General features: G+C 43.0%; 3 protein-coding genes across 9 annotated transcripts in view; 2 read left to right on the top strand and 1 right to left on the bottom strand.

Annotated features, from left to right (window-relative positions):
• The first annotated feature begins 28,148 nt into the window (after positions 1-28,148).
• RNF38 (ring finger protein 38) lies at positions 28,149-110,648 on the top strand. Of its 7 annotated transcripts, none has more exons than XM_065661842.1 (12): positions 28,149-28,862; positions 62,302-62,372; positions 80,016-80,209; positions 87,678-87,891; positions 89,319-89,486; positions 94,193-94,363; positions 96,091-96,252; positions 98,880-98,986; positions 100,327-100,411; positions 101,780-101,901; positions 103,363-103,462; positions 107,153-110,648. In XM_065661842.1, the coding sequence occupies exons 1-12, from the start codon at positions 28,349-28,351 to the stop codon at positions 107,213-107,215; spliced, it is 1,971 nt and encodes a 656-aa protein (XP_065517914.1). In that variant the 5' UTR covers positions 28,149-28,348; the 3' UTR covers positions 107,216-110,648. The 7 variants fall into 7 exon arrangements, with proteins under 7 accessions (XP_065517914.1, XP_065517913.1, XP_065517919.1 ...); XM_065661841.1 differs by having other exon boundaries at positions 28,536-28,862; positions 108,517-110,648; XM_065661845.1 differs by lacking the exons at positions 28,149-28,862; positions 62,302-62,372 and adding exons at positions 67,575-67,707; positions 74,238-74,347.
• Positions 110,649-117,035: 6,387 nt separating this feature from the next.
• TRIM14 (tripartite motif containing 14) lies at positions 117,036-122,817 on the top strand. Its single transcript, XM_065663831.1, is given in 6 exon segments — positions 117,036-117,161; positions 118,367-118,463; positions 119,341-119,570; positions 121,558-121,886; positions 121,888-122,051; positions 122,792-122,817. Coding segments are annotated over 6 exon segments (972 nt in total).
• NANS (N-acetylneuraminate synthase) overlaps positions 122,752-128,066 on the bottom strand; it is a 14,541-nt gene continuing 9,226 nt past the window's right edge. Inside the window, exons 3-6 of the mRNA XM_065663270.1 lie at positions 127,353-127,452; positions 126,935-127,089; positions 125,616-125,882; positions 122,752-124,456 (exon numbers count right to left, since the gene is read on the bottom strand). Of these exons, the coding sequence (XP_065519342.1) occupies positions 124,247-124,456; positions 125,616-125,882; positions 126,935-127,089; positions 127,353-127,452 (732 nt within the window). The 3' untranslated portion in view covers positions 122,752-124,246. The remainder of the gene's footprint in view (positions 124,457-125,615; positions 125,883-126,934; positions 127,090-127,352; positions 127,453-128,066) is intronic.

Below are 128,066 nucleotides of genomic sequence, written 5' to 3'. Positions count from 1 at the left end.
ACAAAACAGAAATTAAGCAGACACATCCGCAACCCTGGTTTGAGCAAGGGGAGAAGGGAATGAACAGAGTAGAATCAACTGTGTTTTGGACATTCTTTCCTTTTTAATCATCTGAGATGATCCCATATAAAACACTGCAAATTGCTTCCTTTTGTTACTTCCTGCTGGAGTCCCCAGTAAGAAGGGAAGAAGAAAGGAAGGAAGGAAAGAGCAGCAGCAGCTAAAGAAGGTTGTTGGTGTGAAATGAAGCAAATAGAAGTCATACTAAAAGGATGTTCATAGGTTGCAAGGGATGACCATTTACGATCCCACTGTCTGCAGCATATTACTGCCTGTCTCAGACCTTGAGCTTACTCTGAAAACCATATACCCACAGTTCAGAGCTGCTGTGTACCTCAGTGCTCTAGACCTTGTAGTTAGTTCAGTGACAGGATCCATCTGAACACTGCCTGTATTCAAGTGTCTTTCAAGGTCTCGGGATTGCAGTTATTGCTGCTGACAGTTCCCAGACACAAAGCTACCACAAAACAAGAAAGACGTTTAAGCATTCCCTTGGGATGGTAGGATTCTGACAAATGCACATTCCTGGATACATTAACTAGCCAAACCACTATAACTGGTTGTTTAAGTAAGATTGGTTTATGTGGGGAACCAAGCAACAGCAACCCTTGCAACAGGTGAAGCTGGAAATGGCACAGGAAATAGACCTGGCCCCTGTTCAAACTGGTGGTAAATGCAAGATATATATATCACCTCAGGAGATGCTGCAGTCTCTTGGAGTGTGTGCAAAGGAGCCCTGATTAATCCAAGGCTGATACTTTGGAGCTGCACCTACCAGGGGTCAGAGAAATTAATTGCACAGCTCAGGAGAATAAGATCTATTTCCATCTATAAAAGAGTCCAAGCAGCATCTGAAATTCCATGAACAGAATAACCGCTTACATAAGCGCTCCAAATGCCTGTGCTAGAATCATAGAACCACAGAATCAGCTGGGTTGGAAAAGATATTTCAGATCATCAAGTCCAACCCCAGTGCTGCCAAAGCTACCACTAAACCGTGTCACTGACGGCCTCATCTACACGGCTTGTGAACACTTCCAGGAACAGTGATTCCACCACTGCCCTGGGCAGCCTGTTCCAATGCCTGACCACCCTTTGGGGAAGAAATTGTTCCTAATATCCAGTATAAACCTCTGGTGCAGCTTGAGGCCGTTTCCTCTTGTCCTATTGTTTGTTCCTTGGGAGCAGACACCAGCCACCTCCTGGCTCCATCCTCCTTTCAGGTTATTGTAGAGTGCTAATGTCCCCCCTGAGCCTTCTCTTCTCCAGACTAAACACCCCCAGTTCCCTCAGCTGTTCCCCATCACACTTGTGCTCCAGGCCCTTCACCAGCTCCGTTGCCCTTCTCTGTACACGCTCCAGCACCTCAATGTCTCTCTTGTAGTGAGGGGCCCAGAACTGAGCACAGGATTCAAGGTGCAGCCTCACCCTCACAGAGGGATGATCACTGCCCTGGTCCTGCTGGCCACACTGTTGCTGACACAGGCCAGGATGCCTCTGGCCTTCTTGGCTGCCTGGGCGCAAGCTGGCTCATATTCAGCAGCCATCAGTCAGCACCTCCAGGTCTTCTTCTGCTGAGCAGCTTTCCAGCCACTCTTCCCCAAGCCTGGAGCTTTGCATGGGGTTGTTGTGGCCCAAGTGCAGGACCCGGCACTTTGTCTTGTTGAACCTCACACCACTCTGTGATCCAGCCTGTCCAGATCCCTCTGCAGAGCTTTCCTGTCCTCCTGCCCAATTTGGTGTCATCTACAAATTTACTGAAGGTTCACTTGTTCCCCTCATCCAGATCATCAGTGAAGATATTAAACAACACTGGCCCTAATACCGAGCCCTGGGGGACACCTCTAGTGACCGGTCAACAATTAGGTTTACCAGCAGCCTTTGGGCTTGGCCATCCAGCCAGTTTCCAACCCAGCAAAGAATCCACCTATCCAGGCTATGAACAGCCAGTTTCTCCAGGAGAACACCGTGGAAGAGAGTGGCAAACACTTTACTAAGGTCCAAATAGACAATGTCCACAGTTTTTCCCTTATCCACCAGGCAGGTCACCTTATCATAGAAGAACAGGTTGGTCAATTACCTGCGCTTCATGAACCCATGCTGACCTGGCCTGATCCCTCCTTTTTTCTGCACATGCTTTATGATCTCGCTTAGGATCATCTGCTCCATGACCTTCCCTAGCACTGAGGTCAGGCTGACAGGCCTGTAGTTTCCAAGGTCTTCCTTTCTGCCCTTTTTTTTTTAGAGAGGCATCACATTGGCCAGCCTCCAACCCCCTGGGACCTGCCTCCTAGACCAGAACTGTTGATAGGTGATGGAGAGTGGCTTAGGAAGCTCCTCTGCCAGCTCCTTCAGCACTCTTGGGTGTAACGCATCCAGCCCACGTATTTGTGTACGTCTAAGTGAAGCAGGAGGTCTCTAACCATTTCTTTCTGGATTATGGGGACTTCAGTCAGCTCCCCATCTCTGCCATCCAACTCAGGAAACTGAGTACCCTGAGGATACCCAGCATTAAGTTTCCTCATCCCCAGTAATTAGGCTTCTGCTAGTATCAAGTAGAGAATGGAGGTTCTCTTTGGCCCTCCTTTTATTGCTAATGTATTTGTAAAAGTAGTTTTTATTTATTATTATCTTTCATGGCAGTGGCCAGATTTAGGTCTGTGCATTCGCCTTTCTAACTTTCTCTCTACATAACCTAAAAACACCCATATACTTTTCAGGGGGTAACTGTCCTTTCTTCAGCAAGTGATAAATTCTTTTTTCTTTCCTGAGTTCAAGCAATATCTCCCTGTTCAGCCAGGCTTTCCGTATCCAGAAACTTCCTGCCCTCAAGCAGATCAACTATCCTTGCCTAATTTCTTCTCATCTGGAAACTGAGTATGCACTTTTATCCCCTCATCCAGCTCATTGGTAAAGATATTGAATAAAACTGGAGACAAAACTGAGCCCTGGGGAATGCTACTTATGATGGGACACCAAATGGGTTTAACACCATTCACCACAACTCTCTGGACCTTGCCATCCAGCCGGTTTTATACCCAGTGAAGAGTGCACCCATCCAAGCCATGAGCAACGAGTTTCTCAAGAGAATGCTGTGGAAAACATTGCCAAAGGCTTTACTAAATAGCAGGTAAACAACATCCACAGACTCCCTCATCTACTTAACAGGTTGGCTTGTCACAGAAGGAGACAGGGTTAATCAAACAGGATCTGCCCTTCATAAACCAATGTTGACCGGACCTGACTGCCTGGTTGTTCTGTATGTGCCACATGATGGCAGTCGAGATCTGCTCCATGACCTTCCCTGGCCCCGAAGACTGACAGCCGTGTAGCTCCTGCTCCTTCTACCAGCTCTTCTGGCAGATGAGCATCAGATACAGTAACTTCCAGCCAAATGGGACCTTCCCGGTTAGTCAGGACAGCTGATAAATGATTGAGAGTGGCTCTGTGAGCACATCTGCCTGCTCCCTCAGTACCCTTGGGTGGATCCTATACAGCCACATAGACCTGTGTGTGTCTTAAGTTGTGTGGCAGGTCCCTAACTCCTTCCTATTGGATTATGAGGGTATCGTTCTGTTCCCTATCTCTGCCTTCCAGTTCACTGGATGTACTTACAGAAACATATTTTACTAGCTTTTACTGCAGTAGCCAATTTAAGTTCTGCAGTAGTCAAATTACGGCCCTTCTGGTTTTCTCCCTGCATAACACCAAAACATCTTTGCAGTCCTCTGTTTTGGAACTGTTATTCCAAAGGTCATAAACTCCCTTTTTTTCTTTTTTACTTTAATTTCTGCTGATTCAACTTTGAGCAAATGTTAGTGGAATCATACCTTGGTTATTTTAAAAATGTGAGACTGAGCTGAAATCAAGCAAATTAAGGTTGATTGTCAAGCTTCTTGACTTGTTACTTCTGAGTTCTTTTTATTTGATTGTTGTTGCTTGCAGAATATGTAATACTGACAGTGTTATCAGAGGGCTAGGACACACAGAACAACCAAACACAGTGTCAATCACCATCTCAGCTGCAGGACAGAACCCTTCCCCACACCGTCAGATAAGCTGCAGGCTGGTCATGGATGTCTTAGGCACAGCTCTAGTCATTCCTCAGCATTCTGCAAAGCCCAAAGCCTTCCTGAAAACACATAGTATTCTGAGATAACTAAAGCTGCAGGCTTTGTGTTATTTCAGCGTGGGGCTACTGATGCGCTGTGCATCCATCCTTCACGGCTTCAATTTCTTCACTTTATAGCCTTATGCCACCCAGCGGCTGGAGTAAGAGGCTGCTTCATGTGGAAAACGGGGGTTTCTGCTTTTAAATGAACGCATTAACCAAACAAAGAGCAGCAATAGCAGGAACTATTGTGATTTTTTTTTTTTTTAATTGATGCTCCATGTTAACTGAATGTTCATCATTCGAGCTCTTTCTTGTTACTGAGTTGTAGCATTCTGGTTATTTCAACAAGAGAAACAAGAAAAAACAGAAATAGTTTTGCCTGCTTGTGGTCATTTCAGTTTGGACCTCCAGTTTCATAGTTCCTTTCCTTCCTTTATCTTAACGTCCCATTACTCCTCCACCAATTGGAATAGGTTAGATCTAAACATCAAATAATTTGGATTCAGATTTTGAAAATTAAAATATACATATATATGTACATGTTTTGATGCAAGAACAAAAATGTTGTCTTTTAACGTATTTTATCTTCTTTCAGCCCGTTCAGTCTTGATGGGGCAGTCAGACAGTGCAGTCCCCAGGACTCTGGAGGGGCTGAAGTGGGGGTATTGGCTGCATGCTCTGCCCAGAAATGCTGACACTCTCAAAGCTGGCATAGGGCTGCAGGGGAAGGGACAGGGGAGACAGAGCTGAGCATGAGCCAGCTTGTGCCCAGGCAGCCAAGAAGGCCAAAGGCATCCTGGTCTGTATCAGCAATAGTGTGGTCAGCAGGGCCAGGGCAGTGATCATCCCCCTGTATTGGGCAGTGGTGAGGCTGCACCTCGAATCCTGTGCTCAGTTCTGGGCCCCTCACTACAAGAGAGACATTGAGGTGCTGGAGCGGCTCCAGAGAAGGGCGGTGGAGCTGCTGTAGGTTCTCAAGCAGAAGTGTGATGAAGAACAGCTGAGGGAACTGGAGGGGTTTAGTCTGGAGAAGAGAAGGCTCAGGGGGACCTTATCGCTCTCTACAACTGCCTGAAAGGAGGATGGAGCCAGGAGGTGGCTGGTGTCTGCTCCCAAGGAGCAAACAATAGGACAAGAGGAAACAGCCTCAAGCTGTGCCAGGGGAGGTTTATACTGGGTATTAGGGACAATTTCTTCCCCAGAAGGGTGGTCAGGCATTGGAACAGGCTGCCCAAGGCAATGGTGGAATCACTGTCCCTGGAAGTATTCACAAGCCGTGCAGATGAGGCCTTCAGTGACACGGTTTAGTGGTGGCCTTGGCAGGGCTGGGGCAATGGCCAGAGCTGATGATCTGAAATGTCTTTTCCAACCCAGCTGATTCTGTGGTTCCGATTCTATGACTGAAGTTCCCGGCTTGGCCACACAGGGGCAGGGCATGAGGAAACTCCTCCAGAAGGGGGGCTGCCCCCACAGGCACTGACCTTCATCCCCCAGTTCTCATGTCCTTCTGTCCTCACACGGGGAGATGACCCTGCTCAGAATCTCTTTGTCCTGAGGTCACAGCTCCCCCGTGGGGCAGAGCTCAGCAGGGAAATTTGAGGCTTCAAGTTCAGCTAAATGATAGAGGTAGATGCTAAAACACCTGCAACACCAGGGAAGCAGATGTAACCCTTGGCCATCAGCACAGGTATGACGCAGAGGAGATCCCCATCTCATAAAAGGAGAGGCTGGGAGAGAGGAGCACTAGATCCTGCTATTCTCCAGGCAGCCCGCATGTCCTCCTGCTCATTATCCCTGCTTTGCTCTAACTGCTGCCTCTGGCTCTTTTCTCGACACTGACAGAATGCAGATGTCTTGGTTTCCTCACCATCTGCTGGACACCTTGCTACTCAATTCTTTAGACATTAACTTCAAAACTCCTACCCCAAAATCCTGCTGCCCCCTAGCACTGCTTTGTTGCCCCACATGATGCTGTCATTGATGCGTTGTAGACGTTCAAGGGGGTCACCCTGTTCTAGTGCAGCTTGGATTAGTCCATGACAGGACTGTGCTTCCACCTATGGGAGAGTCAATTCCAGACGTATTAAACACCCCTTCACATTAAAGTAAGCTGTTATACTCTGCTGTCAAAAAAAATTGAGAAAAACACATTGACAATACTTGTTGTCTCTCCTTGACCCCAGTTTGTACTGGAGCTCTAATCCATCAAGTGCGCCTTCAGCAAGTTTGCCAATGACACCAAGCTGTGTGGTCCGGTTGATATGCTGGGGGGAAGGGATGCCATCCAGAGGGACCTTGACACGCTTGTGAGGTGGGCTGATGCCAGCCTTATGAAGTTCAACCACGACAAGTGCAAGGTCCTACACCTGGGTCAGAGCAATCCCAGGCACAGCTACAGACTGGGCAAAGAAGAGATTCAGAGCAGCCCTGAGGAGAAGGACTTGGGGGTGCTGGTCGATGAGAAAATGGACATGATCTGGCTTCAGTGTGCGCTCGCAGCCCAGAAAGCCAACCATATCCTGGGCTGCATCAAAAGGAGCGTGACCAGCGGGTCGAAGGAGGTGATCCTGCCCCTCTACTCTGCTCTTATGAGACCTCACTTGGAGTATTGTGTGCAGTTGTGGTGTCCTCAACATAAAAAGGACATGGAACTGCTGGAACAAGTCCAGAGGAGGGCCACAAGGATGATCAGGGGACTGGAGCACCTCCGGTATGAAGACAGGCTAAGGAAGTTGGGGCTGTTCAGCCTGGAGAAGAGAAGGCTGCGTGGAGACCTCATAGCAGCCTTCCAGTACCTGAAGGGGGCCTATAAGGATGCTGGGGAGGGACTCTTCATCAGGGACTATAGTGACAGGACAAGGGGTAACGGGTTAAAACTCACACAGGGTAAGTTTAGATTGGATCTAAGGAAGAAATCCTTTCCTGTGAGGATGGTGAGGCACTGGAATGGGTTGCCCAAGGAAGTTGTGAATGCTCCACCCCTGGTGCTGTTCAAGGCCAGGTTGGACAAAACCTTGAGTGACATGGTTTAATGCAAGGTGTCCCTTCCCATAGCAGGGCAGCTGGAACTAGATGGTCTTAATGTCCTTTCCAACCCTAACCATTCTATGATTCTGTGTTTCTACTCCAGTGGCCTAGGACAGTTTTATTTTTAAAGTGCATGCCATTGTCATACGGCATGGTAGAAGACGCAGGAATATGAGAAAAACAGTGACTAAGCTCAGCCACTGTGGCAAGACTATCTGCTCTTCAACAATGATAAGCCTTCCCGAAGTCCAAAACCATTTCAAATCCAGAATGGAGATCGTGCCACCCATCCGCTGTTGGACAGAGAGGTCTATGCAATCAGTTTGCCACGTGGACCAGGGAATTTTACCACCTCTGAGGTTAGCAAAGATTTGGCCTTCCTTGCAAAGCTTTCTGTTTTCTGCACGTATTTCACATCTGGATACCAAGGCGCATGTTTGTCAGTGGTAAGTGGCCACCCCCTGGTATGTGCTTAAGTAAATCACCTGCAGCAGTAAGTCCTAATGATGCATGCAGCTAGTAGGCTAACGAGTTCCATTTAGTGGAATCAGGGTCCACAGCATATTAATTCAAGCTAGCCAGTAATCTCTGGCACGGTGTTCAGTCAGCTTCCTTAGTATTAGCTTTTTGGTGGGTGGATACATGTACTACTTGAAGGGAAGAAGATAAAGCTATTTTTTATGTTTTTAACTAATATGGGCATCCTGAAATGTCTCTTTTTCCTACCTTCTCCACTAGTCATATCATTGCCAGTTTACCAAGTCACTGCGTGGTTCCAGCCAATACAGCATAGCAGTCAGTATGGACTGTGTTGGCTCCAGCTTAAATATTGTCACTGCATATTATACCACCCTTACCCCTCAACATCTCTTATCATCACTTGGCCACATATTACAGTAAAAATAAGTCTTTTTATTGTTCTCAACTGGTTATTTTAGAAGGGAAATCATGTTACTATCTAGCTGCTAATTTCTCTAGAATTGCTTGTTGTTTATATCGCTTTCTGTTTGCTTACACATAACCTGGGTTTGCATGGCAAGGTTTTGGTAATGACAGAGGCTACAGTGGCAGCTTCTATAAGAAGCTGCTAGAAGCTTTCCCAATGCCAAATGGAGCAAATGCCAGCCATGACCAAGACAGACCTACCGCTGGCCAAACCTGAGCCAATCAGCGATGGTGGTAGCACCTCTGCGATAAACAGGTAAGAAAAGATAACAGCTGCTGCACAACAGCGACTAAGAAGGAGAGAAGTGTCTGGATACCCTGAAGCCCACAGTGCAGACCACGGTGAGGCAGGATGTCCCCTGCAGCCCATGAAGATCCACAATGTAGCAGATATCCACTGGTGGTCCATGGAGGTACATGGTGGAGCAGTTAAACACCTGCAGCCCATGGAGGTCCACAGGGGAGCAGATATCCATCTGCAGCCCACAGAGGACCCCCTACTGAAGCAGGGTGATGTGCCTGAAGGAGGCTGTGACCCCATGAGCAGCCTGTGCTGGAGCAGGCTCCTGGCAGGAGCTGTGGCCCTGTGGAGAGAGAAGCCCAGGTTGGGGCAGGTTTGCTGCAGGACTTGTGACCCATGGGGACCCATTCTGGAGCAGCGTTTTGCTGCTCACGCTGGAGCAGGGGGTAACTGAGGAGTCCTCCCCTGATGAAGAAGGAGTGGCAGAGGTAACGTGTGATGAACTGACCCCAACCCCCATTCCTTGTCTGTAGTCTGACAAGCTGCTCCAAGAGTATCTCCAAAGCATCTATTTTCCATGGCTGGTCATGGAATAACAGTACTACATTACCAAGCAGCCTATTGCTTTTTACAGTTGGGGGGAAGATACCGATTTAGACTGTAAATGGGTCTGGAAAACAATATGATGGTGGGTCTTATGACACTCAAGGTGAAAGGAGAAAGGTGGAGGAATGTGTGGGAAGTAAGACCACACTGCAGCACTACATTTTTTACTGTCAGTTCCCTTTAATAGCATCAGAAGATCTCTCAAGTTTATTTTCCCTCAACGTGTGAACCTCTGTGTTCTGTGAAATTGGTGATCCCTGTCAAAATCCTGTTTGGATGGAGAAGCTTTGACCAGGACAATACAGGAGCTTACTGTATGAATTTCTATTTAATAGGACTGAAGCAAGCCAGAGTCATATAGTCACTGGCAAACAGTCTCATGAAAATAATTTCTCATTGATGTTAATGAACTTTGAAATAGTCCCTAATGGTACATTTAGGGAATGAGGACTGCATCCATGGAATTCCATGGCAGGCGTATCAAGGTTTGACACATTGAAGTTACCACCAGCTCTTTGTCACTTCAAAACTAGAATCTCTCTAGCAAGACACCTGTGATACTCTTCAAAAGGTTAGCCTTTACTGCACCACACTCCACTCTGGCATTAAAATCTGAGATTCCGTGTGGTCATGAATGAATATTTAATTTATTTGGGGGATTCAGGTCAGGCAGAAATGGTTTATTTCTACACCTGCTGGGGAGAACAGAGAGGCAGAAGGTCAGCCTTCTATTAATACGAACTCAGATTTAAGACAATAATATTAGGATTTACATACAGTTATAGCAGATATGAGCTTTATTATTACTACTATTAGTAATATTACTACTAATAATATAATATAATTATTTATATATTATTAATATATATAATAGTCACATTAGTTTATCCAGGGAAAGACTAGATAAAGTAGACACACTAGGTAACCAGCAAGTAGAGTATCAGACATCTGGAAATAAACTATCTCAGTAAGAAACCTCTTCTATTTGTTCTGTCCTGGTTTTGCAGCTGAATCACAGACTGAGTTGTTATTTCACCAGTCAAGACAGGACCAATTGATCCACAAGCAATAGCAGGACTTCATATAACAGTAAAGCTTAGATTCTAAGATATCTGAGATCTTTCATTTAATTGGAGAGCTTTCTGAGTTTGCACAAAGTCATATACAGGTAAACCAAGGTGGGAACATTAGTTCTCATAAGGTTGACCAATGTAAACACTTTGCACCAAAACGAACTCCAGAGATGTGCAAGAATATCTCTTGGGATGTGGGAAGCAAGAATTTCTATTTATATTTAGTTTATATTGAAAAAGAAAGAAACAGAGATATTAAGCTTTGCTGACATTTCACATACAAATTGAGGACAGAGCTGCCAATTGCTCCATACTGCCGAGCATGGTGGGTCAGACATCGCACCTAGGGCTCTTGCTGCAAGAGAGGGTGTCCACAGCACAGAATGGTTCACAGAGGTGCCTGCCCTCATCTGTGCTTCCAGCAGATTTCCACTGCGACTGACCAACAAACTCCTGCCACTGGAAGGAGATAGGATATGGCAATGTGCCCATGAAGCTTAGGGAATATCTAATGTAATCTGGTCAGAGAGTACTGCATTATTGCAGTAAGTGGCACCATGGACACGTTAGTCCTGAGGATGAATGTTATCTATTGTGTTGGTAACATTCCAGCAATTCTGGGACTTCTGAACTAAGGTTCTATTAGCAAAAAAGGGCCTAATAGAGGTGACTTGTGCTCTATGGGAGGGGCAGTGAAAAGACTAGCTGCAGATAGTACGACTGCCATTAAAGAGGGTATACATCGTTATGAATAGTAACAAAGGCCGGAAAAAGCTAGGTGATGAATTTGAAAAAGTGGTATGGAAAAAATCCTGTGTGGAATTTTTCATGGACAGAAAAACATTGCACTGACACCACTGATATTAGGGATGAACCTGAAAAATTGAAATGTTCTTAAAAGCTGAAGAAAGGAAAGGGAAGGCAAAAGCAGGCTTGTGTTGACTGTTAGGCAGTTGCTTGCAAGCAGTAGTGGAGAATGTAGGAGACACATAAGAACAAAACACAAAAGGGAGAAAAAAACAATTATAAAAGATAAAAAGTTGTATAAAACACAATGTACACAGCTAGAAAATAGGAATAAGTGCTTAGAATCAAAATTGCAGGCCCGTACCACAACCAGTGCTCACATTTGTAGAGATCACTTAGGATAGCCTACTGTTCTGGTTTAAACCCAGCCAGTAGCTCAGCACACACAGCTGCTTGCTCACCCTTCCCCTTCCTCCCTTCCCAGGAAGGATAGGGAGAAGAATCAAGGAATGTAAACCCACAGGTTGAGATAAGAACAGTCCAAAACCTAAAGGACAATATAATGATAATAATAATAATAATAATAACAATAATAATAATGGAAATAATATTATAATAATAATAACAATGAAATAACAAGAGAATATAAAGCTAAAAGAGGAAAGGAAAAAAACCAACCCAATCAACACAAGTGCTGCACAATACAATTGCTCACCACTTGCTGACCAACACCCAGCCTGACCCAAGCACTGATATGGGCTTTCTGGGTAACTCCCCCCCCAGTTTCTATACTGGGCATGACATCTGTGGTATGGAATATCCCTCTGGCTAGTTTGGGTCAGATGTCTTGTCTCTGCTCCTTGTGCCCCTCCTCAATGGCAGAGCATAAGAGACTGAACAGCTCTGATTAGGATAAGTGCTACTGAGTGTTGTTGTTTAAACCCAACCACAAAGCTCGTTCACTCACTCCCCCCCTTTCTTGCCCTCCCCCTGCTCCTGGAGGGACGGAGAGGAGAATCACAAAGAATGCAACTCCCACAGGTTGAGATAAGAACAGTTTAGTAACTAAGGTATAACACAAATCACTGCTGCTACCACCAATGATAATAATGATACAGGAAATAACAAGAGGAAAGAATACAACACCTCAACACCAGCCGACCGATAACTCCCCCACCCCATCTGGCTGAGTACCGACCGATACCTCTTCCAACCCTGCAGTCCCTAGCCCTTCCGGGTAACTCCCCGTTACATCCTGGGCATGACGTGCTGTGGTATGGAATACCTCTTTGACTAGCTTGGGTCAGGTGCCCTGTCTCTGCTTCCTCCCAGCTTCCCCTCCTCCCTGGCAGAGCATGAGGCTCAGGAAGTCCTTGGCCAGACCAAACATTTGAGCAGTAACTAAAAACATCGGCGTTATCAGCGCTGTTCCCAGGCTAAAAGTCAAAAACACAGCACTGCACCAGCTACTAAGAAGGAGAAAAATGACTGCTACTGCTGAGCCCAGGACACTGAGCAACAACCAAAACATCAGTGTATTATCAGCATTATTCTCAGATTAAATCCATAACACAGCACTATGTTAGCTACTAGGAAGAAATTAACTCTACGCGAGCTGAAACCAGCACATCTAACCAAGCAAACCCTGTTAACACCCTTAGAATTGACGGCATCTAGGTGGGAAAAAGGACCAGACCTTGTCCTCATCATGAACACAACTCAAAGTTTAGTATTAGGAACAGGGATACTTGTACACACCCTACAACACAGCAAGGTGACTCTGTGGGGCTGTGCTGGGACAGGCAGCTCTCCAGCAGCCAGACAGGTGGGAAAAGTAAAGAAAAGAGGAGTTACAAATTGCCATGCTAAAATCTGCTCTCTCAAACATGCTGGACAGACCACAGGCTGTAGGTCGGAGTGGGCAATATTAGCCTCCAAACATTACATCTTGGTAAGCCTGTGTTTCTAAGGGTGTGTATGTGTCCTGCAGCTGAAGGAGTACCTGAAGTGCTTAAACCACTTGCTCCTTCTACAATGACAGCAGTAAATGCAGTTACTTGGTGGCAGACTGCTCCACAGCGAATGCTTTCTGCTTTACCCTTAGATGCTCTGAGGCAGAACTTGTGACCATACAGATGGTTAACCTAGTCACAATGACAGCCACCCTCAATCCCAATCAGGAAACGCTAAGGGCAAAATTTCTACAGGCAGTGCATATGAGGAATATAGTCATATTTGGTAAAAATGCTTAAAGGGCTAAGAAGGTAGCATCTGCACGGCTTTCCAACTTCAGTGCTAAAACAATTAGCAGGAGAAAGTCAGGAACAGCTAACAGGACCCACACCAGCTGCCCACATATATCTGAGGTTAGAAAATATCACTAAGCACTTCGAACACAATGATTCAGGTGAAGAGGGGAGCTCTGCTGTGTGGGTTGCACCCACCAAGGAAGAAACAAGAAACCAGAGTATGGAAATGTTATCACTGTAAATGATAAGCAGACTGCAGTGGTTTTGACTGATACAGGAGATAAATGATTGATGCAGGCAGATAAACATACCTGTGAAGATCATCATCATCATCATGGCTTGACTTCGCGAATGAAGATGCGGGAAGGGCTTTACCCATGCTTACTACAAGCGCGCTGATGACTAAGTGACCAGTGTCCTGAACCGCCTGCATGCAGAGTTGTGTCTGCGACTTCCAGTGCCCCTTATCACCTGCCGTTTCGTCCCTCACCTGTCCCTATAGGGCTTTGCAAGTGTGGGTAAACCCTTCGGGCCTGCGCAGTGTGTGTTTTAGGTGAGGCACAGCGTGCGCGGAACTGGCCCCACCCTTTACACCTGAGGTTTATCTGCCAGTGCCTAGCGAGCTTGGACGGTGACAGCAAAGTCCTCAGGTCGTAGGTTTGGTTAGAGTGTCCTTCTCTCAGATGGATGGCCTTACAGGGCTATACGAGCTCCATCTGCCCAGGTCTGAAGTTAGAGGTGTCCTTCTCCTAGGATGGTTGCCCGAATGCTAGTGAGCTCATCCTGCCCATGGACACACCTTGCCTGACCCTTCAGTTGAGACCTGTCTAGCACGGGAGACCCTACCGGAGGCATAAGCCACCACCTGCATAGCTCCCAACCTCACAAGGGCATGCAAGCTCTTTCCCCACAACAAGGGGGTGTCCATGAAAGAGCCCTGTGAAGGTAGAGCACCTTTAAAGAAAGACCCAGCTTCTCCAGTAGGTGTTAATGGTTGCTATGCCATCACAGGAGATTCCAAGTTCTGATACTTCGAGTAAACCTTCAGCTGAAACAAACCCCAGATCACCGTTTCAAGGAGTAAGATTTTCATTCATTTGGTGCATGTGATTCAGTTGTAGACATCTTTTTCTTTTCCCTTTGGAAAGTAAAGATTTTCTTGTCCAAAAAGGTTCTGTGACGTGACTTACATATGAGTTATTAATTCATCGTGGAGGACACTACAGCTATGACAGTGTCTTTCTCATAGTTAGGTGACCTAAATCAGAAAAATTACTGTAAATGGAATTTCTCAGGTCAGACTTCAGATACAGGGATCAGTGACAAGCTCATTGAAAGGCAAAGAATTCGTTTTGGTCACAATATTCACCAAAAAAAAAATTCATATTTCAAATGGGAGGTGTATGCTTTTAAACTTACTGAGTTCACAGTCTGGCTTGTTTACTGTGACAACTTTCCATCATTGCAAAACAATGTAGTAACAGAGGCAACTTGCAGGTATAGTGCACACAAGAGAAAATACTGACAGGGTTTTTTACAGTTTAGTCTTGTGGAAGCAGGAAAATGTAGACACCAACGTGATTCCACAAGCTCTGGTTAGGACCACCTACCCTAGAGCCTAACATCAGGAAATGGTGAGACTCCATGGCCTGCTGAAGACAAAGGAGGTCCTGGCCAGCACATCTTTGGGAAGCCCGAATCTGCCATGGGGTCCACGCACTGACACAGAAGCTGGGAACCTCTGTCCCATGCAAAGGCAATGTCAGTCCAGTTCTCAGAGCACTCTGAAAGCTTTCCTGCAAAGTCACAAACTCCCTGTGAGCAACAGCATCTGCCCCAGCAATGCAAGCAGATGCCAGTGCTGACTGTGGCACTGTGTCTGCTCAGACACGTTCGTCACGCATGTTGGGCATATGCCTGGCTTTAAACCAATGGTTTCCATGCCTTTATTTCTTCCCACTTATGGAGCACAGTGCAGTTGCTGCCGGAAGAAAGTGATTTGCATCTCCTCCCCTGTACAGAAAGAATATGGTCTAGCAAGGTGCTCCATCCGTAATGCGAGGGCAAAAAGTGTCATGTTATTCTTTCAAAGCACACAACAGCCATGGGAGACCATTATAACTGAGAACTTCTGAGTTATTACAGATGGCAGATGGCTCACCCAGGTCTACAATGTTGGTATAGATGTTGCAGTATTCGTATCTTTTTAAAAAAGGACTAGACCTTCAGCCATGTCTAGCTGACTTCTGCGCACCTAGTGTTAAACAGCGCAACAGCAGTGAGAACACAAGAACAATGGGGATTACTTCATAAAGATAACTACCAGTTTGTATTTCATTTTGCACCAAGAATCTCAGGAGACAGAGAAACACATTGTGCTGGACCCGCATTTTAAGTGAGCTAGAAGTGTTGCTGCATGCCTAATTTGTATATGCACTTGCTGCAGTTGTTCTTTTATGCTGAGACATTTTCTGTGAAAATACTGCCATATAGCTATTGGCAGAGAAATATTTTAATATACTTCTGAAGTTAATCAAGTGTTTAAAATCTGAGCCAAAATATCCCATTTTTTTTTCACTGAATACTGACAGTAGAATAAATGTAACCACTAATGAAGTGAAGAAGCATTCCAGAATGCTATCTTGTGGCTGATGTTAGGCTCAGGTAGAATACCGCTCCAACCATTAAGCCCTCTTTGCAGTTTGCTGTTGCATTCTGCGTACCACATCTAATACACAGACCAGCATTGGCAACGTATATTCTAAGAACTGATTTACTGTATAACACTGGCAAATCACAACTATTTTTTTGCTCAAGGCAAACCTTCAGCTTACCAAGCACATTGTGTTAAACAAGTTTGTGGTTTAGCCCAGCCTTTGATGTGCTGATTGGTTGCACTTATCATGAACCACAAGCGGCTATGAACTGCCATGCACTGAACATCTTCGTTTCTAGTACTACAGCACACAGACAAATAATGGTGAGGCTTCAAAAGAGTTGTGTAAGGTATAATTCACAGGCTAATGTATTTCTATCCTATTGATGAAGAAAATGTAGCCATTAAGGGCTAAATGGTTCAGGTAAAGTCTGACAGCAATAGAGGAAAGTATGATAGCTTTACATACTCCTATCTATAGGAGTATCTATATGCTTGATAATATTTCAAATTCAGCCTCCCATTTAGTAACATTTCATTTACTGCACTATCTCATGTGAGGAGATGCACAGCTCCACCAAGGTGTCTACAACAGTTTTTTGTGTGTTGGGAACGGCAAGCACACACAGTGTCCTTCTGTAACCACCATCAGGCATTTAAAACATGGCAGAAGCCAGAAAAAGGAATAAATAGGGAATGGGATGCACCTAGTGCCAAGGGAAATTCTGTCAGCGCAGTCAAAGCTGATCCTTAGTAACAAGTGTGTAGGTGATGGAGCACAGAATGCTTTGCACAGCTTCCTCAGTCAGTTGAGTAGCTGAATGCCCCAAAGTCATCCTGTGTTCATTGAAGCTGTAAAGTATCTGGGCTGATTAAAAAGATGCAAATATTTTGCACCAAATACTTAGTATTTTTAACAGGCGAAGTGAGGTTTTATGTAACTGTGATCAAAACTGACAAACATGCCCGCATACACATTTTTAAAAGGGTGGGGGGGAGGGCTGGGGAAACCACTATTCACAGCCAGAGTAGGTCCATCATGTGAGATGGATAAGGTCTATGGGTAAAAACCTCATCTATAATCTCACGATGACAGCGAGTACTACACCGTACTTCTGAAAGCTGTCAAAGGAATGTGCAGGGCCATTGCACAGTCCAATGTACTTCTGTGCAGGGACAGAGGAAAGGTCAATAATGGGCTGACTGCACTTGTAACGAAGATAATGAGCTAAAGACCTGTTCCCAAAGTTTAGCACTGTTTATTTTGAAGGCTTTTGTTATTAACAGTTCAATCATGCCTTGACTTTTCAATCTGTTTCGAAACTTTAAATATGTTAATTAACATTATTGGTTCTATTTGTTAGAGCTCATTGATGCAAGACTTAGTGATGGTAAACATTTAACTATATTTTTGCTGAAATGGGTATACATTTTTTTTTAAATACTGAAAACTAATAGATAGCTGTGGAAAAGAGAACATTACTTTCTCAGTTTGAAAATGGAATTTCACAAAGTCCTGTGGGTTAAAAATTAGACCTAAAAGTCAAATTTTAATGCTGTGCATTCATCTTTTGAAGTCCTAGCCAGTGGTGCCTAAATCCTGCTCAAACCTATGACAGCTTGGCACACATCTGCCTCTGAAGATCTGGGCCTTAACTTTTCTGGAACAGAACTTTGATACCTGAGTCATGCAGGCATTAAGCATTTCCAGCTACATCTTTTACTTTTGAACAAATGTAGTTTTACATTTATATACATTTACACATTAGGTGTATGAGGCTACTTGTGGAATTTTCTTTAACCCTCACACTGAGCCTAAAGGTTCAGCAGATCACTGTGCCACACATGCTAGACTTCAGGGTCCCCTGCACGCAAAGGAATTGAACTAATAAGACTGGGTGAAGTGGATGTCAAACGTGTGCAACTCTCCACCAGGAGAAGCAAGAGAGGATGCTGCTTTGGAGTTTGAACCTGTTTTTTTTTACCCAGGAAAACACCTTGAAGTTGCTTGAAGAACCAGAGACCAATGGTTTACCAGACTGTCAGTGTGGTTCCACAACTGGCAGCAGACAACAGCCACAGTATAGGGCTGCCTTAAAAGCTAAAATCAGCAACATGAGGAAAAAAGCATATGTCCATGTCCAACAGCTTTTAATTTCTGTTTTATTTGAAAGACACCCCACCCCACACACACTACACATACAGTGGCCAGAGCTTACTGTTGGCAGATTGCTATGGGTTAACCCCATCAGGAAGCTAAACCCTACACAGCCCCTTTGCTCACTCCCACCCAGAGGGATGTAGGAGAAAATCAGAAGGGTTAAAGTGAGAAAACTCATGGGTTGAGATAAAGACAGTTTAATGGGTAAAGGTAAAGCAAAAGCCTTGCTCACAAGAAAAACAAAACAAGGAATTAATTTACCACTTCCTGTGGTCAGGCAGGTGTTCAGCCATCTCCAGGAACGCAGGGCTCCATCACACACAACAGTTGCTTGGGAAGATAAACACTGTGATTCCAAATGTTCCCTCCTCCTTCTTACCCCAGCTTTCAGGCCTGAGCATGAAGCGATACGATATGGGACATCCTTTTGGTCAGCTGGGGTCATCTGTCCCGCCACCTTCTGGCCTGATCATTTTACTCACGCATTTCATTTTCTATTGAGATTTCTACTTGCATATGCTTCTAATTTTATTCTTGTATTCAGAGTTGTTTGCTGTCAAATTTGAAGATAAGCTGTGTCTAGATGTTCATTCCATCACAGGGCAAATATTCACCAACCTGATAACAAATTAGCAAGATCTGTTTATCCATATTAAATTTTACTGCATTTTCCTGGAAAAAGCACAAATTTTTGATTACTGCCTGCCCTGTGGTGTATTACTTTAGCTGTAGCTATGATGACTTTATAAATGGAACAGATGTTTGCTAAGCAGGGTTCTCATATCTGTGGACTTTACTAGCAAGGCACAAGTCAAAGCAGAATAAACCACATGAGGTCATTTTGTATTGTTTTAAAAGTATATCTACTATTTATTTTCCTCCTTTCCCTTATTTTAAGAGGAAAGTGAAAGTCTGAATTTATATATATATACATATATAGTTTATTAAGTAGTCTTTCATCTTAATTTTATTTCTAGAAGGTGAGCATTTATGCTTAATGCATGAAACAAGTTTTTATCTTAGTAAGTGATACTCTGCCTGTGCAATTTCTTCTCCTCCATAAGTGACAATTTGATTGAAAACAAAAATTTTGAACAAGTGGCCCTCCTCTGGACTTGTTCCAACAGTTCCATGTCCTTTTTGTGCTGAGGACACCAGAACTGCACACAATACTCCAGGTGAGGTCTCTCAAGAGCGGAGCAGAGGGGCAGGATCACCTCCTTTGCCCTGCTGGTCACATTCCTTTTGATGCAGCCCAGGATACGGCACAGTGCCGGCTCATGTTAAGTTTCTCATCGACCAACATCCACCCCCAAGTCCTTCTCTGCAGGGCTGCTCTGAATTTCTTCTCTGCCCAACCTGTAGCTGTGCCTGGGATTGCTCTGACCCAGGTGTAGGACCTGTGATCCTGTACAGGATCACTGTCAAAAATCACTGTGATGCTGCTGGTGTCATTTCTACAGCTTGCTGCTGTGAGAATGTCTTTACATTTAATTCAAAAACAGGCACATGCAGCCCACCATCCACTGCACAGAAACTCACAGAAATATTTTAGAGATGAAATGGAGGTGGTTTACAGCATTCGTAACTTGCTTGTTCTAAATCATATTCTAAATACATTCCTCTGAAACCATTATTTTCTAATGATTAGTTGTGACTTTTTAACTCCAAGTGCACTTACACTTTCCTATGGTTACACACAGGAGTTTCTTCTGCTCTCAGAAAGGCCAGGAGAGGCTGTAATTCTAATCACACTGGGGTTTAAATTGTGCTGTCTGTATGTTTTACAGAGTAAGTGTTACTGCATTCAAGATTTATTGTAAACTTTTTGCTGGGCTTTAAGTGATGATACGCCATTATATAAATTTAATCTAATTTAAACACAAGGCAATGTATTTTCATCATCTTTCATCTATAATCATCATGAATGAACAAAACATAAATTAAAACTTTCTTCATAAAGCTTTTCCTGTTATTTTGACTTCTTTACTCCTGTAATGTTCCAACAGCTAAAATGCAGTCCTGCTTCTGACAATTGGAAGACTTTTAGACATGTCATGTGAGGACTGTTGTTCAATGACTTCCAATATCTCATTAGTAAATCAGAATCTTAGGTTGCCTGGCCTGAATGGAGGAAAGGAGAAGGTGGAGGAGTAAGCAGCCACATCTTCAAAATGAAATCTCTAACAGCAGTCACTCACATGATTGGTGCTCTTTTATGTGCTGAAAGGATGAAAAACGTTAGGGTTCTTAGGATTAGGACAGCCAGCAGTGCAGATTTGGAATCTGCATTTTTGCAGGGAACAGTACCAGGCCGCTCAGGCCATCCTTAATGAAGAGCTAGAAAGCAGCCATGAGTGGAATTTGTGATCAGTTAGTGGTGAACATGACAGCTCACAGTCAAAAGCAGTTTTTAAGAAAAAAAAAGGACTGCCATCATATTTACAGAGGAGTTTTCAGAGTTCATGAAGTTTCTGTATACCCAGAATTTGTTTTCTCCAAATATGCTCCTGTTTGTATTGGTATGTGCATATATGCACATGGTCCTGGGTTCAGCAGTAGCAGTCATTTTTCTCCTTCTTAGTAGCTGGTGCAGCGCTGTGTTTTGACTTTTGGCCTGGGAACAGCGCTGATAACACAAATGTTTTAGACTTTCTGAGCCTCATGCTCTGCCAGGGAGGAGGGAAAGCCAGGAGTAAGCAGAGACAGGACACCTGACCCAAACTAGCCAAAGAGGTGTTCCATACCACAGCACGTCATGCCCAGTACATAAACAGGGGGCAGTTACCCGGAAGGGTTAAGGCACTGCAAGGTTGGACGAGGTATCGGTCGGTGCTTAGTTGGGTGGGGTTCGGCAAGTTATCTGTCGGCTGGTGTTGAGGTGTTGTATTCTCTTCCCTTGTTATTTCCCTTATCATTATTATTATTGGTGGTAGCAGTAGTGATTTGTGTTATACCTTAGTTACTGCACTGTTCTTATCTCAACCCGTGGGAGTTGCATTATTTTCGATTCTCCTCTTCATCCCTCTGGAGGAGGGATGTGAGACAGTGACTGCATGATTTATGGATGACTTTGTTTAAACCATGACACACATGTATGTGTGTAAGTTTATGCATAGGTATACTTATACACGTAGCAAGCATACACCCTATTATTGCCAGGTTTGCTGTGCAGCTCCTCCAAGAAAAGGGACAGGACTGCATATGGCCTTACGTATAACTCCAGTAAGCTCTATGGGTTTGATCAGAGTAGACACAGAAGTAGAATTTAGTTGGCTTGCTAGGGTCACACACGAGAGAGATTTGGTCTTTGCATGAATGCTTGTTAAGTACCACAGTACCACAGGCTCCATACTGCTCCATGTCATAAATCATTCTGAATGGCAGGAGAGAGGAACTGGAAACTTCTGGAAACCCAGCATGTAGTCTTGTATTTACCTGACCTCCAGGGTAGCAACACAGCAGCAGCTCGAGGCTGTGGCTTATTCAATCCAGCCATAGGAGATTTCCTAAAATTTCTCTTCTTGCAGCACTGACTGTCTCGATTCATCTCAGATATTTTTCCAGTATCAAGCTTATGACATTCACACCTTCCCTACATGCACTCAGGTACACTGAGGCTTGTAGAATGGAAGACATTATCAAGCATACACTAGATGGGACTTAGGGAACCTGGCTCTTCCTTCTGCCTTGGCTACATACTTCTTATACCATCTTGGGCACATCACCCTGACTTTCCAGCCAGTATCCTTGCACACACCTATGGTCACAGTGAGTTTCAGGGCCTTCCTCTTCCCTGGGTTCAGGAAAGATCTTCCTATTGTATGGCAGACACAAGGAATGAAATGCAGGTGCTGCTGGTCACTTTTAGGCTGACGTTAGGTTTTCACCCAAACTCCCAAATAGGGAACCACAGCTGTGATCCTGTCCCGCACAAGACTGTGGCTCGTGAATTCACCAGTCCTTGCGTTTCCCGCTTGCTTGCTAATGTCTTAGTTGAAAGGTGAAACACCATCTGAGTTCTCCTCCCCCTCCCCAATCCTCACAGACAACTCTCAACCTCTCCTTGTTTTCACCAATGCTCTTTCATCTTTTTGAAAAATCTTCCACCCATTGCAGCTATTCTGGACTCTCTTTTGATATCTTATGCATTGCTGGAACAGGCAATCTGCCTTCAGAGTCCCCGAAGATGTATATGTTTATTGATGTTTATTTGTTCCACACTGTGTAGATATACTATGCATTCAGACACAAAACCCCTCTCACAATCACACATCCTCCCCAGCTCTTCAGAGCTGTAGTCATAAAGCTGTAATGACACCTCGTCCTTCACTATCACTCACTCTAGGCTGGTGTAAATCAAGACTTCCAACAATCATCTGAGGGATGAGAACTGTTCAATGTCTTTCTACAGCAGTGACTATCAAATAATGCTGTTCATAAGAACTGCTGCTAAAATCACAAATGACATTTTGGTTCAGTTACTAACTTAATAGCTGGAGTCCTCTACTGTGTCTCATTCATGTGCTTAGCTGAGTGGCTTTGAAAGGGCTCAGTGGAAAAGCAGACCAACAACTTGGTCAACATGTTGACAGTAACTTCAACTGCCTTAGGCAAAGATGCATCAGTTTAACATAATTCATCCAGAAAATCTACTCTTCTGAGAGAGATAAAGCAGGGCTTTGCTGGCGAGGAGGGAAATGCACCTCTGTCAAAAAGAAATTACAATACACATGCAAGGCAGCCAGTAAGGGAGTCCCTATTTTAGCATCCTGTCCCACCTTCTTTAATCAAGCTGTAAGAAGAATCTTGGTTTGGGAATAATTTTACAAAACAGGGCTTTTCAAGGAGAGAACTGTTGAGAAGTTAGGTAAGGCACAGGACACTTAAACTACTGCATAACTGGCTGCATAATTGTCTCTACATGCTGACATAATACAGTTGAGGGGTCTCTGGGTCTAATACACCTGAAATTTATAGCAGATAGCATAGGCTTGTGTTCAAAGTGCTGCGCAGGGCATATTCTGTTGAGTTCCTAAAAGCAATGGGTGCTTAATTTATAATTTCACAATTAATTTCCTTAGAAAGGGTGTAAGATTCACCATAAACACCCTTCATACAGTTAGCCTTACAATCCTCATCTTGAGAGGCAATCAAGCAACACCTATCCCTGCACTTAATCAGTGCAATAGCAAGAGCTATTCCTCAGGAGGAAGCAACAGTGTGAGCATTGACACTCTGGACACCCTCCCTCTCTCCCCACCACCCCAAGTCCTTCAGTTTAAGGCCCATCTCACCAAATTGGCCAGCCTGCTGCCAAAGATTCTTCTGCCTCTATGAGACAGATGGATCTAATCCCTCCCTAACAGTCTACAATCACAGAAGCATGTATTGAAATGCTGCCTTTTTCATTTCTCATTCTTCAATGACGTTCACAATTGTAGTATCATAGAATCATAGAATAGTTTAGGTTTGAAGGGACCTTCAAAGGTCACCTAGTCCAACCCCCTTGCAATGAGCAGGGACATCTTCAACTAGATCAGGTTGCCCAGAACCACATCCAGCCTGGCCTTGAATGTTTCCAGAGATGGTGCACCTCTCTGCGCAACCCATGCCTGTGTTTTACCACCCTCACTGTAAAGATGTCCCATCACTTGATGTCCCAGTGGCAGCTTCAACAACAGACTTGCTCTAGTTCCTACAGATCAGCCCTTAGCCAGGTGATAAGCCAGTGACTCCTACAGCAGAAACTCAGCATTTGACAGCACTGGCCTCCAACTCACAAATGGCAACTTAGGCTATGCCTGCAGTAAGCAGCAGACAGCTGCAGACGTGGAAAACGCAGCAGTCGTGACGTTAGTGCCAGTGGAAATACCTCATACTCCACAAGTACTGCACTCAACAAGAAGGGGTTTACACACTGCTGATTTCGTATGTGCTTCTCAACTACTTAAAAACCAGATTTCTGTCTGCAGGAAGCTGGATACACATTTTTTTTTTCTGTACAAGAAATTTGCAGTTTATTTGCCTTCTGCAGTACATTTATCTGCTTTCTTTTAAAAAAATCTGACACAACTCCCTCCTGAATTATCTTTTCCAACTGCCATCTTATCAGTCTTGCTTGCAGTAGATCTCTTCTATATGTCCCTCTCATAATCAGGCACTTCAGCAGCACTGAGGGGTACAAAACAAGAGGTAATGAAGGATTAAGGGTTAAAAGCATCCCATTGCAATGTCTGGCTCACAAACCACAATGCATTAAACACTTCAGCTGTTACCAGTTTTTAAGAGGTGCCTTGGAAGTGGGAGTTCAACTGACTCTATTTTTAATGGAACAATATACCTAATACCAGTTTTCAACACTGGAGTAGTAAGAACCAAGAATCTGGTTCTTATGACTGATTCTGGTAGACCACCTGTAGATATGGAAATCTAGACTCAAATTCTGGCTAGATGTCCGGCTGGAGATCAGTAACAAGTGGTGTCCCTCAGGGATTGGTGTTGGGACCAGTCTTGTTTAACATCTTCAAAGCTGACATGGACAGTAGGATTGAGCGCGCCCTCAGCAAGTTTGCCGATGACACCAAGCTGTGTGGTCCAGTTGATATGCTGGAAGGAAGGAATGGCATCCAGAGGGACCTCGAAACGCTTGTGAGGTGGGCTGATGCCAACCTCATGAAGTTCAACCATGACAAGTGCAAGGTCCTACACCTGGGTCAGAGCAATCCCAGGCACAGCTACAGACTGGGCAAAGAAGAGATTCAGAGCAGCCCTGCAGAGAAGGACTTGGGGGTGCTGGTCAATGAGAAAATGAACATGAGCCGGCTTCAGTGTGTGCTCGCAGCCCAGAAAGCCAACCATATCCTGGGCTGCATCAAAAGGAGCGTGACCAGCAGGTCGAAGGAGGTGATCCTGCCCCTCTACTCTGCTCTTGTGAGACCTCACCTGGAGTATTGTGTGCAGTTCTGGTGTCCTCAGCATAAAAAGGACATGGAACTGTTGGAGCAAGTCCAGAGGAGGGCCACGAGGATGATCAGGGAACTGGAGCACCTCCCGTATAAAGACAGGCTGAGGAAGTTGGGGCTGTTGAGCCTGGAGAAGAGAAGGCTGCGTGGAGACCACATAGCAGCCTTCCAGTACCTGAAGGGGGCCTATAAGGATGCTGTGGAGGGACTCTTTGTCAGGGACTGTAGTGACAGGACAAGGGGTAATGGGTTAAAACTTAAACAGGGGAAGTTTAGATTGGATATAAGGAGGAAATTCTTTCCTGTTAGGGTGGTGAGGCACTGGAATGGGTTGCCCAGGGAGGTTGTGAGTGCTCCATCCCTGGCAGTGTTCAAGGCCAGGTTGGATGAAGCAGTGGGTGGGATGGCTCAGTGTGAGGTGTCCCTGCCTATGGCAGGGGGGTTGGAACTAGATGATCTTGAGGTCCTTTCCAACCCTAACTATTCTATGATTCTATGATTCTGTGTTGTTTTTTTATGCAGAATTAGTTACGAGGTTTGAAGAAGCAAGCAGCCCAGATCTGCAAAAGAGCTTACATCAGTGTCAGATGTTCTTGTAGTGATCATTCTTACTCAAAACAGTGAGGTCTGAATTCACCTGAAAAGAAAAAAGCTCTACAATTCTGAGTGCAGTAACTTTCCAGTCATTGCAGTATTACAAATTCATGAATTAAAAAAAAAAAGTCACAATAGATAAAAAAGAAAAAACAAGCAAATTAAAAAAAAGAGAGGAGAGAGGAAGGAGAAGAGAGAAAGACAAACTCCACTCGTTATAACTTTTCCCTGGATCAGTTTCATATAAACCATCAATGAATTTAATTCATGACATCCGTACATTTCTGGTTCAGAAAATGAGTCAAGATACCAGTGGTTTTAAACCTTAAAAAGAGAAAACCTTGTCTTTAAGTACCGGAAGACTCTACACAGACCTGAAGAAGGCTTTCTGTATACGGCCAAAAGCTTGATGGTTTGCCAAAGGTGGTAATTACCCTAACAAGGTATTAGGCTAAAGGCATTACCTCTTCTTGTCCTATTAGAGTTACAAGACACGTGGATCTAATTCTTCTAATGATATTATCTTGAAAATTTATCTTGATTTAAATTTAGAACAGGAAGATGGAACTCCTCAGCTTCAGAAGTAAATGAAGAGCAACACACAAGAACTGTCAAGGTAAATTGTCCGCACAGCTGCAGACAGACAGCCTTTAGTCTGGAGTGCATGCTGGATTAAGAGTTGAAGTAGCTTCATACTGCAGAAATATGTTTTCTTTTTTATTTCTGGAAGACAATCAAGGTGCAGAAAAATTAAAATATTGTCTTAGTTGAAGGACTGATGCCATTTTCACACCTTTCCCTGTAGTATAACATACTCCAGTATTCAACCATGCGAAGTTTTGGAGGTCTCACAAAAACAAAGAAGTCTGTGCCACACTGCAATCTCATGAAGTAACTTCGGTATGGGAGTAGTTTTAAAGCAATTTCCCTCCAGGAAGTGAGTGAAAAATGAATCATCACGAAGCAACAGTGACTCTGTTCATCTTTCTGCCATCTGTGTATTGCCAGGATCTTCATACAGCTGCATGTGCTTGCGTGCTTGCATGTGCTTGCATGCTTGCATGTGCTTGCACGCTTGCATGTGCTTACTCTACAGCAGCAATCTGGAAGACATGCAGATACGTTGGAAAGGTGATACAGAAGATGTGACTACAAAGAACTTCAGACCTTTGTGTTCCACAGGATCGTAATAGAACCACAGAATGGTCTGGGTTGGGAGCAACTTTTAAGGCTCATCTAGTTTTGACTACAACCCCTCTCCAGCTTTCTTGTCGGTCCCTTTATGCATTGGGAGCTGCACTAAGATCTCCCTGGAGCCTTCTCCAGGCTGACCCAGCCCAGCTCTCTCAGCCTGTCTCCAGAGCAGAGCTGCTCCAGCCCTCACAGCATCTCTGCGGCCTCCTCTGGACTCGCTTCAACAGCTCCACGTCCCTCCTGTGTTGCTGCACCAGACCTGGGCACAGGACGGCAGGTGGGGGTCTCCCCAGAGTGCAGTAGAGGGGGAGAATCCCCTCCCTCGAGCTGCTGCTCATGCTCTGGGGATGCAGCCCAGCACACGGGGGCGTTCTGGTCTCAAACACACACTATGGGTCATGGGAAGCTTCTGTCACCCACCATCCACCCAACACATCACAAGGCAGGAGCTGTTGTAGTTGTTTCCTGGTTTGGGGTTGGAGCCATGAGGGGCTGACTCTGTGGACTTTAAGCAAACCCGTCGAGGAAGGCTTTGAGCAGCTGGGATGTAATTGCCGGGACAATGAACCATGTCAGCAGTGAGAAAAAAGTCCCCAAGGTGCTGGCCTCTGTGGGGTCATGATCACCTTGTCCCACCGCAGCTGAAAGCCTCCATCAATGACACGAAGGAGCGAGGGGAAAGGGTGGCACAGCGGGGTAATGCTGGCAAAGGCAGGATATGAAGATACCTTTTCCACTCACAGTGTTGCATAGGAGAAAGTGACGTGCGATACGGAAAGAATGCTCAACCTGCACATTTCGATCTCACAGAACTGTTGTTCTATGGATGACAGCAAGCACATCCCCCCACCTATCAGATCTTGCCAAGCAGCGTTTGTTTGTTTTGGTTTTTTTTTTGGTGATGCGTGTATCGATCTTGCCGCTTTTTGCTCTTCTCGAAGGCCAAACCCCGCCGGCCCAGCTTGGTAAGCGCAACTTTCACCCCAGCAGAGCCGCTCGCTCGCACAACGGCATTCCCACAGCACTGAGAGAAACCCTTAGCCGCGTTCCCGGTACCTCCTCATGCCCATGGATTCTCTTAAACGGCGCTTACCAACCTCATAAACCGCAACTCCCGTGACAAATTCAGGCGTTTATCGACAGCTCCGACTTTCTGCTCACACCCGACCCCGCCCCGGCGCAGTCCCTGCAGCCGCCCGCACGCCCAGTAGATCGCGGCCTTTGCCCGCTCCCGCGGGCGGTCGGTCGGTGTCATCGGAGCACGGTGGTGCTCGGCGCGGCGCAGGTGGGGAGGGCGGTGAGGCCCCAGCGGCCAAGGGCCCGCAGCGTATGCCCCGGTAGCGCAAAGCGAGGATGATTCCAGGCTCTGCGCGCAGGGTCTGCGTCTGCCTGGGGCAGACTGAGGCGCCCTGGGGGCCCAGCCGAGGGCGGCGTGAGCCCCGGCTGACCCTGTCCCTGTCCCGCTGCTTCCGTGCAGCGTTATGTGGGGGGTGAGCGGCCTGGGGGAGGCTCGGTGCTGAGCGCTCCCGCCCGCTGGGCCCGGGCGGAGGAAGCAGGCGGGGCAGGACTGCCTCCTGGGCTGCGAGCCGGACGGCTGCGGTCGCGTCTCCCCCGGGGTGGCTCGGCGCCCGCTCCCACTGCCCGTCCAGGCGCTGTCGATGTCTCCCCGCGGGCTGTAACCGGCTCCGCCGTGCCCCGGCGCCGCAGCGGGGAGCGATGCAGGTGGCCGCCCGCCCGGCGCCCCGCGGGGCTCAGTCCGACGCCCGCTGCCCGTCCCCCGCCCGCCAGCGAGACCGCGGTGGCGCTCCGCGCGGCGGGGAGAGCGGCGGCGAGCGGCCGCAGCCCCTCCGGCAGCCCGGCGAGGCGGGCTGGCACCGCCGATGCGCCGCTTCTTCCACCGCCCCCTTCCTGCCTGCCTTCTCCTCCTCCCCTCCGCCGCCCCCCGCCTCCTCCCCTGCCTCCTCCCCCGCTGCTGAGGTCGCTGCCGCCACCTCCCCCTCGGCCGCCTGCCTCCTCCTGCCGCCCCCCCAGACCCGCGCTCGCTTCGGCTTCCCCGGGCTCGCCATGAGCGGGGGCTCCGGTCGCTTACAGCCGCCCCCCGCGCTCTGCCCGCCGTCGCTCCCACACGGGCCGAACCCGCCAGAGCCAGGAGCGCGCAGCCAGGGCCGGGGCAGCCCCGCCGGACACGGCACACCCCGCGCCGCCCCGGGCGCCAGGGGCCCACCGCCAGGTGAGAGCGAAGGGCCCGGGGGGGTGGTTCAGCCCCGGGTGTCCGCCGCGGCCGGGCTGAGGGGCCTTCGAGTTGTCCTCCGCAGCGCCCGGAACCGCGGCCGTGCCGCGGGGTGACCCATACCCGGGTGGGGTCCGGTAGCTGCGGACCGAGCGGGGCAGGTCGCAGGGCGGCAGCCCGCAGGCCGCGTGTCGCCCGTCAGCAGCGGGGTGCCGAGGCCTCCGGTCGGGCGGGCTCGGCGTTGTGGAGCGCGGGGCTGTGGGTGTCTCCTCAGGTCCCCTCCCCGCCGCCAGCGCTGCCCCGCCGCCGGTGCCGCCGCGCCTCAGGCCTGGCCCGTGGTGCGCCCTCGGCAGCGCCGGGGCCTGCCCAGCCTCGCCCGTCCTCCTCCTCCTCCTCCTCCTGCAGCGACTGCCGGCCTGCAGCCAGCCCGCGGGGCTGCGCTCCCGAAGGGGGTTCTTGGGGTCCCTGTCCCTGCACCGGGCGCTGCCCCTCGCAGCGGGCTGCGGTACCTGCGGGAATCCCGTGCACGGCGGCGTGTCACCTCCGGTTCCTGCGCGGAGCTCCTACGTGCCTTGGAAGTTGGGGTGCCTCCGTGGGAACCCCGGTGGATGCTTTTGGGGCCCACGTGTTCCTGAGTTCCCTATCAGGTGTAGCCCGCAGCTGGGTCTCCCCGAGCCGGAGACTCTCTGAACCAGGGTCCTTCTGTTTTCCCTCTCCTGGAGCTTCGATGTTTTAAGGACTGGGGTCGCGGTGCCTGGGCTGATGTGCTCGTTTTCAGACGCTAGAACTGCTTCGGGACTGCCACATGCTAAAATTTAAACGAGAGCCTTTAGTGTTTCGGGACTGGGGCCTTCAGATGTTTTCCTAAACATCATTTTGTGAAAGGCAGCCAGAAGGAAACGGTTCTTGTGTGTGCATGAAGTCAGGAATTAGGAAGTGGTGTGGGAGAATGACAGAAAACCAGACATTCTCTGGTCCTAGAGGGTGGAGAAATAAGATATCTAATTATTCTTCCCTTAGAACGTATTTTTAGTGCTGCTCATGACATGGGGACTGACTGGGATGATTTACAGGCATTTGTAGTAGTGGTGTTTATACTGATGGAAATCCTGCTCTGAAAGGAAGCAGCTTTAATAGACAAGTCCCTCTTGAAATCTGTGGTTGGCAGCATATTAAATCTTTGATTGCCATGTAGGAAGTTGAGGAAGAACTTGAATTTTTACCTTTGAATTGTATTGCATGGCTCAAAAATAGCTTTTGCTGTATGCTGTGAGCATGCAGCACAAGGGGAATATCAGTCTCACCCATCCTGCTGTCTGGGCCTTCTAAATAAAATGTATAGGAGGAAAATATGCTTCCAATATATGGAGACATATATATGAAGACATTGAGGTTTTACCTGATAAAACTGTATTTCAATTTTTTTTTTTTTTTTTTTTTTCTTTTTCCCTTTTAATTACTTGGAGTGTAGGGGATAACGTTATCCTAAAGCATGGTCTCAAAACTTCTCCTAACCTTCCCAGGCTCTTAATAATCTGATAGACCAATTGACCTGGTATGCTACTGCTGGGAGATAAAAGCTTTTGTATCTCACATGATTTGGAGAATCTTGGTGAAAAAAGGAACTTTTCATATATGCTTATCATACGGTGAATTCACCACAGGCCTAGGTGGTATGCAAGGACCTTATGCAAGGACCTTACTTAGGAAATGACAAGCTTTTTATTCTTCAAAAAGGAAAAAAGTTTGCCCTGAAGTTCTGATTTTCCCTAGAACAGATCCCATGCTTAAAAATTCTGTGCTGTTACCATTAACATTGTAACTGGTGTAGTCAGAACCAGTTTGCTCGAAACATCCCTGGCAGATGCCTGAGTTAACTGATGAAGTTGCATGATATACTTAAGTCACAGTAGCAGATTTGTAGTAGATTAGCAGTAGTTTGTTGTCAGCCATGATCCTGACTATATAGAAAGTATCTTCAGGAAGTATGATGTCTGGTTCTTTTAATTTTGAGACAATGTCATAATTTACAGACAAATACAAGAGATTTCTAGATTGGGGACAAGAAGTGTATTTGTTTTTCTCCAAAGATGGTTATTCTGATTTTGTGAAAGTCTACCTGTTTCACTCAAATATTTGCCACCAGAGTAAGAAATATTGCACTGGATGCTGGTGTCAGGGCTGAACTTGGATTCTTTTGCTGAGCATCCTCTTAGTCATGCTCTTGAAAGTGGTACTCTCCTATTACTAGTCCTAATATTTTTTTTTTATACAAATCTGTAGTGTGGTCTGGTCTTGAAACATAAGGGGTTAGTGAAATTACTGTAGTCTATATGCAAAGGTGAGAGAATGTTTACTATTTTCCCCCCAGCAGAAAAATATTTAGTGATGGCTGGTTTGTCTCCCCCCTCCCCCCCCCCCCTTCCCCCCCCCCCCCCTTTTGCTGTTATTGTTTCTCTTGCATTTTTCTCTAGTGGACTAGAAAGTGCTGGACTGAAGAGCTGATTCTTCATTTCATTCAGGAAACTGATCCTGATCTTAAGAGGCAATTCACCTTCCATAAAGTACTTTACTTTCACTGGGGTATGTGCATCTCCTCTGTGAAAAAGAGAAACCCACCTAGAGGCAAGGCTGGCAGCTGGGAAAAGAGAAATGTGGTCGTAGTGGAAACAGGTAGACGTTTTCAGCTTCACTGTTTTGGTAAGGTCTGTATTAACATTCTCATTTGCAGCATTTGGAAAGAAAGATGTCTTTTGAAAGCTGTCTCTACTTAACGCTACTGGTGTGATGCATATAGCTGATGGGTGCAACTTTTCTTTTATGAGTATCAGCTTTTTGGATGTCATCCAGTTAACTTTGCTAAATTTAGTCAATACTGCTTGCCCTCCTTAAGTGGCAGAATCTTTAGTTGGAGTGACTTAAAGATTATTGTGTAAGATGCACATGAGGCTGAGTCGCCTCAGAAACCATTGTGGGGAAGAGTAATGGGACGTGCTTAGTGAGTCAGGTAACTGTAGACATCTAGTAAGTTGTTCAGTTTGGAGAGGCTGCTGGTGAAAGGGTCAGTGCCAGTTTTCAAACATGCACAACTGCAGGCTGTGGGGATGGACTTTCTTACGAAGACAGTACACGTGTGTTAAGTGCAGTAAAAACCTGTTTGAATTCATAGTGATGCTGCGTAATGCTGTACACACTAAGCAGCTGAAGTATATATAAGTAGGAAAACTCCCTGTATGCTGGTATGAGCGCGTGTAAGCTTTTGTGCCTTTAGCAGCTGTGTGTAGTTATATCACCTATGCGTGGTATGTCTGGTTTGTTCTCAAACTGGAAAGCACTTACAGTGAGTGTCATACTTAATTCTGGTGTGCCTGGAGGTAGATGCAAGGTCTCTGATTTGTGTCATGGTGATGCCTTCACAGCTTTATAACCGTGTAAAATAAAGCAAGATGGAAAGATAACTTCTTAGTCAGAGCAAGTGAAGTTCATTCAGCATGCGGATGATTTTGTAGAGTTGCAACTGGTTTTGATAGATTAAAAACAAACAAACAAAAATAACCTGAAGTGGAAACTAGTTGTAGCACCTTGATTTGAATTGATTAAAGTAGGATGTTCCTAAGTAAAGAAGTGGCTTGGTGGTGCTTCTTGGTTAGAGTTACCACAATACTGTAAACCTGTTACTGTGTGTGTTTGTTGGATAGAACTAATCTGTCTTGGAAGATTGTAATTACCTTTAGTATTTCAGAATAATTTGTTATAATGTTAGTGTGATGGTTTTGCTAGTGTTGAATTATAAAGGAAGATAGAAGGCTTAGTTTCCTACTTAAATTAGTTGTACTCTGAATAGGTTGTAGTAATGGAATTAACATTAGCATACATACGTTCAAGAAGTTAGCTAGAAAATATATGAGTTGCATATTTATGGGATTAATTTGGGAAATGAATGCAAATGTACTTCCACAACAATTACTTTCAGATAATGCGCATTCACTTTAAGTCATTCTCAGTGACTAATCAGTCACTCTATTCTTTTATTTCACTTTGGCTTTCTTTGCTAGATTAACTTGTGCCTATATGAGCTGGAAACAATAATATTGTGGCCTGAAATTGTTCTATGCCATAAATATATTGTATGAAGTTACTTTGGAGGTATCCTTTTCGAGTGCAACCACCAAATATCTGAAGTGAATACTAGCAGACATTGATATTTCCCCATGCTGATGTATGGATTTACAGGTAATGTGAGATTGAGATAAATGCGTTTTAAGGAAAATTAATAAAATGAAACTGATGTGCAGATCTTTTAATTAGTTCTTACAGTGTGAGCAACTTTATCCTTGCATATACTTGCATATTTCAAATGTAGAAAGTGCAAGAGCACAGGAATGAAAGTTTAAATTGCCTCTACAGTCCAAATTTCAGTTTAATGATAGGAGGAAGACCAGAGATAAACATACAATTTTGAAACATATGCTCTGCTTTGCAACATCTGCTTGTGAAATAATCTGAACTATCCTTTTGTTCTAATCCATCAAGACACTGAGTATTGTCAGTATCTGTTGATTCAAAGTGGATAACCTACTGGAACTGACCCTTCAGCTGTCAGAAGGACTCTGAGTGTGGGGGTCTACACAGAAGAACATAATACAGAGCTGTAAGATAGCTGGCAATTGATTTGGTTGGAAAACTCACACATCCTTTGTTAGCTACTGCCTTGCTCAAAGTTGTTAATTGCCTAAATAATGGGATAGAGATTAATTTTCATTAAGAGGAAAGGTGTTAGATGTGAGTGTGTGTTGACATTTTTCTACTGGTGTCACTCCATAGGCATTGCAGCTGAAAAGCAGTTTTGGTCTGATGTCTGGTAGTTTTTGGTTAGAGTTTGTCTGGTTTTGAAGCTGATGATCTCATCTCAGTTAAAGTAACTAGTAACAGGTGATTGGTGATTCAATATGCAGTACAGCCTCTGTTCAAAGAAAAGGAATGTCACATAAAATTACAGGAACACATCTCTATGTGTTTGCGTGTGTATTAGCTTTGTTCATGTCCTAACAGATTCCTCTTACGCCTGCATGATTTTCTGTATTTGATGGCAGTGCTACAACATTCGCATTTTCATATCCATCCCAAGTTGGCATCTCAGCCACATTATATGTGCTATTTGAGCCTTAAGGCATTTCTTTCCAAGACAAAATTACTGCAGAAAAAAGTTAGGCAGCACAGCAGATTTTGTGCTCTCACTGCTTCACCTGTGCTTTCACATGGGTGTAGGGACTTGAAAAGTCAACACCCTTCTCAATACATAGGTTAAAATGAGAAATCGCTTTAGAGAATACTAGTAAACCTGGTTATAAATATTGCAAATTCTTGGGAAAAGCTTAGCTCAATTAGAAAAGAAAGTGGTGGGTTTTGTTTCTTTACCTTTTACATTTAGTTTTTACTGCCTATACAGTGAGGGTTTTTTTCACCTCCGAATTACCTTGACAAAATAAAATCCACAGGTGCATAGGATCTCTTTCACCTATGGTGTTTTTTCTATGAAAGATCGGCTTTGAATCTTTTCCAGCCGATAGCATTGCAGCTTTTTTGCTTAATTCTTGCACTTCAGGTTTTCTGAGTGGTCTCTTGCATGGCATCTGCTGCGTAGCTGAGGTTCAGACAGAGATGTATCATCTAAACTTCAGAGTTGTCCATGTTAATGTGATGCAAGATGTGGGTGGGTTAACGAGAAGGTAGTGTACCAGAATGTCATAGAACATTGGGTGAAGTTTGCAGTGGGAGCTACCTTTGCATGAGTATTCTAGTATGATGGTGCTGCTTTCTCCCACCTGGGTTTTGTTTGGTTTATTGTGGGTTTTTTTGTGCTATTTATAATTTTTAACACCTTCTTGTTGCATTTTTCTATGCTTGTTCTAAGCTGTTCTTTTCTTCTTTGTGTATGCGAAGTACAGTAAATGCTTCGTGGTTAGAATTCCCCATTCTTGAGGCGAAAAATGCTGCTGTTGTTCCCTGATGACTTAAAGCTTCCTTCTGGAAGCCACTGGATGTGTAAAGTAGAATGGAGAATACATGCTTTGCTTTATTCAGGGAAAGATGCAGGAAGTAGGTTTTGAAATAGTAAGTCATTGGTGTTTTCAGAAGTGTTTAAAGCAAGGACAGTGTACAGGGGTTTTGTTTCCTGAGCTTCTCAATTGCACAGAATGTGCTTCAAATGTTCATTCAAAAAACTCTCTTCCCTAGGTCTTTCTCAGCTGGGAGCCTGGCTTCCCAGCTCATAGCTCCAGCGGTTGCTTTTCCCATTGTCCCTGGCATCATGTTTAGGTTGAGCTTATACATCTTCGCTCTCATGCCAACCTGTTTGCAGCCATGATGTATGAAAAGCTAACATCTGTGACCAGTCTGTTGGTGGTAAAGTGTGTCAAAATGTTTCTGTCATTTCTGTTGTAATGACCACGGTTCTCCATCCACACCGATACTCTGTGTTGCTTGCTGCATTGTTGAGCAGCTGGTGTGGTTTTCTTGGACATGGGCTGTCAAAATAACCAGCCTTTGATGAAACACTGTAGAATTTCAGAGCTCAAAGCTCTTGGCACTCGGGCTTGGTCACCAGCTTTTGGGAAAATCACAAATGGCAAATGGTAGTCTTAAAAGGAGACATACTGCATCACTTTAATTGGGAAACAACAACAAAACCAAAACAAGAAACCCCAAACCAAACACACCTTCCTTCCCCTCTCCAAAACCTTAAAATCCAGCCAACCAGAAAAACTTACCAGAAAAAGTCTTTAACTGAATTGTTGTTCTTCTGTAAAATGTACACAACTGTAGCACCAGGGTATGCAGCCAGTATCAAAAGAGCATTGCTTACACTGTGAAAGGGTTTTTATGATTGTTTTTTCTCTGTCCCTTATGAATGAGGGAATTCGGCTTTTCCCAGCAATGCTACTGATTTGTGCTTCAGGGCACATTTTTTTGGAAGAAGAGCAGGAGGAATGTTGTTAGTTATCTGATATATTTTCTGCCAGTCTGTGTGTTGAGGAATAAAGTATGAATTCTGTGAATCTTATTAAATTGTTTCATAATCTGCATACCTGGAAAGCTGCCTGTTAGGAGAACTACTCTGAAATCATTTACAAATTGCTAAAAGCCATACACAGTGTTTATTCGCATGGCTTCTATTTGTATGGGAGCCTGAGGACTGACAATTAAACCACAAAGGATGGCTGGTATATAGAACAGTTGGGTCTGCTGGAGAAGAGGTGGTACAGTGCTGTATGGCTGAACCTGCAGTAAGAAACTACAGCATAACAGTTTGGAAACATTTGCTGCATATTTTTTTCAGCACAGCTCTTTATGTTTCTCTGCTTTGCACCTGGTGTTTGTTCAGGTTCCAAAGTAGAAACATTAGAGATTTATATTTACTATCTGCTTGGGCTCTTGCTCTGTGAAGATTTGGGGTTTAGGCATAGATACTTCTGCTTTCATTAGGTGCGTGTGCCAGTGTCTGCAGGATCTGAACTGTGATGGGCTTTTCTTCCCTGCCTACAGGTTGCCATTTTAAAGTGATGTTTTCATTCTCCTTGAAAACATACTATATGCCTATTTTTAGTGTGTGCAGACTTTCGGTATAGATCTTCGGCATGGCATCACTTTTTCCCTGTTTGTAAGTTGACATGGTGTCCTGGGTTCAGCAGTAGCGGTCATTTTTCTCCTTCTTAGTAGCTAGTGCAGTGCTATGTTTTCATTTTTTGGCCTGGGAACAGTGCTGATAACGCTGATGTTTTTAGTTGCTGTTCAAATGTTTGGTCTGATCAAGGTCTTTCTGAGCCTCATGCTCTGCCAGGGAGGAGGGGAAGCTGGGAGGAAGCAGAGACAGGACACCTGACCTAAACTAGCCGAAGAGGTATTCCATACCACAGCATGTCACGCCTGGGATGTAACTGTGAGTTCCTGGAAGGGCTGGGGGACTGCAGGATTGGATGAGGTGTTGTTCGGTGCTCGGCTGGGGGGAGTGGGGCGAGTTATTGGTCGGCTGGTGTTGAGGTGTTGTATTCTTTCCTCTTGTTATTTCCTTTATCATTATTATTATTGGTGGTAGCAGTAGTGATTTCTGTTATACCTTAGTTACTGCACTGTTATCTCAACCCGTGGGTGTTGCATTCTTTTCGATTCTCCTCTCCATCCCTCCAGGAGTAGGGGGAGGGCAAGAAGGGGGGGACTGAGAGAGCGACTGTGTGGTTTATGGATGACTTTTGTTTAAACCACTACACATGGCACCAGGAGGAAGCAACAGCTTTTAGAGAGAACTTTCGTGCAGATGTAGTAGTAGGTTGTTGAGCGTTATGGCTCAGAAACCCTGGGAGGCTGTGATCCTTGTGGTTTGTGTTCATTTTCAGGCAGGATTGCTGATTGTGTGATATGATCTGGAAACTGTGTTTGTGATACGATCTGAAAACTGCTTTTGCAATTGATTTAGGAGGTTGGATGCGGGTTAGATTTGTGAGCAGTTTCAGACATCCCTTACGATTTTTGGAGGCTTGGCAGAGAAGTGTGTTCAATTTACAGAAATCTGTGACTGTGCTTTTGAAGAAGTGAAGCAGCAAACGGTGGTATGTGCTGCAGCGGCCTATTTCAAGAAAGTGCAATCCAAGATATATGTGATGTTCTTCATGGCTGTGTGTTGAGCTGGACTGAAAAAACTGAGGGAGACACATCCAGAATTCTTTTCTTTTTTTACTTTTTTTTTTTTTTTTTTCCATTAAATTCATTTTTAAAATGCTATCAGTCTCTTGTACCTGTAGCATCTTCCACTTGCTGGCTGTAACTGGTCAGTCACCCATGATGCTGAGCCATAGAAGTTGTGTCTATAAATCCTTCTTTAAACCAATAACCTGCAACAGTTTTGGGTTGATGAAATGTTATATGGATTTATTTTTCTTTTTGTAATTTGAAATCAGTGTGAGGGTGGGAAGACTTGGTCATCCTGAATGAGGATGGTTGAGCGGTTGAGTCAGTTACATCCTGAAACCAGCAATGGAGTTCTCAGGAGAAAATGTTTAGCCAGTCTGTAAATTCATAATGTGCTGGCTAACTCCTAGTGTGGAAAAATGGATATTTTCTTTGGAGGGGGGGAGAAAACAGGGGATGGGATTTAAATCTTACTGGTCCTGCTTTTATGCATTGAGGTACAGAAAGTACCAATAATAAAGAACTTGAACACTGAGGAAAAACAACTTCAGTGATTTGTTGCATTTTGGCTGCTTCTTTAAAAAGGACATAGTGATCATGAAGAATTGGGGAAGAGCTGTGAAAGTGGTAAAAATAGTGCAATGACAGTGGCTGGGATGGTGTCAGCAGCAAAACCCCCTCCTGTTACTGAACATGTCTCTGGTGGAAGTGATCCTCCAGCTAGTCTGCAGGTAACACTGTGCTGTGGGGACCAGTTGATATGCTAGGTGGAACTCAACTATCAGAGGGACCTTGGCATTCCAGAGAACCAGGGACCTGATGGCATCTGACCCAGGCAGGTTTGCACTGGGGCAGGATGATGTGAGTGCGGAAGGTCAGGCTGGGGACTGGATGGATGGGCGCAGCACTGCTGGAAAGGCAGGTATTGAGTGGGCTGAGCTCCCTTGAGGACACCAGGATGATGTAGGGGCTGGAGCGCATCACCTGTGAGAAGAGGTGAAGGAAACTGTGGTTGCAGAGCCTGGTGAAGAGAGGGCTCCTGAGGGATCTCAGTGCTCTCTTCCTTTCTCTTGTGGGAGGATGCAGAAAACATAGAGCCAGACTCCTGTGTGCTGTTACGGCAAGGGATTGTGAATATGGCTCAGGCTGGAACACACGAGGAAAAGATTTTTTTCACTCTTGAGGTGATCAAGCACTGAAGCAAAGACCTGGAGACATTATGGTATCTATAGCTTTGGAAAGACTCAAATTTTAGCCAGTCAAGGTGCTGTATATTGGCCTAGTCTGAGCAGAGAAATTGTATTACCTCAAGAAGTCTCTCTCCACCTGAATAGCTCTCTATGATGCTGTCAGGGGCATATTACACTTGGGAGTGCCTGCTGCAGGCATGGTAAATGGAGAAGTAACAGTGGGACTGTGTTAGTTGTGGATGATCAGAAGTGGTGGTAAGAACTCAGTTTGCTTAGGCATACTGGTGTCAGCCGTGTCTTGGGATTTTTTTTCCCAATCTTGATTATTTTTAACATGATCATCTTAACATGCTTCCTCCCCAGAAAAACTTTATGTGATGGCTGTTTTGTGTATAAATGGCTTTGGGTAAAACAATAGCAGTATTTAAAGGTGTGCTGAAATCAAAGTCACATTTCTGCCTCTCAGTCTTTCTTCCTAATTTATTTGCTTGCTGGTTGATGTACAAGCGATCTGTTTTCTTCTGACAGGCAGAAGTGTGCATTTCAATTTTAGTTTTTATTTTTTCATTCTTAGAGGTGCAGGGGGTGTTGAGTCTTGTCTTTGCTGTCATGCTTGGTACACTTTCTCAAAAGGTGCCAGATAAATGAATTGAGATTCATTGTTCAGTAATGGGTGTTTTTTTTTCTAAGCTTGTAGGGTATGTGAGTAAAATATCTACAAATAAAAAAATATAAAAGATACTCATTGATGTATTTTGTCCTGGGTTCAGTTATGCAGAAGTACCTGGGAGTTACCCAGAAGGCCAATATCTCTGCTTGGGTCAGGCTGGGTATTGGTCAGCAGGTAGTGAGCAACTGTATTCTCTCCCCTTGTTATTTCCCTTACCATTATTATTAGTGGTGGTAGCAGTAGTGGTTTGTGTTACACCTTAGTTACTGGACTGTTCTTATCTCAACCCATGGGAGTTACATTCTTTCAATTCTCCTCCTCCTCCCTCCCGGAGTGGATGGAGGAAGGCAGGCGAGTGAGCGAGCTTGATTCTGGGTTACCGGCTGGGCTTAAACCACAACAGTTCTTTATGGCTCCCAACGTGGAGCACAAAGTGTTGAGATAACGACAGATCTGACCAGATTGTGCCTAATCGTATTTGTGATAAGCATTCATTGTTTTGGATTAATCATCACTCAATACAATGTTGATTTATTTGCCATCAGAGTTGTTGTGCTTGGTCTCAGAGTTTCAGCATGTCATATCTTACAGCCAGTATTTGCTATTTTAGTGTTTAGGCTTTGGGGCCTGGGCTAAGGTTATTATTTCACTGTACTTCATGGTATGACTTGTAATACAACAGACTTATTGATCATGAAACCGGGCTGGTATGCATCCGCAGTGTGGTCATCACCTCTATAGTATGGGAGGCATGTAATGGAAATTTTTAACAATTATACATCTTTCCTTCCTGCGGGGGTCAACCTATGGAGAATATATTCCCTCACACCCTCTGCTCCCCCACCAGGCTGTTTGCAGTGGGAATAGATTCTGGAAGAGTTAAAGATCCTGAATATCCTTTCAGTGCCCTTGAAAGCACCCTGCTGCTCTTGTTGGGAGCCAGCCTGCTGCTGCATATTCTCTCTATGATTTGCCTACGGTGTGACCACCCTGAAAATGCCTGATCTTATCTGATCTCAGAAGCTAAGCAAGGTCTGGCTCAAGTCTTGTCTAAGGTTAAACAACGATATAGGAGGACCAGCAATAGATTTTCCCTGAGGCTGGACGGTCATGAGTGGCAGGGTGTGTGGGATGGTATGGGCAAGTATCTAGTCCAGTGGCCTCCTCCAGTGCTTTGGAAGCGTCAGAGATGGAAGGCAGCTGTATGGAGTCCCCGAAGACAAGTTGCAGAAACTGCTGAAGGGGAAGGTGAATTGAGTCAGTTTGCAGAGTTGAAAGCCATCCAGCTGGCCTTGGACATTGCTGAACGAGAGAAGTGGCCAGTACTTTATCTCTACACTGACTCATGGATGGTGGCAAATGCCCTGTGGGGGTGGTTGCAGCAATGCAAGCAGAGCAACTGGCAATGCAGAGGTAAACCCATCTGGGCTACTGCACTGTGGCAAGATACCACTTCCCGGGTGCAGAACCTGGTGGTGAAGGTACGCTGTGTAGATGCTCATGTACCCAAGAGTCAGCCCACTGAGGAACACCAGAACAACCAACAAGTGGATAAATCTGCTAAGATTGAAGTGGCTCAGATAGACTTAGATTGGCAACATAAGGGTGAATTTTTTTTAGCTCAGTGGGCCCATGACACCTCAGGCCATCAAGGCAGAGATACAACATACAGATGGGCCCATGACTGAGGGAGGGGTGGACTTAACAATGGACACTATAGCCCAGGTTATTCATGAGTGTGAAACATGTGCTGCAATTAAACAAGCCAAGTGGTTAAAGCCTCTTTGGTATGGAGGACAATGGCTGAAGTATAAATATGGGGAGGCCTGGCAGATTGACTGTATCACACTCCCACCAACCCACCAAGGCAAGCACCATGTGCTTCCCATGGTGGAAGCAACCACCGGAAGGCTGGAAACATACGCTGTGCCCCACGCCACTGCCCAGAACACTATCCTGGGCCTTGAGAAACAGACTTTATGGCAACATGGCACCCCAGAGAGAATTGAGTCAGACAATGGGACTCATTTCCAGAACAACCTTATAGACACTTGGGCCAAAGAGCATGGCATTGAGTGGGTATATCACATTGCCTACCATGCACCAGCCTCTGGAAAATCAAACGGTACAATGGGCTGTTAAAAACCACACTGAGAGCAACGAGTGGTGGGATTTTCAAACATAGGGTACACATTTACCAAAAGCCACCTGGTTGGTCAACACCAGAGGATCTGCCAACAGGGCTGGCCCAGCCCAGTCAGAACTTTTACATACTATAGAAGGGGATAAAGTTCCTGTGGTGCACATAAAGAACTTGCTGGATAAGACAGTCTGGGTTATTCCTGCTTCAGGTAAAGGCAAACCCACTCATGGGATTGCTTTTGCTCAGGGACCTGGATATACTTGGTGGGTGATGGGGGGAAGATGAGGAATTCCCGTGTGTACCTCAAGGAGGTTCAGTTTGGGGGGAAAACAGCCAATGAACTCAATTATATGCTGTTGCCTGGTATATAACACTTTTATAGCCCATCAGCTGGATGCCCATCCCCACCACTCTGGGCTTTGAAAAGAAGAAATGTGCTGTTATGATCATCAGCGGAGAATAAAGTCACGGGAAAAGCCAGCAGCAGCAGCAGAACTGTCCTCACGTCACCATCAACTGACCCTGACTTCCCTCCGATCATCACCTCAACAAGCTATGAAACGGGAATGGAAAACTAGACGAGCTCAGCAGTGACCAGATGAGTTCCATGGTGTTATCAGCAGACAACAATCCAACACTGTAAACTGTCTCTCCTGCTCTGAAAGACTGTTACAAGAGATGGAGCCTGACATCATGACTGGATGAATTCAGCAGCTTTATAGGGATGGGTCCATGGACTAAGGAATGATCTCTCTCTTTTTGTGTGTGCGTGTGTGTGTATATATGTGTATATATATATGTATATATATGCAATGTGTATATATATGTGTGTATATATATACATATATACATATATATAAAAGACAAAAAGCTATGGTACATTTTAAAATATGGGATCTGAGCATGATGTGAATGGTATGGAATAAGAGGTGGATACTGTCCTGGTTCAGCAGTAGCAGTCATTTTTCTCCTTAGTAGCTGGTGCAGTGCTGTGGGTTTGACTTTCAGCCTGGAAACAATGCTGGTAACACTGATGTTTTAGTTGTTGTTAAGTAATGCTTATTCCGATCAAAGGGTTTTAGTCTCGTGCTCTGCCTGTGAGGAGGGGCACAAGAAGCTGGGAGGAAGCAGAGACAGGACACCTGACCCAACCTAGCCAAAGAGGTATTCCATACCACAGCATGTCATGCCCAGTGTATAAACTGAGAGGAGTTACATGGAAGGCCCAGATCACTGCTCGGGTTGGGATGGGCATTGGTCAGTGGGTGGTGAGCGATTGTATTCTCTTCCCTTGTTATTTCCCTTATCATTATTATTATTGGTGGTAGCAGTAGTGGTTTGTGTTATACCTTAGTTACTGGACTGTTCTTTTCTCAGCCCATGGAAGTTACATTCTTTCAATTCTCCTCATCCCTCCAGGAGCATGGGGAGGAAGAAGGGTGGGGGAATGAGTGAGCAGTTGTGTGGTTCTGAGTTACCAGCTGGGCTGGTAACATATTTTGACATATTTTTATCACTTTCTGTTAGTCTCTGCCTAGCTAGTATTTATGATGTGATGAGTCTACTAAAGCATTAATCTTCTACAGTATTTTTGAGGGAAAAGAGTACAACTAAGAATCCAGTCAGTAACATAATTTATAAGCATAGCAGAAAGTAGGCAAAGAGCAAAAACCTGTGGTGTATGACTACCCCAGGTCATACAGTTCCCACCCAAATGTGAATCTGGTGTTCTGGGTAAAGCTGTCATGCTCGTTCTTCTAGCCCTGTTTCTGTGTAAATAGCTTCTGACTGGAGGAAGGCTTTGTCATTTCTTTAAAGAGAATCATAAGAAATTGGCAGTTAATTAGCAGATAAATTAGCCTGCACCTGAAGTAGACACTGTGAAGGGAGCTGATGCTGTTCTGTTAGTAATTTATTTTTGTAGCCTTTAAGGGGCTATTAGGCCATACAGGTTAAATTTCAGGCAGACCCACACAGTAAACAAGTTCTTTGTAAAAGTAAATAAATAGTGATGGCATTGATTTATTTATATTTTTGGCTGTTTAAAAAGCAAACTTGTGGATATAACGATAAAAAGAGCAATAATGATGAAGAATACATACCTGGGAACATGGGAGGGGGAGAAAAAGAGAAATTATTTGGTATTTCAGGAAGAAAAAGGTTTTATTTTCTGTTGCGTGCAGCTCTATGGTGATGCAAAGTGAATGAAAAAATTCCCAGCTGCAGTAGCCTCAATGTGCAGATACTTCTTTGAACTTTACTTTCGTTTATGTGGTTTGCTTTGTTCATGAATCAAAGAACAGCTTCATTTCCGTACCTGCACTTTTGATAATCATCGCTAATCAGGAGACTGAAGCAAGAGGCCTCTCATGAGAGAGGTGATCCTCCCTCCCTAACCCTTTCCTCCTGTGCTTATGGTTTTAGTAACATGTTTGATGCTTCTTGCCTTGTGTTTGATAACAAACAGGCAAATACAATATAAACAGTATTTGAGGCACACAATGAACACTAGCTAGCTTCTCTTTCTTACCAAGTAAAAAGCAGAAAAGCTGAATTACCCAAAAGCATACTGTCATTTCACAGAATTATGTTAACCCTGTCCTGCAGAACATCTTACTATTCTTTTTTTTTTTCCTCCAACTGAACTGTGCATTAAAAACGTTTTACCATCGCAGTTATTTTCAACTTCAGAGTTCATTCTCATAAGCTTTCTAGTACAGTTGCCATTATTGGAGAGAGACAGTTTCCTCTAAAAACTGGGAGAGTTGCTGCCTTGGTTGAGAAAATAATGTAGAAAACACTGGCAGCTAGACAAGTGAGGATCTGTGTCTAGAAGTCCAGAGCATAGCCTAGTCGTTTGGCTGTGGGAGAACTAACGTTAAATGGCTTTTTGAAGCAGGCTGCTGATAGTACTTGAGTTATAAAATCTGGATTGTGCTTCTCTCTCTCAATGTAGCTCTTGAAAAGAGGTCTAGACATAGGACAATAGTCCTACATAGGAGCATGAAGCAGGGTCTTCCAGTCTTTTATGGCTTCTGAGAGATTGCCTGCACTTAGAGCACTTACTTTAGTTGCTGCTTTGTGTTGGGCTCTTGTTAAAGGATACTTTGAACTCCTAAGATCTCAGTATTGGCAGAAGTGGGAATCTTTATGAATATTAAACAGTCCCCAAATTGAGCTTATGATTGGGAGGTTCCTTTTTTCCTAATGTTTAGTCTCAGATGTACATACCCTTGTTTATTTCCTTGGTACTCAGATTCAAGCTCCTAATAATCATCCCCTGCATTCCAACTTATCGTTCATCACCTCTGGGTATCTTGAGGAAGAAGAGAAACAAAGGTATCATTTCCAGGGGATGTATGCAATATTTTATTTACTGTTTTCCTCTCTCTGAACTTCTCCAGAGCTAACCTTACATGCTGTTCCTTCCTGTAGTTTCAGTTTCCAGGTACCTGAGCACAGAATGGTCTATCATCTGTTAAGTGTTAAGCAATCTAAAGAAGGTTCAGACTCTCCTCAGTTGTCATATTCTGCTAGAAATGAACATCTGACCCTTGGTCATGTTCATAAGCTTTGTATGTGGCTTCTGAACTGGCAAGTAAGGTGCCGTGCTGTATTGCTTTATGGGGCAGAATATTTTTGACTTGCATTTTTGTTGTGCTTGGGGAAGTTGTATTTTGCAAGTGCTGCAAGTGGATAGTACAAAACAAAAACCGGTAATGAAGCAGGACTGCTTTCAGCTTCGGGGGAAAGTGTCATATAGATCATATGTCGTATAGAAAGTATCCGACCTCGTGCCAGGATGTTTCCTTTGCCCCATTCAGGTGTTTGCCGGTCTGCAATAGGACTGCTGGGGCTGTGAAAGACTACTCATGCCCAGTGAGACACACAAGGACTGCTGATGGGTTTCCTATGCTGAGGGAGGGTCTGCTGTTGGTCTTGCGGGTGATGTTCCTGTTCAGCCTTGCAGCTTACTGAGGCCACACAAAAGTATTGAACTGCTTTCCAAAACCTAGTCTAGTACAGCTGGACTTAAAAGCCTGGAGGGATGTTTGTGGAAGTTGAAGGGTGATCTTGGAACAAGCTGTTCTCATATTGTTAGATACAGGTGAGTCCTAGGTCAGTCTAGATTGTACCCATTGCTACTCTTGAATGGGGTTTGAGTGGGATACAAAACAATTCTTCCCATTGTATTACCCAGGCTTCAGGAAGTCATGGTCAGGTCACTTTCTGAGCTGGAATCTCTATCAGGTACATGGTGTTTAGTGGACTGGACTCTTTTTTGAGGCAGTGAGTAATGCTTCTTTGTGCACCTTCTCTGTGGCACTCATGATATTCACTCAGTCGCTTAATTTCTATGCCGAAGAGTCCAGGACTATATATTGTCTTCCCCTGCCCCTGTTCTACTTTATCACAACTCTGTGACTCTAATTACAGGCTCTTAAGATTGCAGTTTTAAGGTACTAGCAAACCCCAAGTGTATGGAGTTTTCAGCCTTGTTCTGTAGCCCTTTTCTGCTAATTCTGTCAGAAGATTTACAGAGACCATTTCCATTTAAAGGTGGGGAAGCAAAAGCAAGCTCTTGGTCCACAAGTGTAGTTGGGATTATTTTTCGCCTTTTCTGGGAACTTTTGTATTTACTGGCACTGAATTTCACCTCGCTTTGTTTGCCGCTCACTTGCTGTTGTTAAACATGTCATAATTCGTAAGTTTGATTTATCTTTCCTTTGACCCCAGGTCATGTCTTTTGCTGATCTGAAGTGAGGATTCCTCTGTCTAATATTGCAGAGCTGTGCTAGACAGATGAGGATGGGCACTCCTTAGTCAGACAGTTCTGCCTGCACTTCATTCAGCACGTTGCACATCTTCATGGAGCTGGCTGGGTCATCTCTCCCTCACATGCTCTGCTGGCAGTGTGCCGCATCTCCCAGAGATATTCCGGGGATGCCCTGGGGAGAGGGACAGAGGTCTGCAGCAAAGGCAGCTCCCTCTGATTTCACTAGTGGTTCTCTCTTCTTGCTCCCCTTTTTATCTCCTTGAAGGTATATTTTGTCCCTCTTCCTGATTTTATTTATAGAATCACAGAATCAAATCAGGTTGGAAAAGACCTTCATTATCATCAGTCCAACCATTCCCCCAGGGCTGCCAAGTCCACCACTAAGCCATGTCACTAAGGACCCATCTACGCGGTTTGTGAACAGTTCCAGGAGTGGTGGTTCCACCACTGCCCTGGGCAGTCTGTTCCAATGGCTGACCACCCTTTCAGGGAAGAAATTGTCCCTAATATCCAGCCTAAACCTCCCCTGGCGCAGCTTGAGGCTGTTTCCTCTTGTCATATTACTTGTTCCCTGTGAGAAGAGACCAGCCACCTCCTGGTTCCATCTTCCTTTTGGGTAGTTGTAGAGAGCAGTAAGGTCCCCCCTGAGCCTTCTCTTCTCCAGACATAAACACCCCCAGTTCCCTCAGCTGTTCCTCATCAGGCCCTTTACCAGCTCTGTTGCCCTTCTCTGGACCCTTAAGAAATTACTTAAACCATTTTCCATCTTTAAAATGGTAATTAATTTCTTATCTATAGCCTGGATTTTAATTGCTGTGAATAAGCTTTTATAGTAACCCTCTCTGCTTCTTCAGAATGATTTATGAATATACTGGTCCCTCCTTCCCCTGCTTTCTGGGAATGTCTGCTCTGTTTTGCTGCTGGGATCGTCTCTTGTCCATATCATTTTTGGAGAGATAATCTTGTTTTCAAGGCAGAGTGTACAAAGCTGTAATTCACTAGAGTTGGATGGTGATGAGAAGATCTTAAACTGCCTGCACAAACCTATTGTTCTGCTGGAAGGAATGCTTCCAGCTGTTTGCTGTATTCCCATTTTAGCTTGTGTTGTTGCATGTGCTTGATAAGTTTGGGGTCTGGCCACTAACTAAATCAACTTGCTGCTTCCTTGAAATTAGCAGTACCAAAAAGTATGTCTCACATCTGTTTTGTTTGTCTTTTAAACAGAGAACAAAAGAATCCTCTCCGTGCCTTAATTATTCTGAGAGCTGTGCACATTTCTTGCATAAGGTTTAAACAGTGCTATTGAGGAAAATCTCCTGAATGTAACTGAAGGTGGTAGTGGAACACTGTGGTCAGTGTCCCTGCTCCAAGAACTTTGCTTTTCAGTGGCAGAGTAAACTATGTTCTTCTGACAATGTTCCTCTGAATATAGTGGCTTCTCACTGGGGCAGTGTCACAGAAGGTTGATGGGCTGAGCCCTTGAGGGCTTTTGCAGTAGTGAAAGTGCTGGAGACCAGAATTTGTATCTTGCGTTTGCAGTTGAGCTGGTGGGAACAGCAAAGGCAAAAGGATAGACCCTGGGGAGTTGCTGTACTTAAATCAGTGTGGTAACCACATCCCTGTTTCCCAAATAAGCTTTCACTGGAGTTCCAAGCTTCTGATACATGGCACCTGCTTGCTGTCCAACCCAAGAAATGAGTGTTTGTGTCTTCTGCTTGATGGGGTAGCTGAAGTGTCATGACTGGACAGCATTAATGCTTTCTAGTATGAGAAGGCTTTTAGTGAGGTGTGGATTGCCGTTACCATGCTTGTTGGCCTAGATTACTGGCTAGATGGTTAACTTCATGTTATCGATCTTGTATTATTTGGCCATATGCCTCTAGTAGTCAGTAGTCCTCAGGCTGAAAGAAAGATGAGTGAAAGAAATAATTTTAAAAGCACTGCAGTGAGAGAAATGGACATTTTGCTACTAGTTTGGGGTGGGATCGCAGATCTAGTGCAGTAGCAAAGAATTCTGGCACATTTGGAGTTAAGAAAGGAAATTGAGCAGCTAAAACAGTATATGTGGGTAGGGAGGCACTGCATGTTCAAAGGGTGAACTTCCAGGAATGCTCCAGAAACTTCTCTGCGGTGGTTTAATTTTCGCTGTAGCCATACAGACACTGGACAGCTTTTCTGTTTCTTGTTTCTGGGTAAGAAAAGACTCTTTAATGAACATTCCTTAGTATTAAGCCAGTTACCTGACCTTTTCTGCTGTTTTTCTCCTGTGAGCAGCACCAGCAGCTGCTTGTCACTGTAAAGGCTTAACTCTTAAAGCACCTTGTATAACTTAGGAAACTGCAGGTTAAATACCGTGGTGTGCGATTATCCCATAAATTATTATAATTTGTTACAATTTCTGTTATTTTGTTAATAATAGAATTGTTATAATCTTCATGCGAGATACACTGTCATTTTTCCAGTGCCTCCTATATCAGTGATGCACCTCCTGGATAATTTCTTTTAGAACTTCTGCAAAGTTGCCCTGCATAACTTATGTTATGCCCCTCAACTTTTTGCTTTTTCTGCTCATTTGTCTTCCCTGAATCTTCAGACAGTTCTTGTCTAATCACTGACTTTCAAACTATTATCTAAGCTTACTACCCTGTGACATGTTTCCACCATAAATTTCTGTAGCGGGCTAAGTTGATTTATGTCTCTGCCTTTTGTGTAACTAGATTCTGTCCTGATTTTTGAGTTTTTGGATTTTCTGCTTGAAACTTGTCTATTCCTCCCTTCCAAGGGACATACAGGATGTCATACAAAATACAAGTGAAGTCAGCTTTGTTAGTATTTGTACAGACCAAAAACCTTCTATGCAGTTTAGGTTATTTGTGCTGCCTGTTGTGTTAATGCTATTGAAAACCACCTTAAAAGCTAAAAAAGCTTAACTGCTGTCTTGGTTTCAGTTTTAATGTAGTACTTTGGTAATGGCAGCTTGTGTGTATGTGAATTCTTGTTTCAGTAATGGAGTATAACACTGTGACAAGTGCTCAGTATTAAAAACTTGGTTGCAAGGTTGTCTTGTAAGGAGTGTGGGCAGAAATGTGGCAGCACAGGGAAACCTGGAAGGGGCTGGGGCAGGAGAAGCACAGAGGTGGCCTCCATAGTTTGGCAGCACTTCCCATTGGATTGGCAGCACTTCCCACTGCCTTCCTAGAGCCTTTGGGAAGTGCTGAGTGATTAATCTGTCCTTGTGCAGGAGGGGATGAGGCAGAAACCTTTTGCCTGGCTGCTTGTCTGTCAGAGCTGCCAGGCTGTGGCTGGCGACATGTCAGCTGTGACTGCAGAGCCTGCCTGGCAAGGATGTTGGGATGATGGTTTAAGGGTGGTGAGTGATGTGGTAGCGCCCCTACAGCTGGCACTCTGTGCCGTAATGGAGGTAGGCCTCAGTATAAAGACTCCTTGACCGTTTTTCTGTGGCTTAGCTGACCAGTGTGCATTTTTATAGGCATTGCTGACTTCAAAGTGCCCATCATTTAATAAATAAATAAATGTCCACTGACATTCTTAATTTCAAACAATGTTTCTGCCTTCTCAGGGAAGCATCGTAAGTGAGTGCCACGGTGTAGTTAAACCCCTGTTATACATCCACAGAAAATTAACTGGAAGTACCTACTGTAGTTTTATTTTAATTTCATAATTGCCACTTAAGTAGGCAAATACCTTATTATTTATGTTTTTCTTTCAAATATTGCTGTTATTCTTCTGTATTTTTTAGACAAGTACGTCTTTGTCATATGCCTGTTTTTCTGTCTTCTGTGAATGTTCCTTAAGAATTTATTTTAATTGATTATTTTCTAATTCTTCACCATTGAAGGGAAACTACAAAAACTGTAGCTGTCTTTTCTTTCACCCACAGGAGCAGGTACACTTGTGAAGTCCCATATTAACTTTTTTACTGCTGCCTAGCAGTAGAGTGAGGACTGCAGGAGCAAATGTTGACTGTTGACAGACACCTGAATTTTTACCTCCTTAGTGGAAGTCAGATGGTTGTGAGTTTGCTCTACTGTGCCCATATAGACTCTGTGCTGCTGACTTGCCTGCTGGCCATGGAGCACACAGTCCATACAGCTTGTAAGCTTGACCGGCTAAGAACAAGTGAAGCAGCATTAACTGTTTTGATTTCCTGGGTTGAAGGAGCTCTTTTGTTCATACTGCCTGGCCCTTCAGGGCGTCATGGTCAGAAAGATGCTCTGGTTTTGCGGAAAGAAAAGACCTTCCCTTTGCCAGTAGGTACAATTATCTTGCCAAAGTAGGGGTTAGGAGCACAGTTAGCTGACTAGCAGGTACTCATGAAGGTTCTACTCTTCTACTCTGTTAGCTGGTCATTGCTGGAATTCGTTTCTTCAGGGAAGAAGGCTTGGAGCGGTGGGAATACCTGTGTCATAATGTAGAGTTGAGTATTCCAAAAGTGGGGCAGGAGGAAAGGGAAAGGTACAGCACATTTGGGATAGGAAGAGGAGGTAATACCCGTAGAACTGATCATATGGACACTAATAATGGATCTTTCAGGGACATATAAAACAAATGAAGAAACAACAAACCAAACCAAAAGCAACCACTGAGACACCACCACTCCTTAAATTCTAGGAAACAATTAAAAGAGCATTTTCTTTTCTAAATACGTGAGATCTATCTGACCTTCTAATTGAGATTTTTCTGTTATTCTTGTTTTTAAGCTTGTGGTAGTACTTGTATCTCCAAAAATAGTCTTTCCTGGACGTTTCTTATTTTGTGTCATTGCTATTCTATTGGATTTGCTTGAAAAAAGTGTTCTGGTTGGATGTAAGCTTTATGATCTGGAGTTGTGCTTTCATTGCCAGCTCTTAAGTGGAAGTTTCCAATTACAGGCGGGTGCTTTTTACTCCCCTTCATCTTCCTCTCTCATCCCTCCACTTGTGAGTTTCTTCATTTCTTTTACCCACAGGTACAGGTACGCTTGTGAGGTCCCATATTAACTTTTTTACTGCTGACTAGCAGTAGAGTGAGGACTGCAGGAGCAAATGTTGGATGTACAGTCACCTTTCCCCTTATAAGTTCAGAAACATGCTCAAAGAGAACTCTTTTCCCACGATTACACTTAGGATGGAAGTGAGGCTGATCATCCATCCTCCAGTTCCCCAAACTATCCTTTTGGCCTGTTTAAGATTGGTGCAACATTTGCTTTCTCATAGTCATCATGGACCTTCCTTATCTCAACAGTACTTCAGATGTGAGATTAAGCACCCTTACTGTGGCACTGCCGATCTCTCTCAGTACCTGTGGATGTAGTAGTTCTGATCCCATGGACTTGCATGGGTCAAGTTCTGTTAAGCAGCTTCTGACTACATCATCATCAGCTAACAGCTATCCTTTCCCTTCTTGCACCCCATCCTTAAGAACAGACATTAGAAGACCTTGCTGGTGAAACACAAAGCAAAGACATTGAGTACCTCTGCCTCATCTGTTTCTCTTGTCACTAGGTCACATATTCCATTAAGTAGTTGTCCACATTTTGCTTGTTCAGTCGTTTACTGTTAATGTAGCAGTAAAAGCTCTTCTTGTTATCCTTATGCTTGCAGGTCCTACTGTAGCTGAGCTTTGCCTCACCTGCATGCCCAAGCAGTGTTTATAAATTCCTCCTTTGTAGCCTCATCTTGCTTCCACTTTTTTGCTGCCCTTTTGCAGTGAAGTTCCACCATGAGTTCCTTTCGTGGCTGGGCTGCCCTCAGTTCTGCTTTATGTCCTGAGTATTGGGCTGAGCTGTTCCCATGCGTGGAGATTGTCCTTGAAGAACTCGGCTTTCTTGTGACCCTTCACTGCAGCTTTCAATGGTCTCACCTAGCACACTCATTGAACATGGCTGTCCTAAAGCCCATGGCCCATCCTCTATTTCTTACTGCCTTCTCTGCCATCAGGATCTTGATCTCCCTGATATTATGGTCACTGACCAAGGTTGCCAGTGATCTTGATACCCTTGATTGGTACTTTCTTGCTAGTAAATAGCAGAACTGCTCAGCTGTGCACCACCCCAGATTCCTCTGTCCAGTACCTAACATCAGGGAGGTGCATCTGCACTTCAGACAGGTGCCCCTTCAGCTCCTGAAGTGCCTCGTTTTCCTGTCACTCTGAGTACTTTACTTTCTACTGCCAATTCTTCATGTAACTATAGGACAAAATCTCCCTTTCCAATTGGAGATGATGTGAGTTAAAAAGTGATTTAACTGAAAAAAAATAGTGCTTTTGGTGATGTTACTGTGCAAAGAGATAAGTGGAAAGCGTGGTATCCTGCATCCATTCACACTGGCTACCTTCTGCCCTTCAAATCCACTGATACCTCCCTTCGAAAAATTTTGCTAAGTTGTTTTAATTTTTTGGGTTTGTTTGTTATTTTTGGTGTTTAGAGGTTGGTGATTTTTTTCCGACTGCTCAAGAAAAGGAGCAGAGGAGAAATGGTTACTAAACTCAAAATGGAGTTAATAGTTTCATAAAGCCTGTTTAAAGCTGTTCCCATTACTAGCGCTATAGTTAAAAATTTCTGCTTCCACTATAACCTGATCCATGGCAGAATTTATTACTTTGTGGTGAAAATACACTGCAGGCAATAGATCTTGGCATTCCTGGCCAGGTCCCAGGAAAATATTACTGTTTGGTTTCTTTGTTTCTGTTTTAATTTAAAAACATTATTTCATTTTGATGTGAACGAGCCCAGGTAGTGAAGGTTTTGTGGATTTGGCTAGTGTTTGTGGTTCCTACAGCTATGTTTTTGTTTGTATGACTGCTGGGTTATTAATTCAGTAATGTGATCTAATTTATTTCCATTGTATGTACACAGCATTAAAGTTCTACTTGCATGCTTACTGTTAACTGACAGTAAAATTGACGTCAAGAGAGTATCTTGGGAATTTACTTTATACTCATTTTAATACACTTTAATGCTTCCCTGTAAACACACAGACACAGAGTTCATCATAGCTGGAAAAGATGGGAGTTGTAGCGTTGGCAGCTCCCGCTGCAGACATTGCACAATGACCCCAGTGATCCAGGCAGGTGATTGACAGGAAGTCTCTATTTGTCAGTGACTTTGGAACAGGGTGTTTTGGACAGAGGCCCATTCAGCAGGCATTTACTAGACAGTTGTAGCTCTAGGCTTTGTGTCTAATTCTGGTTTTGCTTCCTGGCTTCTGCAGTTTCATAGCAGTGCAGGTGTACCTCGTGTGAAGCTTAAAGTCAAGGTTGTGGACAAATAGCTGGAACAGGACTATCGACAAGACCTGTCTGTAGGGATTCGTAGGGATGTTGTCCGACAGTGTAGCTAGTGTGAATTCACCAGTAGGACCAGGAAAAGAAGTCCCCAGCAGCACCGAGTCAATTTATGTTGGCGAAAGTATATTCAGCCAGTAAAGCCTCTTCAGTCTCATGCATAAAAGTTATCTTTAACCCAGGTTTGCTTTTGAAGCAAAATATTGTGTATGGTTTTGTGGTGGTTTTTTTAAAGATGTTTATGTTTATATACATTGTCTTGTTCTTTCAAAGCTAATGGGTAAAGTAATAAAGTTATAATTAGTGTCACACTGTGCTCTGTGCCCAGGCAGGTCCCCAGGTTTTACAAGCTATCGTACAGGTGGGTATAGTTGCATACAAATGTTTAAAAAGAGTTAAAAAAGGGAGCTTGCTGTGATACAATTAGGATTTTAGTTCAGTTGTTTGGTAGCAGCCTAATGTGTAATAAATCTGCCCGGTATAAGCCTTAATAATCCTAATTTTACTACACGTTTTGGTTGGTTTGTAGTGCCAAGGGGAACAACCCTGCGAATGTTAACAGACAAACCCTGTGCTACACATGTTTTATGAAGGAAGCATTTGCAGCTGTTTCGTTTTCTGTCCGTTGTCCTGTCCCTACCGGCTCTTGTCAAAAGCCCCTCTCCAGGTTTCTTGTCATCCCCTTCAGGCACTGGCAGCTGCTCTAAGGTCTCCACTTAAGGAGCCTTCTTTTCTCCAGGCTGAACCAGCCCAGCTCTCTCAGCCTGCTAAAGCCCTCACAGCATTTCTGTGGCCTCCTCTGGACTCACTCCAACGGCTCCATTTGTCTTGTGTTGGAGACAATAATTTCCTAGCGATGGCTTGATTGGACACCTTTAACCATGCCTTCAGAATTGATCCCGTTTCAAATAGGTATCTACAGGGTTAGATCCATAGACAGTACCCGATGGTTACCTTTTGCTTTATGGCCAGATTGAACATGCAGAGAAAATAAAAAATAAAATAAACTTGAGATGTATTTAAAATTCTGGTTCCAGGATTTCACTGTTTCTTGATAAAAGTACGAAAGTGGAAAAAGTTGGTCGTAAATGATTGCTGTTTCCTATCTGTGTCAAAGGCTGCGTGAGTCAGACAGCATCAGCAGCGTTTTTACCACTGAAGCCTTCTTTTTTCCAGGCTAGGCTGTGTGGGAGCCTTAATGCTTTTATTTCAAACAAGCAAAAAAAAGTCTTTGTGCAAATTAGTGCTGGGTTTGGTGGTTTGGTGGGTGATGCTATACAGGAACAGGGAGCAGTCAACAAGCCATGGTTTAAAGTTTAACATTTTAAAGTTGTGCTTCTGTGCCTGTTTTTTGTTGTAATGATGACAAGTTTGTATTGTAATGGTGACAGTCAATTTAAGCCATTGCATCCAAAAAGAAGTTGCTAGGCAGTTTGCATAAGCAATCATTGCTTTTTCAGAGTCTGATTCTCAGGAGAAGATGAATTTCAAGAAAATCAGTTTGATAGTCTGTTTACTAATAGAGAAAAATAAATGGTTTGAAATTTCAGGTAGCTTTTGAAAGATAATTTACATTCAGGAGGCTCAGAGACTCAAGACAGCCAAATCTTCAAAACCATTACTACAAAGTCCAGTAAGGATGGAAATAGAGCAGCATTAAGGGTATCTGTGAGCTCTGATCTCTTCATACCTGGATTTTGATGTAGTTGTCCAGCTCCCTCACAACAGATGATAAAATCTCAATTCTAGTAAGACAAAGATTTTTCTTTTGATTTTTTTTTTCTTTTTTTTTTTTTTTTTTTAGAAAAAAAGCTTTGTGGTTTGCCAGGTAAATTTTTTGTAGGATTTATTTACTTTCAGCAGAAGTCAGCCTTGAGTTATTGAAATATTTTTCTTTCCTCCTATAACTATTTGCATATGCTATTAAGTGACTGTGTTTGGGTACCTTCGGGCTTATGGTATTGCTGTTAGCCTCCTTTTGTAAGATGACAAGAACAGGAAGAAAGTTTTCTTCTTTCTAGTAGATACTGAACTTCCTGGAGGAGACTGTGCAGCTGACCCCAAGCACAGCTGTCGGCAGAGCCAGACACCGTGAACTGAAGATGCTCTTCAGAGTGCGTTTGCAATGTCAGTGTCTTGCAGTTTTAATGCAAAAAATTAGGATCTTGTTAGTTTGTTAATATATTATTAATTCCTTTTGATACATATCAGAGATAATTCCAGTAGGACTCTGAATCTTAATGCACAGCAAAGGAGAGGAGAACAGAAGAAGAAATGTTTGTCTTTAGTCTCTGTGTCTTACAGTATCAACCTCTGTCTCTGTGTAGCTAAGTCTTGTAAAGAGTCCTGTAGTACAACAGCTAAGAGGAAAGAAGGTTTTATTGTGTAGCAGCAGAGGTAGCATGTTTCAAGTAGGAATTTAAGTTGATGTCAGTTCTTCAGAAAATAAGCTCAGAATGATTTTGTTACAAGAGAAGATCTCAGGAGAATGACTGCTCAGACAGGAAGAACTGATTCTTCTGCTGTTCATTTGGTTCAAGTACCTAACTGCCAAGTCCACTGGGAATCAGCTCTTGGGAATCTTGTCGAGCTTGTCCCCAGCAGCATTGAAGTTGTCTGCAAAATGTGTAGGTGCATCACCCCTTAAGAAACATGAACTGGTTGTGGGAATGAGCAGGTTATTGGAAAATTACTCCTTTACCTACACAAAGGTTGTCATATTTGTTAGGAGGCATTTCTGTATGTCCAGGGAGCAGCTGAGATTGTTCAGATTCAAGTATTTTTTAGCAGTAATCCTGTGGGCACTTCTCTTTCTTGGCTTCCTTTTGCAAATGCCTTTTTTAAAAGGATAAAAAGAAGGACCCTTGGAACTACTGACCCATCATCCCAGTAAGATCATGGAACAGATCCTCCAGGAAGCTATGTTAGATCATATGGAAGACAGGAAGGTGATTAGAGACAGCCAGCATGGCTTCACTGAGGGCAAATCATGCCTAACTAATCTTCTGGCCTTCTACAATGGAGCGGTTGTGTTGGTGGATAAGGGAGGAGCAACTGATGTCATCTGCCTTGACTGTAAGGCCTTTGATATAGTCCCACACATCATCCTTGCCTCTAAATTGGAGACATATGTGCTTTATGACTATTCAGTGGATAAGGAGTTGAGTGAATGGCCACATCCAAAGAGCTGCAGTCAATGGTTGATGTCCAGAGATCACACGTTCTTGCCTCTACATTGGTGAGATGCAGATACGGTGGATACCCTGTTAGAGGGATAGGGAATTGGCAGGGTGGCCATGTCCAAAGAGCTCAGTGCCTACATGGAAACCAGTAAAGAGTGGTGTCCCTCCAGGGTCCGTACTGGGACCAGTACTATTTAATATCTTCATCAGTGACATAGGAGGATTGAGTGTGCACCCTGAGCAAGTTTGTGGATGGCACCTAGCTGAGTGGTGCAGTTGATTGATAGGCTTGCAGGAACGGACGCCATCCAGAGGGACCTAAACAGGTGTTGGGTGAGGAGAAGCTCCCCATGACCCACAGTGCATGCTTGAGCCCAGAACCCCCCATATCCTGTGTCTGGGGCAAAACCACAAGAGACATGAGGGATGTAGAGCTGTTGGAGCAAGTCCAGAGTAGGCCATGGAGGTGCTGCGAGGGCTGGAGCAGCTCTGCTCTAGGGACAGTCTGAGAGAGCTGGACTTGTTCAGCCTGGAGAAGAGAAGGCTCCAGGGAGACCTTCTTGTGCTCTTTCAATATTCAAGGAGGGTTTTAAAGACACACGAATAGAGAGGCTCTTTACCAAGGCCTGTAATGGCAGGACAAGGGGCAATGGTTTAAACTGAAACAGGGTAGACTTAGGAATATAAGGAAGAAAGTTTTTAAGATGGGGAGGAGAAACACTGGAACAAGTTGTCCAGTTATGGATATTGTGGAGAAGCTGTGGCTGACTCATCTCTGGCAGTGTTCAAGGCCAGGTTGGAAGGGGCTTGGAGCAGCCTGCTGTAGTGGATGGTGGCCCTGCCCATGGCAGAGGGTTAGAACAGGATGACCTTTAATGTCCCTTCCAACCCAAACCAGTCTGTGATTCTTTGAAATTGGTTTGTGCCCCATTGAATGTAAACCACGTGAATTTCCCTGGGACTGCTTGAGCAGTCTTGTGACACAGGGCTTGTAGTTGCAAAATTCCTAAATGGTCTCTAGTGTCTATTTACTGGTTGTCTTCCCTGTTTCACACTTATATGGGATACCCAGGAGCAGTGTGAATTTTATGAACTCAGTTCATCAGAGGAGAAGGATAGGAAAGTAACAGAGGGGAATGTTCTAACTCTATCCTTTAAGCAAACCTATCTATGAACAACTTCTATTTATAAACAGTGTATATTGATGTACATTAATTAGTGTATATTAATGTGTATTAAACATTTATGATAGAAGATTTAGTGAGGAGTGGCAAAGTGAGTGGGAATGATGTTATAAACAGTGTCATATTGTATCCAAATTGAAGAAATGGCTTTTAAATTTTTATTTTAAAGTAGGCCTTGATTGAAATCTAAGATGCTGTGGTGGGAAAGGGGATAGTAAATACCTAGTAATGCATGCATCATTATGGCAGCATTTTCTTAGAATGGCCTTATAGTAACAGCTTAGAACTTCTATTTAGTATCACTTCAGGAATATTGCTGCTTAGTCTCAGATCATAGCGTTTGTCCTCAGAATAGAAAGTGACTTCCCCATGATTAAATAGCTTATTTGACACTGTTTTTTTACCTTACTGCTTTATGTAGTTGTTTTTTCTCTGCTTGTGTCTTACTAGTATGAACCAGACTTCACAACCTGCTAGCAGATTTTGCTGTGCAGTCTTATCAGTTACACTTTATCTCTTTGATATTTTGAACACTGGGAGTCCCAGTAAAACAGTGGTACTGTGTTTATGGGTGTAATAACATTTCTGTGTTAATCAGATTCCTTGACTGTTTATTGCTGCTGTAAAGTTTTTCCCGGGGTGACTTCTTGCTGAACTGCTCCTTGTATGAGCAGAAGAAACTGATCCCTGTGAGCAGAGCACACAGCTGTCAGTAAGCTTATGGAAAACATTCCTTACTTTCGTATGTGTGCTGTAAGAATACAAAAATACAAATTTTAAAATACTAGTTTTGCACTTGTGTGGAATCTGAAATAGAATTTGAGTGATGTTTGAGATTAAAAGAGCTAATAGTAATGACTGACTTCTGGTGTGTTTCAATATTTATTTTTTTTTAAAGCAGCAAAGTTGGATGTTGAAAAATGTTCCAGAAGTGTTTCTCATGCGGTAATTTTTTACAGTGCATATAGACAGAATTTGTAAAAGCCAACATGAATTCTGTAACACCTTTAATTTCAAGAATTCTTTAAATGTTGGAAGGGATGTTCATTTTGTTCGAAGCCTGACTGTGATTATTTGCTGTAGGCATGGTGGTTAGTATAGCTTATGCATATCAATCTTGGCATGGAAATCATTTAATAATTTGGCAAAAAAACTTCATATGCTTATTGAAAGCCTTTGCTTATCCAGTCATACTGCATTGTTAGTTGAGGAAAAATCTCTAGACGTTTTACTTGATTCCTGGCTTTAGCTGAAAATCTAGGGTACATGGGAAAGAATGTTTCTGATGGACGTTCAGATGGATCCATCAGCTCTTCAGTGTTGGGAGTGACTCAGATTTCCACACAGATAAATGCTTCACTTAAAAATATGCAAACCCTTTCAGAATGTGGACCTTGCACAGTGAAGCTGGTTGGTTACCAAAGCAGTGCCCTCTCCATGTGTAAGACTGCTATGAAGGGGATGAGGCTGTAGTTGAGCCTGCGGGTTATGAATCTACCCAAAGTTTAGTTGTTCCCACTTTTCACTAGAAAAGATAGAGCTGCCAAAGTTAATGCAGAAGGAGAAAGGCAATAGCCAGGCCAAAGCTGTTTCCTCTATGAGGTAAGGAAACATCATAAGCTCATAATACAAGCTTATTATTTGCAATCACAGGAAAAATAATAGTACGTAGATGTATTCTATCTAGGTAATGTAATACCTATTCTATTCCCACCACTACTGTGACAGCCATTCTGTGGACAGTTTCTGGAGTAAGCAGTCCAGTTTGTATTTCTAATACAAAAGAATTCAAAGGTAGTTTGACCAAATTTTTATCCATTCCCTACAGTCAGGGCAGTGTACATTGGCTTATAGTTCTAGTTCCTTTCAGTCCTCCAGCATCGTTTTCCTGGTAAACCACAGTTGAGAACTGGTGATTGAATCTTTGGTTTGAATCTTTGGGGTTCTGTCTGTTGATCTTCCGTGCAGGTGGGTGAGAAGTGTTTTACCTTTCTTCAGGTTTGTCTCAGTGTAACCTGTTTCTCGTAGAGGAAATGTTTTAAAAACATGGTAACTCAATTACTGAAAAGTATACTTTTAAAAAATAAAATCAAATTTAAAAACTCAGGCAAATGCTACAGGATTTCCTGGCTGCACAACTCAGTGTTACAGATTGCACCACTGTGGAGCAGAGCCTTTAGCTGGTAATAGCCTGTGTCAGTGTCCCCAGAACTCATACCTCTGCTGGACCCATTCAAGCACTGTCTTTCAAAGAAACCCTTTTCCAAGACTGCTTTCGGTGAGGTTGCTCATGAGATCAGCCAGGCAACTGCTTCAGGGTAGTCAGGATATGTGTAATAAAATCTTCATTTTTGGCAGTTAAGGAGTTACGTCTTTCATCTTGCCATTGTACTATAGGGTATTAGTAGCTGACCAGATGTTAAATGAAAATGGTGTGAAGACCATGCAAGACCCTGTTTAAAAGGATCGAATCAAATCAAAACAAAGGACTGAGGTATCTTTTGCTAACTGCATTTGGTTGTCTGTGGTTCTGTTTATAGAACAGTCAAATGTGATTGAAACATGCGGATAAAATCCAAGCTATATTTTTCTCTTGGTAAGGTGGATATTGTTGGAATTGAAGCTATGGCAACACAAAACCTTATGGGCTGCTCAGGGGTCCTGCCTTGTGTTATGAACTGAAAGCTGTACTATTGCAGCTGGGTATCCACTATAGCTAGATCAAAGCCAACTTATTGTTGTGATTGTGTATGTGATTGCTGTTCTTGAGAAGCCTGTCTGTAGAGTCAATGATGTAGCCTGTAAGTTCCACATTTGTGGTTTAATTTGGTGGAGAAAAAGTTTTAGGTAATGTTGAGGTTAGGTATAGGTTCTCTACCACCTCTGGAAATTTCTTTTGTTACCTAAATACATAGATGCCCAAAACAAGTTTATATGTATTTGTCATAATTTGACAGAATTTTATTATTTTCATTATTTGATGCCTATCTTTTTTATCGTGGACTAATCCAAGAGACCATATTTTACAGTAGTGCTGCCTCAGGAGTAATGGGCAGAAAGTTGTCAAGCCTTATCCTTAACACTGTGTTCTCTTTGGGTTTTTTTAGCTTGCCTTGGGGTCCAATCAGTTCCAATTTCCAGAAGGCACATGGAGTGTTCCTAGTGAAAACACTTGTGTTTTGCATAAGTCTAAATTAAATGGGAAGGGAACTTTGCATGTTTTGAACAGTTTTAAACTGGATTTCTTTTCCTTTTCATCTTTAAACTTTTGAACTTGAAACTTCAACTGTGTAGTGATACCTCTTTGCTCTCCCTTCCTACAAAAATACACAGCACAAGTTCTGCTGCTGTTCAAGCCAATAGAGCCACAGTCAATGACTCCTATGGCAATTTTTTTTCTGTAGTGGTTAGAAAGAAGCAAATTTATGGAGCTCATTTCAAAATTATAACAGAAGGACCACAAGAAACTGTGGAGAGAAGTTCTCGGTAGATCTTCTGTAAGGAAAAATCATGAAATGGTGTAGCTTTACAAATGAGACTCTTCTCCTTGCTTTTTAAAAGTTGATTTGTTCAGTATTTGCAAGAAGTCATCTTGGGCAAGCACAAAGTCAGCCATAGCAGTTACCCCACTCCTATACTTTGAGCAAGGAAACAGCACATTAAATAAAACTTTACAGTAGAATTGAGAGCTCTGTAAACTGCATGGATGCACTCAAACTTTAGTTTATCTCCCTCCTTGGACAAAGTCTCAAACCTTTTTAGAGGTGTGCTGTTCTTTTTTCCCTAGGCAAAAAAAAAAAAAACAAACAAAAAAACAAACCTGTGGAAATTCCTTAAGCAGGCAGAAATTACACTACAGACAAACCAGATATAATTAAAACTTCTCTACATTGACCTTGGATTTTTCCACTCACTCTTAACGTATCACTCTGCTGTTTTGTGGCTACCTAGGGCTACAGGGATCTGGTACAGGACTATATCACCTAAACATGATATGTGCAATTTCTTCTTATTTGTATGTATGCATATGTACTTCACTGCATATATTTGTTTTGGATTGATGAACTCATTCTAATTCTATTCTGTTTAAATGTTTAGAAAAAATAAATGTGAAAACGGCACACTGCGCAACATGTCTCTCTGGTCTTAGTCTGTTACCCAAATTCAATGCATGACTTGTCAAATGTAGCTGTTTGGCAACTAAATCTCTCTTCTGTGTGTGGAAAAAAAAGAATGTTTGCTAAATTGGTCTTTATTTTTTTTGTGTGTTCATGGGAATTGGGGTCATTTTAATGTTTTTTTTCCCCTCCCCCCTCTTTTGTAGGTAGCATTGGTACATCGTTTCAGTGCCACTCAATCCATCAAGATCACATTTGTAATGATGACAGTGACAAGGTGAGGATTACATGTATGTTTCCTTCACAAGATGCATATCCATTAGGGTTTTTTTATGTGTCGCTTTTACTATACAAAGACTGTTTTGTAGATGTAGCAGTCAGTTTTCAGAGTTACTGTTTGAACTGTCTCTAACCTAGTAAGATACATATTTTACTCAGGACAATCTTTTAGTCAGCTAAGAATTTTTTCTTCTAGTACTGTATTGTCTTTTGCTTGTATCCTTTGCTGTTCTAAACATTGTGATGTGCCATACTGACACCCTCAGTTAATAAAGAACAGTGATTGGTGGGGTTTTTTTGATTTTTAAGTAAGGCAGGATGTCTAGTGACTTCTGGCTTCAGAGACAGAGGCTAGCTAAGTGCTCAAAGCCTCTTTGCAGCAGCTGTATTTTCCTGTTTTGGAGTTGGGAATGTAAGGTTTTACAGCCAGGAAGCTCCGTTCGGTGCTGCAGCCCTAAAACACCAACCTGTGTAGTGGTGTGCAAGTGTTCTCCTAACCTTTTCCGTGACACATTCTCAGATCAGCTTGCGTTGGGTTAGTAGAGTGCTGGATATTGAATGTTCAGTGATACTTGGATCAGTGGCGTTAAGTGTGGCATACAGAGAGGAAAAGGTCTGATGCTGAACTGCCTGTGAGACATGCTTTCATGTTCCTGTTACTGTTGATGGTTTTACCTTAAGCTTTACTGTCCATAAATAATGCAAATTGATTAACGATAATTCAAGATGTGTATTACACTGTTTACATGTATTAAACTTTTGGGCTTGACATGCCTTGAAAAAGGCATGTGTGAGTCAAATTTTAAATAACCTTTCTTGGGAACACAACCTGCATGGCAGCACCTTGATAAGTGCACAAAGCCTTGTGTTTTGAAATTCTGGAGTAAGTTAATTTTATAGTTGTTCCAGCTAATACTAGTGCTAGATTTGTTTTCAGTGCAAGTTTCTTTTACTACTCTATTGCTTTGTGGTTTCTGCCCCTCACACTCTGTTTTACCTACCCCCCCTCCTTTTTTCTTTTTTTTTTTTTTTTTTTTTTATTTTTAGGTGCCATCTTAGATTTGAGGCTAGTTCAACCTACAGATATTGGTCAAACAGGCTGTCTAGAACATGTCAAAACTATTTTAAGTTTCCAGTTGGTTAACTGGTTAACAGTTTTCAGTGGTGTTCGTCACTTTGGTTTTTGCTCCTTGTGCACTCTGTTCCTGGAATATTCTTGGGTGAGGAGCAGGTGGCAGAAATTCCGTTTCAGAGCCATCCTGTACACCAGCTTCACACTGGCATTCTGTTGTAATGCTTTTCCTCTCCTGTCATTACATGGAAGATCACCTCTGTGTTAGGTTGATTGTCTTCTCTTAGTTTTATTCATATTGAAGCAATTAAAACTGTTTTAAGTTTGGAAATTCCATTTTTTAGATTCTTCATAGGTTTGGGAGGAGGGATTAAGCAAGGGTGGTTTAAATTACTTGGCTTAAACTTCTGAAAAGAATTTTTCTCATTAGTATTGCTGATTTGGTTAGGAATATCACTTAAAGATAAAATGCAGGATTTAATTTATGTTAAAATTCTTATTAATTGGACTTTTTTGTATTCATTCTAGAAACATATGAAAAATGTGCCTTCTAAATAGTTTGACACATCTTTGATTGGTAAATACGCATGTTTCAGTGAAATAACTCTGTGCTTGAACATGTGTAACCAGTTCTTGCATTACAGAGATAGCCTCTGTAATGGATAGTCATTTCTACATCCTAGAAAAATTATATTTGCCAGTATTTGACTGGCAGTCTGCATGTACAGTAAGTTCTCCACAAGCCCAGTCTTTATTTCCTGGGCAGCAGCATGAGAAGTTCTACATCACACATGATAAAGCAATGCTGCAATCTGAATGAAAACAATTCCCGGGCTTCCTCCTCAATTACTTGATTTTGTTGACTTGGCACATGAGAATCTTGAATTCATGTCCAGTGACACCAGCAGGAAATGAAATTGTAAGGTTTTTCATGTGCAGCCTCACTGTGATAAAAAATGTGTGTCATTGAGAGCTACACTGGTACTACTAAGTATCTGTTTCATTTTGTAGCACCAAAACCAGTGTCTTGCCTCTTGTTTAATAAGATCTAGTTCCGCTCAGATGCAGAATACATTTCCCATTTTACATTGTGTTGCAAAGTGACTGTGACTGACATACATCTTTAAATAACTGTTGCTTTGGAGGTGGCAACCTTTAAGCCTCCGCGCATCCCTCTGGGGACCCTTTTTTTCACTTTTTTTTTTTTTCCTTTAAAGTATTAACATGTATATTTAGTACCTATTATTTTTAAATTAATTAAATACTTAAAGCTGGAGTTGCCATTCTTAAAATATTAAATAACAGAACTGAATAAATTTCTTTATGAAGCACAGCATTTAGAAGAAAGGTATTTGTAACAAGGAAATATAATTCCTTGCCTGAGCAGTGGTGTACTACTAATGTTAAATAGAGAGATAGATACAGGTGTATTATGCTGCTGAGCCTTTCGATTTTACTCAGTTTGTTTAGCTTTAAAAATGCTTTTTGTTTTGAGTGATTGTTTCACCAGTATTGTACTTCCATTAAAGGATGCTAGCTCAATTTGAAAAGAAACTCCAAAGGTGCTACTCATAACAAGTCTTGGGACATCTCTTTTTCAGAGGTCTTATCAAATTATCTATTCCTGAGTTCTCACGCAGTTAAAAACCAAACTGACAGCCCAGCAATAATGAGAAACTAAAAGCATCAGGGAAGCAATCCACCGGATTTTTTTTTCCTTGTTTTAATTATTACTATTATTTCCAAATTTTTATCTTGCTTTACTCATTTTTAACTTATTTTCATTCATTTTACTTTTCTAATATTACTCCTATTAGATTCACTTTCTTATAATATATAGGGAATTTCATTTTGCTTGCTACTTAAGACCCAAATACAGAACTGCATGTTTTGGTTCACTATATCTAACCTTTAAGTTTCCCAGCCATCTTCCATCTCTTCAGTAACGTCTTGTTTTTAAGCTTATGTTCTTCTCCCTGTCTTGATGGACATCCAGTCTTCAGTCTATAATGCAGAAGGCTGCCAACCCTTTAAAAAGATGGTTGGTTTTTTGTTTGGTTTGGATTGTTTGTTTGGTGGTTGTTCTTTTTTTCACAAGAGGTGAAATATTTTACAAGTTTAATCCTAAAAAAAGAAATCTACTTTGTTTTTCTCTTCAGATGGCGTAGGGTCAGGTGGGATAAGTCTAGCAGACTCAATCCACAGCTGAACTCAAATGATTCAGGTATTTTAAGGTCCATCATACTTATTTGTATGTGAAGACTAAATGAACCTTGTGTGATGTACACCACATTGAAAAATGGCATTACGAGTTTATTTTGCCTCCTCCAGTTTCAAAACTGGAAAAACAACTTCCTGTCCAGTTAGGACAGCACTAATTCCTCTTGGTGTACGTCATCTTCCCACCCTTTAATTTCAGTTAATTCTGTTCATTCTTTCAGAGCAGCTTTATGTATGCTTTTTTCATTTACATTTCACAGCTGGCAGATACAAGGATATATTTTAGTGATTTTACACTACTTTCACGCCTGGTGAATTGTCTCTTTTAGAGCATTAATTCCTTCTATCATGGAATCATATTTTGGGTTGGAATGAACCTTAAGGTCATCCAGTTCCAACCCTCTGCCATGGGCAGGGACAGCTTCCACTAGACCAGATTGCTCCAAGCCCTGTCCAGCCTGGCCGACCACTGATCAACAGCACGTGCTGTGGGGTTTCTTTTTCCTGGATCAGATTTGGGGAAACATTAATTAGACTGAAGTACAGGGAGTGGAGATGGGTTCAAAATCTGAAAATAGTTGGGGTGGTGATACCTCCAACGCACTGCATGGCCCTGGTGAGGGTGCGCCTTGAATCCTGTGTTCAGTTCTGAGCCCCACACTACAACAGAGACATTGAGGTGCTGGAGTGGGTTCAGAGAAGGGCAACGGAGCTGGTGAAGGGCCTGGAGCACAAGTGTGATGGGGAACGGCTGAGGGAAATGGGGGTGTTTAGTCTGGAGAAGAGAAGGCTCAGTGGGACCTTAGTGCTCTCTACAACTGGCTGAAAAGAGAACAGAGCCAGGAGGTGGCTGGTCTCTGCTCCCAAGGAACACGTGATAGGACAAGAGGAAACAGCCTCAAGCTGCGCCAGGGGAGGTTTAGACTGGATATTAGGGAGAATTTCTTCCCTGAAAGGTGGTCAGGCATTGGAACAGGCTGCCCAGGGCAGCGGTGGGATCACCGTTCCTGGAAGTGTTCACACGCCGTGTAGACGAGGTCCTTAGTGGTGGCCTTGGCAGTGCTGGGAAAAGGTTGTATTTGATGATCAACCCAGTTGATTCTGTAATTCTTATTTAAGGAGTAGCTCGAGCGGACCGGTTCCGCTGTACCTCCCGTGTTCGCTGAGCTCCTCCATCACCAGCCTCCGGGAGGCACTCGCAGCAGGGGCTCATCACGTTTCGCCGGTGGACGTTGCTCCTGTGGGTTCCATTGATCGTTTTTTCTCGGTGTCGCCGTTTGTGCTTGTCAGGAGCGCCCGGATCCGGGACGCGGCCGCTGTTGGGACGCTTCGGGTCCCCTCCTACCTCCACCCCACTACCCCTTGCCGGGGGCGGCAGCGCGTGCTGCCGGACCGCGGCCACCCCGTGGACCGTGTTCCCGCTCTGGCTCGCTCCCTCTCGCTCGGTGTGCGCTGCAGCCCTACGATCTGCTGCCATTCGCTCCCCCCCGTTCCGATCCGTTCCCTGCGGGCGCTGCCGCAACGCGCCCAACGGCAGCCACAGCAAACCGAAACCAAAAGTGGGCCGAACCCACGCCTGTGCAGTGGCCGTCGACGCGGGGGCGTGTGGCTTCCGGAAACCTACCGTTTCCGGGGCGCCCCGCCGCCGCGGGTTGGCAGGCTCGCTCCACTTCCGGGCGCCGCCATGGCGTAGGCGGGCGGCAGCTGCTTGCCCCCCGTCCAGCGCGAACAAAGGACGCGACGCGTGGAGGGCGGGGCCGCGCCAGCCGTACCACGCCCCCGGTACGTTCGGTGCGTGCGGGGCCGGCACCGCCCCCTGTCGTACGGGACGCGGCGGCGGCGCGCGGGTAGCGCGCAGTGTGATTGGCAGACGCGGCGGCGCTTCCGGCAGCGGTCGGGGGCGGGGCAGGCCCGGGCCGGGCGGCAGCGGCGGCGGGGCCCGGCCCGCTCGGCGGGGCTGTGACGGGCACTGCGGGGCTAGCTGAGGAGGTGGCTGCGGTGGGAGCGCGGCCCGCCCCCACCCCGGGCTCGGAGTCCGCAGGTACCGGCGGGGGGAGGTGGGCGGCGGGACCTTCGCGCCGGGCTTCCCGCCGTAACTGGCTCTGCCGGGCCGCCATTGGTGAAGCTGTGGGGCGAGAGGACCGTGCACCCGGGGGCGGCCAGGGGTGGGTGAGGCCTCGATTTGAGGAGGTGAGCGGTTGGTCCTGTTAAAGTCGGTTAATGGGCTGCGGGCAGAGGCAGGCTGGGAGTTAACTGCAGACTGTAGTGACAGCACAAGGGGTGATGGGTTCAGACTGAAACAGGTTGGTCTTCAGGAAGTTCTTCCCTGTGAGGGTGGTGAGGCGCTGGCACAGGTTGCCCAGAGAAGCTGTGGCTGCCCCATCCCTGGCGGTGTTCACCTCCGGGTAGGATGGAGCTTGGAGCAACCTGGTCTACTGGAAGGTGTCCCTGCCTGTGGCAGGGGGTTGGAACTGGGTGAGCTTTAATGTCCCTTCCAACCTAAATCAGTCTGTTATGCTATTCTATGAAACATTGATTTTAGCAAACGTGTTCAGGGTATTCTGTTAATATCTTTCACTATATATGAGTTAATTCCTATTCTTGCATAACTATTTGTATTTCTGGGTACTGTAAGCAAAAGGAGAGTGCGGTTGTTAAAAACTGGGTATAAAACGGGAGAGCAGATAGGTGTCATGACAGATTTAATGGCTGGGGAGAGTTGATAATGTTACTGATTTTACTTAACCACCAAATCTCTAGGGGGAAAAAACATTCCACATACATAGAATAGCAATGTGAAGAAGGTTTCTAGGGAATTGCTAGCAGGGGATAGTCCATGTTGAGTCACAATTGCAAGAAGTGGTATATAAATAAAAAGGTCTTATAAACTGGGGGTCTCAAAATCCTCCTGTGTGAAACTTACTTTGTCATTTCTGAATTACAGAGCAGGTTAAAATTTATTTGATTCATATCTCATTCACAAATAAAAATATTATAAATGCTAAATTAAAGTTGCAAGTTGATCAGCTCTTGGTTTGCACCTCCAGTCACAGTGTGTCATTGCCTTTCTCTGAAAACACAGTTTTGGCATGTAAGCTGATATGAGTGGCAGTGACATCAGTGCTCTTGTAATTTGTGATGTTTGTGCATCAACTTACTAAAATATAGAATCACAGAATCACAGACTGGTTTGGGTTGGAAAAGACCTTAAGCTCATCCAGTTCCAATCCCCTGCCATGGACAGGGACACCTTCCATTAGACCAGGTTGCTCCAAGTCCCGTCCAACCTGGCCTTGAAAACTGCCAGTGTTGGGGCAGCCACAGCTTCTCTGGGCAGCCTGTGCCAGGGCCTCACCACCCTCACAGTAAAGAGCTTCTTCCTTATATCTAACCTGAACTTCTCCTGTTTAAATTTGAACCCATTATCCCTTGTCCTGTCACTCTTCATCAGTCCCTTCTTCAGCATCCCTATAGGCCCTTTTCAGATACTGAAAGGCTGTTATGACGTCTCCACGCAGCCTTCTCTTCTCCAGGATGAGCAGCCCGAACTTTCTTAGGCTGCCTTCATATGGGAAGTGTTCAAAAATATATATTTTTTTTAATGTGGCTTATTGACATAACAGGATTTATGATTTGAAGTTATATTTTTGATGAAGTCAAATTATTTTTCAACTCTAGTAAGAATGGCTGGAAGAATTACATGGTTTCTGTGCAAATTCTTATTAGAATATAAAAAAATGGTCCAGTTAGGAAGACAAGTTACTTCTTCAGGGCTTCTGTTGAATTCAAACTTTAATATTCATGTTGAATTTTAAAGCTGTCGTACATGTTTGTCCATGGAAGCTTACATGGGTTAAGTTGCTGGTGAATCTAATGAGAACTTGTACAGAGCAAGTCATAGACTTCTAAAGGTATTCTTACTTCATCCTTGTGTGTAGCTTCACCACCCCATGAACCTAAGGGATTTTGAAAGGTGGAAATAAGGCTGCAGGTATGATGTGAAATTTCCTTTTTCCTATTTTAGTCAGATTTTAGACTGTGGAGGATCGATTATTGAAACTTCTGGAAAGATACACATTTGACTTAACCATTTCACATGGAGATATAGCTCATGGTTTTCTTTTCTGTGTTAGCAGCTATATCAAATAATCTAATGCAGCTTATTTAAATTCTCTCATGGGCAAGGCTTGTCTAGGTTTCTGATTTGACAGGGTGGTTTTCATGGGTTTTACTCTCCAGCTGCAGTTGAGTGAAGTGTGCAGGTTCCTCTTTTACTCAGCTCTTGAAAGGTCAAGGAAACTTCCTTTGCTTTTTTGGTGCTGTCTACTGATTTCTGTTTGTTAAAATATCAAAAGTTGGCTTTTTTGTTGTTAGCAGCAGTAAAATGCTAACAGTAGCAGCTCTATAAAAACCTTGGAAAGGGAAAAGAAGTAAAGGAAACCCTTTAGCACTTTGAGTATTTTGCCAGTTGCTGACCAACCAGTTTGATTGCAGTGGAACTGTGCCTCATCTGGTAGAAAAATAGCTGCACAGCATAAATCTGCCTCACCTAGTGTCATCTGTAGGCACTCCAGCTATAAAATGACTCGTGCCTTTACTATTCCCCTGTAAGGAAAATAAAATATTTGTCTCTTCAATGTCCACAGTTCCTGGTCCCCTGTAAGCACATTTCAAATTTGCAGTCCTAGATCTCCTTACTTCCTAATTCACTTGCAATAACATTGCTTTCTGTAATTCCCACAGCCTCAGAAATGTGATGCTTCGTGTGAGTGGTACTACATGCATTGTCTTTTACTTGCTTTCTGTTAGGAAACCCTTTCATCAGTCTTGCCATTTTGTTCTTGTCTCCAGAATCTGTGAACACCTCTGTCCTGAGCAAATTCAGCAATTGCATTAACTCAACCCTATTCTCTCTACAGGGCCTCTTACCTTTGCCTTGTGCTCTGCCCTCCCACCAGGTCTGCTGGTTCCTGGCAGAAGTGGCCAGATTGTTATTTCACACTGCAGTAAGAGTTAAATGATTGTATGAACTAGGATGAGAGCATGATGGCATATCTTAGGGTGCTTCTGAGTACAGACACTCTGTCTCACAGTTTTCGTAAGAGCTTCAGGAGATGGATTTCTCCTAAACTTATATAAACTGTTGCTAAAAATGAAATGGCCCATGTAGATGTACACATTACAGAGTAATTGTTTTAGTGCATAGTCTAAATGTAATGAGCTTTTAAAAGAATCACAGAATTATTTAGGTAGGAAAAGACCATTAAAATAATGAAGTCCAGCCGTTACCCCAGCGCTGCCAAGGCCACCACTAAACCATGTCACTAAGGACCTTGTCTACACGGTTTATGAACACTTCCAGGGACGGTGATTTCACCACTGCCCTGGGCAGCCTGTTCCAGTGCCTGACCACCCTTTTGGGAAAGCCACCTCCTGGTTCCTTCTTCCTTTCGGATAGTTGTAGAGAGCGATAAGGTGCCCCCAAGCCTTCTCTTCTCCAGACTAAGCCCCCACAGTTCCCTCAGCCATTCTTCATCAGTCTTGTGCTTCAGGCCCTTCACCAGCTCCGTTGCCCTTCTTTGGGTCTGCTCCAGCACTTCAATGCCTCTCTTGCAGTGAGGGGCCCAGAACTGAACACAGGATTCGAGGTGCAGCCTCACCCTCACAGGGGGATGATCCCTGCCCTGGGTCCTGCTGGCTACACTATTGCTCATACAGGCCAGGATTCTGTTGGCCGCTTTGGATGCCTGGTCACAAGCTGGCTCATGTTTAGCTCCATCAGTCAGCATCCCCCAGGTCCCTTTCCACTGAGCAGCTCTGCAGCCCCTCTTCCCCAAGCCCGTGTGCATGCTTGTATGCACACATGCATAGTTTAATGTGGCAAAAAAAATTCTTCAAGTGGAGTGTGATTTGTTTTATAACTGTCTTAATTACCCTGTCTGTGTTGATGTACCTGTATTTTAGTTTCACACGCCTAAATGAAAAAATCAATAGTGGATACACACAGTACATGGAAACTATATGTAGAGAATACTTTGGCATGAGGACAGCATTGGGCTGGACTTCTCTTGAGATTCTTTGCCCCATCAGCTGAAAGAACAAAATTGAAAACTTGATTTCTTTGAAGTCTGGATTTATCTGAACACCTTGTCTTGATGTCACCTGTTTCCTCTTGCCCTGGCATCCTTTTAAGTATATCAGTATTTCACTATATTTTATGACATTTGAAATAATTTCTTCATAGTGATGAACATATTTGAATGGCACATATGCTGAATTTAACATGTTTCAGCCTTGTATATAGGGAAATTAGCCCATTTTCTATAAACAGAAAAGCATGATTTTAATTTAAAACTTAACCTCCTGTTCTATTTACATACCAAAACAGGAATTCAGGACTGTTGGCACCATCACCTGAAATGGTGTTTTCTGTATTGTGTTTGGGGTGTTGGTGTCAAAACATGGACACTTTAGCTCAGATCTTGGTAGGCAACTTGAAGTGGTAGGAAATGATAAATTGAGAATAGAAAAAAAAAAATCTGATTGGATACTAGTACTATTTGTTGCATAACTTTTAACCTTTCTTGGTTTAAGTAAGAAGGCTTAAAAATACACTAAACATATGTGACAGGTTTTGCTTACTACCATAGAGCATGTTAACTGAAGGAAACAGCTGCAGGAACAGTGCTCTTTTCATTTACTATCACCCACACCACAAAGTTCAGTTCAAAATTGAGTCCATATATTGGGATTTGAAAATAAAATTTATATTTTTACAACAACTTTGTTCTTTAATTGAGAGGATGGTATAGCTAAGGGGTTTTTCCCTTACTGAAGTTCGTTTGGTGTTTGGATTATGAGAGGTAATGATCCATATCTGGAAAAAACACCTTTATGTGATATAAAAATTAATACTATTTTTTTAATATATATATATAATTTAGCAGCATTGAAATGGCTTTCATTCATTTTTATGAAAAATTATTTTAAATTCTTTTCACATTTCAAGGGATTCTTGTTTGCATGCAGCAAATGCCATAAGCAGTAACAAGTAGTGCTCAGATTCTATTTGAAGAACTTTGAGATGACAGGGTGTTTTCTTGATTCTTAAACTCACTTCAGTTTTAGGAAATGAGATGTTTCAGATATTATATATGCATTGTGGCTTGCCCTGACCTTTTTGAATGAGCAGTGGAACTTGAAAATGAGGAAGGTGTAGTACTACTAAACACGATTTGCTTGTTTTCTTTTTGCTGATGAGTGTGCCAGATAGGATGCTGAGATTTTTACGCCTTTTTAATGTTTTTCTGTGTTTTAAATTCACATGCAACAAAGAAATATTCCAGCATTTTTTACAAGAAATTGTTGCCTAAGAATCAAATTCTTAAGATTGTTGAAAATACTTACTGTGGGAAACTTGAACAGTTTAGATTTAGTAAATGTTGTTTCTTGCGTATCCTAAACATTAGATTAAATGGGAATTGCATGTCAGAAGGAACTAACGCAGAGAAAACCTTGGGAATGGCTTGTCAGCCTGATGCCAAATAAACAGCAAATTCAGCATTCAGATTATTAGAGTGTTCTGATCATAAATAAAATGAAGAGGTACATTTGATGGAATGTAGCATATGCTATTGGTATGCAATTCGCAATCACATGCCTCAGGTCTTTTGCAAAAACATGTTGTGTGGAGGATTCATTGTCAGTTTTGGTTGCTGAAGAACAGCATTGTCCATTGTGCTTGCCATCTGTAAATAATGAATTAATCCCATTGAACATTAGTGAATTAGTGACAGCTCAGAAAGGCTACTGGTAAGTGGGTTTGGTACAGGGGTTAGGTACAGAAGCAGTCTAATTGATACATACCACTGTATCTCTGAAACACAAAAAATTAACTGGACTTGCATCCTCTTTATACCATGGGCAGTGCAGTTCTTATTTTACAAATTGTGTTCCTTTTACCAAATACTGTGTAAATTTTCTCTCTTTCATAGATTTATTTAGGTTAGAAGAGGCCTTTAAGATCATCAAGTCCAACCATTAACCACTACTAAGTTTTAGGTAGAGGACTTTAACAGGAGCATTCATGTGCAGTAACTGTGGAAATACCCTGCTCCCATTCTTGCAGTGGAAATAAACGTGTTTGGAAACCAGGCTCCAGTGTTCTCTGCAGCTTGATTGTGCTCCCGTTTCTCTGATATACAGATTACAGCAGAGACCAGAGCTCTGTCTATGATACCTATCCTACATTAATGTATAATTGCATGTACGTTTTTTTTTTTGTGTGTACATTTTTACATCCTGACTGCTCAGTGAGGGTGTTCTTATTACAGTATATAACAGTTGAGGTTTATGTACGTTTTCCTCAGTGGGAATAGCTGCTTCTCTCTTCCTCCTTTACCAGACACAGAACTTTTCTCATAAATGGTGTCAGAATAGGTTTTGGTTTTTTTTTTAGACATTGACTGATTTCTGTTGGAACTAGTTGATGGGTTCTTGAGGTTTTGCGAGGGACAGACTGGTGAAGAGATAACATCTTTCGTACTTCTGCATTGTCAATACTAATGACAGGTTAGGTGAATGGTTGGACACTGGAAGAACCACGTTGCCAGGACATGCTCTGATGTGGAGGCACCTCCTGACAAAAAATCTCAGTTACACTGCACTTCCAAGAGCAACAGGTCAGTTAAATGCAGGTCTGCAGTGAACTGGCCTGTAAACTCTTTATCTTGTAATGCCAGACCTAAGTTAGACTTCTGCCTCTGCTGGTTTGTGGGGTGAGATGGAATGAGACTTAGAAGACTCTCTGAGTCTTGATAACTCCATCCAGTCACATAGTGACTTTTGTTTTGGTTCTGGTGTCCTCGGGCACAGCTCTTCCAGACCTTACTAGACCTGAGCTGTATTACGTACTTTAACTGAGCTTAGTCCTGGCCTATGATTAAGCCACTGCATTTGGGTGCAACTGTCTGTTCAGCCCAAGAATGTGTTGCTGTTGTAGGTATGATCAGAGCTCTAGTGGAGTGGAAATCAGATCGCTGTTGTTGGGACTGCATAGATTGTTTGCAGGTGCAATGTGCAAAATGCTCTATTTACTAGTCCATTAGGTATACCTATAGTAACATTTGAAAATGCTTATTAATTTCATGTGTCATGGGAAAAATAATTGCCTTTTCATGCAGTTATATGCATTTATGAAGAGGAAACATGCAGCTGCAGATTACCAGTCACCCTGGTAGGGTTATATGTGGTATATCCATCAGACTGTGCTTACTGTGTAAAAACATCTAAGGAAAAGGCTATGCTTGAAAATTCTCTTTGAGTATTAGTTTACTTTTATTATAAAAGGTCTTTGTGGACTGTGGGTAGATGTAGTTTGTTCCCTACATTTGAAATTGAGGGTATCTCCTGGGTTCAGCTGTAATAGTTATTTTTCTCCTCCCTAGTAGCTGATGCAGTGCTGTGTTATGGATTTAGGCTGAGAAACAATGCTAACACACTGATAAGGTTTAGTTCTTGCTCAGTAGCACTTACCCTGATCAAGGACTTTTCGGTCTCTCATGCTCTGTGAGTGAGGAAGGGCACAAGAAGCCAGGAGGGAGCAGAGACAGGACACCTGACCCAAACTAGCCAAAGGGGTATTCCATACCACAGCACATCATGCCCAGTATATGGACTGGGGGGAGTCACCGAAAGGCCCAGATCACTGCTCGGGTCAGCCTTGGGTGTTGGTCGGCAGGTGATAAGCAGTTGTATTGTGCATCACTTGTGTTGATTGTTGTTTTTTCCTTTCACTTTTTATATTCTCTCCCCTTGTTATTTGCCTCATTAGTAGTAGTAGTTCAGTTACTGGACTATTCTCGTCTCAACCTGTGGGGTTTATGTTCTTCTGATTCTCCTCTTTATCCCAGCCTGGGTGGGAGTAGAAGAGGCTGAGCAAGCAGCTGTGTGGTGCCAAGTTACCCACTGGACTTAAGCCACAACAGGGTATGGAGTAGTTTCTTCTTGTACTTGCCAGGACCATTAAGTGAAAACATGCAAAGGGTTGGAGAGAAGAGTGATTTTCAGATATGGTCAGCAATTGTTTTGGTAATAATTCCCTTCTGTGATGGTTGATATCTCTGTGTGTGTCTATGTATGCAGTCTTTATAATTTGTTTGGAAAGGGAGAATGGAAAAGAAACACCTCAAAGGGTGCTGTGTTGGTGAAAATATTTAATCTTTCGCAAATGAAAGAAACATATACAGAAGTTTAACAAACCATTTCCTAATTATTTATTAGTATGTTTCCTTTAAAGGGTATTTTACAAGCAGGCATACTGTTTAATCACCTTTGTTACCATTACACTGTGAGAGTTTATACGGCACACAGATGAAAACGGGGCAGAATACTGGGGGTGGGTGCTTGTGATAGGATGACGTTTGGGTATGAGATTGTAGGTTTTAGCATCTTGGCGTAAGTTACTTCTTTTACTAGCAGCAATCTGATGCCTTTGTTCTGACACAGTTGCCTTTAAAGATGAAGTAATCTATGTTTCTCTTCATCATGCTTTTTTTGTTGAATTAATATCTAAAATAAGGCGGTGTTTTTACCTTGTTCATTAAAAGCTCCATACAATAATCTTGATAGCTGCCAGACATTCTACTCTTGCTGTCTGCTGGGCAGGAGAAAAATCCATAGCACAATAGCTGTGATAAGCAGCAGTAATCCCAGAGAATGTTTTGAATGTTAGCAAGATGCAAATAGAGTGGTTTGGAGATTTGTGAAGCTGCTGTCATTGCTGGAAGTATCATACTCTGCGAATAAACTATTTAATTTAATGACCAGCTTAACATAGATTGCAAAAGTTGTACTGGCAATAGTAGATACTCCACGTTTGTTGAACATGCTTGTTGAAAATGACATGAAACAAATCTTAAATTCTACAGGATATGTCTGTCATTAGCTCCCTCTGCTTTCCCACATTCTAGTATTACCTTGCTAGAATCATCACATGCAAATTGGTTTCTTAATAAAAGCTAAGATAAATCACAAAATCTTACTTGAGTTTCGGTTTGTGTTGGGTTTTTTTCACATTGTTTGCAGATAAATCTGGCTTAGTTTCAGGTTACTTCTTTTTCAGTACAAAAAAAGACATAATTATATTTTAAATTATACTTACATGCATTTTCAAAAATTATCTTTATTTGCTTTCTAATGGAAAACAATTTTGGGTGAAACTAGTGTTGCTGACTGCAGAAGGCAATTACCCTTATTATGGGGTTTGCAATAGCTGTGCCAGTGAGGGATTTGGAGTGATGATAAAGGCTAACTGCTTAGCAGTTTGCATCTCCACTGTCTTTGAAGTGGTGCTCTCCACGAACAAAAGGGAAAAATTTTTCAAGAACTGCTTCTCCAAAGTAAACTGCTTTCTGCAGGGCAGGGTGTATTAGGGCAGGGAGGGGAAGGTGCCAGGTTTAAATTGGGGCAGTAGCAGTGGAAGATCCCCAGTCCAAGACACGTATGGAATGTGGCAAGACAGCAGTGGTCCTTTTGTTATATTGGTGTTTCATTTAATGCCAGCTTCACTAAACGTGGTGTTTCCTTCCTCTGTTTGACTTTTCCTTTTGCACTTCCAAGACCCCAGCATACCTTATTTAGCTGTGAGTTTATGACTTACATTTCTCTTTGAGTGGACTTATATCATCAGGATATAAAAACTCCCATCCTGAAAGCTCCAACTTGTGCCACGAGTCATCCTTCTCTCTAACTCATTCTGTCACATCAGTGAAACAGATTAAATAAGCATCTCTGAACAGCAGAGCTAAGCACCTCTGAATGGCAGAACAAATGTTGCACAGTTCCCTTATGATTTGTCCGCTGGTGACATTGTGTGAAATCTCACAAAACACATACTTTCACAGTAGTTTTGCTCTCAAGGCACTTGTCAGAGATCTCTTCCATTTTTGTGGTGCTGAGCACCTGAGGGAAAAGTCACGCTTTGCCTGGATATGCACTTTGTGGAACCCTCGTGTGCACACATTCATTTTGAACTATTTTCCTCTAAAAAATTCAAGTGCAGTTAGTCAAGGAGTTCAAAAGAGAATGAGCCACAAGCATATGCATCCATTGTCAGCCTATTTCCTTAAAAATATGGTGATAGTTCTACATTTATCTAATAGATGTAGAATTAAAAATGGACACCCTTGCTTACTTTATGCTTTTATTGGGGTTGCTTCCTCTTTTTTTACCCTTTTCTGTGCCTTACTTATGTTATAAAGGTCTTTGTGGGCTGCAGGATATATGTAACATTTTTCTCCTTCCTAGTAGCTGGTGCAATGCTGTGTTACAGATTTAGTCTGAGAACAATGCTGGTAATGCACCGCTGTTTTAGTTCCTGCTACGTAATGCTTACCCTGATCAAGGACTTTTCAGTCTCTCATGCTCTGCCAGTGAGGAGGTGCACAGGAAGTGGGGAGGAAGCTTTACCAGTTATTGCTTGAGCTATAGTATAGTAGGGGAAAACTACAATTTGTATTAAAGTATTTGAAAAGGACTGGAATTTAGTTAAAATGGCCACAAGTCAAAAGAGAGGAAAAGTACCTTTTTCTGTTAAACACCTGGACAAAATTTTCAGGTGGTAAAGAAGAGCATGCTTGCCCTGGAAAGAACCTTGACAATTATATGTATGTCAGTGGTACTTACCAAGAAGCAATGGAGAGTATTCAGAAGATGGTCAGCCCCTGTAGAGCCAAAAACCAGAAGATGTCCATAGACTAGTCTACAAGTAAATCTGAAATAGGACCTTTAACAAGCTATGGGGACAAGGCTCTGAGGGACAGGTTTGGAACATAAAGCTGTTGCGGACAAGGTCAGTTTTCTGTGCATCAGATGTCCGGGGTCATTTTGGTTAATTGAAATAGTGCTGTGGTGGGCTGAAATGGAAGTGGTGGGTCGAGCAACATGTTGGAGAGCAGGAGAATACCATGATTTGGCTTGCTGACGGAGTGTTCTGTCAGAGAAGTCTGTGATGTTTGGACACGAGGATGGATCCACTGTGGATGTTCCTCTGTTTTTAGTTCTTGCATGTTCAGTTGGTGAGCTCCTGGGTAGAACTTGTATTTTTATGTATTTTCATTTATGCTTGTTAACAGCATGGTGTGTGATAATTCTGACAGAATAATGGGTTGAAGAGCAGGGGCATTTATTGCATTTGCTGCTGGATTCAGAGACATCTGTAGGCTCTTTTGAGAAGAATGACAGCTCTATTTGAGGATTCAGTAGTGAAGGGGAGGGGTGGTTGTGTTCAGAACCAACTGATAATATGACATGGAGGAGATCCTAATTGGATCTTCTTGATCACTTGACAAGTCTTCATCCACTGATCTTCTGGAATTCCTACAGTTCTGTCTTTAATCAGGTAACCCAAATGCTTGATTTCATAAACAGGAGGAGTATGTTTACCATAGTTGATACGGATTCCTACTGCCTGAAGAAAATTGCAGACAACGTGGCTAACTGTAGCAAGGTACCTAGAGCTTGAGTGGTAGAGGGGGAAGTCGTTCATACAAGCAAAACCCCAGATATGGAACCTGCGAGAAATTTCGGTGGTGAGGGCAGTTGTGAAGATATGGAGGAGAAAAAGGGCTGAGACCAATGCCCATTACTCATATTATTAACACTGAAAACTTCAGGCACTGTGCAGTGCCTGCAGATTTCTAGTGAGGTACACAGACTTAGCCAAAGACCGGTCATTATTTTATTTTCAGGTTATGTAAGTACTTTTAATGAATAAATAGAAGTATGGAACACCACTGCACTGAGATAGCAGAGTTAAAATAGGCTGCAGTACTATTTTAACTCTGTAAAATACATACAGATGTCTGTATGAACTCTTAAGTACAGACCTGAAAGGAGAGGGAAGCAATACAGAGTGCAAGATCTGCATGATTATCTGCTCACTGACAAGTATGGATTACACTGTTTTGAAGACTGTATATTTTTTTCATGCTTCTGTAACCTATAAATGCTATGGTAGAAGAGGATGTAAAATAGGGTATGCCTTATTTTCTTCATGTTACTCTCCTATCTTACATAGTTTTGCATGGATGTTAGAATTTTTATCTTTTAATGCTGCTAAAATATGATTTAGTAGTAATGCTTTTAGGGGTTAGGGAGCCATCACCAATTTGTGTTATGGAGGTAATAAATAGTCAACTTCTTGAGGGTGTTCAATTTTATGGTGGTTTAGTGCAGTCTTCAGTAAGTCACTCCTAGTGCTAGCTGCAAAGCAATACTGAAATGTGGACTGTAATTCACTCATCCGGAGGTGGGTTTTGGTTTTGTTTTATTTGTTTTTAACTGGCATAGAGCGAAGACAGTCCTAGTCCAAAGCGACAGCGCCTTTCCCAGTCAGTCTTTGACTATTCAGCATCATCACCAGCTCCGTCACCACCAATGCGACCATGGGAGATGGCACCAAACAGGCAGCCACCTTTGGCTCGGCCCAGCCAACACCACTTCTCAGGGGAACGATGCAACACACCGGCACGAAACAGGAGGAGGTAAGCAAGCTGTGTAGATTGGGGAACAATTTCCTACTCTTCCTGATTTCAGCTTAAGGGAGGTGTATTTCAGGCAGTACTGACTAAATCACACGTGGTAAACACATTAACACTTCCTTTGAACAGCAAGTTGTTAGTTGTAGCTGAAAAGTTATTGGAAGTGTGATGGGTGTGAATAGCCAACTCCAGGAAGGGAGTGGTCATTAACATTTTTTATCATGAGCCTGATTCACTCTGCACTTTAGAAAAGTGCAAGAAAAAAACTTTCTCATCAGGTGCTTCTAAAGATACTCAGAGCTGTTGATGGAGTACTGTGATTTTCACCGCACTCACAATTGTTTCCATATATACAAACAATCTAAACAAAAACAAGGGATGCTGGTTGGGGAGGTTAACACAGTGTCATTTGTGGGGTGGATGATTCACATATATACAATAGGAATTAGATTTTCATGCTGGTTTTAGCCTCTCTCAATAACCTCTCTAAGCAGAGGTTAGCAAAGAAGTTCCAATGGATGTGAATGGCCAGGGTGAACTGGTTCCTGGATGACTGATAGTATAGGAAAGCTTAAAACAACAGACTTCTTTACTATCCTAGTTAAACTAGTAACCCAAAACACAAGTTTTCATTGTCTCATATTCTGCCTCAAAATTGCTGGGTCATCTAATCAAAGTTAAAACACACTATCACTCTGTTTTGCTTCTGAGAAATGTGGCTTGGTCTGTACAAAATTAAAGTGTCTGTGCTTCCTCATGAATATGAAATACTAAACCTAAGAAATGTATAACTGGTTTTCTTCTGATTCTACAAGTCAGATTTGTCAACCATGATCAGTCAGGGATGGTTTTGAGGCAAGAGACCTTAAAACTTGCTGTTTTTTTTATCTCTGCTTCAAGTCCATGAGTCTGAAAGCTTTCAGTGAGTGGCATTCAAAATGCACAGCTCTTGAAGCAGCTTGTCAGAAATCAGAAAGAAGTTAAATTCTGAACTTGCAGGGTTATTGTGAAGATAGAAGATCAGGCCTTCTGTGCAGTTTAGTATAGGGAGGCTCTGCAGGGGCATTTATAGAATCATAGAATAGAATAGAATCCTAGAATAGTTAAGGTTGGAAAGGAACTTAAGATCATCTAGTTCCAGCCGCCCTGCTATGGGAAGGGACACCTTGCATTAAACCATGTCACTCAAGGCTTTGTCCAACCTGGCCTTGAACACCACCAGGGATGGAACATTCACAACTTCCCTGGGCAGGCCATTCCAGTGCCTCACCACCCTAACAGGAAAGAATTTCTTCCTTATATCCAATCTAAACTTCCCCTGTTTAAGGTTTAACCCATTACCCCTTGTGCTGTCACTACAGTCCCTGACGAAGAGTCCCTCCCCAGCATCCTTGTAGGCCCCCTTCAGATACTGGAAGGCTGCTGTGAGGTCTCCATGCAGCCTTCTCTTCTCCAGGCTGAACAGCCCCAACTTTCTCAGCCTGTCTTCATATGGGAGGTGCTCCAGTCCCCTGATCATCCTCATGGCCCTCCTCTGGACTTGTTCCAACAGTTCCATGTCCTTTTTATGTTGAGGACACCAGAACTGCACACAATACTCCAGGTGAGGTCTCACAAGAGCAGAGTAGAGGGGCAGGATCACCTCCTTCGACCCGCTGGTCACGCTCCTTTTGATGCAGCCCAGGATACGGTTGGCTTTCTGGGCTGCAACCGCGCACTTGTCGGCTCATGTTCATTTTCTCATTGACCAGCACTCCCAAGTCCTTCTCTGCAGGGCTGCTCTGAATCTCTTCTTTGCTCAACTTGTAGCTGTGCCTGCGACTGCTCTGACCCAGGTGTAGGACCTTACACTTGTCATGGTTGAACTTCGTAAGGTTGGCATCAGCCCACCTCACAAGCATGTCAGGGTCCCTCTGGATGCCATTCTTTCCCTCCAGTGTCTCGGATGAACCACACAGCTTGGTGTCATCGGCAAACTGAATTTAATCCACAGTAGTTTTAACCTTAAAATGGTTTGAACTGAGATGCCTAGAACATGCTCTATTTGGCCTTTTTGATGTCCAGCCAGCCTACGTAACTTTCTTTGCAATGTTCATTAATGTCTCCTGCAGAGTAAATATAGTGCGTAACAAGCTAAATGCCAAAGAGCTGAATCTAGACAGCTTGGATGTACTGTGGGATGAAGGAGAAGAACGAGATGTGCAGAAGGTGAATGTTCCCCTACGCTTTATCAGGGCATGTTTTAGCTTGGTTGCACTGTTGCATCTGAGTTTAGCTGTAGGTCAGTTCCAGGATAGTACCACAGCCAGTCTCCTCTCCTGGAACAAGATTGATACGGAAAACAAGACATACATGTCTCTCATTTTCCAGGGGTCTTTTTGAGTCTTAGAATGCTCTGGGGCCTTACAAGAACTAATAATGATTCTCATGGAGCAGATAATGATTCCTTGAGATCATTGTGAGTTTATCTGTTGTTAATACTTTAGATGAGGTCATGCATGTGCTTTTGAAGCCAGTTTCCTCTTTTCTCTGCTTTGTTTTCTGTCCTTCCATCACAAACTGGTCTTAGAGTTGGAGTTTCTCAGATGAAGTTAAGATGAAAGGTGCACTCCAATTGTAAATGGTCGTTCAGCTCAAGGGAACAGACTAGGGCACGTGCAAAGAAACGCTCTGCAGTGTTATGTGGTGTGGACGTCACTCTGACCCACCATCACCAGCGTTAACTCTTGTCCTACCAGTTCACTCCTGTTGGTCATCACAGGCTGTGCTGGTTTTTATCATCTGGATTTTTTTCATTGTCTGGGTTACTACTCAGACATTACGTCTTTGTGTTAGGGGGTTTGTACTGTGGGTAGCACAAGAGTGCCCAAATTCATTGTGTGGGTATTTTTTTCAGATTCTTTCTAAGCAAATAAACACTCTGTTTAGAAAAGTAGGCTTCTGGTATGAATTTGCAGAAATAATGTTGGTTTTGTCCAACTACTTATGATACAGATAAATTATGAATTTAAAAGTATAATGCATGCCTGTATGAAACAGAGGAGGCCCTTCCAACTTACCTTTATTAGTTATTGTGAAATGGGGAAATCTGTGCCATTGCTGTGCCTCACCTTTTTCTGTGCTTCCTTTCCTCGTCTTGAATGTAATTCTGAACTAAACAAATTTTAAGACTATGTTGCTGCAAAGAAATGACCCTTGTTAGGAAATGCTAAGATGTGCAAACACTAAGTGCAGTTCTGGGTACCTTTAGATGGCCCTTCCTACCTCGGGGTGGGAATGCCTGCAGTTTTTCACCACTTCCATCCTGTCTCTTTGTTTTAACCAAACATTTACCATGTTTGTACTGTGCATGTAAAATCGGAGGCTAAGGTTTTTGTGGGTATAAAGGACTTCAAGCACAAGCTAATTACTGGTGTTAAGTAATATTTTTTGTCCCGTGTCTTGATAATTCTATTGGAGTAGTTTCCAATAATTCAGGAAGCTTGTAGAGCTATGTATCTGGATGCTCTGATTTTTTCTGTATTAAAAGTATAGTTTCTTTATAATTCTGCAAGGGAAAAACAAAGAAACAAACAAAAACCCAAACAAACCCCCAAAGCAAAAAAACAAACACTTGCTTTTTTTGAGAGGATCCTTCTCACTTCTCTCACTCTAGAAGTAATCCCAGCTTTTCTGGCTGCTTCCTCATCATTCTGGGTTCATAGAAAAGTAAAGCCAGACTTTGTAGGAAAGACAGCAGTAGGAATAGTTTTATGAGAAGCTACCTGGTCTAAGTGCTGGGGGCAGTTAGAGAACTTCTGTTCTTCTTACAAAGCATTGGGTCTGGTTTTCATAGCTTCCCCCTATCCCTGCAGCTTTTCCAAACAGAAGTCCTAGCATAGACTTTTTATGTTAAAGTATTCAGAGCATTTCTGTTTCAGAGCAGGAAATAGCAACTTTAAAGCAACCTTAATACTCAAAAAAGTAGAACATCTTTTTGCGTTAATAGCTGTGGGTTAGAAATCTTATATGCCAGTTTCATCTAATGAGAATGTAGCAGGTGTGTCAGTAGTACGGAGATGGAGAGTGTAAAAAAAGCGTGGGAAAGGAGACTGACATTAAAGCAAGTATGATAGTAAGGTTAAATGTGGCTTTTTGGTGTGTAGAAGAAAGCACAGCTTGTATGTTCATGGTAATGCGTAAAGATAAAAAGACTGCACATTCGTTGTTTGTTTATTTTAAGAATGGGCTGTGTTAATCTGATGTTATGCCTTCTGTCTGACCTGTGAATGAGCATTTTTGTCAGTTCTCAGGCAATAATGGCATAGCATCCCTGTGAAATAGAGCAGAAGAACAGTGGCTTGAGACATCTTATCATGTAGTCAGAGCATCTGAATAGCTAGTAACATGCTCCCCCTTCCACAGAGGATATCTGTTCTATGCAGCATGAAAGTTGGACTTAAGGAATGTCTGGAATTTACCAACAGGTTTCAGAGGGTTGTTTTGTTTTTTGTAATAGTTATATAGTGAGAGTGAAAACTGTTGTTTTCTCTTCCACATACTGTTGGAGAAGACAAGATCACATCTCCATATACCTCTCCTCCTTTCTTTCTTCTTCCTCCCTCCTTTCTTCAGTGCAGTTTGGTTCCTTCAGCATCTTACAGAAGTGGAAAACCATTTGTCCTATGTAGCTTTCTTTAATTGGCTTTTGCCTCTGGGACCTGTATTATATAGCTCTGGGAAGCTAGGGACCAGGTTAGGAAGGCTAAGGCCCAGTTAGAATTAAACTTGGCTAGGGATGTTAAGGATAACAGGAAGGGATTCTACAGGTACGCAGCAAACAAAAAACAGACTAGGGACAAAATAGACCCCCTGAGGAAGCTCTCGGGAGAACTGGCTACACAGGATTTGGAGAAGGCTGAGGTTCTGAATGACTTCTTTGCCTCGGTCTTCACTGGCAAAGGCTCTGACCACACCACCCAGGTCTTAGAAGGCAGACACAGGGACTGTGAGAATGAAGACCTTGGGCCCACTGTAGGAGAGGATCTGGTTCGAGACCATCTTAAAAATCTGAACATGCACAAGTCCATGGGACCTGATGAAATCCATCCGCGGGTCCCGAAGGAGCTGGCGAATGAAGTTGCTAAGCCACTGGCCATCATATTTGAAAAATCATGGCAGTCAGGTGAAGTTCCTGACGACTGGAAAAAGGGAAATATAACCCCCATTTTCAAGAAGGGGAAAATGGATGATGCAGGGAACTACGTATCAGTCAGTCTCACCTCTGTGCCTGGCAAAATCTTGGAGCACATTCTCCTGGAAGGCATGCTAAGGCACATGAAAAACAACAAGGTGCTTGGTGACAGCCAGCATGGCTTCACTAAGGGGAAATCCTGGTTGACCAATTTGGTGGCCTTCTATGATGGAGCTACAGAAGTGATGGACAAGGGTAAAGCAGTAGATGTCATCTACCTGGACTTGTGCAAAGCATTTGACACTGTCCCACATGACATCCTTCTCTCTAAATTGGAGAGATATCAATTTGATGGATGGACCATTCAATGGATAAAGAACTGGCTGGATGGCTGCACACAAAGAGTTGTGGTCAATGGCTCAATGTCCGGCTGGAGATCAGTAACGAGTGGTGTCCCTCAGGGATCAGTGTTGGGACCGGTCTTGTTCAACATCTTTGTCGCTGACATGGACAATGTGATTGAGTGCGCCCTCAGCACACAGCTCGATGACACCAAGCTGTGTGGTTCGGTTGATACGCTGGAGGGAAGGGATGCCATCCAAAGAGACCTCGACACACTTGTGAGGTGGGCTGATGCCAACCTTACGAAGTTCAGCCATGCCAAGTGCAAGGTCCTACACCTGGGTCGGAGCAATCGCAGGCATGGCTACAGATTGGGCAAAGAAGAGATTCAGAGCAGCCCTGCAGAGAAGGACTTGGGGGTGCTGGTCAATGAGAAAATGAACATGAGCTGGCTTCAGTGTGCGCTTGCAGCCCAGAAAGCCAGCTGTATCCTGGGCTGCATCAAAAGGAGCGTGACCAGCGGGTCGAAGGAGGTGATCCTGCCCCTCTACTCTGCTCTTGTGAGACCTCACCTGGAGTATTGTGTGCAGTTCTGGTGTCCTCAACATAAAGAGGACATGGAACAGTTGGAACAAGTCCAGAGGAGGGCCACGAGGATGATCAGGGGACTGGAGCACCTCCCGTATGAAGATAGGCTGAGAAAGTCAGGGCTGTTCAGCCTGGAGAAGAGAAGGCTGCATGGAGACCTCATAGCAGCCTTCCAGTATCCGAAGGGGGCCTTTAGGGATGCTGTGGAGGGACTCTTTATCAGGGACCGTAGTGATAGGACGAGGGGTAATGGGTTAAACCTTAAACAGGGGAAGTTTAGATTGGATATAAGGAGGAAGTTCCTTCCTGTTAGGGTGGTGAGGCAGTGGAATGGGTTGCCCAGGGAAGTTGTGAGTGTTCCATCCCTGGCAGTGTTCAAGGCCAGGTTGGAAGGGGGGTTGGAACTAGATGATCTTGAGGTCCTTCCCAACCCTAACTATTCTGTGATTCTATGATTCTGTATGTGTTGTGGAGATGGGAAGGCATGTATTGAAAGTAATGGGGGATGGTTTTCGTGCTTTCGGTTCCTCCCCTTTCCAAATAACTGAGACTTTACTTGATCAGGACATCTCATAGTGAGTTCGGTACTTTTGTGTGCGTAATTATTCTGAGTGTTGAACCTGAGCTGCTGGTCTCAGGAGTCTTAAGTTTAAGATAGCAGCAGTTCTGCTCAGAAGACACACACAATTATATACGTCATAATAGAATATATAATTAAATCCTATGCCTGTAGATCAGTTTCTCAGAAGTGGATGCTCTGGTCTTAATCCGTCTATGTGACAGTTCTCCACTCTGAAAGATTAACATAGTCACAATTTCCCGGGATCTTCTGGACAGAGCTATATGAGGCACTCAACTGCGTAATGACCAGGGAGAGCTGGAAAATATATTTTGTTTCTTCAGTCTGCTGCTTTGGCACCATCACTAAATGAGCAACCATTCTCTGCCCTAGGTGGAGCAAGGACCCTCTGGAATTCTGTGATCATGTAGTGAAGGCTTTTCACCTAGAATGAATTCACAGAAATGTCTTGAAATTTTGTTGTCTTGACTTTTGAGCACGTTTTGTCAGTTCAAGTGATTTTTTTTTTTTTTTAATCCAGGTTAATGTTTACATAAAAGTTGTTGCTGATACCATTTACAGCGTTAAGCTATGCTCCATTAAGCACTTCTATGCTGAAAAAAGTGTAATCTCTAAGGCTTTTAGTAGTTTCGTCATTAAGAAGTTTTATTCCAATCTAATAAACCTGTTCAGTAAAATTCTTCAGTGTAAAAAAAAAAAAAAAAAGATATTCATTCTCTTGTGGGTTTAGTTATTAAGAAGGATTTGTGTCATTTACATAATCTCTAATTTTTTTAATGCATTTCCAGTCCTCCAGTTCGACGTCAGAGAACAAGGAGGGATCGTTTGTCTAGACATAATTCCATTAGCCAGGATGAAAACTATCATCATCTCTCTTATGGACAGCAGCAGGCAATAGAAGAGCCTCGAGCCTTTCGCCCACCGAATGTATCTCCTCGTCTGTTGCACCCAGCAGCTCACCCACCACAGCAGAATGCAGTGATGGTTGACATTCATGATCAGGTGAGAGTTTCAGAGAACAGAGGGTTCTGAAGCTAAGTTAATATAATAAAGGTGTGATATAATAGTCAAGAATGTATTCAGTTTCACATGAAATATGTTTCCTTAGCTTAGTAGTGTTTAAATAGCTAAAATACAATATTTACAAGTAAAATTTCTGATGCATATAATGGGTTGTCTACACAAGAGCAAAGCTCATATTAATATTGTTGCATAACTAAATTAGCTGTCCAAGCCTAATCAACTCCTCCTTAAATTTCATGAAAATTAGATATGTGGTTGTTCCAGAAAGTAATTAATTTCTCTCTGCAACAGCAGTTGGCATAAAATTCTGTAATGGAGAACCTGTAATAGAAGTTTTGGGCCCCTCACTAGAAGAGGTACTGGAGTGGGTGCAGGGAAGGGCAACAGAGCTTGTGAAGGCCCTGGAGCACAAGTCTGAGGAGGAGTGGCTGAAGGATCTGGAGGGCTTTACTCTAGAGAAGAGAAGGCTCAGGGGGGACTTTATCGCTCTCTACAACTGCCTGAAAGGAGGATGGAGCCAGGAGGTGGCTGGTCTCTTCTCCAAGGAGCAAGGGATAGGACAAGAAGAAACAGCCTCAAGCTGTGCCACGGGAGGTTTAGACTGGATGTCAGGAAGATATTTCTTTATTTTCCTCACTGAAGGGCTGTCAACTGTTGAACAGGCTGCCCCAGAATTGGTGGAATCATCATCCCTGGAGGAATTTAAGATGTGCAGATGTTGCCCTTAGTGTCATGGTTTAGTGGTGGACTTGGCAGTGTTAGGTTAATGGTTGGACTCAGGGATCTTAAAGGACTTTTCCAACCTAGTTGGTTCCTTGATTCTGTTGAGGTAACCTTTGTTGTACATTAGTTGCTACACAGTCATGATCTGGGAACTAGAACTGTTTATCTGGACATCCACTTCCCAACCTGCATGTGCTTGGAATGTGACTTCAACAGGCCTGCTTAAATTAGCTGGTTTGTGTTCAGTGCAGGTGTGTTTGATTATGCGTCCAGAGCATATCTCAGTAGGGAAGCATTTGTGTTTGGGACCAAGTGCAAGGTTCGAAGCTGACTCCATTTGAGGTATCTCACAGCCTTACATGTTGATGAATGATTTTACTGCTGCAGCATCTCAAAAATTGAAATTGTGTTCTTCCTTTATGCAGCAAGATCACATCACGATCAGGCTGGATAAACTTTTTCCATCCTACCTCCTCTAACTTCCAGGCACCATCCATGATCAGATGGTGTTTCCAGACTAACTGAGGTCTTCCATTTTGATGTTTTGTATCTCAGGGACGGAAACATTTTGAGAGGTCATTTTTTATTATGTTTCAGAATGGCACCCCACGTTGCACTGTATGCTGTGCAACACTGTTAAAGAGTTTACAGTAAGTCGTTAAACACATTTTCTCCTGTTGCAGATCCATCAGGGCACAGTTCCTGTCTCATACACAGTGACCACGGTGGCCCCACATGGGATACCTCTTTGCACAGGCCAGCACATCCCAGCCTGCAGCGCGCAGCAGGTCCCAGGCTGCTCAGTGGTTTTCAGCGGGCAGCACCTTCCAGTTTGCAGTGTGCCTCCCCCAGTAAGTGGGTCTCTGTTACTATGTTTAATATTAGACCTTTGTGTGGCTTTCATTGTGTTGGAAATAGCCATTTGGTCCCCCTGTGGTAAATTGCAGTGGCCTTAGAGCTGGTAAGCATATGGTACTTACCCACTGTGTTTATACAGTATGACTGTTTATAGGGTAGAGTCCTGACGTTTTTAATTCAAACTAAATGGTAGTTTATGAAATGACTTCTTAGCAGCAGCTATTCTGCATTCTTTCAGATAGTAAGAGGAAGGATTCTAAGGCTTATATTATGCAGCTTACCTAGAAAAAAAATCTTACCTTAGAGACCTTGTTCAGGAATTGGGTATATACAAAAAGGTCTGATATTCGAAAGTCAGTTTTCTTCTGAGAAGTAGTAAGATCCTGAATGATACGACTTTAAAGCTGAGAAGGGGTCTTCTGTTACTCAAAATGCTCCCATAAAGTGAATCAAAATTTAAATTTTCTTTAATAATGATGTCTCTCTGTGCTTCTCTGCGAATAAAGTGCCTTAACTGGCTAACTTGCCATATTTAAATTTGAGATAATTTGAAGTGTTTTCTCGGGATTTTTTATGTAACAACTCGGAGGTAACCACTTTCCATGTCATAGCACTCTGATGCTACCATTCTGTGGAAATGTCACCATTAAGTGTTACCAGGCACAGAGATGAAGAGTGTACCTTGAGAAGTTTCAGCAGTACAAATAAAGGTTGTAGAGCCTACTGGAAGGCTTGCTTCCCCTCTTCCCCTTCTTTTTCTAACATAAATCTGTAATATCATACATAAATACTATATATAGTGTCCACTCACTGTTTACAGTGTTGATATAAACACTCATCTCTGCCAGCTGTGTATTTGCCAGCAGTGAAGTTTTACTGTTGCATGTTTTGTGACCTCAGGGCATGAGCAAGCCTGTGACATTGTAACAGAACCATTGATGGGACCACCTATTTCTGTAAGCTGCTCATTGAAGAGTGAGTGTAATGTGCATTCATCTTGACTGGGTGACATTTATCCACATGAGTGTCATTTATCCCCTGCAATGTCTATTGCAGACAACAAGGTCTGCAGCATACTGCTGGCCAGTCTGGAGTATTTGTGGGCAATATTTCCCCTTACTTTTTAAATTCGAGAAAATCTGTTACGTGAGTCAATGTGTGCCCCTGAGGCAGAATGAGAGACAACAGTTTTCTTCTGTTCAGTGGTGGTGTTAGTGGAGCAAAGCAATCTGAGACTGGGTACACAGAGATTAGAACAGTACTTGCATAATAAATTTAGAAAGGGAAGAAAGCGACGTGTCCTAAAAAAGCAACAGCAGAGAAAAAGCTAAAATTATTCCGGGTCTTAGAGAAATCCAAACAACAGACACTAATAATCTTACCCCCTGCTTTAAACAGGTGTATTACCTGAGTAATTCATAAAATGTTTTATAATTCAACAATACAGCTGTCCTTTAATATTTAATACACAAGAGTAATATTTAGTACACAGGAGTAAAGCTCTGACTGGGTTGTTTGGACTGCATGTACAACAGTTAATCAAGTGTGTTGAGAGAATGGATGCTGTACAAGTGAATACAGAGAATTAAGATTGAGTCTGTGTAGGATCAGCAGGCAGACTCTATGCTTTCTTCTATTACATCACAGAATTGATGAATAATGTAAGTTAGGAAGGGCTCTGAAGGTCACCTGTTGAGAGCAGAATCAGTTTCCAAGGATGGAGAATTCACTGCCCCTCTAAAGCCTCAGCTCCAGTGTTGGGCTATCCTGGTGGTGAAGGTTCTCTTTTGTGTATCTGGTTGAATTTTCTTTGCTGTAACTTGGTTGCACTAGTCCTTGGTCCGTCTCTGAGGTAGTCAGGTTATGCATATCTGCTTTCATGAAGTAGCTGAAGGCAGTGGTAAGGTCTTCGCTTATTTTTCACTTTCTAAGGCAGAACAAATGAGTTCTGCAGCCTCTTTTATGCAGTGTGCTCCAAGTTTGTGGGCATCATGCTGCTGTTTCAGTGTGTCAGTGTCTTTCTTTGGCACTGGGGAGGCCAAAACTGAACTCAGGACTTGAGACACAGTTTCACAAGGTCTTAGTGGAGGGGTGGAATCTCTTTATCGGACCCACCAGTTAACACTGTTGGTAATGCCCCCCAGCAGGCCTGCAGGAGTACACTGTGGTTCTTGTGTTCTTGTACTGACATGTCCATGAGAACTCAACCTTTATTCCTGCAAATCTGCTCACCAACCACTCTCAAAATGTCCTGCTCCATGGAGTTATTCTCTTCCAGTGCCAGACTTCACATTTGCCTTTGAACTTCACATGATTCCTGTCAACCAGTTCCTCCAGCCTATAGAAGTCCATCTGAAAGGCAGCCCTGTCCTCCAGCATGTCAGCTTGCTTACCGGCTTCATCTGTGAACTTCCCAGTATCTGTTAGTTACTTCACCAATATGTCTCTGTCACTGCATATGTAATTATAAAATAAATGAGTGTCATTCATGATACACCTTTGTCAGTTTTAACACTTTTTGGAAGCATATGTACAAACAGCACAAGTTTTACAAAAGCCTGAATGAATAAACAAGGAGTTTTCATCTCTTTACACTTCAAAGATAATGCAGTCTCATTTGCTGAAACTTAAAAAGTGCCATGGTTATAGCACATGTCATTCCAGACATATATTTGAGCTATGGTGGTGATCTTCACCATAGAAAATCTTAGGATGCAACATATTTTAATATGTTCCTCTAAGTGCCTTCTGTTTTAAAGAACACTATCATAGAATCATAGAATAGTTAGGGTTGGAAAGGACCTCAAGATCATCTAATTCCAACCCCCCTGCCATGGGCAGGGACACCTCACACTAAACCATCCCACCCAAGGCTTCATCCAACCTGGCCTTGAACACCGCCAGGGATGGAGCACTATGTGGTGTTCTACCTGCAACTTGATCTTCAACTATTTCAGAGAAAAGTTCAGTTAATTAAATACAATAAAAAATGTATTTTATTAACAGAAGCACTTGCCTGTTGTGTTTCTTTTTTAGAAAAATGACTTAGTAACTGAGGGTGAAGAACAATCAGCATCTAAGAAACAACAGTAGTCAGATCAAATTAACCTGCAACTCTTTCAGTGCATGTAGGATTTATGTTTGATCACAATCACAGTAAATTGAGGTGATAGTTCCACCTCCACTACTTTAATCTGATTTTAAACTATGTCTCTACCATTTTATGCCATTATAGTCAATATGCACGATATATTTTGTGTGACATTACTAAAAAGAAAAAATGACAGGTCAGTGCTGGGTTCTCTTTCTTCGTAAGTTTTAATAACAGGTGTCTTATTAATGCCTGACATGCTGATGATGGATCAAAAAGCAAGAAAAAGAGAATGCTGTTTTTCTTGCTTCTCCATATCTAGAGTAAAACTGAACTGGAAGTAAAACTGAACACTTCCACAAAGCACATTTCTGCTGCCTTGCAGTGCCTTCATCATTCAGTGTTCAGACTTCAGTGCCCAAAGTTTCTTTTGTGCAAGGAATGTCAAAGAAGAGAGAAAAAGGGCTATTTCCCACAGTAGAATCATAGAATCATAGAATAGTTAGGGTTGGAAAGGACCTCAAGATCATCTAGTTCCAACCCCCCTGCCATGGACAGGGACACTTCTCACTAAACCATCCCACACAAGGCTTCATTCAACCTGGCCTTGAACACCGCCAGTGATGGAGCACTCACAACCTCCCTGGGCAACCCATTCCAGTGCCTCACCACCCTAACAGGAAAGAATTTCCTCCTTATATCCAATTTAAACTTCCCCTGTTTAAGTTTTAACCCGTTACCCCTTGTCCTGTCACTTCAGTCCCTGACAAAGAGTCCCTCCACAGCATCCCTATAGGCCCCCTTCAGGTACTGGAAGGCTGCTATGTGGTCTCCATGCAGCCTTCTCTTCTCCAGGCTGAAAAGGCCCAACTTCCTCAGCCTGTCTTCATACGGGAGGTGCTCCAGTCCCCTGATCATCCTCGTGGCCCTCTGGACTTGTTCCAGCAGTTCCATGTCCTTTTTATGTTGAGGACGCCAGAACTGCACACAATACTCCAGGTGAGGTCTCACAAGAGCAGAGCAGAGGGGCAGGATCACCTCCTTCGACCTGTTGGTCATGCTCCTTTTGATGCAGCCCAGGATACACGCGGGGAGCTGCCTTCAGATCATGGGGCTCACCTCAAAGTGCAGAACTGAGCAGATCCTAGGAATTAGTCTATGGGGCTACAGAGCTTTTAAAGCAGAGTCTTGGCAGCTGGGAGTCTCTCAGCTCCATAAAGAGCTTAACATGGTTGCAAGTCCATTGCTTTGGCATGTCATCTTGAAGGTAATACATGAGGAAAATAAAATTAGCTAGGACAAATGTATCTGCTCATCACTTACAAGTCTCTGTAATCTTGGAGTATTGAAAACCGTAACTCCCACTATACCTTCTGAGAAGGGGCAGTTACTTTGCACCTAGCACGTGTCACACTTTGGTACTTCCAGAGTCTGTTCTGCACTAGCCACTGGGTATTTGAATGAGTAACTATTTAAGTGTGCAGTGGAAGCTTTTCCAAGGAGGCAAGAGAACTGCTTTGTTTTAGTGATGTCTTTACGGAATAAAGAATGTTCTATGGAGGATGTTTGTACTAGTGACAAAAATATGTTGTTTTCATTTTATTTCAGATGCTTCAGGCGTGCTCAGTCCAGCACCTACCTGTACCGTACGCAGCATTTCCACCCCTCATTTCTAGCGACCCATTCCTGTTGCATCCTCCTCACATCTCTCCACACCACCCTCCTCACTTGCCTCCTCCAGGACAGTTTGTTCCTTTCCAAGCACAGCAGTCACGGTCGGTAAGTGAAAGCTTCTTACCCACCTCTCTGGTTGGGCAAATAGTGCCAATACCCGAGTGAGGGAAACAAAAGGATTTTGCTTAAAGTAATGGGTTTTTGTACTTATACATCCTTAGGAAGTCTGTAATGACTTGGTGTGAAGATGGAAAAATGATTTTAAAGTTCGTGGTGTTTCTGTGCAGATTTCATCAGCTTTTCTCTGTAGGCATTTATTTCTATTAAAAGGATGTATATTTGCTTCACCAACTATTCCTTCGAGTATTTCTTTCCCAGGAAGCAGAAGAGACCCCAGAGGAGGTCGTGTAGTGCAGTGGTAGTCTCGGAGAAAAGCTTAGCAGAGAGAGAGATGAAAGCACAGAATGTTGCTTTCATTACATGCTTTTTCTGTATTCTCAGTTAATTTTTAAATGCTCAGTGCTTTTCCTGTGACCTTGGGTTGTCCAGACATTAAAAAAGCCTCCAGTATCCCTTTCCCCATTTTTTTTCTCTTTTTCCACTTATGAGAGTTATTGATGCCTTTGCTTAAGCAGACTTGACTTAGTGATAAAGACAAATATGAGAAAATGTGACTCTGTTTTGAGTTTTGTGAGATTGTCTGTATACTCATGTCCATTTATTTGCTCCTCTTGACTAGAAGATACCAGTATTTCACTAAGACAGAAATAGAGAACAGCTTCTTTGTCATTTACAAACACTGCTGAGACTTCTCCATGCCATGCCTCAGGTGTTGTTAGGGTGGTAATCACTGTGTTGTGATGATGGGAGAACAGCTGGAAAAATACGGTTTTCAGTGGTAATCTTTATAAGACTTTCCTTTAGAAAACACATGGGGTTTAACTCAGCTTTTAGCTTGGGTTCCTTCCTTAGGTTAGTGACTAGGCTTGCCTGTCAACTTTTAGCTCTGGCAAAGCACTTGTGTCTTAATGGTTTAGAAGTACCTTGTGTTTAAAGCTTGCTTTGCATCGCAGGGAAACAGAATATTCCTTTGGTTGGGCCTTCTTAGCTGAATTTCTTAAAATGGTGGAAATCAGTGTCCAGAAGAGAAAGGTGTATTAATGAAACATTGACAATTCCTGGTTATTTCTTGAGTGCTTTTGGGCCTGACTGATGTACTATAGTTGACTAGATTACAATACTGAACTGGAATCTCACACTTTTGAAACCTCTGGCCTGCATGTTCTTGGTAGGACTGCTTGCATGATCCTCCTAGGAAAGCCTTTGCTTGATTGTTCAATATCATCAGCAGTTCAATCCACTGGATCTGCCATGTTTCCTCTCCACTTTTCAGATTTTTTGGCACATTTTCAGTTCTTGTCTATGGTTGTTTATTTTTTTCTCTCGCATAGTTGTACAGTGAGAGCAGACTGGCAAGAAGGAGAGCAAATATTTGTCCTGAAAAATGCAAGACACAGGAAATTACAGCCACTTCTATATTTGCTAGCTCACATAAATTCCTGGTCTATAAGCATGGCTAGCTCAAAAAGGTGAATTTACATCAAATGTGTAGTGTTGTCTTTGCTTTTTGGTAGTGTTAATGACACAGGAATTGTTCACAGAGTTGCTATGTGAAACTGAGTACAATTATACCTGTAAATTTAATTTATTCATTTATTGCCTTATAATATTGACCACAGCAGCTCAGAATATACATCTAGGATTGCGTTTTTTTACTCAGGAAAAAAAGTATCTTTCTTATTGCAAGAAAGCCTCTCTTTTTTTTCTTTTAGCCACTTCAAAGGATAGAAAATGAAGTGGAACTGCTTGGAGAACATCTTCCTGTAGGAGGTTTTACATACCCTCCTTCAGCCCATCCACCAACATTGCCTCCTTCAGCTCCTCTCCAATTCCTAACCCATGATCCCTTACACCAGGAGGTGTCATTTGGTGTTGTAAGTATTGTTTTTTGTGTTACGTTATTGTTCATGCTGCATTGACATGCTTGATCTTTATTCTATGGTACATTTTGTTCAAAAGTGGCATTTCTTGCAGTGTATTCTGTTATTGGCTATAGCTGCATAGCGTGGTATTTACTTCAAGCTGTTTTAATCAACTCAAGGGTAACTTAATGACATCAGCACATGATTACTGATAATATTACCTGCAGAGTGTCATAGCAATTATTTAGAAAACATTCCATGTTGCCACACATACCAGGACTTCAACTGCAGAAACTAATTAGTGCAGTTTAGAAAAGCTGCTGTCACTTGTAGCTGATTGTTCATTGTATGTTGAGTTTCCACAAGTCAGGGAAGCTAGAATGCTTTAGAAATCGCTCTTCTTCAGACTGTTTGGTACAGAGTGCTTCCATAATGTAAACTGCATTAAGTTGACCAGTGCATAAAGTTCACAAAAGGTTTTAAGGCACGTTGTGATTTAAAATTCTAAGTGAGAATGAAATTTTAGGCCCCGTGGCTACAGGATATACTGATAGCTTCTCTTTAATTAAGTGTTTTTGAAATCACTGAACCTGTTTAAATGCTTGCTGCAGTCCTCATAAAAGTTCAAATAAGTCTCCACTGTTAAATACTTAGCTCACTGTTAAACTGAAGGTGTACAGATTTTCAGTGAAGTTTTCAGTCATTCTGAGCCACTCTGGAGATAAAAGCACTTAAGAACTTTCATAAACTGCTTGTGTTTTATTCAACATTTTTTCTAGATGAATTACAGTCTGATCACAAACATTTTGGTTGGTGTGACGCTTTCTTGATTTCCAAGTTCAGTCTTTAAAGTAGATAAAGAGCACAATACCATTTTTTTGCAGATTATGTAGCATTTGTCCTCCCTGATGCTTCAGCTGTGGTTTGTATGTCACTAGGGAGTAGAATAGAGGTTTATTACAAGTAATCATGTGGCCTTTTATAAAGCAGTCCTGAATCTTTATGAAATTATATTTTTATTAAAATTATGGTAGCATGGCTAAATTTCTGATTCCTTTTCACTCAGTGAGCACAACAGTTTCTATTTTTGGATTGCAGAATCCATAAAAGCAGTAAAATTGATACTTGCTATGTCTAGTTTGTGAACTTGCTTTCAAGAAGACGACCCATGCTTTTTTGCAGCGTGTTGATATTCATATGTAAATTTTATGTATTACATGGACTACCTATTACTAATATTTCCATTATAATGTTAAGGGAGGGTTTAGGCTAGTCATTGGTGGTGGTGGGCTTTTGCATTTTCTTAAATTTCGGACATGCAAGAAGTGCATGTTAGTAGACTTTCTAGTGTCCTTTGTTTCAAAAAACCCCAAAGTCTCAAGGACTTCAAATATGGTTCAATATGAGTGTACATGAATTTTAGTTTTAAAAATTATTTAAAAAAAATAGTATTTTGGATATTCCTGGGGAAATACAGTGGAATTCAAGTGTAAATTTTTTAGCCATGCATGTCCCCATGTTAGTAGGTAATGCAAGGAATTTTGAGCACTTACAATGAAAACTTCAGTATACAGGTAAAGAGCTTAGCATGCAAATGAAAAAAAAATATGGCAAAAAAGCACTGATTTATCCATGGAAATAGTACGTTGAAGCTTTAGGCTTGACTGTCTCTTTAGGTGTTGTTGAGCTGCAGAAATTGTACTGATTGAACTATCCTCTATACTTGGAAGGCTTCAACCCTTCTGTAACATATATGTAAATATACACCACTGTGTAACAGTTAAGGGGTTTGTTTGGGGTTTTTTAAGGGGTTTTTTGATTAAAATCTTTTTAAAGGCTTATTTACTCAGCCACTCATGCACAAGTCTGCAGAACAGCACCAGATCTAAAACCTGGGCTTTTATATTTAGAAGGGAGTCAGCAGTTCAAGCCCTGTTTCCCAAACCAGCCTGCGTGTGGACTGTCACACAAGAGCTAGCTAGGGTTTGCGAATTACCACTTTTTCATATGGAATGGCATGATTGTATATTTTGTGAGCATTGTTTCAAACTGAAGCTGAGATTCTTTAGTATTTGAGCAGAGGCTGGATTCTTTTAACAATGCTTTATTGAAAGTGGATTTCAATGTTCAAGTTTCATTTTATTTTGTGATAAAGAAAATGTTGAATCACAAAGACTGGTTGAGGTTGGAAGGTCGTCTGGTCCAACCTCCCTGCTCAAGCAGGGTCACTTAAAGCTGGTTGCCCAAGGCAACTTTTGAAGGTCTCCAAGGAAGGAGACTCCACGACTCCGTGGGCAGCAAGTGTTTCCTGATGTTCAGACTGAGCCTCCTGTGTTTCAGTTTGTGCCCATTGCCTCTGGTCTTGTCACTGGGCACCACTGAAAAGAGCCTGGCTCCGTCTTCTCTGCACCCTCCCTTCAGTTACTTGTACACATTGATGAGATCCCCCTGAACTTTGTCTTTGCCAGGCTGAACAGTTGGCAGTTGTCATACATGAGATGCTCCAGTCCTGTCTTAGTTACCCTTTGTTAAACCCTTCCTAGTATGTCCATGTCTGTTGTGTGCTGGCAAGCCCAGAACTGGACACAAGTTCCAGTTCCACAAGTTCCATTTGAAGATTATTGTCTTCTTTCTTGCAGCCTTACCCACCGTTCATGCCTCGAAGACTCACAGGGCGCAGCAGATACCGAACGCAGCAGCCACTACCACCACACCCTTACCATCCCAGCCTATTACCTTACGTGCTGTAAGTTCAAAGTGTATTTCTTCCATGTAGGCTCTTAAGTCAGTTGACTTCCAACAAGTCTTGGGACATTCTATGGTTGTACTGTACCAGAAGCAGGCAAAGTTCAGGTGTCCCAGAGAGGAGGAGAACTTCCATTTCTGTATAGTTCTTCAGCCTGTTTCAAATAACATTCACACTCTTTTGAGGCACACCAGCGTCTTTGTTTCTGAACTCTTTGTTCAATCTTCAGCACATTTCAAAACTTCATTCTTTGATGCTCTGTTACAGAGGCATGGTTAGACTGTAGGATAAAGTCCTAGGATCCTTCACTTACAAAATAAATCTTTTTGGTTTGGTTCTTAATTATGAAATACAAGGCTGAAAGCTTTCTGTAATGTGTTCCAATTAGTCTAAACTGCTGATCTTTTAGAGCTGTTGAATTTCTGCTCTACCTCTGATTAGCCATTCCTGGAAAAAATTTCAGGACAATTAACATTTAGGAATTAATCATAGTGTGTTATGGTAGACTCTTGGGGTGGGGAGGGGAAGAGAGAGAAGGGAGAGATTTGGGTATATAACATGGTATTTATTACTCTCTTCTGTTGTGGAAATAAGCATGAAATGTGGCACAGTAATTCCTGATGAGTTCAGTGGGATTTTAGTATATTTTAGTGCTGTGAATTTGTGATTTTTATGTCTGTGCATTAAATTTTGACCTGCAGTACTATCCTGAGTGGTAGAAACACTTGTTGAATAAAAATAAGATTAAAATAAAGTAACACAGGAAAATATATCTCTGGCCTCTCTCTCTGAAGAAATTCTGCTTCAACCAGAAACATGTGAGGTGAATTTGTGCTTGCCTTCAATATGGAAGTTGATCCAGTAGTATATGCTATTTATCTTCATTGTGTGTTTTTAGGCTTACAAAAGTTTCAGGGCTTTTTGTATTGAAAAGCTAAGTAAATTTAGAATTCCTTTTCTTTGTTGGTATTTTATCCACTTAAAGAAATAAAATGTATTTAAAGCCAGAATGTCAATTAATTGTCAGGTTTAGCTCTCCATAATGTGTTTTAATCAAGAGATTAGTGTTTTGTAATAACTCTGAGCCTGGTTAGAAGTATCATCTGAAACATGCATGCAATTAAAAAGGCAGCACTCCCAGTATCAAAAAGTGGCAGAATTAGCTTTTTCCTTTGAATCTCGCTTGTCTATTCTTCACCACTTCAAACTTTACATTTTTACCAGTTATAAGAACTTGCCGATTTTTGAGGAATCAGTAAGGTAGCCTTACCTCTGCCAGATGTTTCTGTGCATTCCTTCAGCAAGATGCTGAATCTTTTCATTGCTTGTTCTCATGGTAGATCAATGCTTCCAGTGCCACCTGCAGTTGGACCAGCTTTCAGCTTTGAGTTGGATGTGGAAGACGGAGAGGTAGAAAACTATGAGGTTGGTGTGAGAACTACAGCTACCTTTAATGAAACAATGTTGACTAAAGCAATACATAAAACTGTATTACATTTTGCTTTTAATCCTACTTTTGTCTTTCAAATAAGTAGAATGACTGTGAAAAAAATCAAAAAAAATTCCTCTCGGGGTTTTTTGCAATACTGGGTATTAGAAGTGCTTAGCTTTTAAATTAGATTTAAATTAGATTTTAAATACCAAATAGAAGTGAAGCACTTTCAAAAGAACAGGGTCAGTTACTGATTTTAAGTGTGTAACTTTACATAATAGTATTAATACAGAATGGTGTTGATGTCATGGATTGATTCATTTAAATGCAATGTTTGCAAAACTGCCTTAATGACTTCCCTTCTTGTCCCTCAGAAGGGTAGACTAATTCACATCTGTAGATGTAGAACCCTCTTCAACATCCTCCGTAATTATGGGGCAGTTACAGCTGTTGTGTCTTTGCTGGTTCTGAGGCTATTGGGTTCTATTGGATTTCTCTTTGAACAGTTGTCACCAACCCTTAATTTCGCATCTCTTTGCTCCCGTTAAGAGCTCTGTGTAGTTGCAGATTTTCATTTTAAAGATGAGCACTTCTGTAATAACTTCTGTGCAGCAGCATCTTATTTCTAAGGATTGGGACCTTAGGTTTGTCAGTAGTAGGAATTTGTTTGTGATCACTACCATCTGCAGTTTTCACCGAATCTTTTAACTTTTCTGTGCCTTGTTCTCCATCACATTTATATTTTTTCTAAGTCCCTTGTGAAACAGTGTAAGTTTCATACATGGCAGAGTGCAAATTATTTACATAAGAGGCTTTTGCTAGCAATGACTGGCTTATGGACGATGAACACAAAGGAAAAAAAAATGCTTTAAGTTTGATGGCATGTATTTGTTTTCCAGATTCCGGATAAAATCTCCCTATTTCATTTCAGTAGCCCAAGACACAAAGTGGGAATCAACCTGTCCCATTAAATTCTTTGTTTCTCTCACAAGACCAGACTCACATATTCTGAGGAAGAAAATGTGCTCATGTTTTCTGGTTATCAACACAATTAATTTCATAGCAGGGTGGGGGGTGCTTCAGAACCAAAGCATTTCCCAAGCTGTGGTTGCAGCCACAGGGTTAATTGGAATTTGAGTCTTGGAGATTTTGAAATCACAAAGAGAACATCTTACATAGTTTGGATGGCTGAAAGACTTTCCATGGGGCTTGAGTTGTAGGGAGAAGTAGGGTTCTTGACATTTCTTGATAGATGGCTGTTCTTTGCTGCCAGCTGAGGTCGTGAGGCAGCCCCGGCTGGAGTAGAACCAGAGCCTGTCTAAGCAGCAGATGTTTAAATGTGCACTTTTTGTGTTTTGCAGGCGCTGCTGAATTTGGCAGAACGTCTGGGAGAAGCCAAACCACGGGGATTGACAAAGGCAGATATTGAACAGCTTCCATCCTACAGGTTCAATCCAAACAACCACCAGTCAGAACAGACATTGTAAGTACATTCATCTGTTTCAAAGGTCTATAATTCAGGTGGCTATGTTTTCTTTATTTTTCAGCCTCAGCTAAGCCAGAAGGGCTTTACAAGCAGCCTTCCAGTATCTGAAGGGGGCCTACACGGATGCTGGAAAGGGACTCTTCATCAGGGACTGTAGTGATAGGAAAAGGGGTAATGGGTTCAGACTTAAACAGGGGAAGTTCAAGTTAGATAAAAGGAAGAAGTTCTCTGTGAAGGTGGTGAGGCCCTGGCACAGGTTGCCCAAAGAAGCTGTGGCTGCCCCATCCCTAGCAATGTTCAATGCCAGGTTGGATGGGGCCTAGGGCAACCTGGTCCAGTGGAAGGTGTTCCTACCTGTGACAGGGTATTGGAACTGAATGATCTTAAGATCCTTTCCAGCCCTAACGATTCTGTGATTCTATGATTCTGTGTTAGTAAGCAGTTTAATTTTTTTTTTTTATTGCTTTTGGGTCAAATACTATTTATCCTTCCTTTAAAACCTCTATATAGTCTCACATCATTAGCTGTGTTTCAGTTTAGTTCCTTGGGATTTAAAATAAAATACAAGTGTCACAGTTTCTGTTCAGCATACTAGACATGTCACCTGGAAATTAGCATATGTTAAAATAGAATCATAGAATTGTTTTGGTTGGAAAAGACCTTTAAGATCATCAAGTGCAACTGTTCCCCAGCACTGCCAAAGCCACCACTAAACCATGTCACTGAGGGCCTCATCTACATGGTTTGTGAACACTTCCAAGAACGGTGATTCCACCACTACACTGGGCAGCCTGTTCCAATGGCTGACCACCCTTTTGGGGAAGAAATTGTTCCTGATATCCAGTCTAAACCTCCCCTGGCGCAGCTTGAGGCCGTTTCCTCTTGTCATATTGTTTGTTTCTTGGGAGAAGAGACCAGCCACCTCCTGGCTCCATCTTCCTTTCAGGTAGTTGCAGAGAGCGATAAGGTCCCCCCTGAGCCTTCTCTTCCTCAGACCAAACCCCCCCAGTTCCCTCAGCTGCTCCTCATCACAGTTGTGCTCCAGGCCCTTCACCAGCTCTGTTGCCCTTCTCTGTACCCGCTCCAGCACCTCAGTGTCTCTCTTGTAGTGAGGAGCCCAGTTTCATTTTCTGGTTTCAGTGACTCTCAGTGTGACTTACTAGTATCAGTAGGGAGTGAACTTTATAGATCATTATCTCTGCAGTTTAAATATTGATTACATGTCTGTTCTGTTGGTTGTTGCATGCTCTTACAAGCAGGAATATTTGATTTGTGATTCGAAAGCACAGGGGAAGAAAGGGGAATAGAATAAAGCAATTCTCAGTTTACATTGTCACTACACATCGTTAACCACAGGTGCAGATAACTAGCTACCCATGTTGCAATACCTGTAAGGTTTTGTGGAACATACGTTTGTTGTTCTCACAAGATACGTTTGAACTTTGTTGTCTTTTTTAGGTGTGTGGTGTGCATGTGTGATTTTGAGTCAAGGCAGCTACTTCGAGTCTTACCCTGTAACCACGAATTCCATGCCAAGTGTGTTGATAAATGGCTGAAGGTAAGGAAAAAATAAACAAATAAATCCCTATTGGACAGGAATTTTATGTTCAAAGGAGGGTATTTTGCTGTTACACTTTATCTTGATTCAATTTTCCAATGCTTAGGCTAGAAATGCGAACAGAGTAGAAGCACTGTCTACTTGTGATCTTTTTATAACAATTGGTGGCGAATGCTTCTTTATGATCTTTGGCTCAAGGAAGAATGAATATGAAGAGAATTATTTTCTTTGATCTTTTGTTTTCTATTTGCACAAAGCAATAACTGAATTCAAGTAATATTTGTTATTAATGTTACATGCTGGGGCAAATGTGTTTTGCATGTATGTATATGTGTTATGCATATATACATGCATATAGAAATGTAATTTATATGAATAGAAATTACAGCATTGCAAAACTATGACATAACCTTCCAAGAGAGTTTGAGTGGAAAAGATCTAGAACCAGGGCAGCCAAGCAGGAGGAAAGAGAAAATAGCAGCAGCACAGAAGGTGCGAAGAACAGGAAACACAAATAAGTTCATTATGATAGATGGACATCTCTACAAGCTGCGTTAGCTAGATCTACTCTCAGCAAGGTATTGATTCTCATCTTTGGTATTTTACTCTGTTCAACTTTAGTTTAATCTGTGTGTAGTCTGTTGTGTAGAACATTTGCAACTGCGATGATCCTATGTTAATACAGGATACAGTCCCTAGAGAATGACAAATGGTGTTTGTTGTTTTAGAAAAACACTTCCCTTTATGGCTTCATAAAAGCCAGAAAACACATAGCTTGGGCATACACTAAAATATGCAGGGAATGAAAAAAAAAGTTAATATTGACAGCATTCTTTTGGCTAACAAGATGTCAAGAAATATGAGAAGGATTTTAAAGGCTGGGATATAAAATGGAAGAGGAGCCCGAAAAAGTGGGTCAGTATTCAAGAATCACGTCCTCCAAGCTCAGGAGTAATGTATCCTGAGAAAGAGGAAGTTGGGCAAGAATACCAGGAGGCTTGTGTGGAGGAACAAAGAGCTCCTGAAGAAAATGCATCATAAAAAAAGAGGCCTACAGAGGGCAGGGGGTTGGAACTGGGTGAGCTTTAAGATCCCTTCCAAACCAGTCTGTGATTCTGTGAAAGACTGTTAGTGTCAGCTAGGTGGAACAATAAATTTAATAATACACAATATAAACCTAAATGGGTGCAATTATACCCATCTAAAACTGCCTGCTTTGGCGACATGTGTACCAGAGCTGGATGCAAGGTAAGCTAGACAAGATTAAATCATTGTAATGTGAGATTGCTGAGGCAATATATTTACAATGTATGGTTTAGGTACATTGGTACAAAGGTGGTGTATAGAAAGAAAGATTATTTTGCTTTGCATATTATAACAAATTGCTTGTAACTACAGCCTGTGTCTAAACTTGCTTACAATTAAGCTAGTGTGTGGCTATTTGATGCATAAGAGGTTTGATCTGCCCTGTGAACAGTACCACCTTCTTAGGTAATGTGAGCAACTGAGAGGACATATTCTTCCACAGTGCATTAGGTTGCTCCTTTAATTTATGCTTTCCTAAAGCAAGGCTAAAGACTTGTGAGAGAAGATGTAATACAGTGGAGGAAACAGAATGAACAAGAGGGAGGTTATCCTTTTGCTTTTCAAAGTACCATCAGCTGTTAAATTTCACAGCCTTTGGTTATTTGTTAATATCCTAAATCCTTTAATTAACTGTAAATACACCAGAAATCTGTTTTTTGTAAAGTAAGGGTTAGTCATCATTCAAAAGGACAACTTGATAACTTGACCTGTCGTCATCCTGGGGGTTTAAAACCAGAGAACAAAGACAACTTGCCTTTGTATTTCACATTCTTATAGGAAATTCTGTACATATATATGGGGAAAAGACACTAACACCAATGTAGTGCAATGCTTTTTAGAGCATTCTAGTAGCCCTACAGATTGATTATTGTAAATGTGGTTCACTTTAGCCATATTTTTATTATTAACTGGGTTAATTCGTTGTGCAGCTGTCTTCTTCCAGTATAAAAATTAAGTTGCCTGACAGAGTGGCTAGTTAGAAGTTGAATATAACAGTATTATGTCCATCTTACTCCTCTTTTTGCACCAAAGAGTCATGTTAAATGCCAGGAAGAGGGAATAAATTCCATGAAAGGCACCAGAATGCAGCTATATTTAAACCTAGTGTTCATGTAGGATCTTGAGAAGTTATTCAAAAGGCAGTGCTGCAGTGTCTGTAGTTTTACCCTGGCACAATGGATTTATTTCTGTCAGTTCCTGTCAGGACAGTACTCCCACTGAATGCTCTGTTTCATGCTACAAGTGGTAGATACTTTGTTATTTATCTAAGCAAATACCTCTTGATTCATTACTCCATTGAATTGTGAAGAACATGCCATTCGATTTGAAAAATTATATTAGCTGCATTATATTGGGGATAATATGAACACAAAGTGGTGACCAAGAAATGGCGTCATCCTCAAGTAATTTCAGAACTGCTAGTGAAAGAGCCAGAAAAGAATTTTGAATTGATTCTCCAGTTCATGCTTTACAGAAAATATGAAGTAAGAACTATGATATAAACTGTAAAACAATAATAACAGTAGTAATTGACAGCAAAAATACACCCTCGTTTTAATTTGCATCATTAAATAATGTTTTTCAGTAATAACATATTACTTTTATAGGAATTTATTGTTTGGGTTTGAGGTTTGTGACAGTGGTTTCTGAAGTCTGGCCTGCAGAGCCACATTTCTGATGCTCTCACTTGTATCTTCACTGAAAACTCTGGCCATGTTGGAAGAAAATGGAGTTGACAGTGGTTAGTCTTGCAGTTCTGGGAACTATAAAAATATGGGATTTGGGACAGGGAATAGTTCCCTTCACTAAGGAAATGTTTTATCAAATATGTTATGTATTTATTTAGGGCTTTTTCTCACCATTTGGTAAAATTAAATTAGCCTTTATTTGAAAAGGGGAATGAAAAGGCAGAAATACTTTCCGTGTAGCTTAAGGAATGCTATTTCTCATTTTGCTTATCATTTTAAGGAGGCTGTAAAAGTAAAAGGGTCACAGGGCATATTTTCAGTGAGTGCTTTGCTCAGTTTAGCCCTCATGATGTGTATTACCTGAATACCTGTTTCCGTCAGGTCGTCTTCTCCCTCCTCCTTCCCCTTTCCTTTCTCTTTACCAAAACCCTTTCACTTTTCCTCTGGTCTTCTTTCAGCTTTAACCAAGTCTATGTGGTGTGTTTCTATGAGAATAACTGAATGAGCAGGGTACGAAGAAATGTGATCCTTGATCAGTAGAGCTTGTGACACCCTTATATAGGACATTGATTTGCACCCCAAGTCTGGTTTTGGTGGGTTTCTCTGCAGCACATAGTAATCTTCTGAGTTGCATCCACCTGATTGCAGTATACTGTAACTAAGAATCTGCATGAATAAACTCACCATCACTTCCATGAAGCCTCATTTGCTCTTTTGCTTTAACTTTAAAGATGAAAGGCACTTTTTTTTTGTACTCATAATTTTGAATTGGCAAACTTCATCATACCTTAATTGTGCTTTTGTTTTGAGTACTCTTGAGTAGCTTTTCAGTGCTCACAGATGTCAGTGTCATGTACAAATCAGCTCAACAGTGTGTGCCAGCGCAGTAAACCGTCTTCTGTTTCTGCTTTTGCAGGCAAATCGGACCTGCCCGATTTGTAGAGCTGATGCTTCGGAAGTGCACCGTGATTCAGAATGACCAATCTTAAGAGCACAAACCTGGTTTGGGTGTTCCTGTCACGTGTATATATGAACTATCTATTGAACTTACCCATATGGCTTCCAGCCTGCCCTTTACACAAAAGGGTCTATGGACCTTACTTTGCACTGTGTGACTTAATCAATTATAAAGCTTATAACTAGTCTTCACAGTTATGGGATTGTTATACTAACAGAATGAGTGGAACTCCAAAGATTTTTATTTTTGGGTTTGCTTGGTTGGTTGGGGTTTTTAGCTTACTTTTGTGTGTGCACTAACATTCCCTGGTTTTTGTGTGATCATTCCGAGTGTTGCTGCGAGATTACTGTGGATGTGATCTTTTAGCATGTGCTTTTGTATAAAAAAAAAATGGAAAAAAAAAATGAAAAAAAAAAAAAAGTGGTAGCTCCAGACCATATAGCAATCTACCTTATATAGAGCCTTCAGATACTGTGAGTGGGAATGGATGGTGCGAGTGTGTGTTTGCTTGTGAGAGGGTGCGTGGCGCATGCTTGTGACTGAGTGTGCACGTGTGTCTGAGAACCTATATACCAGCATGTACTGAGAACGTATGTGTGTAGTAATAATTATGCTGCAATGTATAATCTTGTGTGTTATTTAAACAGTACTAGTACTGTACACTGGTTCCTTTCCTTGTGTTTGCAGTTGCACACTGAATGCGATGGGTGCAGCAATTACAGACATTTAGTATTTCCTCTCCAATGTACTTACAGGTATAAAGACCTTTCTACCTACTACTCCAACGGCTGTTATGCTTCCCTTTCTTTGGAGGCTTTAAATGTGTACCACTAAAGAGCGCAGTGATTGTTCATACATGAGTGACCTTGGGGTTATTAGCGTACGTTTAAAAGTCTGGATTTTTAAACGGCTTATTTACAAGTTATTTTATCAATATAAAGTTGCAATATCGCACAAATCATTTAGCAATATTAATACTTTCAGTTGCTAATATGAATATCAATGCTTTTATCTTTTTAAATTTTTCCAGCTGGGTTTGCCAGTTACATGCTTCCTTCATGAAAGGAAGCAGAAAGGACTGAGGGTCTTATGCAACAGCTCTTCACTTTTGGCCATTGTACTTGCTAAGAACATAATCTTTTAGTTTATAAACATTGGCTTTAATCACATACTTTCATTGCAATTTACAAGGGAGTTTGTATACAACTAAAATAACTTGTAAAAGGTTACAGTTTTATTTCTGCAACTTTGTGAATAAAATAAAACTTTTTTAGCAGTTTCTCAGAGAAGCAGAAATTCTTATTTCCTTCATTGTACCACAGGAGAAGATGGGTTTTGGTCACTAGTTGCAGAATTCAGTTGCCATGATGCTGCTTCCTGCCCTTCCTTATTTCATGATGAGTGAGTGTACTGTGAAGAAGGAACTCCCTTCGTTTTTGCAATCAAGTTTCCAAAGCACTCCACTGTAGGAGAAAATTGGAACAGCACCTTCAAGAACAGTGCTGTGGAACAGGAGGTGATAACTTCTGTTCGGGTGCTCTGAATAACCTTTTTTTGGGCTATTGCAGAAAAATATAAGAGCTTCCTTTATAGCATTCAGACTGTGAACATCATCAATATGTTCTAGCAAAATATTAATGTCTGCCTATACCGTAGCTACTCAAAGGATGCACTTTTTATGACAAAATTCTTCTCCTAAATATAGTGTCATTGCTTGGGTTGCAGCACTGCAAGTGGCACAATCAGCAATATTGCTGCATCTTGCTGCCAGACTCAGCTTTAAATCCATTCTTGATCATTTCTCATGCTTTTTTATGCTGCTATGCTTTAGTATTAGTTATAATTCAAACAGCATTGGATTTTCTCCATGCTGATATCCCTCTTTGAAGATTCTATAGACCAGCCACGGCTCTTGGTGCAGATAAAGTGAAAGCACAATTTTGCCCTCTTTCAGATGCTCTTCCTTCTGTTTAGTTATGCAGGTAGTTCTCAGAACCAATGAGTCTTTCCATACCTGTCCATACTTAAAAACACTAAATAAATAAAAACACTGTTACGTGAACTTCAGAGTATTAGAATTTCTCCCCTACTGCAGTGGAGTTAAAGAACAGGCTTTTCACAGTAACACATAGCAGGTTAAATTACATGTAATAGAATTTATTTTTTTAACAAATATAAAATCATGTTGTTTAAGAAGCATAAGCCACATATGTCTTACAAAACTTGGGCTTTTTTATAGAACCACAAAAGAGAAAGTTCTGTGTGTACAGATTTCAGCATATCACAACTGTGCTTGGTAGTCAGTTCAAAGCATGGAAAGAGGCCACTTGTTCTAAGCTAGATACAGATGACGAAGACACATTTTTCTGAGGCCAAGGGAAAGTGGTCCTCTCTCTGGAATTGGAGAAATCCTGATGTGTGATGTCCCTCGTTCCCTATTAAAACCCTGTGAGGTGGTGGGAGATGGAGGGTCTGAGCCGGTAAAGCCCTGAAATAAATCATTGCACTCTCATGGCTCATCTCTCCTGGAAGGGTCCTATGGTTTGTGTGGGACTCCTGCAGATGCTTGTGGACTTGGTTCTTGTGGCTGGTGTGTGCGAGCGGCAGCACATGGGGATGTTCAGGACAGCGCAGGAAGCGACGGCCGCGTCCTCCTGCTGCTGAGGGAGGGGGGTGCGCATCCAGGTGCTGCGCACATCTGTGTGCGGTGCCACAGCCTGACACCGTGCCTGGCAGCCCCCAAACTCAGCAACGCTGTTCTGGTGTTTGTTGCCTTTCTGCCATCAGCTGGCTCTTTCTTCCCAATGAAAACGAGAAAAACTGTAACGTTTGCTTTATCACGTTGTCACTGCTGTGGGGTTGTTTTTGTTTAATAAACTGCCAGTTTGACATTCTGGTGGATATCAAGGCCTACAGATAATTCCAATGTCTCATTTTGTGGCTTTACAAAAAAAAAAGTAAGCCTTTTTGTTGTATGCCATTTTGTACAGGCTCCTGAATGTGATTTCACAGCTGTTATTGCATTGTGTAATTCTTGGGATGAGATTTACCAACTTTTTTAACTGTAGACAACACATTTTTGACTGAGTTATCTTTGGGCCTTTGTAAAAGCTGTGTTGTTTTCCTTTGGTACATCGTTACCTCATTTTCCTACGTGTGTTTCAGATTTGCTAATGATAATGATCGCTTATGGGTTTTGTTGGAATTGTATTTTGTCAAGTGTTTTCTTTAAATCATATGCTATTGTATCATTTAACATGTAGTTTTAAATGTATTATAAATATCTGTAACCAAATCATTTGAAGGCTTGATAAATTTTTAACAAAATTTGTACATTTTTTATGAGAGTTACTAGTAATGCTTTACTAGGTAGTGCAATGAATTATTTTTAATCCCTGTGCCCAATTTCGGAGTTGAGAGAGTTGTTCAGTAATAAATGTATGATGTACACTTACACAGCTCTGTCCTGTTCTTTCTCTTAGGAAGCAGTGCACTCTCATGGTGCAGTGAGAGGTGTTACCTCTCTTCGTTCTCATTGTAGATGATCGCACAACTCTAGGTATTGGCCGCAGACACGTGACGGGAAGTTTTGCCACCTTAATCATAGTGCAGGACAGACCTTTTTAATCCTCTTTGGGAGATCATAAGAAAACCATATGAAATGTGTCATACTGTTGAAAGCGTGAAATAATTCATGGAACTCAAAGTCTTGCCTAAAACATCAGCTTTCTGAAGATATTACTGGTCAAAAGGAAATGTGCGGGAATGGAGGCACTCCTTAGACTTACTATTTGCGCTGTCTTTCAGCTGAAGATGCATGTGTTAAACTTTGCAATGCCCTAATGATGGTAAAAAAGGCATCCTGAGTAGAGAATGAAACTGAATTGTAGGGAGTTTCATTAGCCTGGGCCACACAAAGCTGGTGATGAAACAAGAAGTTTGGTTTAGGTTTCAATGAGATTAAGTAACTACATTCGTCAACATAATTTACATAAAAGATTTTCATTTGTACAGCTTCCTCAATGGCAGGTGTTGGTGGTGCTCAGACCCATTTGAAGATTCATTGGTGTCGGTGATGCTTGTAGAGCCTCAGTGACAGTGATGAAACATGACAGTCCTGGTGACTGATTACAGATACCAGCAAGGCCCTGAGAGCAGAGCAGGGCTTCCTGGTGAATAGTTTAGAATGGCTCAAGTTGGAAGTGACCTATAAGGTTCATTGAGTCCAACTCCCTGCTTCTCTCAGGACTACTTAAAACTAAGCCATATGGCTGAGGATGTTGTTCAGATGCTCCTTGAATTCTGATGGGCTTGGTGCCAGGACCACTTCCCCAGGGATCCTGTTCCAGTGACCAGCCACCCTCTCAGTGAAGAACCTGTTCTTCATTTCCAGTCTGAACTTCCCTGGATGCAGCTTCATTCTATTTCCTTGTGTCCTATCGCTGGTCACCAGAGAGAGCAGATCAGCAGCTGCTCCTCTGCTGCTCCTCTTGAGGTAGCTGTAGACTGCCATGAGGTTACCCCTTAGCCTTCTCTAAGCTGAACAGACCAAGTGACCTCAGCCTTCTTGGAAGTCTTGCCCTTGATGTCCTAATACTGAGGCACCCAGAAGTTGAGATGAGGGCACACCAGTGCTGTGCAGCGTGGCCAGTCACCTCCATCAACCAGCTAGCTGTTTGTGCTTGATGCACCCCAGGGTACAGCTGCCCTTCTGGCTGCCGGGCACACTGCTGACTCACATTCAATTTGCCATCAACCCAAACCCCAGAGCTCTTTCCACAGGGCTGCTTCCCAGGCTCTCAGTTTTTGTGTATAACTAGGGTTGCCCCACCCCAGGGGGAGAATTGGCACTTTCTCTTGTTAAATTGCCCGTGATTAGTGATTGCCCAGCTCTCTAGTCTACCCAGGTCAATCTGTAAGGCCTCTCTACCCTCGAGGCGTACCAGAGCTCCTCCTGGTTAGTAGTGAACTTAAATGTGTGTTTGACATATCCTGGTGATTCTTGCAGGGTGAATGTGATAAGGTGCAAAACATGCAAATAGATTGAATACTCATGATCTGCGAATGTCACAGAGATTCTGTGTCTATTTTCTGTGTACTTTCATGGGCTACTTAGTCATGGTATGTATTCAATATTACATGTACAGTTCTGGCCATCTGCAGCCAAGTAATGCAGATTGAAACTGGGAGGAAGCTTGTATGCTATGAGCAATAGGGAACCCAACATACATGTAGCCAAAGATACAACCTTGTGCTTCAGTTCAACAGAATAAATACTGACAGAGAAAAATCATTATCTATTAATTACTGAGACTGGACATTAAAGAGGGAGAAGAGTGCTGTAAGCTAAGGAGCAGTGTCTGTCCAAAGCAAATGGATGCAAGTTACGTGTGTGTGTGTGTGTATGCTTAGGAGACAAATTAGAAATGTCCCAAACAGCTTTCCAGCTAGGCTAGTCAGATTAAGAAGCTCTTTTAAGAACTTAAATTCCTTTATGAAAGGGTTTATGTGACATTGTTTCCTGTGATTGCAAAGAGTTGGCCTTAATGAGGTCTCAGGAAAATAATGTTCAGATTTTGGTACAATACCAAAGTCTTCAAAGAACTCCTCCTCCTCCTTCCCCTGAACAGAGCAGTGGGATTTTATGTTGAGAGCTTCTTTCTGGAATGATCTCAAATATGGACAGTCAAAATGCAGTGCTGCCAATTTCTAGGGAAATCCAACTAAGAATAAGATATTCAGGCTGCCAAACAGAGCTGGCTTTTCATGTTACTGTTTTCTCCGCCACAGCAACCCATCCGTTGGACCAGATGTGCTGCATCCGAGGGTGTTTAGAGAGCTGCTGTTTATTAAACAGCTCCCTATCAAATTAGAAATCTCACAGACTGGGAGAGGTCCCAAACAACTGGAGAATGTCAAACCTTCCACCAGCCTTCAGAAAATACTGGATTGATGCTCAAAGACACTACAGGCCGGTCATGCTGACTTTGATTTTTGGGAAGGTCATGGAGCAGCTCCTCCAAATGCGTATTTCTTTGCACATCAAAGAGGAGCTGCTGTCTAATTACATTTACATTACCAAATGTAAATCATGCAGACTGTGTCTGCCTTTACCATGCTTTTTTGTGACAAAGCAGCTGGATTTATGCCTGGAGGGAGAGCGGAGATGCCCTTTGTCCGCACTGTGGCAAGGCTTTCAGCACTGTTCGCTACAGTATTACATCCAGGTTGGATGAGTGGAGAATTAGATAGATAGAAAACTGGTTGGGTGGTCTCTTCTCCCAAGTAACAAGTGATAGGACAAGGGGAAACGGCCTCAAGGTGCTCCAGGGGAGGTTTAAACAGGGTATTAGGGACAATTCCTTTCCTCAAAGGGTGGTCAGGCATTGGAACAGGGTGCCCAGGACAGTGGTGGAATCACCGTCCCTGGAAGTGTTCACAAACTGTGTAGATGAGGCCCTCTGTGACATGGGTCAGTGGTGGCCTCGGCAGTGCTGGAGCAACAGTTGGACTTGATGATCCTAAAGCTCTTTTCCAGCTTGGTTGGTTCTGTGATTCTACAACTCTTGCATCCAGATAATCTATACAAACATTAAAGAGGACGTCCGTAAAACTGAGCCCTGCAGAACTAGTGACAAGATGAACCTGAGTAAAGCTGACATCAGCTTAGCTGCTGCCTCTGTACCAGGATTTTGTCCCTTTCTCTTTGGATGCTATTCCCTGACAGCTCCAGCAAATGTGTGTGTGCTGCAAACAACTTCTGTAGTGCAGCACTGGCCTGCGCGAGGCTCTGGGCACCAGGTTAATCACAGGCAGCCGCCAAATCCAATTCCTGTGAGCTCTGCTGGATTAGGCAGTATTCCCAGCAACAGAAAACTGATCTTTCTGGCAACAGAATTAGTCTAAACTCACCATGTACTATGTGTACAAACTGCATGGTTTGTAATGTGGAAGGGGATGTTTTGTGGTCTGTCACAGTGTTTATTGCTTGTCTTCATACGGGAATCATCCTTGTGGCCTCCTCTTGACTTGCTCAAACAGCTCCATGTTCTTCTCGTACTAGGGACACCAGAACTGACCACAGTGCTCATTCTATGGCAGCAGGCGGAAGTGACTTTTGCAAGAACTCCATGCCTGAAGCAAGAGGTATTATCTGTCCTAATCTGTTAAGAAAATAACTCATTATATGCCTTGTAAATCTTTCCCAGGGTATCAGAAACCTGGAGCACAAGCAAGATTTGCTCATGCTCATTAAGGAGGATATTTCTTAGGAATCCATGTGTACCAAAGCCTGCCTTCCCAGGGATTGCCTCAGAAGTGGGATTTGGCAGTTGATCTCTCCAAAGTGAGTGCATAACTTTGCTTCTGATGGGTTTTGCATCCCCCTTGATGACAAGATGAATCTCAGCAAGAGCTTCAGAAACACAGATAGGTCTGTTGCTGACATAACAGCAGCTTGGTTGCCTGAATTTCTGCCCTCAGTTCATGGACTATTGGGTAGGTGGCTCTACAGAAAGGAGAAATGGAAAGATAAGCTTGCGTTTTGATCTTGTTTTAAGACCATAGCACAAAACCATCAGCAGCACAGTGAGTTCTACATACCGTCATCCCTCCTTCCATTTGCCTTCCCCCATCTCACCACAGTGCTGCCCCTCAGCAGTGGCAGAGTCACTGGTTATTGCTGAGCTGAACCAGTTTCCTGGCAGTTGTGGCAGTGAGAGCACAGCACGGACACAGCTAAGGATAGTACTGCTGCCAAGTTGTCTCCTTGTGACTCTACAGTGTGCAGACAGCTCTGCCCTTCTGCCACATGGTTCACCTAGTCCAACTGTCTGACCAGATCAGGGCTGACCAAAAGTCAAAGCATTGCTGTTAAGGGCATTGTCCAAATGCCTCTTCAACACTGACAGGTTTGGGGCATCCACCACCTCTCTAGGGAGCCTGTTCCAGTGTTTGACAATCCTCTCTGTAGAGAAATGTTTCCTAATGTTGTCTGAATCTCCCCTGATGCAGTTTGAACCATTCCCACAATATATACTTGTGTTTGGTGCTCCTCTGTCCCAGGTACGGAATCCAGAATTTGGACCTGTCAAATTTCATCCCATTCATTCATTGCCAAATGCTCCAATCTATCTAGATCCCCCCTGCAAGGCCCCTTATACCTTGAGAGGGTCAACAGCATCTCTGTTCAGTATCATCAGCAAACTTGCTAATGGTACATGCAACCCCAGATCGTTGATACAAACACTGGACAGCACTGACCCTGGAACTGAGCCTTGAGGAACACCACTGGTGACCAGTGGCCAGACACATGTAGTGCCATTTACTACAACCCTTCAGGCCCTGTCCTTCAGCCAGTCCACCACCCAGTGCACCATGAATCTGCTCATCCCACAGCTGGACAACTTGCCCAGAAGGATGCTCTGAGGGACAGTATCAAAAGCCTTACCGAAATCCGGAACAACTACAGCCATCACCTTCCCTTCTTCCCCTACACAGGTGACCTTATCATAGAGGGATATCAAATTAATGAAGAAGGACTTTCCCATTGTGAGCCCATGCCGACTGTGCCTGGGGGTTGCATTGTCCTTTAAATGTCTCTCAACAGCACCCAGTATGATCTCTTCCATAATTTCTCCAGGTACTGAGGTCAGACTAACAGGTCTGTTGTTTCCTGTGCCTTTCTTCATGCCCTTGCTGTAAATTCGAATAACACTGGCCAACTGCAAGTTAGCAGAGACCTCCCCAGACTCCCAAAACCTTTGGCAGATGATGGAGAAGGGTTCTGCTGTAACATCCACCAGTTCCTTCAATGCTCTAGGATGAATCCCATCAGGCCACATGGAGCTGTGGACATTCAACCGATACAAACTGGTTCTGTACATTGCCCACAAATGGAAAGTCACTGTTCCTGCAGTCTTGGTCGTCTATCTCACAGGACTGGGCAGCCCATCAGTATTAACGACTGTGGCGTAAAAAGAATGGATTGCCTTTGCTTTTCTTCATCCCTATTTGTCAGAGATACTTTGATTTTCAGTGTTTTAAAATATGTGTGTTGAAGGAGTCTGCTAGTACACAACCAACTCAGAAACACTACAAGAAATATAAAGTTTTCATAATGTCCTAATTCTGTCTCTTTTTTAAAACATGCTATCTTTCCACGATGTTGCAGAAAGCATAGTTTGAAAGGTAGACATTTTTACTCAGTAAAATTAGTAAGAAACCTATGCACCAATACATTTCTGATAGCCTAGAATGATTTCCCATATTTTTAAATGGAAAAGCTAGAACACAAAGTACCTCCAGTGCCAGCACAATTAGGACCTTCAAAATTATATTGTTTTTCAGGAAAATCAAACTTGAACATGAAAATTGAACTGATGTAGCACTAGTAAGACGTTTTTCTAATCTATGTAAAACTAGATTACTGCAAATATACGGACATATACAAAAGATTCCTGAAAGTTTGCTTGACTCAGAATAAAGTAGGGCTTCCCTGCATGATCCCTCTGCAAAAGGTTAATGCTGACTGCCTGGGGGGCTGTAGAACACAGGGGAGCAGATGCTGCTGCTGACCAAAATCAGAAGTGAGCAGGGTTTAGAAACTTGGGTCCCCTCTGATGCTGTCTCTAAGAGATCTGCTGACATCTACTGTCATAGTGCTGCAGAGATTTCAGCACAAACTACCAAAAGTAGCCCAAGAGGTGGTATTTCAACCAATGATTGTGTTTGCTGTGAGCAGTTACTCTTGTGTCACCCCGGCGATGTGACACCAACCAGGCAGCATGTGACAATCTTCCCTAGTGCTTTCGGCAAATGCTAGCTGTGGGTGCTTAAGGAGATGAGAACCATTGTGCAAGGTCCATCAGCCTGCTCTTGCCTGGATCCAAGAGTGTATGAAATCAACCGGAAGGACACCCTCTGTGCTCCTGAATGCAGGACATGGGGTCAGCATGCTGTGCACTTGGTACGTGTCCTGTGAGCCTGTCTGGAGTCTCATCTCTTAGAAATCCCTGTCTTCACAGCATTTTCACTTGAGGGAGCTGGGGCATGCAGGCAATCCCTAAAGGCATGTTTCTGGAGTTGGTTCCTCAGGGTGAATGACATGGGTGGCTTGCCAGTCCTGCAGACACAGTGTCTCAGCTGGTAGGAAGCAGCTCTTTCATTTGCCTCTGCAAGGAAAGTAATGCTTAGCCAGAAATGCTTGGGGCTGGCATAAGTATTTGCATATGATCAATGTCACGAGGGGTGAGTGCTTGACATGATGTGTTTTACAAGCAAAGAAGAAAGATTTGGTTTTGCTTTGTGGTCTTTGTCAGTCTTTGCTGCAGTACACTGGTACCTGTGCATGCAGATGCTCTGGACTGGGTCCCAGATGCAGAACAGGACACTGGCAACAGCTACAGCTCTGGAGCTGGCTTATCTCGTATTTACTGAGAGGCTCTGTTGTAACATTAATGCACAAAGAGCATGGGGCAGCATTGCCTGTGTTTTTGGTGATACTAATGACAAAAATGTGTCCCTAAGTGCACCAAGACTCTTCAAGCTGCTGGACAGAGGACAAGCCTTTTCAGAGGGCTGTGGGTGAGAAGCTGTGGGGCTAGGACAGAAGAACATTAACTCTGCTGTGCTGCTCAGTGCATCCCAGTGCACACCACAAGTACCACAGATAACGTGGTTGCCAGCCAAGCTGTCGGTGTTTGTTGTTGCAGGCAGACTACAGCATCACTGTGGTGACAGTGGGGTTTTTCTGACTGGTCTCTTGTACAGTGGGAAGCATCCTGAACAGTGACTGGGTTTTGACTCTAGGCAGAGCCTTCTGAATAAAACTTCTTGGTTAGCTGCCCTTCAGCTGCTCAGTCCATGAGCATGTAGTCTTGAAGTGCACGGTGCCATAGACTGAAGGATGAAAATGTTGTTTTCACCATAGGGTTCCCTATTCCTTATGAAGGTGGTACTAATCTGCACAGCTTTCCGAATGTTACCAGTTTAACCACCAAGAGCAGGTGAAGTGTGAAAATCCTCCTGTTCATCACTACTGGCCTTAACAACCCTCAGAAACTGAGCGTTCCAGTGACATACTTCTCTGTATGGAAAACCAGCTGGATACTGACGTCTGTTTTTTGCAGGTGTTGTCACGAAACTGTTTTATTTCATTTTGTTGCTGTGCAGGAGCTCATGGCATTTTGCTTGAAGGATCCAGAAGACAGAACAGAGCAAGAAGCTGGTAACAGAAAGAGCATAGAGCAGGGTGATCTGAAGGTAAAGTGTGGTTTGCTTTTCCACTGGTCATTTTCCAAGGAGAGACATTTTGCTTTCTCTATAGCTATTCAAAGACCCGGAGAGCTACTGCTTCTCAGGAAAAGAGTGTATTCCCTGTATTCATCACCACATATTGCTATCAAAAGGAGAGAAAAGAGTCTCCAGAAGCCTGGCTCTCCCAGCCTGATCTGCCAAACACCTCTGGAAGAACAATGTTGGAATTTTTTTTGTGGATGAATAGTGAATAGCCCCAGCTCCGGATGTTATTACAGCTCCTGTGATGTAAGCGGCATTGCACTGAACTGCATTAGTGAATAGTCTGACTTCAGATTTGAGTAAACACAACAGCTCTGTTTATTCTGTCTTAAGAATGGGAACACATGCTAAGCTCCACCTCATTTATAGATCATGAAACGGCTTTTGCTTGAAGGGGGATCTCTAAGGATCTCTGTTACAGAAAATCAGGCAGAACTGGTGGGAACTCCGCAGAAGTCTGGGACATTAGGGCTTGATGTTACTTTGTTCTGGAAGTTTTCCTAGCCCCTCCCTGTCAATAGCTTGCTTTAAAAGGCGGCAAGTTGTTACTACTGAAGGACCCGGTCTGCTGCTTTCAGCAGTTGGTACCTGACCCTGTTACATTCTGGCTGAAAACAGCGTTTCCTGCATAACTAAGCATCTTGGAACCTGCCCTCAAGCTTTTCCATCCAGGACATCACCAGGTAGAACTGGCTTTGCTCCCTTAAAGGGCAAGCCCCTGTTTCTCAAGAGGTCTTTCAAATCAGTAAAATCCAACCAAAACATAACATTGAAAGCCTGGGAGATAAATGCCTGAAATGCTTATAGTCTGTTGAGTGTGGGGGGATGCTTTTCTGCTTCAGCTATAGGCACATGCCCTTTGAGCAAAAGACAGCTGTCAGTAACTGAGCTCCAGTTACTTCTTTGGGAAGAAGGGAGTCTGGTACAAAACTTCATTGATGGGAAGTCTCAACAAGCCCTGGAAGCACATGACCAGCAGCTGGAGGCCTGTTGAGAGAAGCTTGCAGCCCTAGAGGCCGTCTCACGTCAGACCAGACAAATACAGCAGCACACTGATCCTATTCAGTTGCTGGAGGTGGTATTGTATGGTCTCTTTCTACCTCTTATTCTCAAAGTAAACTGCTCTAGTCACCTTCTCTGTAGATCCTTCTGTATGTAAGTAGCATCTTTCTCAGTGCTTTTTAATGTTGTTTCTGTTGGTATTTCGGGGAACCAGCTTGTTTCCTGATTTTTGAGCTGTCAGGTGTTCCTGCTATAGCATTGATTTCAGGTCTGTACGAAATTCATAATGATTTTAAACATACATGGAAGATAGTCACATGAGTCTTTCAGTCTTGAAGACCTGTATCAGGTCTTCCTTTTGCAGTGTAATATGAAGGTCTGAGGAAGAGCAACCCTCTTGGAAACAGCAGGAGGAAGCCTAAATTGTCTCATTTCTTTAACAGAAAGATCCTAATCACCCTGAGCAATAGCCATGATTTTAGTGGAGGGGGCAGTGCTTTTCGTTTTGCCTACAGGGAAATGTCAGTTTCTCTTTGCTAATGACATTCACCCTTTTTGGGAAGGGTGTGTGGCCACATGCTTATGCCCTGACAGAAGCCAAAGGATCCCATTCTTCATGGGAAAGCCAGTGGTACATTTTCACATCCTTGCACTGTAGCAGACTTTGAAGTTTCCATTGCTGTGAGCGGCCTTGGCATTCTGCTGTGTGTGCTAGCAACATATCTCCACATAGGAAACAGCTCTTCCTGGATATGGAGAGATTGTGTGTGGGGGAGGCTGGGATTTTATTCTTTAGATTGCTTTTAAAACATAGTGGTTTTATTTTTCCACTGTTGGGATTTCCCCTGTCCTGGGTTCAACAGCAGCAGTCATTTTTCTCCTTCTTAGTAGCTGGCGCAGTGCTGTGTTTTTGACTTTCGCCCTGGGAACAGTGCTGGTAACATTGATGTTTTTACTCAAATGTTTGGTCTGACCAAGGACTTTGCGAGTCGCATGCTCTGCCAGGGCAGAGGGGAGGCCGGGAGGAAGCAGAGACAGGACACCTGACCCAAACTAGCCAAAGAGGTATTCCATACCACAGACGTCATGCCCAGGATGTAACGGGGAGTTACCCGGAAGGGCTAGGGACTGCAGGGTTGGACGAGGTATCAGTCCGTGCTCGGTCGGGCAGGGTGGGGTGAGTTATCGGTCAGTGCGTGCTGAGGTGTTGTATTCTCTTCCCTTGTTATTTCCCTTACCATTATGATTATTGGTGGTAGCAGCAGTGGTTTGTGTTATACCTTAGTTACTGGGCTGTTCTTATCTCAACCCGCGGGAGTTGCATTCTTTTGATTCTCCTCCCCATCCCTCCAGGAGCAGGGGGAAGAAAAGGTGGGGAGAGAGCGACTGCATGATTTACAGCTGATTGGGTTTAAACCACGACATCCCCCAAAGGGTCCTAGCCAATGGGTTAATCTCATTTCCATGGTGCAGTGTCCTGGGGGACCCTGCCTCAACCACAACCGCTAGGTTCTTGTCTGGCATAGCCCCTGCTCTGCCAGCAGGAGGAGCTAATGTGCAGCCTAACGAGCTAATCGGCGGACTGAACACAGCGAGACTTGCCTGTTACGGTCTTCACCTAGTCGTGGAGCTGTACTTGCTCTGCGGTGTGTGGGTTCTGGCGGGGATCCTCTCTGTCTTGTCCTGTGTTTTTCACTTAAGGAAAAATAGATGTGCTTATTAAACCTATGTCCTTTAAGTACCCGACGCTGGTTCCATCAGGCTTGACAGAAAGAGTGGATTGTTTAAGGATGCCAGATCATGTTTTCAAAGGGAGTGTTGGGGTTATTTCTATAACATGAAAACAGGAGGTGTATGACATCACAGGAAACTATTGAGATATAGGAAAAGAAAACCTTTGTGAGACATGTAGCAATTCAATATTAAAGTTGTAGGACAGTGTCTTCAAAGAAAAATCTCCTCTTCAAAATCCTGTAGCTTTTTCACCTGTCCTCTGTGACTGTTATTTCAAACTTCTTCAGTTTCATGAGAGGTTTCTTTTTCTCCTGGCTTTGTGCAGCTAGGAGCATGACAGTCTTCACCTGATGCTGTAACTGTCTGATGAGTAACTTGTAGTAAGCTGTAACTGGAGGAGTTGTTCTTACCCTTGTGGTCCCCAGAAGTTCAGTAAGTTATGGCAAGTGCTAAGCAGGGATGCCTTCCTCTCTGGGAGCCATTACTGGTAAGTGGATCTGCTCCACACTGGAGCGGGATGGTGGGCTGGTGCAGCTTACCCTTCCACTGACAGGAAAGGAGACTCCAAAACCTGCCAATAGGGCTGGAACAGAGCATCTTTGTGCTTTACGAACTTTGAGTTTGCATACTGGGCATTTCACTAGGGGGAGAGAATCCCTCCCCATAGGAAATGATCCCAATCACACTGGTGTTTTTCTGGATTATGAAGCAAGAATCCTTTCATTGTACAATGTCAGTGATGGCATGGGTCACCTGAACACCTTCCGTTGCAGGTTCATAGAACTCATGTACCCAGCCCTGAGGCTCTGGGAAGGATCTGCAGGTAGGTCAGTTCAGGCTTCAAGTCCGTACATAGTAACATACTGTATACATAATATAACAATATATTGCATATTATTATAGTTGACAAGGTCAGATTTGGACAATAAGTGCACTGAGCGAATTAGCTCATAATTAAATTTCATCTCATAAAAATCAAAGACTGGCACCAACTGTTGCAATGGTCCCTTCACACAAAGCTTAAGTAGGAACTTCTGCAGCCCCGCTCATTAGCCATTAGCTGGTCCTGTGACAGAGACCCTGAACTGGGCCTCTGAATAGCCCTGCACTTCCTGCACAGAGCGAAAGCATGAGGAAATCATGTACCACGCCCAAGAGAAGATGAGATGCCTGGAGGACTCACAGGGGCAATAAAAACACTAGGTCAGTGATTCATTTATTTGTGTGTCCTATCTGCAAAGGCTCTTTAACTGCAACTGCACAAGGGTATGCTCACATAAAAGGAAACAGCTCCAAGTTTCTGTACAGGGGCAGTTTATTTTTTTTCCTAATACATTATTAAAGTTCCTGGACATTTCTGTCTACGTTTACAGCAGGCTCTAGGACCAGCCCTGCTGGAGTGAAGAACCACTGCTGCTTGAAGCAGGTCAGGTAATCCTGACACTATTCAAATATTAAAGGCCCTGAAACCACAGCTGGCAAAGGCAAGGTCTGACCATAGGCTGAAATGCAGAAACAGTACCTTGTTTTATAAGGTAAATTTATTTTTCCAATTTGAAACAGACAAAAAAGAATCATTTAACAATTGAGAGCAGTTTTCTTAATGTAAGGCAAGCATACTGCGTCAGTCAGAGCTCACATATGGTCAAGCACATGACTCAAAGGATCTCTGCTTCCCAGTTTAAAGATGCAAACACAACTTCCTGGAATTGCAGAAGAGTAAACAACTTGAAAGTCAACAGGTCACAGGCACAGAAACACCACCACCGAACTCAAGACACTTCATCAACTCATGACCAAGAGGTAGCAAGTTCCAAATAACCATCACTAGGTAAATGATTCCACTAAAGAAAAATGGAGATGAATTATCCAAAGCATCTCTGTACTAACCGTGCTGACAGATTCAACTGCTGTCACAGGGCTCCTTCCTGGACAAAGGGAAGAGCAGCAAGCTGACAGAAGTAGGATTGCACTTCATGCTTGAAAAGCAAGCAGCTGTGCTGCAGGCACAGAGAACACAAGAGCAGCACTGACCACAAGCTGAAGCTCAGTTATGTGATCTGGTCAAGCATCCAGCTTCAGCTGCCTCCAAAGTCAGGGTCAGGGGAAAGAACCCAATGCAATGTATTGGCTTAGTCCAGGAAGGAGCTGCTGAATCTTCACCAGCCTTTGGCTTCCTACCAGAGAAGCTGCCCCAACATAGTATCCCCAGAGGTATCCAAATTGATTTAAGATTCCAGGCTTTACTCAGTTCAACAAACGCTTCTGACATGTTTCTGAAGTGTACAGCAAGTTTATTTCCACTGATCCATCTTGGATCTACTCTTCCCCCCTTAAACTGTCTGCGTGCCCTCATGCCTTTCAGTTCATGAAAAGTACAAAAAGGCTCTTTCCTTGCCCCTTAAGTGGGACCTTTCTACATATCCTATTTGCCTCCTTTCTGGGTACTGTCTCCTAAGAACACAGCTTTCTCAAGGACCTCATTGTCCCCAGTGTGCATATTCCTGCAACTCACTGCTTTATCTCAAGACTTTTTTATCTTAAGGCTTAAGAAAAATCCATCAGGCTGCACTGTCTCAGCATATGTAAACTTTCATCTATCTCCATTCAACTCCAACTAGCATGCTGTTATCACAGGGCGAGGAAGAAAAAGAGAGGAACACCAAAAGGTACAGAGTTAGAACAACTTAAACTGCAGACAAAATTACCATGATTTACTGCGTTCTTACCAGAAAAGGAAGCTAGACAGTAGCAGACTGTGGTCTTACATGTGGCAAACCTCCAAATTAACCTAGGTTAAGAGGAATGGAGAAAGGAGGAACACAGTATTTTCTAGATGTAATGCTATACAATTTCTAATAAAATTGCCCTTCATAATTTATCTCCACTTGCTTCAGAAACTTGAGAACCTGAAAATTCTAACCTGCTTGGATCCTCATAATTACACTCTTTCCTTCTAATCTACCATGCTGCTATACTTAAATATATATGATGAAATACAGAATAGAGTGCTCTGATTTAGCACTTTACTTTTTTGACATGATTTTCCAGTGCTTGCTCAGTGATGGTTTCATCTTCTTCGATATTTATTTTAACCTTTTGGCCCACCAGATCAAAGATCGCTTCTGGAGGAAATCCTTTGGGCTCTCCCACCTTCACTGTCAGCATGTCAAGTGTCAGTACTGCACCTTCAGGAATTGCTACTTTCGCCACAACGGATTTTCCCAGCTACAGGGGAGGAAAACAGAAAATTAAAAAATAAGTCAAGCACATTCCTAGGCTTAGTATGGCAAAAAAGGCTAAGGAATATTCTGCAGTTACTTGGGAAGAGGTTGTATAGAACTGCCCTCCTCATTAACTCCTATCCCAAATGAAGGCTGAGTGGTAACCTCACTGTAACTAGGCTCTCTTTCTGAAATCAGATAATGGATCACTGGAATTTTTCAGAATCAGAGTGGAGGGAATCTCATTAGACTAACTAGTATTCTAGCTGAGTGTAACAGCAGCTCATATACAGTCAAAGAGACTCAATATTCCTATTACTATTACCAAGTACTTTGTACTGGGCACTGGTGAGGCTGCACATCAAATCCTGTGTTCAGTTCTGGGCCCCTCACTACAAGAGAGACATTGAGGTGCTGGAGCAGGTCCGGAGAAGGGCAATAGAGCTGGTGAAGGGCCTGCAGCACAAGTCTAATGAGGAACAGCTGAGGGAACTGGGGGGGTTTAGTCTGGAGAAGGCTCAGGGGGCACTTTATTGCTCTCTACAACAGCCTGAAAGGAGGATGGAGCCAGGAGGGGGCTGGTCTCTTCTCCCAAGGAAGAAGTGATACAAGAGAAAATGGCCTCAAGCTGAGCCAGGGGAGGTTTAGACTGGATGTTAGGAACAATTTGCTCCCTGAAAGGGTGATCAGGCTTTGGAACAGGCTGCCCAGGGCAGCAGTGGAACCACCGTCCCTGAGGTATTTAGAAGATGTAGAGGTGATGTGGTTTAGTGGTGGTCTTGGCCGTCCTGGGGCAATGGTTGGACTCAATGATCTCAAAACGTCTCTTCCAGCCTAAATGACTCCATGATTCTACCCAACTAAGTTAACCACTGGATGATGGACACAGAACTCCATTACAACGAAAACTGACCACATTATGCTTTGATTAAAATAGTTCATGACTGCCAGAAACACTCTCATTAGAAAATTACAGGTCTGCACCACCTTCAGTGGTTCAACGTAAGCACTGTGCAAGCTGCTGCTGCAGAGTAGAGATTTCTGATTGCAGAGGCAGAAACACCGCTGCAATAAACAATTAGCAAGCTGCTTTTCTGAATACAGACTTATTAACCATAGGTCTAAGTAAGTTCCAGCTATACATGAAACAAATCAAAACTTACCTTTTCATTGCAAGCCATTTCACACGGCAGTAGCTGTTTGACTGGAGATCCCATTGCTTTTTCCACAGTACGGATGGCTTTCACCAGCTCTGCCAGTTCGTTTGGCTCCAGGGATGCCTGGTGGTCACTTCCTTTCCATGTTTTGTCCAGAGTCACATGGCGTTCCACCACTTTAGCTCCCAAAGCAACCGCTGCCACTGAAATGGCGATGCCAGTTTCATGCCCCGAGTAGCCAATGGGGATATCAGGAAAAGCTGACTGATAGGCCTTGAATTGTGACAGAGTTGATCTGAATTACCAAGGTAGCAATTTCAAAAACAAAGCAAATTTAACAGTGATAACTGCAATAAAAACCATGGGAAATTACTGTGCCACAAAACAAGCAGTTGGTTATGCTGCAAATTGATCTTTCTTGCATTCAACATGTCACACTGCATTACTGACCATCATGTTCTAAGAATTTCACTATGAATCCAGTGCTGACAAGGAAAAGATGGTGTGTTTTATTCTACAACTTCACTTATGCTTTTCCTTTTAATTCAGTTGTACTCCTCAAGGTCCTGAAAGGCTCTAAAGGTAACTTACATCACTGTTAGTTACACTGACAGAGTAGTGCTCTATTTTCATCCACAAACTCAGTGGACTGGTTAAACTTCACCTGTAGCCAAAGCAGACTCCTTCAACCACATATTTAAAATCTGAAGCAAACCTTTCACCCATGCATAAGGGACAGTCACTCAATCACAAAGTCAACTAAATGCAGCCACTAAAAATTCTACTGAAAAATAACAGACTATATGTGCAGAAAGATAGCCAAGTGCTTGAATAATGGCCAATTTTGGAAAATTTCCTTGCATTTTTATTGGGCATATCCAAGAAATATTTTCAGCCAAGGAAACTATACATGGGCCTAATCCATTTTCATTACTCTGATACTCACATGAAGCATTTTTAACACAGTTTTCTGTTCTAGCCCCCTGTTTAAAATTATGTTCTCAATTTCATGCACCCTCTTAATGGTAACAGCGTACATAATTTTTCTTTGCACTACCAGTGGTTGACCTGTCATACAACATAACCATATGTCATATTTTCCTGTTTACTTGTGAATAATCCAGGTAATACCCTTTATAATGTTCCTCAAAGCTGAGTTCTGCTAAAAAAGGATTCAGTGGGTATCTTTACTTCAGCACTTGCATGAATTACAGGAAAATGACACATCTTTCTAACTTCTATGAGGCAAATTCCAGCATGCCTAAGATCCGGATCTCAGTAAAAGTGGTCCCCTGCACAGGGCACACTCTGGGTTACTCACTGACCGATATAACACGGAGGTTGACATCCTCTGGCTGAAGCGGGTATGCACTGGTGCACTGCAGGAAGCAGAAGTTTGGATTGAGGGGCTTCACAATCTCATAAACCTGGTGCATTGTGTTCATTGACTGCATCCCGCTGGAAATCACCATTGGGCGACCTACCCATTAGAAAATACATACATGTTTTGTCCTAGGTCTGTCAGAAAGCTACATAAGATTAAATTAAATTTTTAAGTAAACTAATTCAGTTAAACTAGAAAAAAAAGCTGGGCGAACCTCTCCCCCTCCCCTGCCTCCCCAAGTATGAGGGGGATTTTCCTCTAAAGGTATTTTTAGACTTTTTTCCCAGAATCAACTGGAGGAAATATCTAATAACTGACCTACTGGGACACACTGGGGCAGCTCAAAAGAAAATGCATACCTTTCTTTGCAGTCTTCTCCAGATAGGGAAAATTGTTTGTATCTCCTGATCCTACTTTGAAAAATGGAACATCCAGTTCATGTAAAAATTCCACAGCCATCTGCAAGGAAAGAGACATCACTGAATTTCAACTCACCACTTCAGTTGGATCAAAGTTGAAGAACTACCATGCTGGGATACAAACAACCCTTCAAAGCAGCAAAACCAAATTTAGTTTTGACCAAATTTAGGTGACCAAATTTAGTAGGTCATAAATATATATGTATGTATACACACACACACAAACTCACGTATGTGTGCGTATAGCTATATATATACACACACACCCAAACACACACATATATATCCCATGTAGCTCCTGAAATAATACTTACTATTCCAAGCAGATTAGTTTCTCATTTCCCTCCAGGTGAACCCAAGTGCTTTCTTCCAAACCTCTACTCCAAAAGCAGATGTCACACAGGTTTTTGACTGGGATCCCTGTCTCCAGCCAGGCTCTCTGGTCTCCCAGCCATAGCCTGCCAAGCGGTAGGTACAGCTGCCTAGTTCAGGTGAGCTCCACTGCTCCTCTAGCTTCAAAATGAGCTTGTGGGCCACAGCATTTTCTTTTTGGTACTACCAGAGACAGCAACTACCTGCAGACGGGACCTTCCCTGCTGCATAAAAAACACACTGCAGTCACACAAGCAGTTTTCTTGCCACATACTTCCTGCA

Source organism: Lathamus discolor, chromosome Z, assembly GCF_037157495.1.
Source record: "Lathamus discolor isolate bLatDis1 chromosome Z, bLatDis1.hap1, whole genome shotgun sequence".
In the NCBI taxonomy this organism is placed as follows: Eukaryota; Metazoa; Chordata; class Aves; order Psittaciformes; family Psittacidae; genus Lathamus; species Lathamus discolor.
The sequence above is the reverse complement of the archived record's forward strand: the minus strand, read 5'-3'. Positions and strand labels throughout refer to the sequence as shown.

What these genes read in the sequence shown, in the direction of transcription:
- RNF38 (XM_065661842.1), top strand. Translation starts at nt 28,349, where the DNA reads ATGCAGGTGGCCGCCCGCCCGGCGCCCCGCGGGGCTCAGTCCGACGCC. An exon ending in CGCCAGGGGCCCACCGCCAG is followed by an intron (nt 28,863 to 62,301) that starts GTGAGAGCGAAG and finishes CCTCTTTTGTAG; the next exon opens with GTAGCATTGGTACATCGTTT. An exon ending in AGCCTATTACCTTACGTGCT is followed by an intron (nt 98,987 to 100,326) that starts GTAAGTTCAAAG and finishes TTCTCATGGTAG; the next exon opens with ATCAATGCTTCCAGTGCCAC.